The 117,392-nt window shown below is 40.6% G+C and overlaps 2 protein-coding genes across 2 annotated transcripts; one reads left to right on the top strand and one right to left on the bottom strand.

The window, feature by feature from the left end:
* Positions 1 to 7,820: 7,820 nt before the first annotated feature.
* Sycp2l (synaptonemal complex protein 2 like) lies at positions 7,821 to 93,858 on the bottom strand. Its single transcript, XM_078020537.1, has 28 exons — positions 91,992 to 93,858; positions 91,583 to 91,607; positions 85,231 to 85,316; positions 85,028 to 85,116; positions 83,063 to 83,097; positions 81,245 to 81,387; positions 79,674 to 79,726; positions 79,089 to 79,134; positions 76,583 to 76,675; positions 76,430 to 76,490; positions 71,769 to 71,914; positions 70,059 to 70,098; positions 69,512 to 69,594; positions 68,370 to 68,427; positions 68,190 to 68,274; positions 63,540 to 63,588; positions 60,695 to 60,842; positions 60,070 to 60,119; positions 57,751 to 57,877; positions 47,610 to 47,683; positions 47,377 to 47,446; positions 27,464 to 27,541; positions 25,540 to 25,643; positions 24,255 to 24,343; positions 22,065 to 22,164; positions 21,904 to 21,962; positions 19,502 to 19,564; positions 7,821 to 7,953 (listed from the first exon to the last, which is right to left on the bottom strand). The coding sequence occupies exons 1-27, from the start codon at positions 92,154 to 92,156 to the stop codon at positions 19,540 to 19,542; spliced, it is 2,181 nt and encodes a 726-aa protein (XP_077876663.1). The 5' UTR covers positions 92,157 to 93,858; the 3' UTR covers positions 7,821 to 7,953; positions 19,502 to 19,539.
* A 9,512-nt stretch (positions 93,859 to 103,370) lies between these two features.
* On the top strand, positions 103,371 to 111,226 carry Gcm2 (glial cells missing transcription factor 2). The gene is made up of 5 exons (XM_005327474.2): positions 103,371 to 103,460; positions 106,790 to 107,042; positions 107,172 to 107,284; positions 107,680 to 107,805; positions 109,414 to 111,226. The coding sequence occupies exons 1-5, from the start codon at positions 103,371 to 103,373 to the stop codon at positions 110,350 to 110,352; spliced, it is 1,521 nt and encodes a 506-aa protein (XP_005327531.2). The 3' UTR covers positions 110,353 to 111,226.
* The last annotated feature ends 6,166 nt before the right edge of the window (positions 111,227 to 117,392 follow it).

Here is a 117,392-nt window from a genome sequence, read left to right as displayed (position 1 = left end):
TTTGGATACAGGAGTCTCCCTGTTTTAATTTGGTTTCCTTAACAATTTAAATATTCATGTCCATCTCCCTTGTTAGCTAGCCTAGGTTAGTAAAGGTCTGAGCTCCAGACTAAAGCTGTCTCCCAAACTGGCTGCTTGTTTCTTTGTGAAGAAGGACTGCAGTCCAGCCCACCCTTTTCCTACAATGTCTGTGCCACTGGAACACTTACTATCAGAATTCACAGAGAAATGGGGGTAAGTCAGACTTGTCTGTTTTTTGTGAGCCTATTCATGAATATTATTCCAAATCCTTGCTATCAATCTTTGTAGGTTATTTAAGTATTTGAAAATAGACAGAAAACACTGTCATAGTTTAGAAAGGCTCTGGCTCTGAGCCACAGGCTGGTGATGAGCACAGTGACAGTGCCAGTTTGGCAAACTCGACACATCCTTTCCCAGCTCAGCACTGATCTCTGAGAACAAGCACAAAGGCCAAGGCAGCACTGAACATTCCCTTTCTCCCTCAGTGCCGGGCTGTTAATCACTATTAACTGTACCAAGGATGAAAACAAAGGATTAATTTATCTTCTTTCCCATCTCAGTTTTTTTTTTTAAGATAAAAGTTTTTAGGTCATAACATTAATATTAGGTGCACGGGCACTAAAAAATTCTCACCACTTTGCCAGCCATGATGCCATTCAGTCCCTTCTGTCCCCTCCCGAGCTTTAGTTTTAAATTCTCCCTGGTTGAAAACTAGACCAACTTTCTAAACATTCATCTCACATCAGCTCCCCTTTCTCAGGACTCTGGCCTGTGTGGTTGAAAGGTGACTAACGCTGTGTGGACTTCAGGTGAATTCTTCCTGCCCTGTGACAGCCTTTCTCTTCTGACTGGTCATTTCTGTGGAACAGACCCCTCTTCCTGTCTCATGCCTGCTCTCTTTTTCTTCTTCACAACCCTGTTCTGGTAATGGGGTTTGAACTCAGGGGCACTCTACCGCTGAGCCAAATCCCCAGCCTTTTTTGAGCCAAGATCTCCCTAAGTTGCCCGGGCTGACCTCAAATTTTCAGTCCTCCTGCTCAGCCTCCTCAGTTGCTGGGATTCCAGGCATGTGCCACACACCCAGCTGCTCTATTTCCCAAATGGTTGTCAAGAGGTGACTTGCTCTAGGGTGCTATCTCACTTGCATCATTCATCACTTTAACTGTATTTAGTGTACTGTTCACTCCCAGGAATTCATTTTTAAAAAAGGGCTAACTTGGAGTATGACTGTTACTGCTCTTCTATAACAAGATGCAGACTTGACTAAGGAGAAAGTCCCTTGGAGAAACCGGGTTCTGTTTAGTTCTCAGACACAGGCTGAAATCTGTTACCAAAGTACATTCCAGGTAAATATGAAACTCGGGAGATGACATTGTACTCAGCTTGTGTTTGTATCATCAGCTTATCGTCACTGTATTCAGCTTACTCTTACTTGCCAACGAGGCCCTGAAGTCTCACCAGGACCACACCTGCAATGTTGGATGTTTTCACGGGCTTCACATCTGTAGAGCACAGAGGGAGTCACCCTTCGGCCGGTGGACAAAGTCATGCAGCTGTCAGCACATGGCAGTGTGAAACTGCTAAGTGGAGGTGAATTCTACTAAAACTTAATAAAACACTCAGAGCCTTAAACCATTCGAGGGCTGATAAAAAGTGTGCAGAGCTATGAGATCTGAGCCACAGAAATTCAATCAGGTAAATATTTTAACCTGTTATTAAGTGCTATGACTTTAAAAAACATTTAAAGATGTTTGTTTAATGTGATTTTTCTGAAGCATAACTGTAAAAGAAATACTATCTATATAATCTATTAAGAAATAGAAAATGTTTTTACAAGTCAATTTCCACCTACTTGTGGAAATGAAAACACATACATAAATATGATAAAGCCTGTTTGTTAATAATTCCCCCAAATTTTTAAAACTAAAATGGATTTGTTTGCTGAATAGAATTAAAAATTTTTCAACCTATCAAAAGCACTTATTTAGACATATTGGTGGATAAAGTCCCCTCCACCCCCATCAGAGAAGTGATTCTTACCTTTAAAGAAAAACAGTACTTACTGAAATGGAAAAAAAAAATTGCATTTTGTATGTAAGAGACGATTCTAGTTTTCCCCCAATATTTCTGTAGCATTTTATGTTTCTGAGGAGTACTTATTTAGAAAATAAGCATATCACTTTCTTCTTTTCCTTTGAAAGTGTATATATCTATATAATATCATGATTAGGGTGGACAGGGAGACAGAAGAGCCATTTTTCTTTGTAGATAAAAAGCATTCTGTATGATATATAATAAATCGATTTTTACATTAAAGCAAAGCATGTTGCAATTTTTCTTTTTTGGCTCAAAGAAGTTAAAATGTGTGTAGTATTCCAAGTGACCTATCACTCAGGGATTTTTTTTAACCAATAAAATGATATTTACACAATTAATTTCAGATGTTTAATTCTTCATTTCAATGAGCAGTGGACTTTTAGGTAATATTACCTAAACATAGTAGTCAAATACCAAGTTGAATTATTTCAGAAGATGGTCATTCACCTGAAAAAGTTAAGACCAATTAGATAAGAAAAGCCAAAACAATCACAACAAATTACTCTACAGCATAGAATAACTGAGGAAGGAGACTAGATTGGAGTGGAAGATATGAGGCAGGAATGGTACTTGCCCCTGAAAGCCAGGACTGTCCCTTCATAGATGCCTGACCACATCAAGGTGGCCACCTCCACTCAGGAACAGGGATGTAAATGAGACTTCAGGGCCGATCACAGGTTGGTGGCTGTCAATGTGGAGGGCAGAGTTGTGACTTAAGGGAAACAAGATAGGTCCCAAAACAAAAGACATAAGAGATGTGCTTGAAATCTCATTATAAAGTCACCTGAGGTCCTGGGTAGTAGCAGTGGAGCCTTCGAGGACAATCAAGCCCCCGACCTTGGTGATGAAGGTGGCCTGTAGAAGCCAGGCCCTGTGTTATAGCTACACATACCTGGCTCAGGTGTCAGAGGTGCTGGTGGAGATCTGGGGAGGCGAAGCTGCTCCAGGCCTTGCTGTGGCCTGAGCAACTACACAAGTGCACTCAAAATGGCAGCCACTGTCCTCTGCCTTGAAGTTCCCCAGGACACTCTCCATAGCCCACCTTAACCAGGAAACACAGGAATGAGAATTCTGGGCACAGGTGTTCAGCCTAGCCAAGCTGACACATTAATAAAGCCACCACATCCTGTTATAATAGCAAAACATGCCTGCAACATTGACAAAATGATTCTTTGCCTGATCAAACTTTAGTTAGGATTCTGAACCTTCTTGCCTCATCTGTGTATTTCCTTGTCAACTCAGCATTAGCAGAACTCTGCTAAGTCAGATCAACGAGAACCCTCCACTCTCAGTACCTGATCATCCTTGATATCTAATCAGGTTCTTCATCCTCTGCCAACACCCAGGCGTCTGATTATACGGGCCTATCACCAGCAGGAATCCTGTTAGGCTTACCTAGAATCCCCCAGCTCGATATTTTCTTTGTAATTTTTTATCCATTTTTTTTTTTGTAATTTTTTCCTATCCTGCTCCCTGGCTATAATTTCCTCTTGCTCTTGCTGTGTTCAGAGTTGAACCCAATCTTTCTCCTCCTCTGCAAAATCCCATATCCGTGAGCCCCACACCTACCACAATGGGCCTGAACAAAGTCAGCCTTACCAGGTTTTAGCGAGTGTCACTGAGTAGTTGTTTTGTTTTGTTGTTTTTTAAATACCACATAAAGAAATCCTGTGGGGCCCAAACAGAAACTGAAAAGACACGTTCCTAGCTTACCGAGCCCCAGTAAAAGGTGCTTCAGCTAATATTGACCAGATCAGAACCTCTCCCATTATCTGGGCAGTAACAATATCCATGTCATAAATAGGAGAATCAAACCATAAATGAACAGAAAATAAAGCACTGACCACGTACAGCTGGGCCTCCTACACAACAAATCCCAGTCTATATAGAAAGAGGTTTTCCATCTATCCTTGACTTATGCAAAGCTTTGGATTTGCATAATTTCTTTTCATGTACAAGTTTTCATAATAGCATCAAAACTATCCTCTCATTGACCCTTAACCTATATATTCTTGGCACTCAGACTGCTCTCTACCCCACTTTCACTCACATAGTGCATTCATCTGCTTCTGTGAGAGGCCACAGCTATATTGGCCTAAAGACACTGTTATTAGGATTCTCTGAAGAGCATACGTGTGTGCGCGCGCGCACACACACACATATGTACATGTATATGTACACACATAAATATGGATGGAGATAGACTTCCTTTCAGCATTTGGCTCTCGTGACCATGGAGGTTGGCCAGTGAGAGTCGGCAGGGCAGGTGCCAGCAAGCTGGAAATCAGGCCCCTGTGTGAGGTGGTGGGGCTGCAGGCAGCCTGGAGGCACATTAAGGTTCTCACTTTAGGGGGAGAGCCATGATGACAGTGCTGTCACGGCTTGTTTTAGAAACTCTCAGTACTAAAGGGGTGGCTTCAACACAGGGTGAGAGAGGGGGACAGAAGATAAAGCTGACATGTATGGCCTTGACTGTCACAGTTAAGACAGGAGCCACCACAGCATTCAACAGGGGTGACTGGCAGATGGGGTGCACCAGCAGGCACCAGTGGAAAACCAAAACCCGGGGTCACTGGGAAAAGAGGAGGAGAAGCCGGGGGCAGAGGCATCATGGTGGCAGTCCCCACAGGAACCGAAGCTCTGCCAGATCATATCATTGGAGCTTTCACAGGGCGATGGCAAGAAGCTTTTGCAGGGAGAGCGGAGACCAAGTTCAAGATGCTCAGGTTGGGGACAGCAGTGAGCAGAAGTGCTGTGGGCTCAGCAAGGACAGGCTGTGGAAGCACAGGAGGAGAGCAGGTGGTGGACATATACATTCCTCCAGGAGGAGTCAACAGGCGAATGCAAATACGCTGGGCCCAGGAAGCCATCTGCAGAGAGGGCAGGAAGACCAGCGAGCGAAGAGAAAGCCTGGTTCTTCCCAGAGAGGAGCTCATCTAAGGAACGTGTAAGAGCATGAGCCAGAAATGGGAACGGAGGAGACAGCCAGAGACGGGAAAGGGGCATTCCAAAAGCCACTTTAAAGAGAACATTAAACAGTCCAACGCAGCCAGGAGGTCAGGTGACAACCCAAAAAGGAGGAAAAAAAGAAAGGTGGTGGTGGTCCAGTCTTTGGGAGCAGCTAGAAAATTAACAGGAGGCTTGAATGAATGGGAAGTCCTGGGCCAGGGGGAGATCAGACAGGGCACACAAAAATCATTTGTAAGATCTGGGGATATAAAGGACAAGAGGGGTTCCTGCAAGGGCCGAGGAGCGAAGGGGCACATGTGCTGGGAATCTGAGTCAAGGCGCAGGTGGCAGGTCAGGACAGGTGGGCTGCAGAGGAGGAAGCAGCAAGGAAGTGAGAGAGGAGGAAGGGACACCTCAGACCCGTGGTTATCAGGGGAAAAAGAACTCACTGTTGAACTCACACTTGGTCATCACGTACGGCTTGGAACAAAGCCCCCACTGAAGGCAGCCCACCAGGGTTTGGGGCTTGGAGAGAGACGGTCTGACTCTCCTTGTCACAGGTAAAGGAGATGGGGAAGCAGCTAGGGGTGGCAGGGACACAGAGACGGAACAATCTGCTTGGCTTACCTCAGGGCTCAACCTGCTCTGCAGGGGCAGTGAGCAGGGACACAAGGACAAAGCAAATACAAGAGCTGCCGTGGAAGAGAGGCTCAGAGCACAGGAGAACATCAGAAATGACACTAAGGCTGCAGCCACACACAGTAATGGCAATTCCATAGAAGTGGATCCAATGAAAGGCAGCATTGGTCCCCAGCTGAGAATAGACCTGAAGCGCCATCCACAGCCACCAGGGTTGGGGTGAGACACCTGATGCTTCCCAGCTTCTCTCCACGCTGCCCAACGCAGTGCATCATGCCCACATTCCACTACCAAACACTACCCAACATTCCTACCCCTGTGTAGGCTGGGCCCGGGCAGGGCAGCGCACCCTGCAAAGCTGCCTTCCACGTCCATTTGTGTGACTGTTTCACTAACATCCAGCTCCCCCATCGGACTGCTGGCCCCCCAAGGGCCATCAACACTGAATTCCCATCACACAGCAAGGGCTCCATGACGATTTGCTAAATAAGACATAACTGAACCCTTGGGGATGTTTTATAAGAGATGTCCCTCACCCCCGTGGTTGTTCAAGCTTGTAGGTTTTGCACCTTCATTAATCCAGCCTCAAAATCTGCTCAAGCCTTCACCTGCCCTAGTTGCTCATATCTGCCTCCTCTCTTACATTCCCAGAATTCTATTCTAGTTGAGGTTTTTATTGCTGCAACAGTCTCCCCCAGTATGTGGAATTCAGCCTTCACGCTGCCACTAGGTTCTGACCCACAGAGTAGGTCCAAGTTTGGGCCTAGCAAAATTTAATTTCCACTCATACTCCATAGTATCATGCCTCAAATTCTGCATTTTTCTGTTTCTATATTCATATTAGTCTCTCTTCTCTCATCCTAGAAAAAAATACTCCCCATCCTTCAAGATCTATTTCAAATGGTACCTCTCTTCCAGGAATCCATTTCCAATCACCCAACAAAATTGACCTCACCCTCTGCCAGCCCTGACAGGGCTCAGCTTACACCTTATTGATGGCACGAGTCACACAGCCTTGATGTACATTAACCTTGACATCTTACTGTCTTCTGCAGACTGAGTTCTTAATAGCCAAAATCACGTCTTATCCATCCTAGCATCCTTCATGTAAGTTTAACTCAAGGATTTTTACAGTGCTCAAATATATGCTCCCTAGTCACTGGAAGCCATATAAATTCCTAAGATATCCTTCAATGGGGACAGTCAATGCAATAGCATGGAAATTCATAAAACTCCAAGTTATCAGAAATCGTGAGTCTCAAACTAGACACACCTAGATAAAATAAGGTTAGTTAACTTCACAAATTCTTTGGACATAAAAAACAGGTGTTCTTATGCTCTTTAAAGCTTACAATAATGGACTAAAACATAGCTCATTAAAAAAATTCTAAAGAAGTAGGGCTGGGGTATAGTTCAATGGTAGAATGTGCTTGCCCAGCACACACAGGGGTCCTGGGTTCCATCCCCAGCACAGGGGATGAAAATCTAGAAGAAAAAGATGACAATAAAATTGGGGTTCTAAACATCTGTTTTAGGCAAATTATAATAAGCTACATCTAACTAACTTGCATTACACAGTAAATTGTTCAGTCTGCACTCTTTAATTTATCCAATTATAAACTAAATTACTTTGTAGATAGTCTTAAATTACGCAGATTTTATTTCTCTAAAGTATATTCAAATGCTTTCATACATAAGATTCATACACTCAAACTTCATGAGAACAGTTAGCAATGATCACGTGAATATTTCTCTGCTAAAGACGCTTTTGTTAAATCACTGAAAGTAAAATATGTGCAGATCAAATGGATCCTCCTAACAACTTTATTTTCAAAACATACTACCATTGTTACCTGAGCTATTTTCATTATTTTCAAATTAAATTCCTCGTTTAAGCAAATATACCAAAACATATTTAGATAAATGCTGAAGTTATGATTTGCACAAAATCTGAAGACATTATGCAAGTAAAAAATCAAGTTGACTTTCAAAATCATAAGAAAAAGCAACATCCCTTGAAATTACTGAACGTTCTGAACTTTCTATTATCTGAGCAATTTCTGATACAAAGGTTAACTTTTGTGAACAAATGAGCAACAACAAAATTGCAAACTACTAGCATATTTTATTCTAAGTCAAGAGTTCCCAGGTGGAGCAAACAGAATGAGCACAGAGCTTTACAGTATGGCTTCTGTGGTTTCAGCCAATGGCAAAGACATTTTTATCATCTTCTTCAGGTGGTTCAGACTGGTGGAAAAGGAAAAGGAACACAATAATTAGTTGAAGATCAGCTATCACCTCTTGGTCCCTTAACATTTCATAAGCCAAAATGAATGCCACTCCTTTTTCCCAATTATGTCACTAACTCACACACAGAAGTTGCATGGCTATATGGTTGCTGAGAGCTAAAGTTCCAGCTAGATGGAAACTGCCCCAGGTCAAAATTACACTAGAAAATCTTAAAACATCTGCCATCATCTGGAAGGTGTGCATGCCATGTCCCTACAGTCCTACAGTGAGTGTTTTTTTGTAGTTGTTGTTATTGTTTTGTTTTTCTTTCTGATGTTGGAGGAAAGGCAGCCCTCTGTTGATAGAGCTGGCTTGGCTCCAGGGCACACACTATATGAAAATTACATGTTAATAACCAGATTTTGACATTCAGTCCAATTAGATGCCCATAAGAAGTGGGTATGAGCTGCTGTCCATGGAGCAGGGAATAGCATGAAGCAAGAGATTCTCCCGTTCCACCCAAACCCCAGGGTTCATGCCCATTGAGAAGAACAGCAGACAGGATCACTGTGTGATCTCTATTTTTTGCTGTGTACATCGCATGCAATTTAACTCAGGCATGGCAGACATTGCCAGTTACCTACCCAATGTCTATTCTCCCCTGTTTCCTTAGTAACAGCACCCACCCTATTTTTAGAAAGAGGGGATGGTAACAGTAAGTAACATGCTCACATTTTCACCTCCTCAGAGAGGAACTGTGTGCACCCACCCTGACAATTAGGGTAGGCCTTGGAACCCAGCTCCAGCCAATTAGATGGAACAAAATCTATTAGATTTGACTTCCATGAAAAATGTTTTCCTAATTTAACACAGAGGGGGGCTGGCACATGGCTTTTACCTTTTATTCATCCCCTACTTCCTACCTGGAAAGTTGGGAAAAGGAAAAAGTTTAACTCTTTGTAAACTTGGGTATTGTTTTAGCTTATCACACAAGAGTAATTCGTATTTTGCAATGAATGATAAACATTCAGAACAGCCAAAGATAGAAAGTTAATTCACCCAAAATATCACCACTGAAAATGACGGCAGGTGACATTTCGAGGTGCACACCTTTCTGGGATTTAGACCTGTGTGTGCAGGTACCTGCTCTGACTCTTGTCCTCTGTAATGCTGCAAAACCCTTGTTCCCTCCTGCTCACGGCTGCTCATCCTCTTTTGCTGGATTCACCCCCCTACCCAGCTTCACATGGAAGTGACCAGGAACGCTCCCTGGGCCACATTTTCTGACTGGGTCAACCCATCCATTCTCAGGCCTAGCTTTCTGTCATGAGCTTCAGCCGTTATCCATCTTACAGCTCCACTCAGACGCTGAAATCATGTGGAAAGTTTATCCTAATCAAACCTAAGTATCAGTCCTCAAATCCAACCCTTCCCAGTCTTTGGCACCTCCTTAAATGACACCAGTGTCCCCTTCCGTTGCTTGAGCCCTAAACCTAAACGTTGTCCCCAACTCTGCCTTTTTACCACCGCCACATCCAATCCATCAATAATCCTTCCAGATCCTTCTACACTGCCCACATCATCCAATTCCCCACCCTAAACACACATGACCCTGATGAGTCTCCTTTGATCTTTACCCTTTTAGTACCAAAAAATGATTTAAAAATAATAATAATCACAAAGCCTAACTTTGGTGACTTTAAGATTACCCACTTAATTCACTATTAATGAGATAAAACAAAACACTCTTAAAAAAACAATATCTGCACTCTAAGGTAAATGCAAATATATTCCTATAAAGACATTTTACAAATGGTCTCCTTAGGAAATCTAGTTCAGACTTGTAAACTGCAGACAATCTCAAGATTGGCGTTTGTAAATAGCCCTATTGTGAGTAATGGGGAGTGATCCTGGAGAAGCTACATTGTTATATTGTCTATCCTGTGCAAGTACAAATATGTAACAACAAAACCCATCAGTGTGGACAACTATAATGCACCAATAAAAATTGTGTAGGGGGAAGAAGCCCTATTGTTAAATGCTGTGAGAAAGAACAAAATAATAATCAAAGAATCCAGCTGAGTGGAAGAACTGCTTTCCTTACAGACACTGTTACCGGGAACAGAGGGCCCATGGCTGCTGTACACGTTCTGTCCCTGCTCTGTGGGCCTCCATGATAATGCCACCAGGAAACTCCTCCACCTTGTGACTTTAGGCTTCTTGGACTACCTCCTCTCCACCCCCATCCACTCCCACTTCCTCACCCTCCCAAGGTCTTTGGCTCCAGCCCCGACAACTAAATCAGTTTGTCGTTAACACCCTCATAGCCTCTTCTGGAGGAAACTCTCTCCTTGCCTCTTTCTAACTAAAATGTGGCCGACTTCGGACAGCACTCTCACCTACCTCCCCACGTTCACCCCTCACTGATCTCCTTTAAAAATAAAAAGTCTGATAACTCCAAAGGAATCTCTGGCCAAATGTCCCACATTCTCCCTTGAATGTGTATTTCTTGCTTTCCTACCTACATCGCTGTGCCTGTAACTCACACACCCTTAAATGCATCTCCATGATGTTTTTCAAAACTTCACTCATTCCGAGTCAAGATCTCCCGCTTGCCAGGAACCTTCTCAGAGCTTCTCCAGTGAGAACTAGAGAAGGACTCCTCCACTCAGCCCACCACCTTGGGACTCTGACTGCTGATGCCAAAAGCCCAGAATCTCCCGTGTCTGTCCTGAGACCCAAGTAAGGTCCTGTCCTGGTCCTGCAGTTCCAGAAATCTACCTCTCAATCCCCCAAACCCCAGCACTGACTTGTTTATTTACCCCAGGGGAAGTAGAGGAGGTCTCCTCTGTAACCACAGACTTGGAACAAGCTTCTGGGGTCAAAAATTCTGGCCCCACTTGTGCTTGTCCTTGGGACGTGGTAAAATACTGTCTGGATCCCACAGCTACAGGGAAGTGGTTATCAGTGCTATAAGCCCCAACACCACCTAAATCACCAACAGGACTTAGGGAGGGTCCCCTTTGTGTCCCACAATCTAGAGACCAAAGTTACTGGTATCATAAGACCCCAGTATTACCTGCGATCATCCTATGGGACGTGAGAAAGTCCCTTCCCATCGTGTGGCTGCAGGTGGCAAGACCCGAGTATCTCCCCCATTCATCCTAAGTGAGCTCCTTTACATCCTCTGCCTCTGGGATCATGGTTGCTGATTCCACAAGCCTTGGACAGCTACTCGTCCAGTAGGACTAGATACAGTCCCTTCCACATCTCACCCAACTAAAACCAGGGCCAACTGCTGCCACAGGAACCAGTTCCATCAGTACTCAACCCTGTGGGACCCGAGAACAGGCACCCACGCAAGCCTATATCCACTGCAAAGTCAGTCACCTTCATGAACCACTGCAGTCGAGGCTACTGCAGCCTTTATAGGCACTGCGGATATCCATCACAGCCAAAGGAATTATACTGAGTCTACGATTTTTGAACTCCCCTATAATCTAAACACTTACCCAATGGACAGCCTACATCCCATCGACAGAAAATCTACTACAGAAAATGGGAAGCGGTGTCTGTTATACCAGATGCACAGACATCAACATAGGGACATAAGAAACATGAAAACTCCAAAAGAACACAACCATGCTTCAGAAACAGATCTCAACTGGAAAGAAATCTGTGGACACCTGAAAAGGAAATTCAGGGTCCTGAGAATGATCAGATCCTAAGGGAACCCAGTGAGAGGTAAGAAAATATGAATAATACAAAGAATTGAAGAAGAAAAAAAAGGATATAAATGAGAAATTCATCAAAGAGGATTTATATCAAAAATTCAGAAATCTTAGAGTTAAAATTTTCAATCAATGAAATAAAAATGCAAGTGAAGAGCTTGCGGACTAGAATAAGCAGAAGAAAGAATGTCTAATCCTGAGGAGAAGATTTCTGAATTAACCCAGACCGAAAACAAACAAAAGAATGAAGAAAGCCTACTTTGGGTACACCATTAACAAATATATGAATTATGAGAATTCTAGGAAGAGGGAAAGCACTGAAAACCTATTTCAATTATAATGCCTTAAAGCTTGCCAGTCTTCAGAGAGATGGATGTACAGACAGGAAAAACTCACCCCACCATACACTGAAACCTCTGAAACCGTGAGCCAAAACAAATCTTTCCTCCCTTATATGGTTGTTAATCAGGCATTTTGGTCTCAGTGATGAAAAGCTGACTATCACAGTCATGTTATTCAATTTCTATGCATTGACATACTTTCCATTTTTCTTATTGATGTGTAGTTTTATTATATTGTGCTCTGAAAAATACATTTATAATTTCAACTTTATACAATTTTTCAGGGCTGGGGTTGTGGCTTAGTGGTAAAGCACTTGCCTAGCATGCGTGAGGCACTGGGTTCAATTCCCAGCACCACAAACAAATAAACAAAGGTCCATTGATTTGTTGCCTAACCTATTATCTATTCTGGAGAATGAGAATGCGTATTCTGCTGCTGTTGGGTGAAATATGTTCGGTAAATGTCGATTAAGCCCATTTGCTTTATAATATGATCTAACACAGATGTTTCTTTGATGATTTTCTGTCTGAATGAACTGTTTACTGAGGAAAATAGAGTATTGAAGTCCCCAGCTATTATTTCTCTTTAGATCTAATAGTATTTGCTTTAAATATTTGGGTAGTCCAGTACTGAATACATACATAAGTACAATTACTATATCTTCTTGCTGAATTGATCCTTTATCAGCATATAAAGACCCAATTTTTCTTTTCATAGTTTTTGATTTAAAGTTTGCTTTATTTGATATGAGTATAGCTGTTCCTGCTTGCTTTTGATTTCTCCTTGTGTGGTATTATGTTGTTTCAACTCTTAACTTTCAGTTACCTGAAAGTGTATCTTTACCAGTGAAGTGAATTTCTTGTAGGCAGCAAATAGTTGGGGCTTGTGTTGTCCGTTGAGTTAGTCTGTGTCTCTTGATTGGTGAATTTAATCCATTTACATTCAGGGTTATTATCAATTGATATGAACTTCATCCATTTTGTTAATTGTTTTCTGCTTGTTTTATATATTTCTTTAACATTTATTTTTGTAATTTGCAGTTTTTATATCATGCTAAGATTCTCTTTTATGTATGTTATTCTAGTGAGTCTATGCTCTTGAACTTTCTTGATGATGGTTATTATTTTGTTTTTAGTATAGAACTAGAACTCCCTTAGGCATTTCTTGTAGGGCTGGTCTGGTAATAATGAATTCTGTCAGATCCTGATTATCTGGACAATACTTTATTTCTTCAATTCTGAAGGGTAGTTTCTTCTGGGCATGTAGTCTTGGTTTGTTTGTTTGTTTCAACTCAAGACTTCAAATACATGATCTCATCCTGTACTGGCCTGTAAAGTTTCTGATGAGAAATCTGACAGTCTAATAGGTGTTCCTTTGTATGTGACTTGATGCTTTTTTTCTTGATATTTAAAAGATTCTCTGTGAATCTAGATTCAGCCAAAAAAGACCTTCACCAAGGGCATTTGCTACTAAAAATATCAAAAGTACAAGACAAAAGAGAACAGTCTCCATAGCTGAGGACTTCAACTCTCTACTTCCCTCAGTAAACAGATCATGCCAACAGAAATTCAACATCTGAGTTGGATCATATTATAGAGCAAATGGACCTAATAGATATTTACCAAATATATTTCACCAATAGCTGCAGAATACATATTCCAGAATAGATCATAGATGGGGCAACAAATCAAAGATCAAAATATATTTTAAAGTTGAAATCATAAATGTATTTTTCAGACCATGGTGCAATAAAACTACAAATCAAAAAGAAAGTGGAAAGTATGTCAATGCATAGAAATTGAACAACATGCTCCTAAATGACCGTGTGAGCTTTCCTTCACTGGGACTCAAATGCCTGATTAACAACAATGTAAGGGAGGAAAGATTTATTTTGGCTCATGATTTCAGTCTATGGTGGGTGGCTCCATTGCTTTAGGCCTGAGGTGACGCAGCACACACAGCAGGATTTGGTGAAGAAAGGCTGCTCCTTGTGGCTAAGAAGCAGAGAAAAGAGTGAACAGGAAGGGGCTGAGGAGAAGAAATACTGGTTCAGGGCCCACCCTTAGTAAGGCACTTCCTCCAAGGAAGTCCCACCTCCCAGTAGTCCATCCTATTATCTGACGGGTCACAGCCCTCCTATGTAATCACTTCCTCACATCCCTACATACAAACACGGCTGTGTCTGGGAACTCATCATTCAGCACGTGAGTCTTTGGAGAACATGCTAGACCCCAACTAAAACAATGACCAATGAATAACTGAAGAAATTAAAAGGGAAATTAAAAAATTAACATGATAGTACAACATATGAAAATCTGTGTGATACAGCAGCTGGGCACCATGGCACATGCCTGTAATCTCAGTACTTAGGAAACAGAGGCAGGAGGATTGCAAGCTCAAAGCTGGTCTCAGCAACTTAGTGAGGCCCTAAGCAATTTAGACCTTGTTGCAAAAAAATAAAATAAAAAAAGAGCTGGGGTTGTAGCTCAGTGGTTAAGTGTCCCTGGGTTCAATCTCTGGTTTAAAAAAAAAAAAAAAACTACGGGTGGAATACAGTAAATGCAGTATTATGGGGGGAATTCTAACAATAAATGCATACATCAAAAAAAAAAAAAACCAGAAAAATCTCAAACAATCTAACCATTCACCTGAAGGACCTGGAAAAGCAATGACCGACTTAAAAATCAGTAAAAGAAATGATAAAGATCATAAATAGGGGCTGGAGACACAGCCCAATGATAGAGTGCTTGCTTGGCATGTGTGAGGCCCTGGGTTCAATCCCCAGCAGGGCAAAATAAGCAAGTGAATAAACAACATCAAGACAAAAAAGTAAGAAGAGCAATGAAAGTCGATTTCTTGAAAGGTTAAACACAGACAAACATTCAGCTAGACCTACCGAGAGAGAAGACTCAAATCAGAAATGAAAAAGATATTACAACTGATATCATGGAAATACAAAGGATCCTAAGAAACCACTATGAACAATTATAGGTTAAAACCCTGGAATACCTAGAAGAGATGGATAAATGTCTGAATGCGTACAACATATCCAAATTCAATCAAGAAAACAGAAAATATAAACAGACCAATAATGAGTATCAAGATTGAAGCAGTAATTCAACAAAATCTCCCATCTTAAAAAAAACAAACAAACCAGGACATGATTAATATTATTTCAGTCATCTCTTCACCACTGTGACCAAAATACCTGACAAGAACAAGTTAGAGGAGGAAAGATTTAAGGGCTTAAATTATCTTTCAGGAAGAGCCTCCCAATTCCACTCAAAAATAATTTGGAAGGAATGCTGAGCTGACGTGGATCTGGGGCCAACAGTTTGGGCCTCTCAGAACACACACCGAGCCCGGATCAGCTGCATTCAAGCTCCAGTTTGCCTGCTTCTCATGACTCAGCACCAACGATCCCGCTGAAATAACTGGTCAGCTCTTCTAAACTTACAGAGGTAAAAGCCAACCGAGCCTTCATAGACAGTGGCCACAGGATTGAAACAGGGCTTGGGAGAGACAGTCAGGACCCACCCATTGCATTAGTCACCCAGCAAAGGGAACGAACGGTCACCATTTGCATGGGATACAACCATAGCAGAGAACTGACCTCTCGGGCGGAGGAGATAACTTCATTGAAACCAGCAGCAACAGCATCAAATAAATTTATAAGACTATTCAGTAACTCAGCAGTCAAACAGAACAAGAAGTAACATGAGCAGCATAAAAAAGCAAGGAAGAAAAGGAGTAAAAACAATGAAGGACAGCCTAAATATTCAGGAGGACCTAGAGTCACCAGAAAAATGGTCATATAAAGAACTCAAGGAACACCTTAGAAAGATGGAATGGAACCTTAAAGAGGATACGAGACAGCAAATCCAAACAGTGAAAGAACACACTGAAAATGAATTACATAAACAGATAAAAAAAGAAGTTAAGCATCTTTATCAGGAGATAGAGATTATAAAAAAAAATCAAACAATAATTCTAGAAATGAAGGAAACGATAAACCAAATTAAAAACTCAATTGAGAGTATCACTAACAGAGTGGAGCAAGTAGAAGCCAGAACGTCAGATAATGAAGACAAAATATATCATCTTGAAAAGAGTCTAGCCAACTCAGATAGGCTGGTAAAAAAATCACGAGAAAAACATCCAAGAGATATGGGATAACATAAAAAAACCAAACTTACAAGTCATCGGGATAGAGGAAGGCACAGAGATTCAAACCAAGGGAATGAGTAACCTGCTGAATGAAATAATTACAGAAAACTTAACAGAAATAAAAAAGGAAACGGATATACAAATTGTAGATGCATACAGGACACCGAGCACACAAAATCACAGTAGACCAACGCCAAGACACATTGTTATGAAGATATCCAATATACAGAACAAAGAGAAAATACTAAAAGCTACAAGAGAAAGGAGGCAGATTACATTCAGGGGTAAACCAATAAGGTTAACAACGGATTTTTCATCTCAGATGCTGAAAGCGAGAAGATCCTGGAACAACGTATTTCAAACACTGAAAGACAATGGATGCCAACCAAGAATTCTGTATCCAGCAAAATTAAGCTTCAGGTACAACAACGAAATAAAAATCTTTCATGATAAACAAAAGCTAAAAGAATTTGCACCCAGAAAACCAGCATTGCAAAGCATCTTGAGCAAAACACTACACGAGGAAGAAATGAAAAACAGTAACCAAAACCATCAGTGGGAAGTGCCTTGGTAATGACAGAGGGCGGGGGGGGGGGAAGCTAATCATGGAGAAACAAACTAAATTTAAAAAAAAAGATAAATAATCAAACATGGCTGGAAGTACAAACCATATATCAATAGTAACTCTAAATGTTAATGGATTAAACTCTCCAATAAAGCGACATAGGCTGGTAACATGGATTAAAAAAACAAATCCAACAATATGTTGCCTCCAGGAGACACATCTGATTGGAAAAGACATACACAGGCTCAAGGTGAAAGGTTGGGAAAAAATATACCATGCACACGGTCCTCGTAAGCAAGCAGGGGTGGCCACCCTCATATCAAATAAAATCGACTTCAAGACTAAGTTAATCAAAAGGGATAAGGTCATTATATACTGTTAAAAGGAACCATTCACCAACAAGACATAACAATTATCAACATTTATGCACCAAATAATGGTGCTGCGACGTTCATAAAACAAATTCTCCTCAAGTTCAAGAATCAAATAGACCACAACACAATAATTATGGGTGACTTCAACACACCTCTCTCACCATTGGACAGATCTTCCAAACAAAAAGAGAAAAGCAATCATGAAATTCACATGGAAGAATAAAAGACCCAGAATAGCAAAAACAATGCTAAGCAGGAAGCGTGAATCAGGCGGTATAGCGATACCAGATTTCAAACTATACTACAGAGCAATAGTAGCAAAAACAGCATGGTACTGGTACCAAAACAGGCGGGTGGACCAATGGTACAGAATAGAGGATACAGAAACCAACCCACAAAACTACAACTTTCTTATATTTGATAAAGGGGCTAAAAGCATGCAATGGAGGAAGGATAGCATCTTCAACAAATGGTGCTGGGAAAAGTGGAAATCCATATGCAACAAAATGAAACTGAATCCCTTTCTCTCGCCATGCACAAAAGTTAACTCAAAATGGATCAAGGAGCTTGATATCAAATCAGAGACTCTGCATCTAATAGAAGAAAAAGTTGGCTCCGATCTACATATTGTGGGGTCGGGCTCCAAATTCCTTAATAGGACACCCATAGCACAAGAGTTAATAACAAGAATCAACAAATGGGACTTACTTAAACTAAAAAGTTTTTTCTCAGCAAGAGAAACAATAAGAGAGGTAAATAGGGAGCCTACATCATGGGAACAAATTTTTACTCCTCATACTTCAGATAGAGCCCTAATATCCAGAGTATACAAAGAACTCAAAAAATTAGACAATAAGATAACAAATAACCCAATCAACAAATGGGCCAAGGACCTGAACAGACACTTCTCAGAGGAGGATATACAATCAATCAACAAGTACACGAAAAAATGCTCACCATCTCTAGCAGTCAGAGAAATGCAAATCAAAACCACCCTAAGATACCGTCTCACTCCAGTAAGATTGGCAGCCATTATGAAGTCAACAACAAGTGCTGGTGAGGATGTGGGGAAAAGGGTACTCTTGTACATTGCTGGTGGGACTGCAAACTGGTGCGGCCAATTTGGAAAGCAGTATGGAGATTCCTGGTGGAACCACCATTTGACCCAGCTATTGCCCTTCTCAGACTATTCCCTGAAGACCTTAAAAGAGCGAACTACAGGGATACTGCCACATTGATGTTCATAGCAGCACAATTCACAATAGCTAGACTGTGGAACCAACTCAGATACCCTTCAATAGATGAATGGATTAAAAAAATGTAGCATTTATACACCATGGAGTATTATGCAGCACTAAAAAATGACAAACATGGAATTTGCAGGGAAATGGATGGTACTAGAGCAGATTATGCTTAGTGAAGCTAGCCAATCCCTAAAAAACAAATGCCAAATGTCTTCTCTGATATAATGAGAGCAACTAAGAATAGAGCAGGGAGGAAGAGCAGGAAGAAAAGATTAACATTAAACAGAGACATGAGGTGGGAGGGAAAGGGAGAGAAAATGGAAATTGCATGGAAATGGAAGGAGACCCTCATTGTTATACAAAATTACATATAAGAGGTTGTGAGAGGAATGGGAAAATAAACAAGGAGAGAAATGAATTACAGTAGATGGGGTAGAGAGAGAAGAGGGGAGGGGAGGGGGGATAGTAGAGGATAGGAAAGGTAGCAGAATACAACAGTCACTAATAGGGCATTATGTAAAAATGTGGATGTGTAACCGATGTGATTCTACAATCTGTATTTGGGGTAAAAATGGGGGTTCATAACCCACTTGAATCTAATGTATGAAATATGATATGTCAAGAGCTTTGTAATGTTTTAAACAACCAATTAAAAAAAGAAAGAAAAAAAAAGAATTTGGAAGCAGCTCTTTAAAAATAGACATGTGCAAAAGCTAGCTTGATCGACCAATGACCTTTTGATGTCACAAGGTCAAAATCCGCCATGCAGAACCCATCCACCAAACAAACATGCAACTTGTAAAGATGCAGGATGATCATTTACAACTCCCCATAAAGAACCTGGAACTCCCTCCCCACCATCCAACCAGCACGTGACTTCTCCCGTCTCCCTTCATGCATAGCCTCTCACTGCCAACTGAATGAGGAGCTGATTTGAGCGTTACCATCTCCTGGCCTTCCTTGCTGGTTGATGAGGCAAAAAAACTTCTTTGTTTTGAGAAAACTCCATGCCACAGGATGGGCTTCTGTGTACCCTGAGCAGTAAGCCTTTGCTCAATGTCAAAAACATCAGAGTGTCTTTTAGCGCCTGTTTCCTCCTACTCCAATTCACATCTACTGAACAATGTAAATCTTTGTACCTACCTGCAGGATGCAATAATAAAACCAGCCTTTGGTTTTCCTTATGAAGGCTCTGTGGGAGTTAGCCTGGAAGAAATTGATCCATCTCTTATTATAGTCATATTAGGCAATTTAAAAACAAGGACATAATCTATGCATACATATATATCACAGATCATTCAATTACTTGCTAATGAACAAGCGGAATCCATGGCAACCCAGGTTATCCTCACGAGGAGTTAAGTTTTCACTTGATTCTATTTTATGCATTATCTTTGTCTACGCTACTAGGCTATAAACTGTAAGAAGAACTTCATAACCCCCATTCAAAGCACCAAATCCCTAACTCCTTGTACCTCTTGTGTTAGGGGCTGAAACAACCTAGTGCTAGAGATGTCCACTCTATTTCCTTAGAAAAATATGTAGAGTCATTACTGAGATGAAAAACACGACAGACAGTCACCACAGACAGGCATCCAGATCAAGATGAACCTTCAAAAGATTCTCAGGGCTGTTGTACATCATGCACTATCCCAGAAGCTCTAGGTTCCTACTAAAAATAAAAATCAAATCACACTATCCCATATTTTGAAGAGATGGGCCTGGTATCAAAAGGAGATGAATGCAAATAGTAACTAATACCCAACAATGTTAATTGAAAAGATATCTGCCTAAAATGTGGTGGTTACTCAAAATAAATGAATTCTCGAGAACACTAGGTGATAGAGCAACTAGAGCTTAAGCATTAGAGATTCTATGTCAGCAGTTCTCAGTGTGGCCTGTGGAACACTTACGGAACCCAAGCTTCAGGAAAAGCAAAATTATTTTGATAATAATGAAATAACATTTTACTCTCTTAAAAATGTACAGTGGAATTTCCTAAAAGCTATATGACTCAACAGATTAAAGTCAAAAGCAGATGAGAGAATCCAGGTGCCTTGGATTAAGTCAGACATGAAAAGAGACATTGAAGTCAGACATGAAAACAGACATCAAGATTTGCAAATAAAACAATGCTCTCTCGTGTTTCTTATTTTTAAAATACAGTCATTTTTCATAAAAACTACATTAATAGGAAGGTTTATTACTGTTATTTAAAAGTAAATATATGTTCAGAGAGTCTCAATTTTTAATATTGGAAATATTCACAGCTCTTTCTCTCCTAAGCAAAAGCTCTTTGGGAATCCACAAGAAATATTAAATTTGTAAAGAGATTCTGACTCAAAGAAGTTTGAGAATAACTCACAGCCAACCATGGGCACCCAGTGAAGAGGTCTTGAAAAGTCTATCACCTCTGATCATGTAGAACATTATAGAATGAAGATGACTACGTAAAAGGATTTTGAAAATGGCCCTTACAATCATCATTACTGGGTTCACTAGAGTAAATAGCAGGTTGGACAGCAGTCTTAAAAGCACTTTTTTCTTTGCTTTTCAATATACAACGTGATCAAAATAATATCATTTCCTTTAACAACAGATTTCCAGGTCAACAAATAAATAAATAGACAGATAGATACATAAATAGCAAAGCTGGTTCTCATCTGGCAGAGAAAACTTTAGCCATTACAGCCATTACAAATTTATACAGGGATTCCTTCTGATTATCCAAGTGGGAAGAGAATACTAGATTTTTTTTTCCCCAGGTAAAAAAGAAAGGAGTAAAAGACTTTACTTTCCATCTCCCCACCCTATAGGCTCCAGAAGATGGGAGAATACTCTAAATGGACAGAGCAGACCTCAGGATGTACACTGCGAAGTCCAGCGAGAGGAGTACATAGTGTAGTAAGCCCAGTTGTTTGTTGGGTTTTTTTTGGTCTTGGGGATTGAACTCAGGGGCACTTGGACACTAGCCCCATCCCCATCCTTTTTTTTTTGTATTTTATTTGGAGACAAGGTCTCACTGAGTTGCTTAGCACGCCGCTTTAGCTGAGGCTGGCTTTGAACTTGCAATCCTCCTGCCTCAGCCTCCTGAGCCACTGGGATTACAGGGGTGTGCTACTGCGCCTGGCTCCATTCGTTTTTAAAAAAAAGTGCATGTATACACACACACACACACACACACGTATATATTTTATATATATATATGAATATCTGCAAAATATGTAGAATATGGTCTATCATCAAGAACATCAGTACATAACTAAAATCAGTAAATGAATATTTACTCAGAAACCTAAATAGATATCTCCAAGGTAATCAATTTTGAAAATACGGCTTAAAATTAAGTCATTTAGATCACAATTTTTTTCTTCACCATTTACCCTTCTGACATCATCAGCCACACTCCATCCCCAAGGAGGTGCCTTGGAAATCTCCAGTCTAAGAAGGGTCTGCTGTTCAGATGCTTAAACGCCCACTGCCCATACTTCTAGCAAAAGCATTACTTTATTCACCAAAGGACTCAAGGACATTTTTAAAAGTACCTCGGCACTTGCTCATCACAGAATGATTTCAGATCATCAAACTGTTTCCCCCAAAATTCCTAAAATTGAGCAAAAAGATTTATGTAAGTAGCTAACACTTTTTCCTCCACAGAAGAGACAGTCCTCCGTCCCCCAGAGAGTTCCGAACAAGAACAACTCACCAAAATATCCTTCTCAAGGTGTTTTAGAGCCTGAATATCCTTCTCAAGATTGCTCAACTCTTGGAGAACAGAATCGTGAAAGTGCTGTAGCTTATTGAGTCTGATAAACATAAAAGCAACACATTTCATGGGGTTTCTGGAGTGTGACGAATGGTATTTCACCAGATCTTTATTAAGAACATGGAAGAGGCTCCCTTCTCCTCCTCCTCTCCATGGCTGCTCATCCCCAGTCTCCAAACCCCCAACATGCAAACTCCCGGTTCATCTTTCAACCGCATCCGGGGAAGCTGGTGTTTCATTATCATTCTTAGGAGAGCACAGGACAGATGGCTCCAGGGAAGAGACAAGACGAAGGGCTCTCCGTTCCTTCTGCCTTCCACTTGCTGTCCCTTCTGTGTCAGGTCTTAAACTGGCCCTGAGAGCTGTGGTCAGGAAAGGGCTCATGACTCCATCTTTCCACCTGTTTTAGTTCTAGAATTTCTAATAGCTGCCGTTCTGATCTGACATATAGATTCCTTATGTTTGCTCTTTTGTGTCTCTCTCCTCTGTTAAGGTGAACATTCCATGAAGACAAGAGTTCCTAGAGCTTGCTGCTATAATTTGGATGTGGAATGTCCCCAAAAGGCCCCCCGCGTTAAAGAACTGGTTCCCAAACTGGTGCTATTGGGAGGTGGTGGAAGGTTTAAGAGGTGCTGTCCAGCTAGGTCACTGGCAGCATGCCCTTGGCCCTTGACCCTTGACCCTTGACAAGGACTGCGGGATCCCAGCTCCTTCCCCGCTCTCTCCCTCCCTCTCTCTCATGTTCCAGGCATGAAATGAGCAGGTTTTCTCTGCCGTATGCTTCCAGCATGACTGCTGCCTGGTCACAGGTCCAAAGCAACAGAGCCAACTGATCAGGAATTGAAGCCTCCAAAACCGTGAGCCAAAATCAACTTTTTCTTATAAGTTGATTATGTCAGGCGTTTGTCACAGACTAACGCTGGTGCTCACAGCCCTCCTGCGCTGAGCAAGGAGGCTGGTACCCAGAATCACTCAATGTGCACCTGTTCAATGACTACGTGGCCGAGCGTGAGCCCCTGGAGCAAAACAGGAGCTCCACAAATCCAAAGTCCTTCACAGGCTTGTTTGGACAAGTAGACGACATTGCATGTGTAGAAGAGTTTGAAAAAATATTACAAATGTCTATTTAAAGTATTCTACCCTAAGAAACTTTCTACGTTAGCAAACTGACTCTCCGTCCCTTTCTTCCCTTCCTCATCTGCAGCCCATTCTTTCTAATAAGGCACAATTTCTATACTCACCTCCCCTGCACCACTCAAATCCTTGTTTCCAAAGCCTACCTCAAGAAGCTCTTCCTTGGAGAATGTTCTGAATTCACTCTGATTACTACAGAATTTCATCCCTCCATTCCCCTTCCCACCCTCTGAAACTTGGGTGTCTTGGTGCTTCTTGCTACATGATCACAAGGGGGAAGAGGTGTGTGACTGAGTGCATGGATGAGCAGCATTTTCTTATCATGGTTGATATACATAACATCAAATTTACTTTTAGCCATCTTTCACTGTGCAGTTCAGTGGCGTTAAGTTCATCACACAATGTTCGACAACCACCACCATTATCCATTTGCAAAATTTTTTTCCATCATACCAAACAGAAACTCTGCACCTATTAAATACTCTCTCAACTTTGGAGACCTCCAACGTACCTTCTGTGTCTATGGATTTCCATTCATACTCTTGTAGTTACCTCCTCTAAGGGGAATAATGTAGTACCTGTTGTGCCTGGAATCTTTCTCTTAGCATGTTTTCTAGGTTTATCTGTGTCACAGCGTGTGTTAGAATTTTAATTCCCTTTTAAGGCTAAATTAACATTCTACTACATGTCTGTACAATTCATCTACCCAGTATTTTTCACACATATATCCATACTTACCCTGTCTTCACACATGGATTTGAAAATTTTTAAGAACAACATTTTGGGATCATATAATGGTAGACAATGAAAGGCCCAAGGAGGATATTTAGTTCATCTTATGGACGCAAAACCAGATACCTGGAGGGGTTGAAGCATGTATCAAACTCACATCTGGCTCAGGCTGCAGCTCCTCAGGCCCCCATACAGCAGTCATGAGATAAATATTGTTTGTGAATAATCACATTTCCATGAATTGCTTTGAAATTCAATACTTACTTGCAGAGGCGTATCAGGTTTAAAAGCTTTATTATGCAATTCGGTGTTTTCTTTGCCTTTTCTGGAAGAGGACTCTCACTGTACCTGAACTAAACCATAACAACAAAAACAAAATCATCAATTTGAATTAAACATAACTATATAAGTGTATTCTGTGCTTTGCATTAAAAAGATTCTGCCTGAACATTATAATATCCATAGTAAACATACTGCCCAGGAACAGTGATGGGGCACTATTCTGCATACCTTTCAGGAATTATCTCAAGCTTGGTACTAATAAAGAAAAATGAGAGAAATCGGAAAGCATATATTCATGTTGAATACTAAAAGCATATTTTCATTATAAATTTTCTTGTATTGATATTGCGGGTAGTAAGACTTTGGAAGTCTTCCATCTTAATCAAATGAATGTTGGTTTTTAATTTTGCGGACCAGGCTGTGGGACAGGTTGGAGGTACAGCATCTCAAAGGTCTGCTACCAAGTCTACCTTCACCTCTGTCTCAGAGTCCTCTCCTCCACACGGTCACCCTCTCCCCCTATCTCTGACTATCGTCTTGGGTCCAAGTCATTGCTCTCTGATAGTTCATTTGTCTGAGAAAGCATCCAGTGGAACCCAGCCATTCATCTGATGTCCACATATTTAGTCCCATTGGAGCATATGGACATGGAACAGTTAGCTTATAAATAAAAACCCGCAAAAATCAGCGACCACAGCTAAGACAAATACACCTCCCCAAAGACTCGGGAGCACCTTCACATAAGAATAGCAACAGTACTGATGAATATTATATATATATGTTTCTTTAAACTCATAACAAGCTAATTTTTCTACCTCTGTCATTTTCAGCTTTGCTGAGCTAAAATTGACAAAATTATTTATATTCAAGGGGAACATGTGCTGTTATACATACATTGTAAAATGATTATCACAACCAACCTGATTAACATATGCATCACCTTACTGTTACCTGTGTGTGTGTGCACCGTGAGAACACTGGAGATCTATTCTCTTCATGAATTTCAAGTACAATGACTAGCTATGTCACACCATGCTGTACATGGGGTCTCTAGAACTTACCCATCTTTTAATTAAAAGTTTGGTTTCTTTGACCAACATGTCCCCATATCCCTCATTCCCCTAACCCATGGTAACCACCCTTCCTCTCTCTCTGCTTACTTAAATTCCGTATTTGAGGTCATGCAGTATTTGTCTGGTTTATTTTCTTTTGAATAACGTCCTCCAGGCTCACGAGATAGTTTTTTCATTTTTGGCGGATGATTTACCTCGTATTTTCTTTTCATTTCTCCGGTGAAGTTTTCCAAGGCTGTGACGATGGCAGAAACATTCAAGTTCTCAGGCACATATTCCAGAGATGGAGTAGAAGTGCCTAACAACAAAAAATATATATATATTAAATAAAATTCACAAATGCTCAAAGGAGACAGGCTTGGTCCAACAGCTTCCCAGAGGATGGAAGAACCTGTGAGAACCACAGATAGGAACCACCCACCGACGCCCCACTGACTGAAACAGTGCACTTGGTGACCCTGGCCATGACTGTACAAGGTCAGCAGGTGCCTCTGACCAAGTGACCTCTCTCTCTGGCATGAGCTTATTTCATCCAGACTCTCTTAGTGCATCACTGTTCCAGATAACAGATGGGTTCATTCTGACCTAACCATACCTTCATGGAATACGATGGGCTCCATTTTGGTAGAGTACTTCCTCTTTCCCTTCTCTCCTTCCCTCCTCTGTCTACCCTTCCTCTACTCCGCGGGTCTTCCTTCTATTTATGTTTTCTAGATGGGTGTTTTATATATAAAGGTGAAATTCGCTGCAGTATGTTCATGTATGTACATAGCATCATTTGGTCAATTTCATCCTGAAATTCCTCACTTTTCCCATCCCTACTCCTTCCCTCCCTCCTCCAAGTCCACTCATCTCCCTTCTGAGTTCCTGGGATCCCCCTTCCCATCTTTCCCTTTATTTTCATACAGCTTCCACACATAAGAGAAAACACATTTAACCCTTGACAGAGTCTGGATTACTTCATTCAGCATTATGTTCCCCAGTTCCATCCACTTACCAGCCAATGCCATAAGTTCATTCTTCGTTATGGCTGAGGAAAGCTTCATTGTGTATGTCTACTACACTGGGCTGTTTATATAACTTGGCTATTTTGAATTGTACTTCTATAAACATTGATATACCTATATCACTACATCATGCTGATTTTAGTTCTTTGGATAAATAACCAAGGAGTGGGGACAGCTGGTTCATATGGTGGTTCCATTCCTAGTCTTTTGAGGAATCTCCATACTGCTTTCCAAAGTGGTGGTATTAGTCTTCAATCCCACCAATAATGTATTCCTTTTCCCACACATTTATTACTATCTGTGTTCTTGATGATTGCCATTCTAACTGGAGTGAGAGGAAATCTCAATGTAGTTTTGATTTTGATAAATTCAGCAAAGCAGATAGAAGATCAAGATATGAAAATCAATACCTTTCCTATACTCCAATAATGAATCTGCTGAGAAAGAAATCAGGAAGATAACTCCATTCACTACAGCCTCAAAACAAAAAACAAACAACAAAAAAAAAAAAACCTTGGGAATAAATCTAACCAAAGAAATAAAAGATCTCTATGATGAAAACTATAGAAGAATACAGTTTTTTTGAAGAATACTTTAGAAAATGGAAAGACTTCTCATGTTCTTGAACAGGCAGAATTAAAATTGTCAAAATGGCCATACTACCAAAAGCAATATACAGGTTCATTGTAATCCCCATTAAAATACCAAAGAAATTCTTCATAGAACTAGGGGGGAAAGTCCTAAAATTCATATAGAATAAAAACAAAAATCAGAATAGATTATATATTTCTAACCCGGCCCCCCCAAATCTAGTCAATAACTATCAGCTAAAGCAGAGGCCTAAAACTTGAGGAACCTCAGGCCCGGAGATTAACTCTAGAAGAGTTAAGAGGCAGAAATAAAAATGCTAGGATGGAAGGCTGCTTGCTTCTATTGAAAACTTGTGCAATAATTTACTCGTCTCTAAAAGGACAAAATGGTAAGTTTTTAAGTGTCTGCGGCTACAGTGATCTGAAAACTGTAATTTCCTTGTAATTCAGGCAGGTATACATTTCATGACCACGTATTTATTGCACTCTACTTCAACCGTTGGCTGGGTGTGGGACATTACCTGCCAAGCCGGAGGCTCCCTCAGCAGCATCTTCTAATCTTGATTGTTTTGGCAAAGCAAAACTCCCATCTGGGATGCCTAAGGGCAAACACAGCACATTGATGACTCCACACACATCCCTTTTGTCCAAAATGTATCTTGTGCGCTTTTCTTCCGTTAATATATAACCTTGACATACAGCAAGTGAAACTCATCTCCGGCCTGTTAATCATTACTTATCACTTGGTGCACCTAATCGAATAAGCGCAGCCTAAGTAAGTATCAAAACACAGAGCCTTCTGATGCAGAGGAGGGGAACAGGCATTCCTTTGTGAGCTCGGTTACATTTAGCAAGGCTCAGGCAGATTCCATAAACAGTGTTTCTAAATAAGGCCATGACAATAAATATCAAAAACATTTCCAGGGCTCTGGGCTCAATGGCAAAGTATCAGAATTTCTAGGCAGAGGGACCTTGGGAAGTTGTTCAGATCACAACCCAGATGGCGCCACCTGCTGGTCACACTGGAGCATTGCACCGAGGCCATCTGATTGATAAGGCCATCTTGGCTGCTCACTTCTCCAGTGACTCAGTCTCTGCTGATGAGAGCCCTACATCACCATACAGTGCGGTGCTAAATAGTTTCTATTGCAGTGTTCACTGGATTCTCCCAATCTTACCAACAGCACCCATTAACAGTGCATTGGCTTTATGCTCTATTTCTGATCTTCTTTACGGTTGGCTTATACTCCATCATCAGGGCCTCGGGTCCTGCCCAGGGAATGAATACTTACTTCTATCCACATTGCCACACCATGACCTGGCCCGTGGCCATCTCCCTGGAGGATCTCATCAATCCTATGTCTTCACCTGTCACCTCCCAAATCTCACTCTTGCATCAAACTTGTGTCTCACAGCCCACTCAATTCCGTTCTTCTCTACCTATATCCCCCTTTCTCCATGCTGTACCCTTTAGCTATGAAGTTCTGACTTTTCTCCCTTTCTGCCCATATTTCACTAATTCAGTCAATGAACATTTTGTGTTACTATGTGCAAGGAGCTATGCAAGGTGTTCAGCAGACAGTGGAGAAGCAGAGGAGCATGGATCCTCATCCTTCACTCCTCTTCTACCCTGAGCCCCTTGTGGTCCCTCCTACTTCTCAGGCATATTCTCATCTCAAGACCTGTGCACTTGACGTTCTTCTGATTATCGTATTTTTCCCCCTGTAACTGCCTTAAGGTTCAACCTGACCACCTACCCTCAAATTGCAAGATATCTTCCACATTTTAAAACCCCTTTCCCTGCTCATTTTTTCCTTCTTTTTTTATTAGAATATACTATACCACAGGTTTAACTTAAGTACTCTCTCTCTCCCTCAACCCTACCACTACATGCTAAGGTCCACCGAGGGCATGCTTTTTTCTCTGTTTCCTTCACTACTAGGTCCCACAACAGATGCTCTATTAAAAAACTACTGAGTGAATAAGTGAATGAATGCAACAGAATACACAAACTCCTATAAAAAAGATACTTGACATGTTCCAATCAGATCTCTGTAAAATATGTAAGATTTTAATTCTTCTCTACTAACAGCAAGGGTAGAAACAAAAGGGACCATAAATTTTAGAAAGAAAGTTGTCCCTTGGAATCAGAGGAACTGCAGAAACAGACAAAATGTGAACGAGGGAGTTCGTGGGATAGCCAAGTTGATATTTAATAGAATTTTCATACACTGAACATTTCATTCGAGGATCACATTCCTCCTCTGCAGGACATGGCAAAGAGCGAACCAATACCCAGCCTCTCAACAATGAAACAAAATACACAGTATAACACCCTCAACTCCATTAGATACCTTTTTGAAGCCAGTATCTCCATCTTCTTGTTACACTTAGATTGGGGTGTGCTCAATTGTTGCCCAAGTTTGGATGGGGACCTTCTAGGGAACTACATTGTTTTCAGGGCAAAAGGTCTTTAAAAATCAAGGACAGGACGCAGTTGCAGCTCCCACCGTTTCCACTCCCAAAGCAGGCAGCTGGGAGGGGGCTCCTCTGTGTTGTCTAGACCCCAATTGGGGTCAGAAAAGACTCTCAGAAGGCCCCCAATTTGATAATGAACAACTCCTACATTTCTTTCTTCAGATCACTGTAGCCGCAGACACTTAAAAACTGCCTTCTCTGCCCTTCCGGGAAGTTTTTCTTGATGGTCAATTTGTAGCAATAGCTTAAATCATGACTTTGAACTTGGATTTATCACATTCACACACCACCTAGGGTAAAGCAGGGACACTAGTTATATCCAGTGATATAGGCATGGACTGATTGCCCTGGTCAGCCCCCGAAGGAGTTCCTGGGAATTTGTGAACCCACTGAGACACATCTGCATGGATCCCTAAGGGACATGGAAGTCTGTGTCAGTGGGCATATAGAACCCTTCTTCTGAAGCACAATGTGGGGGATGTGCCTATGTGTACTGCAGGTCTGGCTCTCCACAGATGACAGCATCCTCCAGAGAAAGCAGTGCTGTGTCACAAGAGGCTGCCAGTCCTGAGGGATGTCACCAGCTCGGCTTTGTTTCCATGGTAACTATACACCTCTTTCAGACTGCGCTGTTCACCATTCTCATAAAAGGGTTAAAACTACCTGCACACAACACCTGAGAAAAAACACACCCAGTAAACACACTGTGGCTGGATGTGAGTGGCCTCGGGTGGCTGGCTCCCTCCGCGTGCCTGTCAGGGACTGGAAGAAGGGGAGAGGGGCTTGCTCCTACAAGAACTCAGCTTTGTGCATTTCCATGAAAGATTCCGGCCACTCAAGGAACTTCTGAAGTTAGAGTAGGTGGCCTGCTGGGCACAAGTTTTAGTGAACAGTTTGGTGGCCTCGTTGCATTTTGAAAACTCATGCTCCTGATAAGAAGCCATTAGGTTCAGGCATTTAAAAATATCTTGCTCTGAGGTGACACCTTGTGGCACGGAATGACAAAGGCCAATAGCTTTCACTCAGCAATAGAGAACTTCACCAAAAACTGTCATTGTAATAGTCGCAGCACTTTCTCAATGCCAATTCTTTTATTAATTCTACAGATACTTATTAATTACTGAGACTATTAAAAACTTTTGGATGGATTCGTACATTTAAAATCTGTAAATCAATTAACGGTATTTGTGACTGAGTACAAATATTTATTCAAAATCTGTAAATCAATTAACAGTATTTGTGAGTGTATAAATATTTATTCAAAAATGGAAAAATGCAGAGGTTCATTATTAAGTGAAAGCATTTTTCTAGCTTTCTTGCTTCTTTTCCTTGGCAAATACTGAATTCCTCTATGCCAGACACTGGACCAGACAATCACACCTTGGAATGGCATGAAGCAGCTCCCACCTGGCCCCTGCTTGATTTTAGAGGCCTCTTAAGAAGGTAAAAGAGGGGATATTCATATCCATAAATAAAATTACCCTGTTTAACTGACAATTCTGGGGGCTTTGCATGCATATAAAAACTTCCAGGGGAAGGTAAACTGGGCACACGCCTATAATCCCAGTGGCTTGGGAGGCTAGGGCAGGAGGATCAAAAGTTCAAAGCCAGCCTCAGCAAAAGTGAGGCACTAAGCTACTGAGACCCTGTCTCTAAATACAAAATAGGGCTGAGGATGTGGCTCAGTGCCCCCGAGTTCAATCCTCCATACCAAAAAAAGGTTCCACAGTTAACACATAACTTGATATTTGATTGAGGCTGCCGTTATGAGTCAGCAGGACACTCGAAATGTCTTAGATTCTCTGTTTTGGGGAGAAGGGTGTGCTGGGGATTTAATCTAGGGCCTCACACACTCTTGGCACAAGCTACAGCCCAGCTCAAAAGGCTTTTACTGAAGGAAGTTACCCGAGCATCCTCTAGAGGGGGAGGTATAGCTGCTTCTGGCCACGTGGTTAGAAAATCCAGGACTGGATGCAATGATATGAAACACTTCAAGTTCTATTATGTTTTTTTTGGCTATCCAAAGAAATGAATCAAAGAGAAACATAACCACTAGTAATGGTTTCTAAAAGGATTTAATGATTTTAGTCACTTATCTAAGACCCATACTTTAAGAACGTTAAAAAATGTGAGCATTAGGAGATGGCTTTCTAATTCCTCTATTTTCTTAGAGAAGAGCACAGAATAAAGATGTCAGGAATGATGTTTGGCTAGTACCAAGATCAGTAAGACTGATATTCACACTAGAAGCAGGTGACACAAATTGAGCACCACCACACGTCTGCACACGTCAGCATCTCACAGAATCCTCAAACCCCGGGAAACTCTCCCTCCCACCCAGAGATGCACTCTGCTTCTGAAAGGCCCTACCCAATGGTGAGCACGAATATTTAGTCATCAGTGTCTGCTCCTCTCTGGCCAGCTGACCTTGAGGTCAGCCTCACCTGAGGGGCCCCCAGTGAAGGTAAAAAGACAATAACTAACAGGGTGGCAGGAGAAGTGTGTTCTGCACCAGGTGACCCGTGTGACTCCAGTTCACAGTACCCTGTTATAGACCTTATGCAGAATACCAAGAGGAGCTTACAGGCTCCAAACAAAAAGTAATGATGAGGATATGGAAATGCCAATTTTCTGATCCGTGTTTGATCCGTATATGTTGTATGCATTTATTAAATTATAACATTCTACTCCATAAATATGTACCATTAATTAAAAATAACTGGGCATGGGGGCACACACCTGTAATCCCAGCTATCTGGGGGGCTGAGGCAGGAGGATGACAAGTTTGAGGCCAGCCTGGGTTAACTCAGTAAGACTCTGTCTAAATAAAAAAAAAAGTGAAAAGGGCTGGGGGTGTAGCTCAGTGGTAGAATTTCCCCGAGTTCAATCCCCAGCACACACTAAGTTAATAAATAAATTCAGTAAATAACATAAAACCCAGGTATAAACTAGATATTTGTCAATTCATAAGGATGAAGACAGACTCAAAGTAGAAGAATGGGGGAAAAAACATGCATAAGGCATTAGTCAAAAAATAGCTAATGTTTCTTTACTGTTATAAATGAAGTCAAAAGCATTTAGAGATGAAGAGCCACTTCTCAGTGCATCTAGAAAAACACTGCCTCAAAATACATTGGATAAAAATGGACAGAACAAAGGGAAACCAACAAGGATATACAGAGCATTCATGAAATCTGAATACATAAGGCCAGTCTGATTGAGCCGTCAGGTCAGACCAGATAAATTCTAAAGGAACAATATTATACACACTGAGTTTCTCTGAGCATGTGGCTATAAAGTTAGCAATAAATAACCAAAGAACAGCATTGAAATATCCCCTGAATTTGGGAACTAACCTAAATTTTACTAAATAACTGGTTAAAAAAAAAAAAACATTAACAAGGAAAAAATATTTAGCTCAAGTAGCAATGAAAACCCTCCATACCAAAATAAGGCAACACACAACCAAAGCATTTCTAAGGAGGAATCTGAAATATATTTCTCAAGAAACAAGAAAGGTTAAAAATAAATGAGGATTCAACCAAAAGGTTGGAAAGAGAAATTCAAGATGGCTGAGCAGAGGTGCCCTGTCTGTCCCCACAGAGAAGAGCTGAGCAACAAGGGAAGCCGAGTTTTGAGAGAAGAGATTGAGGGAGAAGGGCAAAAATCAGCCAGGAAGTGCACAACCCTCAACAGCATGGAGAGCAGGAAAGGCGAGCTGGAGAGAAGATGGAAGGAAACTGCAGCTTCCATTGTGGCTCAGTGGTGGGGCTGGTGGATGGGGGGTAGAGACGCCATGTTGCTGGGAAAAGGTAAACAGGGAGCACCCAGCCCCCATTACTGCAGCACCCCAGTCATCCTGACTGCAGGAGAATTCCACAGAGCTCACCAATTTTTAGATCCACAGTGGGGTCCGAGTCCCCACCTGGAGTCCAAGCTGGGTAACCATCACTGCTGGACATTGTCCTGCCTCACGGACAGGTAGCTGGTCCCTGGACGCTGTGAAAGCCTTTTGTCACCTCACAGGGCAGAAAATAGGCTCCTCCGCATCCTGCAGCCTCAGGACTGGGAGCTGTCAGAGCCACAAGTCTGATTCCCACCTGTGCTCGCCACATGAGGGGAGGTCATCTTGGGACTGTCACTTGTAGGGGTAAAATCCAGGGATCACCTATAATACATGTCCCTTGGAGCCTGAAGAAGTTGCCATCTGTGTCCAAGACTGCAGACCAAAGCCACAATCCCCAGCATCACCCACAAACTAGGCCACCAAGAGAAAGTCTCCTCCATATACCGCAGTTCCAGGAATTTCAGGGCCGCGAGTACCAACCTAACCTGCATGTGCCCCGTAGAACCTAGGGAATATGTCACTCATGGCTTGTAGCCATGGGACCAGAGGTGCTGGTGCTCACCAGCCTAGGCATCAACCAAACTTTTCTTGGAACACGAAGAAAGTCCCATATCTTCAGGGAAGTGGCTACCAGAGCCACAGCTCCAACACTACCAGTGATCATCCCAGAGAACCCAGCGTCAGTCCCCTTTGTGTCCCATGAAATTTAACCTGAGGACACATTGCCACAGACCCAGCATCATCCCCCTCATCCTATGGCCCCAGAACCGTGGCTGCAGATGCCACGGTCCAGGTATCTCCCACATTCATCCTGAGGGATCTGGGAAAGATCTTCTCATCCTGACTCTGGAACGATGGCTTCTAATGCCACAGCCTTGGTGTCACCTACACAGTACCCTCCACATCCTGCACGACTAAGACGATGGAAACTGTTGCTGTAAGTGCCAGTTTTGTCTGTGCTCAACTCTAAGAGCTGAGGACACGCACTTTGGAAGCCTCTGTCCACTGCAAAGTTGTGCAAGTACTTCTGTGGCCTGCTGCAGCAGAGATTAACGAGGCACTTGAAAGAGTGGAGGCAGGAGGAGGGACCATGAAGAAAGCTTCCGAGACACTATTAAGCCAATAAATATTGGCATTATGTGAATTCCAGAAGGAAGTAGAAAGACAGTGAAGACGTCTTCATGAAATAGCAGAAAACATCTCAAATCTTCAAAGCCACGGCACATCCAAGTACCAGAAGCTCAAAGGAGTTCATGTAGGTTCAACAAAAAAATAAAATTAAACTAAAGAAAGACCTTCACCAAGGCATGGTAGAGCCAAACTGTCAAAAGGGTAAGACAAAGAATTCTGAAAACAGCAACAGAAAATTGTCAAGTCCCATATCAGGGGAAGCCCACCAGGCTTAGAACAGATTTCTCAGGAGAAATCTTACAGGCCAGAGGGAAGGAGAAGATATATTCAAAAATCAAGAAGAAAAAAAACCACCACACTAACCAAGAATACCATACCCAGCAAAACCACCCTTCAGAACTGGAGAAAGTCGAGACTATCCCAGAGAGGCAGGAACTGAGGGTGTTCACTACCTACAGTCCAGCCCTACAAGAAATGCTTCGTGGGGTCCTCCACCAGAAACCAAAGGAAGGGAACCACGACTGTGCAAACACACAGATTTACAAGAAGAAAATCAAAACTTGGCATGTCTGGGAAGTACCAAGTCACAGAGACACATAAAAATAGAGGTGGGAAGGTACAAAGTCTACAAACAACGAAGGGGAAGAGAATGAAATGACAGGAAGAAGTCCACACCTATCGATAAGAGCCGTGAATATAAATGAATTAAATCATCGACAGACAGACTGGCCAAATGGATTTTAAAAACAACCCGACTCTGCTGCCTACAAGAAACTGACATTAATGGTGAACATTTAGCAGAATAAAAGGATTTAAAATAAGTATACAAGTAGAAGCCAAAAGCAAACTGGAATGGTTACCCTCTTATCGGATAAGGCAGACTTTATATCAAAAACTGTGAAAGGAACAAAGAAAGCCATCGTACATTGATAAAATGATCAATTCAGCAAGAGGCTATAAAACATATATGTACCCAACAATCGACCAGTAAAACAAATATTGAAATTAAAGGGAGAAACAAAATACTATACAGTATTAGTTAGGGGCTTTAACATCCCACTTCCCTCAATGAACACATCATCCAGACAGAAAAATCAGTAAATCAATTCCAGCCACCCAGCACCATCTGCAATCAACAGAGCCATGAACCTAACATTTACCGAACATTTCACCCACGAGCCACAGAGTGCACATTTTTCTTACCAACACACAGAAAATTCTCTTACATTATATGCTAAGTCACAAATTGAGTCTCAGTAAATTTTTAAAAAACTGAAATCGTATGCATTTTCTCAGACCACAATGGAATAAAAAAACAAATCAAAAAGGATAGAAAATGAATGAATAAATGGAAATTGAATAACGTGCTCCTAAGTGTCCAAAGGATAATTGAGGAAATGGAAAATTTTTTTTAAGTATTTTTTAGTTGTCAATGGACCTTTATTTTATTTATTGATCTGTGGTACTGAGAATCAAATCCAGTGCCTCATACATGGTAGGCAAGTGCTCTGTCACTAAGCCACAGCCCCAGACCTAGAAAAAAAATTTTAAAAAGTCTTGAAACAAATTAGAATGACCCAATTGTATACCAAAATCTGGAATGCAGAGAAAGCGGTACCAAGGGGCAAGTTTATAGGAACAAATGCACACACAAAAATAGATCTTTAATAAATAACCTAACCTAACCATGTACCTCAAGGACTTAGAACAAACCAAAACCAGCAGAAAATCCTCAACTATAAAGATCAAAGCATAAATAAAATCTAAACAACAAACACAATCCAAAAAATGTTGGCTTTTTGGAAAAAAAATGAAATTGGCAAACCAGACTAATCAAGACAAAAAAAGAGACTACGCAAACAAAATTATTAGAGATGAAAAAGGAGACATTATAACTGATGCCATTGAAATACAAGGGATCATAAGAAACCCCTGTGGACAACTATGTTAAAACACTGCCAAACATGGAAGCAATGGACAGACTTCTGGACACGTATGACATAGCAAAATTAAGACTCCAAATGCACCAATAACTAATAATGAGGTGGGATCAAAACCCAAATCTCCTAACAAAGAAGACTGGACTAGACGGCTTCACTGATGAATTTTACCAATGTTTTTATTTGTTCTAATTAGTTAGCCATGACAGTAGAATACATTTTGACACATTATACATGAATGGAGTGTGACTTCTCATTCTTCTGGTTGTACCTGATGTAGAGTTACGCCGGTCAGTCGTTTGATCATATATGTACCCAGGGTAATAATGTTCAATTCATTCTACCATCCTTTCTACCCCCATAGCCCTCTCCTCTCTTCACTCCCCTATCTGGTCCAAAGTACCTCTATTCTTCCCTAGAGCCCCCTTATTAGCATTCACATATCAGAGAAAACATTCAGCCTTTGGTTTTACTGGGATTGGCTTATTTTGATTACCATGATATTCTCCAGCTCCGCCCATTTACCAGCAAATGCCATAATCATTCTTCTTTAATGCTGAGTAATATTCCATCATATATATACACACCATATTTTTTGATCCATTCATCTGTTGAAGGGCATCTAGGTTGCTTTTATAGTTTAGCTATTTGCTATAAACATTGATGTGGCTGCAAGTGTTATATGCTGATTTTAAGTCCTTTGGGTATAAATAGAGGAGTGGGATAGCTGGGTCAAATGTTGATTCCATTCCAAGTTTTCTGAGGAATCTCCAAACCACTTTCCTTAATGATTGCACCAATTTGCATTCCCACTGGCAATGTAAGCATATATACCTTTTTCCCAACATTCTCACCAACACTTATAGTTTGTATTCTTGATAATTGCCATTCTGATTGGAGTGAGATGAAATCTTAGTTTTGATTCACATTTCTCTAATTGCTAGAAACGTGGAACATTTTTTCACATATTTGTTGGTCAATCGTATTTCTTCTTCTGAGAAGTGTCTGTTCAGTTCCTTAGCCCATTAATTGATTGGATTATTTGGGGTTTTGGGGGGCATTAAGTTTTGATATATCTTGGAGATTAATGCTCTGAGGTACACGGGGTAAAGATTTTCTCCTATTCTGTAGGCTCCCTCTTCATGTTATTGTCTCCTTTGCTGTGAAGATAGGCATTTATCAATTCTTGATTTTACTCCTCGCACTTTAGGAGTCTCGTTAAGGAAGTCAGTTCCTAAGCTAACATGGTGAAGATCTGGTCCTACTTTTTCTTCTATTAGGCATAGTGTCTCTGTTCTAGTGCATAAGTCCTTGCTCCACCTTGAGTTTTGTGCAGAGTTAGGCTTCCCTCCTACACACAGGTACTGTGCAGCACAGGTGTTTTTTCAAGCAGTGTCTCTGATCTCTAAATTCTCTATACAGTGACCTGCCTCAGTGTTCCCAAGAATGGGGTTCCTTGAATTCCTTTATTGCTTTACTGCATTCATGTAGGGACTGTCCTGGCTTGAACCTCCAGGAGCTATCACAGCTGAGGGGCTGGGGATCTTCCCTTTGCTTAATTTATACAAGATCTCCTGAGTCCCTGAGCCATTTTGAGTGTCAGAATTAAATTTCAGTAAAGCCTCCCTGCCCCCATTTTTGATTACTCACCCACCTAGTGGAGAGGCTACCGTCTGCTTTTCTTGGCTCATTCTATGGAGCCACTAAGAAGTGACCCGTATATTCCACCACCTTGCCACCTCCCTCTGAATTTTACCAAACTTTTAAAGAAAAACTTGGGCCAGTTCTTCTCAAAATGTCCCACAGAATTGAAAGAAAAGGAATGAACTCTACCAAGTTAATGAGCTAATGAGACCTGTGTGACCCAGTTACCAAAACCTGACAAAGACACAAAAACTACAGACCTATGTCCCTGATGAACACAGATGCAAAATCAACAAAATACTAGCAAATTGAGTTCCACGGCACATCAAAAAGGTCATGACATACACTGTGATCAAACTGGTTATATTTCAGAGATGTAAGGTGTCACAGCACATGCACATCCTCACATCAACAGAATGAATAACATCATGTTCATCTCAACAGGTATAAGAAAATGATAAAGTCAACATTCCTTCATGATAAGAGCCCTGAACAAATTAGGTATAGAAGGATTATACCGCAACATAATAAAGGCTATGACAAAAAAATAGCCAGCAACACACTGAATGGGGAAAATCTGAAAGTATTTCCTCTAGGATCAGGAAGAAGAAAAAAAGCATCCACTCTCGCTTTTATTTAATATGGTGGTAGAAGCTTAGTCAGAGCAATTAGACAAAGAGGAGGAATACAAACAGGAAAGGAGGAAGTCAAATAGGATGGTATGATACTGACATAAAAGAAACCTATGAAATCAACCAAATTATGCTATGTGTATGTACAAATAAATCACGGTGCAGCCCATGTCTAAGTATCATGCACCAACTTAAAAAAAATAGAAGGTAGACCAGTAGAGGAAGGGAATTAAGGGAAGAAAGGAAAAGAGAGGGAAAGTATTGAGGGAATTAAATTGATTAGATTTTTATGTGCCTATATGAATCTCACAATGAATCCCTATATTATATATAATTATAATGAACCAATACATTTTTTTAAAAAAAGAAACCTAAAGACTCTATCAGAAGACTGTTAAAATAAATGAACTCAGTAAAGTAGGATACTAATCAACATACAAAGTCAGTAGCTTTCCTACACACCAATAATGAAATTCCTAAGAAATCAAGAAAGCAATCCTCTTCAGAATAGCTACCAAAAAAAATAATGAAATGCCTGGGAATAAGCTTATCCAACGAAGTAAAAGAATTCACAATGAAAATTCACAAACACAGATGTAGAGATTAAAGAAAACACAAGATGACAACAAGATCTCCTATGTCCATGGGTTGAAAGATTAACATTAAAATGTCCACACTACACAAAGCCAACTGTAGATTCTCCATCAAAATAACTATAACATTCCTGACAGAGCTGGAAAGAATAAAATAAGATTCACATGGAAGTACAAAATATTCTAAACAGTCAAAACAATCTTGAATAAGAAGAGCAAACTGGAGATGTCAAACACTTTATTCCAAGATATGCTACTGTGTTATTGTAACCAAAACAACATAAAAACAGACTAACAGACCAATGGAAAAGAATCTACATATCAGAAATAAACTTCTGCATCCATAGCTAACTCATCCTTTACAAAGCTACCAAAAGATACGTAAACAGAGAAGGCACAGCCTCTTCGACAAATGGTGTTAGAAAAACTGGAGTTCCACATGCAGAAAACTAAAACTTGACCCTCTTACCTTGCACAAAAACAACTCAAAATGGATCAAAGGCCTAAATGTAAGACCTGCAACTCTGGAACTACTAGAAGAAAACAGAATATGCAGTTCAAGACTTGGTATAGCAATGATTATCTGGATAGAACCCCAAAAGCAATGATTGGTAAATGGAATTATTTCAAACTCAAAAGATTCTGTACAGCAAAGGAAACAATTAACATAGTGGAGAGATAAACCCACAGAATGGGAGAAAATATTTGTCAGCTATTCATCTAACAAAGGGTTAATATTCAGAACACAAAAGAACTCAAAACCTTAATTTAAAAAGAAGTAATACAGGGGCTGGGGTTGTGGCTCAGTGGCGGAGCGCTTGCCTAGCATGGGTGAGGCACTGGGTTCAGTTCTCAGCACCACGTGTAAATACATAAAGGTCCATCAACTAAAAATATTAAAAAAAGAAGTGATCCAATTTAAAAACTGGTCAATGATATGAATAGACACTTCTCCAAAGAAAAAATATAAATGGGCAACAAATATATTAAAAAATGTCCAATATCACTAACCAGCTGGGAAATGCAAATCAAAACTATAATGAGACATTTAAATAACTAATTGTCTACTATCAAAAAAACAAAAAAATAAAAATAAGGAGGAGGAGGAGAAAGAGGAAGAGAGGAAAAGGAAGAAGCAGAGAAATTTTTTAAAAAAATGTTGATGGGGGATGTGGAGGAAAAGGAACTCCTATGTGCTGTGGGTGGGAATGTTAATCAATGCAGCCACTATGGAAAACAGTACAGAGGTTCCTCAAAAAAATAATAAAAAGTAAAAGTAAAAAAGCTACCACATGATCTATCTATATTACTGATAGTGGAAATGAAATCCAAAGGAACAATATACAAAAGAGATATCTGAATATCGTGTTTATTGTGGTATGCATTAGCTAAGATATAAAATCAGCTAAGTGTCTGTTGATACATGAAAGATCATGTGATGTACATATATAATGAAGTATTAGTCATTAAAAATGAAATGCTGTCATTTTTAGCAACACAGATAGAACTGGAATACATTGTGTTAAGCAAAATAAGTTAGACACAGAAAGACAATTACTACATGTTCTCTTTCATGTGTGGAAACTAAATAAATTGACCTGAAAATACAATAGTGATTAAAGGGACTGAGAAGAGCATTGAGGGTGAGGAGAAAAGAAGGGTGATTGGATATGATCACAGCATGCTGTACGCATGTATGGAAATATCATACCAAATACCATTAATATCAATGTTAGTATTTAAAAAACACAGTAGGATCAAAGATCTAAATGAAAAATCTGAAGATACAAAATTACTATAAGAGAACATAGGAAATGCTTCAAGACATTGGGATAGTCAATGATTTTTCAGATAGAACTCCAAAGGTATAGGTCATAAAATAAAAATGGATAAAAGGGATGACATCAAACCAAGAACCTTCTGCACAGCACAGAAAACAACCCTCAAAGTAAGCAATCTACAGAAGTGGAGAAAATATTTGAACTTATTCTTATGTTGAGAAATTAACATCCATAATGTAAGAAGAACTCAAAAATCTAAACACTATAAAAACGACCCATTTTTTAAAAAGTGGGCTAAAGGGGATGGAGTTGTGCCTCAGTGACAGAGCGCACGCCTAGTATACATGAGGCACCGAGTTCAATCCTCAACACCACATAAAAAATGAAATAAAGGTTAAAAAAAATTGGGTTAAAGATCTGAATGACATTTCTCAAAAACACAAGTGGCCAACAGGCATGCTTACAATAATTACAAAAGAAATTCTTAGGAATAAATTTAACCCAAAAAGCAAAAGATCAATGAAAACCAGAAAACATTTATGAAAGAAATTGAAGAAGACATGAAAAAGTAGAAAGACATCCCATGTTCATGGATTAGAAGAATTGGAATTATTAAAATGGCCATACTACCCATGGCAATGTATGGGTTCAATGCAATCCCTATCAAAACACCAACAAGATTCTTTAAAGAATCTTTAAAAATTCTAAAATTTATATGGAACCACAGAAAGAATACATAATAGTCATCTTGAAAGAGAAAAATAAGATGAACAATAACAAAGAGGAAGGGATTATAATACCTTACTTCAAAACATGCTACAAAGTTGTAGTAATCAAAGCAGTATGGTACATAAAAACAAAATTTTAAAAAGCTGGGGGCAAGCTGGGTGTGCAACTATGGCAACCTGATTTTTTTTTTTCCTGTAATGGAATTTGAACTCAGGTGCTCTATCACTCAGCCACATCTCTGTCACTTTTTATTTTTAATTTTGAGGCAGGGTCTCTTTAAGTTGCCTAGCTGACCTCAAACTTGCAATCTTCCTGCCTCAGCCTTCTGAGTTGCTGGAATTACAGGCATGCACCACCATGCCTGGACAGCAAGCCCATTTTTGACAAAGGTGCTAAGCACACACATCAGAGAGGCCTTTTAGTAAAAAGTGCTGGGAAGATGGATATGCATGTGCAGAAAAATGAAGCTAGTCCTTTATCTTTCAGCAGCTATAGAAATCAACTCCAAGTGGATTAAAGTCTTTCATATAAGACCTAGAGCTATGAAATTGTTACAAGAAAACATTGGAATGGGCTAAGAATTTTGAGACAAGACCAAAAGTACTGGAAATCAAAGTGAAAACAAACTACATCAAACTAAAATGTCTCTGCAAAGGAAATATTAGATGGAAGAGATAACCTATAGAGTGGGAAAAGGTATTTGTAACCCACACATCTGACAAGGCATATCCACAATATATAGGCAACTCTAAAAACTCAACAGCAAGACAGGAAATACACACTCAAATGACTCAAGTTTTTGAGGAAGATACATCCCAACAGACATTTCTCAAAAGCATTCGTACAAACGGCCAACAGGTACGCAAAAAAAGTTCAACATCGCTCACCATCAGGGAAGTGCAAACCCAAACCACAAGGATGTATCACCTGCCCCCATTTAGGAGGGGTATTTATCAAAAGACTAATGCTACCCTGTGCTTGTAAGAATGTGGAGAAAAGGGAACCTTGCACATTGCTGATGGGAATGTGACTCAGTACAGCCATTAGGGAAAAAGAGTACAGAAACTTTGGATGATCAATCCCACTGCTGGGTATATATATATATATATATATCCAAAGGAAATTAAATCAGTATGTGGAGACACATGTGCTCTCTCATGTTCACTGCAGCACTATTCACAAGAGCTAAAGATGGGAACCACCGAAGCATTCCTCATCTCATGAGTGGATAAAGAAAATGTGGTATATACACACAGTGGAATTCTAGTCAACCATAAAAAAGTAACAAAATCCTGTCATTTGCAGCAACATGGATGGAAATGGAGATTTTTACATTAGGTGAAATAAGCCAAGTGCAGAGGACAAGTACCATACATATGTTTCCTTACATGTGAACGCTCACATGGAATCTCATAGAAGCTGAGAATGGAATGGTGTCTGCAGGGGTCAGAGAGCAGGGGATCCGGTTGACAAGGTAAAAACTCTTGTGTACTTTTCTTTGAGGACTATGGGGAAAGGCTGAACAGTGGATGGAGATGGGTGGGAACAAGTCCTGGTGTGCTATTACATACCAAGTTCACCATAGATAACAGTGAAGTTCTGTCATTGTAAAAAGCTGGGAGAAAACATTTTCAAAGTGTGCACCATAAGGAAATGATAAATGTTTAAGGAGCTAAATTTTTAGCCTGATGTAATCATCAGGCAATGTATCCAGGTACTTAGATATTACATAGTACTCCATTAATATGTATGATTTTCATGGTTTTGTATGTCAATTAAAAACAAATGCATAAAAGAACCACTGATAAAAGAATGAATAGTGGCATTTACATGAATGAACCATACATCTGAAATGCATTCTGCTGTGATAACAAGTTAGAATAAATTTTTTTAAAAAGAAAAAATAAAACAAAAACACGTGCATGCACTTATATTTTATAAAAGCATCTATAAACAAAATTTTAATATTAATTACAATGTTTACTTGTTGGAGGGAGAGATATGACCTTGAGAAATCTCAGAAAGACAAAGAAAGGAACTCTGAGCACCCAGACAAAAAGACCAAGTCACTTAAGTGGAAAAAACACCACTAAAATACAGTGGAGCATTACAAAGTCCTCAAAGAATAAGTAAATCAAAAATTTGTACCAGGTCAACTTGAAAGTTACAAAGAGGTTACAAGGAAAACAGACTTGGTAGTAAAGCAATTTTTAAAGTCTTGAAAGGCAACAAAATATATAATAATGGTAGAATTTTTATAAAATATATGGCAATCTCCAGGATATGCAAAGAACTCAAAAACTTAACAGAAAAACAAACAAAAAACCCCAATAACCCAATCAATAAATGGGCAAAGTGAACAGGCACTTCATTTAATACAATGGTCAACAAATGCATGAAAAAATGTTCAACCTCTCTAGCAATTAGAGAAATGCAAATTAAAACTTCACTGAGATTCCATCTCACTACAATCAGAATGGCAGTTATCAAGAATACAAGCAACAATAAGTGTTGGCAAGGATGTGGGGGAAGAGGTACTCTCTTATGTTACTGGTGGGACTGAAAATTGGTGCAACCACTCTGGAAAGCAGTATTGGAGATTACTTTAAAAACTAGGAATGGAGGGGCTGGAGTTGTGACTCAGTGGTAGAGCACTCGCCTGGCATATGAGAAGCACAGGGTTTGATTCTCAGCACTGCATATGAATAAACAAAGATCCATTGACAACTAATTATATATATATATATATATATATATAGGAGTAGAATCACCATTTGACCCAGTTATCTCATCCCTTGATATATACTCAAAAGACACAAAATTCAGCATATCACAGTTATGCAGCCACATCAATGTTTATAGCAGTTCATCTCACAATAGCTAAGCTATGGAAACAATCTAGCTGCCCTTCAGTAGATGAATGAATAAAGAAACCGTGTTATATATACACAATGGAATATTACTCATCATTGAGAGAGAATAAAATCATGGCATCTGCAGGTAAATGGATGGAGTTGGAGAACATAATGCTAAGAAGCCAATCCCAAATAATCAAAGGCTGAATGTTTTCTCTGATTAGTGGATGCTGATCCATAATAGGGGTGGGGGAGAGCATGGGAGGAATGGAGGAACTCTAGATAGGGCAAAGGGGAGAGAGGGGAAGGGAAGGAGCATGGGGGTAGGAAAGGCAGTGGAATGAGATGGAAATCACTGCCTTAAGTATATGTATGAAGACACAAATGGTGCAACTCTACTTTGTGTACAATCAGAGATACGAAGAATTGTGCTCTATATGTGTACTATGAATTGAAATGCATTCTGCTGTGATATATAAAAAATCAGAATAAATTTTTTAAAAAAGAAAAATAAAACAAACATTGAGCAAAAGAATGAATAAATGCAAGAATAAACGGATGAATGTTTTGGGATTTATGATATGTCACACAATATGACATTGACAGTGGCATCAGTCACTTCAATTTCACATGTTTGAACCACTATACTTGAGCAAATAGGCAGGCTAGGAAGTTTTGTGAGTTCATGAACAGGGACTATCCTGAGGTTTTTTTTTTTTTTTTTTATGAAACAGGTTTTCTCAACTTCTATCATTTTCTGGAATGCATTTTGATTCACTATTATATATTGTAATGGCAACTAATTCTTATAGTAGAAATAAAGAGAAGTACAAATAAAAAAGAAATATCATTTAAATAACCTTTGAATCAATAAAAAAATAAAAATAAAAATGGAAGATATTTAAAATTAAACAACAAATATTATACCTAAGAGACTCACCTAAAGCAGTACTTAACAGCATTAGATGTATTATTAAACAGAATATGATATCTGAGTTTTGGTAGAAAAGAACTTCACATAACTAACCATAGAGAAAATACTGGTGAATTAGGATTCACTAAAATTAAAAATTTTATCAAAAGAGATCATAAACACATCATATAAGAAAGATGTACAAAACTCAAAGTGAAGGGAGATGTGTACAGCAGCATTTCTAACTAGGTACTAATGTGCAGGGCTGGTACATAAAGTACACCTAGGGATCAATATAAAATGACAATTCTATAGACAACCGATCCAGACATTTTAGACACTACACAAGAGGAAATTCAAATATCTAATAAACAGTAGATAGGAATATTTTAATTAAAACTTCAACGAACATAGGAGAAAAATTTTAAAACCAAGAGTTTTAAAATACTTGTCAAGGATCTGAAACAACAGAACTCTCATACAAGCTGGTGGAAAAGCAAGTTTATTCAACTACATTGGAATAGCATTTTGGCACCTCTCAGACTGTGAAAAGATATACACACTATAACCCATAGTTCTACTCCTAAAAACATATCTGGAGAAAACACTTTCATATATTTATCAGGAAAAATGTGTATGATTCTTAAGAATGGCTTTATCTAAAACCATCCAAAACTTCAAAATGCAAACATCCTACAGTACTGGGATGGTGCCTATGGCATATTCATGTAACTGAATGCTAAACTGTGATGAAGAGTAATATACTTCACACACATCCATCAGCATAAATGGATCTTAAGAATGACCAAGCAGAAAGAATAGGCCATACAAGATAGACGCAACATAATTTCATTTGTTTACCTTTCAGATCAGATAAAGCTAAACTACATGTTACCTAGGGGTACATACAAAAAAGAATAAAAATCACAAAAGAGCAGAAGGATTTTCACACAATTCAGGACAGTCGCTACCCCTAGGAGGGATGGAGGAAATGAACAGAGAATCACTCAATTTGGAAAGATTCTAAGCTGATGTTCTAGTCCTCAGTCTAAGCTGTGGCTGCACAAGTGTTTATCTGACAATCATTCACTGAACTGTACACATGCTTCACAATCTCTTCTGCATATGCATAATGTTTTTTTCCTAATGCAAAAATTTAAAATTAAGAGCAGTGGAATCACACACAACAAAAGATAATGCCCCTGGTCAGAGAAAAGGGTGGAATGGATTTCAGGTGGTGCATACCACAAGTTTAGAAGTAATAGTAATGTCCCATTTCTAAAACTAGATATTCACAAGTATTTGTCGTGTGGATATTCTGAATATGCTACGTGTAATTTATAATGAATTGAAATGTTGATATTTAACATGTAGTTAAGAAACCTCATGAAGAACAGCTAGGTATATATATTAGCATGGTATTGTGTGAACATGTGTATTCATATATTAGTGAGTTGTTACACTAATATGACCTTGAGAACTAGTGTGGGAACCTTCCATCACTGTTAGCATGATAAAATGAATTTAGAAGTTTTAATAACTTGGTTGCATCTTTTAAACATCTCTTACAAGCAGAGTAGCCTACATACAAGGGGGTGAAACAAATTCTCAGGCTGGATCTCAGAGAAGTGCCCCCGTTGTGTCCTCTCAGAGGCTGAAGGGCAGTGAGTGGGACCCAGGACTCAGACTCTCTCTCCACAGCCACAAGAAACTCTGGTTCCTGGATGGAGCCCTATTTCCCCCCTTCACCCTCATGAATGTTTGGAGCTGGTAAGCAGCTGACCCCGTGGCCTGACAATAGTCAATCTGTAAAGTGACTATTATCTGCTGCAACGTGAAGAACCACCCAGATTAATTTAACTTTATCCTGGAAGATTTATAGTTCTCTTACCTCTGTCTTCCAAGTTCTGCAGCTTATGTTTGAAGCTAGTATTTTCCATTAACGACTCTTGGTTCACAGTCTAAAATGCAAACAAAAAAAAATGTGTGTGTATATACTTATGTATGACATGTATAAAATTGCAAAGAAATAGTGCCACACTATCCCTTAAAAAAATAATAAGCCAGTATGTTATGCAAATACATTTCTAATTCTAGAAAAGCAGATGAATAACTGAATGGTACCTGAGATACGTTTTCTTCAACTTGTGAGTGCTCTGGGGAAGAGAGATCACTCAGGGGGTGAGGACTTGGGAATTCTGAGTATTAGAGAAAAGAGTTTCAAGTGAATAAACAATTAGAGAAATAACATCTCACTATTACTCTATATTAAATCACATAATAAAAAGATGGGTACACAGTCCTAGATAAAACAATGTTTGCATTTTTCAGGGTACGTATGTTATGAGGTTTGTAGATCACTGTAGATAAGATGAAGAGTCCAGGACCTCAACTAGATCACACTTCACTAACTGCCCATCTGGCCCCCAATATGGGCAAGGAGTCTATCACCTCACCCTGGAGATTCTTCTCTTCCTTTGCTTGCCTCCCTTACTTGCTCCTTACCTCTTGGGTGCAATGATTTGACATCTACACTGAGCAACGGCTATCACACTTAACACCTCCGCCAGCACCTATGCTGCACATTCCGTCTGCAGAACTTGTTCATCTCACGGCTTCAAGGTTGTATGCTTAGATCAGCATCTTCCCATTCCCCCGAACCCGCGTGGCAACGACCATTTTACTCTGATTCTATGAGTTTGGCTTTTGTAGATTCCACACATAAATGAGCCAGACGAATGAATGCTGTGTGGTCTAACTTAACTGAGCATGACGTCCTTCAAAGTTCATCCGTGTTGTCACAAATGGTGGGATTTCTTCCTCCTTTGTGGAATGGGATGATATTCCATGATGGATCTATACCACATTTTTTCCTTCCATTTATCCATTGACAGGTGTTTGGATGGTTTCCATATCTTGGCTAATGTGAATAATGGTGCAGCTATTTCTTTGGCATACTGATTTCATTTCCTTTGGATACCCACAAGTGGAATTCCTGGGTCATACCAATTCACACTCCCACCACCAGTGTACTGAGGGTTTCCATTTCTACATTTGCCAACAATTGTTACCTCTCGTCTTTTTGATAGTAGCCATCCTCAAGCATGAAGTGATAGCTCGTTGTGGTTTTGATTTGTGCTTCCCTGATTAGTGCCACTGAGAATCTCTCCACACATCTGTCAGTCATTTGTATGTCTTCTTTGGGAAAGTGTTTAAGCATTTTGCCTTTCTACCTTTTTTTTCTATTTAGTTACTTATGTATTTTAAAATTTTCTACATTCTGTTGGTTGATTCCTTTGAAGTTTTTTGCAGTACCACTTATTTTTGCTTTTGCTGGCAATATTAAAATTACTACCAAGACTAATGTAAAGGAGCCATTTCTCTTTAAAGCCTCCAATATTGAAGTCTATAATCCATTTTAATATTTCATATGGTTTGAGGGGTTTTATTCACTCTTTTGTATATTGATGTCCAATTTTTCCAGCACCATTTATTGAAGAAACTTTCCTCATTGTGTATTTTCCGCACTGTTGTCAAAGATTAGGTGACTATATATGCATGGGTTTCTTATTGAACTGTTCTCTTACCATTGGTCTGCAGGTCTGTGTTCACGCCAGTTTTGAGCAATAGCTTTGTTACAGTTTGACATCTGTGATTCTTCCAGGTTTATTCCCCTTTCTCGAGATTGCTTTAGCGGTTTGGAGTCTTTTGCTACTGCATACAAATTTGGGGATTTTTATTTTTTGGTAAAAAAAAATACCATTGGAATTTTGATAAGGATTACTGGGACTCCATAGATTGTGGATGGTATAGATGGTATAGTATTAATTCTTCCAAGGGCTGGGGTTGTAGATCAGTAGTGGAGCGCTTGCCTTGCACATGTGAGGCACTGGGTTCGATCCTCAGCACCACATTCAAATTAATTAAAAGTATTGTGTCCATCTACAACTAAAAGTGTTTAAAATAATTAATTCTTCCAATCCATGAACATGAGAGATCTTTCCATTTGTGTTGATTTATCAATGTCTTATAGACTTCTGTACACAGGTCTTTCATCTACTTGTTTATATTCATTACTGTTTTATTTGTTTTGATGCTACTAACATGGGATAATTCTTGATTCATTTTCCAGATAATTTGTTACTAGAACATAGAACAGACTAAAATTGATTAGCATAATTATATAATAATGGGGTCAGTGTATTTTCATACATGAGTATAGCATGCCCTGATCAAACTGAAATATTCTTTTTCTACCTTACCCCCCAACATGAACCCTTGCCAATCCCTAGTAGTCACTATTCTACTTGCAGATTGACATGTTTAACTTCCCTACATGAGAACCTATAGTACTGTCCGCATCTGGCTCATTTCATTGAACATAAGTTCCTCCAGTTCTATCCGTTTTGCTCCAAAGAACAGGATTTCATTTTTCTGCAAAAGTAATACCATGGTGTATACATACCACTATTTAATTGTTGAGGAAGACTCGGGCTAATTTCTTAATTATTATGAACAATGTCACAACGAACATGGGCATGCAGGTACCTCTTTGGTAAGTTGATTTCAATTCCTTTGGATATATTCCCAGGAGTGGCAGAGCTGGATCATACAGTAGATCTATTTTTAATTTTTGGAGGAATCCTCATACTGCTTCTCCACAGTGGCTCTACCTAGTTACATTCCCATCACCATATAAGCACATACAAGTTACTTCTCCACCTCCTCACTGTAATTTTGTATATAAACATGGTATATATACACATTATGTATGTACATATAAATACACAAGCATTCTAACTCAGGAAAGACGGTTCCTCATTTTGATTTGCATTTCCTTGAAGGTTAATGGACATTTTTTCCACATATTTGTTGTCTAATTGTATTTCTTCCTTGGATAAGTGTCTATTCATATTCTTTGACCATTTTTAAAATAAATCATTTTTATGTTTTTGAGTTCTTTAGATGTCCTGAACAAAACCCTCCATCAAAGGAATAACTGGTCAACATTTTCTTCCATCCTGTGGGGTCGTCTCCTATATTAACTTTTCTGTGCAGAAGCATTTTAGTTTGAAGTCATCCTATTTATCATTTTTTTTGCTTTGGCTTCCGGGGTCTAGCCAGAAAATTTTTGCCTGTCCCTAGGTGTCCATCAACAGATGAAAAATGTAAAAAAAAAAAAATGTGGTATATGTATACAATGGAGTTTTATTCAGCCATAAAGAAAAATTAAATAATAGCATTTGCAGGAAAATGGATGGAACGGGAAAGTATGGTGTTAAGCTGAATAATACAGATTCAGAAAAAAACAAGTGTCATGATGTTTTCTCTCATTTGTGAAAGTTAGAGGGAAAAGAAAGAAAAAATGGGTCTCATGAAAGTAGAAGGGAAACCACTAGAATAGAGGTAGGGAGCATGGGGGAAGGAGAAGGTAAGGGCAAGAGGACGTACTGGAAAGTGAAATTGATCGAACCATATTATATGTATGTACGAACATGCCTCAGTAAACTCACTGTTCTGTATAAATAATATGCACCAATAAACCTTCATAAAATAATAATTATTCAGCTACATAATAGTTAAAAAAAAAAAGATGCAGACCCCAAGGGCATGCCCTTCCCTTGACCTACTTCCTTCAACAACACCCCACCTGCCTACAGTTACCACCCAGAAGTCCACCCAAATTTTACCCCCCTCAAATGAAATAATCCACTTCTGAGGTTTCATCTCTCGTCATTGCCTAAAAGCTCACCTCTGAACCTCACTGCACTAAAATCAGGCTTTCAAAACGTGAACTTGGGAAGCCATTCCTTCACCCAGCCCATGACAGGGACCTATGTCAAGAATCAGCTGGCTATAGATGCATAGATTTACTTCTGGGGTCTCTCTTTTCCACTGTGTCTATTTTTATGCCAATGTCATTTTTTTTGATTACCTTGCTCTGTACTATGTCTTGAAATGAGGTACTTGATGCCATCAACTTTGCTCTTTTGCTCAAGATTGTTTTGGTTACATCTACCACTACCATGATGCCATCTGCCACAATGTGGCCAAGGAGTCCAAACCAGCGGAGCTGTCTGATCTCAGGCTTTCATCCTCCAAAAAAAGACACTGGCAAAGGATGAACTGATGACCAGGCTTCAGAAATCAAAGAGAACAGGGAAGTTCATGGCCCAGTTTCAGAGCCTTGATGCCAAAGCAGCTGCTTCTGGATCACAGCCAAAGGGGCTTCAGGAGACGGATCTCTCTCACCTTCAGAAGAGGGTTCTAACTTTAGGATCTCAAGTCTCAAAATGAAGAAGATTTTTCAACAGACATGAGTATGGCAATATGCAAATCAATGGAAGTGTAACTGATGTGATTCTGCAATCTGTATACGGGGTAAAAATGGGAGTTCATAACCCACTTGAATCAAAGTGTGAAATATGATATATCAAGAACTATGTAATGTTTTGAACAATCAACAATTAAAAAAAGAAATTATTTTAAAAAAAGACAGGGATTTGCTAAAAAAAAACCAAATTAATAACAAATGTAGCATACAGTTTCATTCTTCACAAGAAAACACATGGAATCTATTTTTGCTGGAAACAAAGGAGTTAACAATAAGAAAGAAGCCAGCCAGGTTTGATGCACTCAAAGAAAAAGTTGTGAACCTCTTTGTCTATTGAGTGAATACCTTCTGCCTCCTAAGACACGAGGAGGTGTCCTTCAGTGCTCCCCACATGAACATTAAATGCTGCTGCTCCAGTATCACACCTTCCACACAGCACTCAGCAACCCTTATTGTTATTTAAGGAACAAAACACTGACAAGGGAAGATGACTGAATTCCAAACACTGCCCCTGACATCTGCATCACTTATCAACTGCTCCTGCAGCGTAGCAGGCCAGTCAACCCCATGACAGCTGCTGAAAAGATGAATGCAAATTCTACAACCGCAGAAGAGATGGATGGAATTATCCAGGCTGGTTTATGAAAGCTGTTTCTGAACTAGAACCTTTAGGATTTATAAAGTCTAAACAGAAGACTTGGTCATGTGACAAGGCTAACGTGGGGAGACTGAAGGAGACCAGTCGTATTTATATATCACTAGAGGAGAAATGTGTAATCCTCCCTTCTGTGATATTTAGCCAGAAAGTACACTGCTAATCCCAAACAGGTTTGTATCAAAACACCTTTGGAGTATTTTAGAATTCAACAAATAACATACTTACACTGTAACTCAAACCTCTCATACGTTATCATTGTACTTTCTACAAAGTCCTTACTAAATTGAATCATTTGTGGATATGGATATCATAAGTTTCTTTATCCAGGAATATATATTATTTGCTATTTTTAAAAGATTCCTTTGGCTATTTAGTGTAGTTTGGGCTTCCATATGAATGTTACTATATTTTTCTAGTTCTGTGAAGAATTTTATGGGTATTTTGGTGGAAAATGCATGGAATCTATAGATTGCACTGGACCATCTGGACATTTAAGCTATCAATTCTTCAATCATGAACAAGGAAAGTCTTTTCATCTTCTATTTACAAATTCTCTCATCTGTCTGATTATTCCTGTAGAGAGATTGTTTCTTTGATTAATTCCTGGGATATTTTATTTATTTGTAGCTAGTACGAAGAAATGCCTTCATTATTTTTTTTCAGTGAACTTTGTTATTGGTATATAGAAAACAGATATTTTATGTTGACATTGCATCCTGCTACTTTACCGAGTTTATCAATTCTAATAGTCTCTTGGTGGAATATTTGAATTTCTACATATAGAATAATACCTACAGAGATATTTTCATTTCCTCACATTGGATGCCTTTTCTTTCCAAAAGCTCTGCTATGTAAATAAAAGCAATGAAAAGACATACTTGTACTGTCCATGATCGTAGAGGAAATGCTCTCCGCTTTCCCTCATGGAGTATGACGTTGGCAACAGTTTTGCATATGTAGCTTTTAGTAGTTGAGGCAGGATCTTTCCATCTCTCACTTGTTGAGAGCTTTTATTATGAAGGGGTGTTGAATGACGGAACTAGTAGTTCCCTCCCCAACCTGCCAGTACTGGGCATCTGAATGCGGTATGGTGGGGGAGCGCCCGCCTGCAGTCCTGGCATTTAGCAGGAGTCCCTGTGCAGCTGACCACACCTTTAGTCTCATAGGGCAAGGGCTCCACCCTCTTGGTTCTTGAAGGCAGTGTCCTCCATTCTCCTCCTTGTCCCAACACCTCTCTCTTGCAGGGCACCCAGTGGACTTCAGTCACAGTTGTTCTGCTGTACCGTGTAGGGGTCATGTGACAGTGACCCACAAGTGAGTGTTGTGGAGTGTCTGTGGAGTCCTGGAGGCAGGAATACGCAGGAGGTTCTGACACCTAGAGCAGCCCAGACAGACGACTGATCACTGCTCAAGCTGGCTCCTAGCTACAGCACTGGGGGGGGGGGGGTGGGTTACAGGGAGATAACCAGAGATCCTTTCCCAAAGCAAGGCTACCGAGCAGATTTCAGATCACTTGTCTAAGTGAGCTGCAAGCACATGAGGATTGAAACTCTTCAGTGTTTAGGATTGTCAGCATCCATACTGGTTGAGTTTTCTAGGATTTATTATTTTATTTTTTGGTGGGAGATGGTACCGGGGATTGAACTCAGGGGCACTCAACCACTGAGCCACATCCTCAGCCCTATTTTGTATTGCATTTAGAGACAGGATCTCACTGAGTTGCTAAGAACCTCGCTTTTGCTGAGGCTGGCTTTGAACTCATGATCCTTCAGCCTCAGCCTCCCAAGCCTCTGGGACTACCGGTGTGTGCCACTGTACCCAGTGGACTTTTTCCACTCTTATCCCATGTAAGCAGGACTCCTATCTGCAGACCCTCATATACCAGGGTATTTTATTTTTCTCACTATACTGTTATTCTTAAGTCTCTAAATCTTTCAGGTTTCAGTCTTTAGCTGCTTTTAAATGTCTCTCCTCAATGCTCATCTCAAAAATGCAGCCATATATCTATTACTTTAGTTCATCTTTGTGGAAAATGTTGTGATAAGTGCCTTTTCTTCAGCCAATTTGAATCAGGAATAAACAGGGGGAAAAACCACAAGGGATTTTTATATATTGATCTTATTATCCCATAATTTTACTTCTAGGGGAAGCAGTTTAACAGTTCTGAGATTTCTGGTGGAAGAAGTTTGGTGGTTCTCTCTATATAAGAGTTTTTCGGTAACAGTGACAAGTTAACTTTTTCCATTCCGGTATGGATCCTTTTTTCTGTCTTGTCCAATTTCTCTGACTAGGACTTGCAGAATTTTATTGAGTAGAAGTGGTGAGAGTAGGCTGCTTGCTTTGATCTTAAAATTTTCAGGTTTTCACCACTGAATACAATATTAACTGTGGGCTTCTCACAGATTGACTTAAAAATGTTGAGGTGATTCCTTACACATCTAATTTTTATTGAATTTTTTTCCAAATACTTTTTCTGCATCTCTTGAAATGGTCATAGGATTTTATCCTTCATTCTGTTAACGTGGTTTTCTCCATTTATTAGTTCCATATGTTGAACCATCCTGACATCCCAGTGATAAATCCCACTTGATCACAGTGTTTTCAGTGTACTGTTTTAATCCATTGACTTGTATATTGATAGAGATTTCTGAATAATACAGGAACATTGGCCTGTAATATTCTTCTCTTGTAGTGTCTTTATATAGCTTTGGTATCAGAGTAATGCTGGTTTCATAAAGTACACTTGGTAATGTTCCCTCTTCTCCAAGGGATTCTGGAACAGTTTCAGGAAGACCAGCTAATTTCTTTTAAAATGCTCGGTAGAATTCAATCATATATCCATCATGTCCTGGGCTTTGCTTTGAAGGGAAATTTCTGATTACTGATTCGGTCTCATTACTTTGAATCTATTCAAATTCTCTACTTCATGATTCAGTCTTGGTAGGTTTGTGTGTCTGGAAATTTATTCATTCCTTTTAGGTGATCCAATTTGTTGGCATATAATTTTCTACAGCAGCATCTTATGATCCTTTGTATTTCTGTAGTATCGGTTGTCATGTTCTCTGACTCTCTAATTTTATGTGAGCCCCCTTTTTTCTTAGATAAGACAAAGTTTGTCACTTTTATCTTTTCACAAAACTTTTCTTTTTGGTACCAGGGATTGAACTTGGGGGCACTTGACCATTGGACTGCTGAGCCACATCCTCATTTTGTATTTTATTTAGAGACAGAGTCTCACCAAGTTGCTTAGAACCTTGCTTTTGCTGAGGTTGGCTTTGAACTTGTGATCCTCCTGCCTCAGCCTCCTGAGCCACTGGGATTACAGGCAAGTGTCACAGAACTAATTTGTTTGTAGCTCTTTTAAATTATCTTAGGGTCTATTTCTCTTATTTCTGCCCTCATAAATATTTTCCCTCTTCTCATGACTTTGGTCTTCGTTTATTCTATTTTTAGTGCCTTGCAGTGTAGAATTAGTTGGTTCATTTGACATCTTTTTTTCCTAATGTAAGCTTTTTTAAAAAATAAGAATTTTTTAGTTGTATATGGACACAATGCCTTCATGTGTTTATTTGTGGTGCTGAGGATTGAACCCAGGACCTCACACGTGCTAGGCGAGCGCTCTACCACTGAGTCACAGCCCCAGTCGTTAATGTAGGCTTTTATCCTTATGAACTTCCCTCTAAATGCTGCTTTGGCTGCATCCCATAGGGTCTGGTGTAGTCTTTTTCCATTTCCTTTTGTCTCAAGAGACTCTTGATTTTCTCTGACCCACTGATTATTCAGAAGTATGTTACTGTTCACACACTTGTGAATTTTCCAAAAAGTTCCCCGTTAACACTTCAATTTTGTGCCACTGTTGTCAGAAAAGATACTGGACATGATTTCAATCCTCTTAAACTTGTTAAGACATGTTTTGTGGCCATACATTAGATATATCCAGGACAATGTCCAGTGAACCCTTGAGAATGTGTACCTGCTGTTGTATGGAATGTTTGTATGTCTGTTTGGTCCCTTGTTCCACGGTGCCATCCAAGTCCACCATTTCCATACTGATTTTCTTTCTGGATGATATGCCCATTGTTGAAAATGGGTTTCTGAAGTCCCCTACTACTATGGTATTGCTGTTGGTTTTCCTTCGATTTTATTAATATTTGCTCTACATATTTAGGTGCTCCAATGCTGGGTGCCTATATATTTACAATTATTAAATCCTCTTCTTGAATTGACCCCTATAACATAATACATTAATCTTTGTGATCGATGACAGATTATTGACAGAAAGTATATATTAAGTATAGCCACCTCTGCTCTCTTTTGGTTACCATTTACATGGAGCGTATCTTTGTTCATCTCTTCATTTTCAGTCTGTTTTTCCTTAAGACGAATGTAAGTTTCTTGCATGTCATTGGACCTTGTTTCTTTAAGCTATTCAGCCACTCTTTCTTTTGATTGGAGGATTTATTCCATTTACAATAAAGTAATTGTTAATAGGTAAGGACTTACTGTGGCCTTTTGTTAATTGTTTTCTGTTTTGCAGTTTGTTCCTTTTCCCCAAACTTTCTGTCTCACTGCCTCTCTCTCTTCATGCTGCATCTTCATCTCTCCCTTTTCCATTTCGTTTCATTTCTATGAGTGGCAGCCAGGCTAAGAGGCCTTCCTAGGTGCCAGTATATGCCTGGCAGCAGCTAAACTGTAGAATGATAAAGGTGAACAAAAGAAAAATCCCCAAGCTTATGAACTTAAAAAGACACAAACAATTCCAATAAGATACAGGGAGGGTTATGGTAATGCTTACAAGACAAAGCTTGGCAAAACCTGACCCCCAGGCCAAATCCAATTTGCATCCGATTTTGTAAATAACATTTGGTAGAAGCCTGCTTACTGGTTTAAATCTTGTCTGTGCCCGATTTTGTGCTACAACTGTGGAGTTAAATAGCTGCCACAGAAACCATATGCATTCAAGAAGCAAAAATATTTGCTATTAGTATAATTTATGGGAAAAGTTTATCAATTCCTGCTCTAGGTCATCACTTGAGTTTTCCTGCATGTTTAAAGGGAGACCTGGCAATTCTTATGAGTAATCTGATTTAAAATGTCAAAGCAAAATATAAACAAAATATCTCCCATCCTTTGCCAATGGAGACATTAAAGGGAAAGGCCATCACAAACTAACACTTTCCTTCATGGCTTTTTAAAAAATGGTTTGCTTCAAACCACCAGTCTCCAAATACAACTTTTTGTCTATACAAACCAACAACAAAAAATACACTTACCTATTTTCTGTGTAGAATCTTCAGGAGTTAAAAAGGCAGGGCTACGCTGGGGTTCAGTTTCAGAAATTTTTGGAAGTGTGGCATTTTGCCTATCAATGTCTCCCCGTACTGGTGACAGAAGTTCAGCCTAACATAATGACACCTTTGTTAAGTATGAGCATTCATAACCACTGAAAACTTTATCCAAAAAAATCCCAAGACATTTTCAATATCCTTTTAAGAAGTTAGGTATTGGATTTACTGCATTCAAAAATAAACCCAAAGACCAGGAAATTTCAGAATTATAAAAACAGGTCATACTTCAACTGATAAACTCTAAATCAGTGCTTTTCAGAGTGTGGTCCAGATCAAGAGCATCATCAACACACAGGAACATGAAAGAAATGTAAATATTCAAGTGCCACCTATGACCTACTCAATAAGAAACACTGCGGATAGGACTGAGAAATCTGTCTTAACAAGTCATCCTAGTTTTTCTGATAACCACTCGAATTTGAGAACCACTGTTCTGAATCAGGGTTTGGCAAGGTACAACCCACGGTCTATTTTTCTAAATAAAGTTTTATTAGAACACAGTATGCCGTGCATTTCCCTATCATCTATGGCACCTTTCTGGCTACAAAGACAGAGTTGGGTTATTGCTAGAGACTGTATGACTCACAAGTGTCCAAATATTTACTATCTGGCCCTTTACAGAAAAGTTTGACAACTATGCAGTCTATACATACCTCATATGACAGACAAAAACCAACCACTAAGATAATTATTCTTATACTGCAACACAGGAAAATATGTTTTAAGTGGAAAGTCCACAAGACCCTCACTGAACATCAGCCTAGACTTTGCCAGTTGCATAGCTTGGATTTAAGAATTCTTAAATCGATGATGTTTCTTTGGTGCTTATTTAAAAACCAAAGCCATATTTACTAGATAATCTATCCTTTTGGGCCATTTCATTATTTCGGGTTGAATGAGTCAACAAATAACCAACTATAATCAGCCCTCCATATCCATGGGTCCCACACCCACAAATTCAACCAATGGCCCGTCAAAACTACTGAAGAAAACACTGCATTTACTCAATCTATACATCAACTGTCCCCCTAGTCACCATTCTCTGAACCAGATAGTATAGTGACTGTTTGCATAGCGTTTACAATGCATTGGGTACTATGAGGAACCCGAATATGATTTAGAGTATACAGAAGGATATGCCTAGATAAGTAAATACTATGCCATTTTATGAGGAACTTGAGCATCCATAGATCTTGGTCACCAAAGAGTTCTGGAACCCATCCCTCATGGATTCCAAGGGAAAACAGTACCTACTCTGGCTCAAAAGTTTACACTCTATCCTGAATGACTTGAGAATCAACATGTACTAAGTGAAGCATGCAGCTGCAGCTGCGACCAGAGCACTTGCAGTGTATTGAGTTTCTGCACCAGCAGGCAGGGTGCCACGGAGGCCTGAACCACAGCAGTGGCCCCTCCTAAAACCCTATGTCCGTGCTCTCGGACTCTGTAGTCTATACACCCCTCACATGACAGACAAAAACCAACCACTAAGCAAAGAATAACTCAGCTGACAAGAGGCAAAATGTGGTTTTCAATTGGTCCAGAGGACACTGGCATCCATACTTTTAACTCCTTGGTATAAAACAAGGATAAGTGAAATTTAAAAACCCCAAGGGTTTGTTCAATATTTACATAAGCCTGAAGGCACGTGAACCACTTGCAAAATGAAGATTTATATGGTGAAAAAAGCTTTAGAAGCAATATAAGAAATATAAGAAACTGAAAACTATAGGAGGAATTAAACCAAGTTTACTTCAAAACAAATTCAAAAGAGCAAATATCTGTGGGAATTCAGAATAGCCAAGGTTTTTGGTATCCTATATTAATATTTAACAATATTTTGAAACAATGAAAAAAAAGATCCTAATCTTTACCTATGATTCATACTCAATGTTTGGAAGCCCTTATAGGTTTTCGGGGTTTTTTTTTTGCAGTACTCAGTACTGAACCCAGATGCACTCCACCACTAAGTGACATGCCCAGCTCTTCTATTTATGGAGGGAGGGTCTTGCTAAGTTGGCCTAACTGGCCTCAACTTTGCAATCCTCCCATCTCAGCCTTCCCAGTAGCTGGGATTACGGGTGTGCACCACCACGATTCTTGCCGTTTCTATTGGCAGAAGTGGACATAATGGCAAACTTCTGGTTCATCGTTCTCATATTGCTGGAGTATTTTGAGGGGAAAAAAAAAAAAAAAGTTGTGTAACCCATGAGGGCCCAGGGCAGTCCAACACAATTTACTTACTTGATCTTTCTCATGGTCACTGCCACTACTGAAAAGGAAATGTGGCAAGACTAAAGAACAAAAGGAAATAAGCATACAGTGGGTACATTTAGTTATGAGACACACAGAGGCTCGTTTCCCCCTCTAACGACACAGGCCACTGCTAGAGCTATTCCCACTTCTGAGCACCTGCTCGAGCGTCTGCTCTTCAATACTTCTGCAATGATTCCCCCTTGTTCCTCACCACCTGGTGTGAACTCCTGCTCCAAACTCCTTCCCTGAAGGTCACCCTCACTTCCTGGGTGCATTTTGGTGGTTTTTACCTAAAAAATCTTCCCCTTCTCAGCTCCTCACACCCCACTCCTTTCCCAAGGCTTAAGTTCAAGTCCTACCCACCTCGTACTTGAAAGTGCCTCTAGCTCTTATGAGGTCCCCCCAGCTCAACTCCTGACTTTTAATATCTTCTAGTTAACTCCATATTCTTTGTTTCATGTACATATATTTTTCCTTTCCGGTGTGATTGTAAAATGGGAAAGGGGGGCCCCATAATCATGTTTCTTTATTACCATCCCCCACACTGGAAAAAAAAAAACAATACCTGCCGAAAGATCTGAGAAGTGACCCAAAAGATGACAAGCAAAGGTACCTCTTAAACCGCTTCTGACTCTAGCCTTACTCCTACTAGAATATGGCTTTAGGGATTTCCTTTTGTGGTTACTGCTCCAAGACTGTTCACTGGTAGAAGAACTGGAATCTTGATTACTCTCCGAGAAAAGATGTTTCCTATAATTAAACTTTTACAAACACAGAGGCTAAATAACCGGCCAAGGGGGGCCAGTGCCCTTGACGTACAGTTAATCCTGTTACTACACACATATTAATCAAGGCATCAGAGAAAGAAGTCCTTCTGGAAGACGTGGCTCTCTCCCATCATAAAAATGTGCAGAAGGGAGAGAAAAAGGAATTATTCCGTTAGTGAGTTCCAACCCTGCTGCTGCTCTAGAGGGTGACACATAATTTTTAATCAAGTATCTGCACTTGAAGAGATGTTAGCTGTTCAAAAGCAAATGCACCGAATATTGGCCAATTTCAAAGCATAAACTCAAACAACAAAACAAAGTTCACATATGTGTAAACACAAGCTCACATGCACACACACACACGCACGCACACACACACACACACACACCCCTTTTTATTTTGCAAAGACCTGGTTCTCTATGCCTTAGAAGAACTGAAACCAACCAGGAGGATCATTTCTATAGAAAACAAAGCATTTTGAAACTAAGACTAGACTATAATAGGTTAGTGATTTAGGATAAATTTGGGGGGATAGTAGAGGATAGGAAAGTAGCAGAATACAACAGTTACTTATATGGCATTATGTAAAAATGTGGATGTGTAACCGATGTGAGTCTGCAATCTGTATTTGGGGTAAAAATGGGAGTTCATAACCCACTTGAATCTAATGTATGAAATATGATATGTCAAGAGCTTTGTAACGTTTTGAACAACCAATAAAAAAAAAGAATCATTACTAAAAAAAATAGAATAAATTTGATCTTTTCTGGTAATTCAAATGTACTTTGATATTTATGTTTAAAAAAGCTTTTATAGTTTTTGAGCTTCTAAAATAAATGCTATGATGAAAATATGTTTATGCTCCATTTTAAAATTGGTTTTGATTTTAACAGAAAAAATCCCACCCTATATGAGATCCGTGTTGGGTACCTCCAGGGGCTCTGTCCCCAAACCACTCTGCTTTTCCGGGGACCCGCCACTCAGCCGCAACAACCATTCCCATCTGCTCCCATCTGCGGTAAGGGGGGATTCTGAAGGATCCCAACACAGTAACTGGTAAAAAGCATCTCAGTCTTCTCAAACAGGAAGCATCACCCACTGGAGGATATATCCACCATCTCAAATGACAAAACGCAGAGGCCACAACCAGGTTAGAACTGAACCAATGTCAGTTTTTGTGATATCACCACCATGGCCCAGGGGTGAGGGTGGTTAATTGCCCAGTTACCAAATAATTTCATTTGTAAGACTCAATTACTCCTCCCTTAAAATGTTTCGTGGTTCAGCATTTTGTAGGGGTCATTTTTAACTGACAAAATTCGTGAATATGTCTGGTGCACCCCATGATGTTCTGATATATGAATCCACTCTATAAGAATTAAAATCTAATTAGCACACGCATGACCTCACATACTTTTTAAAAATGAGCACACCTAAAACCAATTCTCATAACAATACATAGTATACTTAAATTGTATTAACTATAGTCATTTTGATATAAGACAGGCCTACTTTTTGTCTAATTGAAATTTTGTATCCTTTGATCCATATTCTCTCCAACACCTCTGGCCCCTGATGTCTATCATTTCCCTCCCTATTTCCATGAGTTTGACTTTTTAAAAATTCCACACAGTGAGGCCACCCAGGATGTGCCTTTCTGTGCCTGGCTTATTTCACTCAACCTAATGTTCCTCACGCTCACCCAAGCTGCCAGGAGTGACAGGATTTCCCTCCGTGAGGCTGAACCGTATTTTGTTGAGAACATACACTACATATTGGCCTTGAATCCATGGACGGGCACCTACACTGGTTAGAGAAGGTGATTTCCAACAGGAACTTTCATGAGCCTGGCTTCTCTGCATCTTGCTCTTTATGTTTTAAAGGAGAACATGGACCACACTTAGCACTGTGCTTCCCAAAGCAAACAGCCACCAATGGTGGCACTTGAATAGATGTCATTGGCACAGACATAAGGCATGCCATTCAGCAATGCTGACTCAGCGAGACATTTTGATTCTTTAACAGGTCTGATCTACTCGGGATAAGTTTTGAGTGCTTAAGACTTTTAAAAATATATAGCAAAGTAAGAAGAGGCCTAATGTAATTTAGGGGGGAAAAAAAAGGGAGACAAAGCTTTTAAGAGGGGAAGCCCCAGGGTGCATTTTTGGGAGAGCTCTCTGGCTGTGCACTTAAGTGCTAGCGGCCACGGAGATGCCACTCTCACCTGATTCTGTTGCCATGGAACAAAGAGGGTCTACCATGTCCCAGCTAACATGAGCGGGCTCTTTTCTGTTAAATGAGCACTTACTACAGAGGCAAAGGAGTGACTGAGAGCATCTACCTTCAAATTGTCCACTACCTATTTGCAAACAATTGAGATTTAACATGACCAATGTTACCTTCTGCTGAGTTTTTTGACTGGGCTCACTTAATCTGTCCAAACTGATGATCCTAGATATGGCCGATGGGCCTTTTCAGAGCCCACAGGGTGACCTGGCGATTTTCAAGCACTATCTGCTAGAACACTGCTTTTCCATTTAAAATTGAAATAATTTCTTTTAAAATAAATTTAAGTTAGTTTAGATAAACAGATAACCAGGAGTCATGCTATGGCACATTTTATAGGTGGCATGCAAGTAAATGAAATCTGGGGAGTTATTACTTTAAAATAATCAAAGTTATTACATTACCGACATCCTTCTCCTTTGCTTCCTGCCACTCTGGAAAGCAGGATCTTCCCTAAAATAAAAGAGATCCAATGAATGGAACCGGTAGGACCATCACCCCTCTTCCTTCCCTTACTCCACTGCCTTTTGCCCGATTATGAACCCTGTGCATGGGGAGCATCCGTCCTGCAGACTGGCTTCTATTTTGCAGTCTGTTCCTCTGGAAGACAACGACTATAAGAAAATAAACTTTGCTGAGTTTCTTGTCCAAGGCACACAGAGAAGAGGAAGGCCAAGCAGGATTGGCAAGGGGCCAGCCAGCAGCAAGGCTGCAGAATGTTCCTCCAGCCTGGCCCTCCACCCTCCCCTGGGTGCTTTAAACAGATGCTGCACATTGAGCATCTTCCCTAAGCCGACTGTCCATCTGTAGGTCTTCCTTGGAGAATGTCTACTTAAGCCTTTTCCCCACTTTTTTACTTGGATTATTATTATTATTATTAGCTGCTGTTGAGTTGTAGGAGTTCCTTCTATATTTTGACTATTCATTTATCAGCCATGTGGTCTATTATTTTTATTTTACGGATGAGCGTTAGGATGTAAGGTTACTGTAAAAATAACGATGTGAATAAAGAGGGATGCTGCCATGGAAAACAGTATGGAGGTACTCCCCCCAAATAAAAATAGAACTACCATGTAATTCAGCAGTCCTACAAAGTGTACGTCCAAAAGGTACCGAGATCAGAAAGTGCCTGCACTTCAATATTCGTTGCAGTGTTATCCACAATGGCCAGGAGATATGCTATGATTTGGGTAAGTACTCCCCAAAGGCCCGCAGGTTAAAGGCTTGTTCAACATGCTGCGGTGCTAGGGATGTGGTAGAGGTGGGACCTTGTGGGAGGAAGCTAGGTCACTAGATGCGTGCCCTAGAAAGTGATTTGGGGATCCCAGTCCTTTCCCCTCTCTTGTTCTCCAGCCACCATGAAATGAGCAGTTGTCGATGCTGCATGCTCCTTCCATGATGTCCTTTGCCACAGGCCCCAAAGCAACAGTCAACCAACCATGGGCTGTAATTTCCAAAACTGTGAGCCAAAATAAAACCTTTCTTCTCTTTAAGTTGAAAAATCTCAGGCATTTATTATAGTATCCTAAAGCTGACTAACACAATTTGTGAACAACCCAACTATCCATGGATAAAGAAACTATAGCATACGCATGCACACACACATGCGCACACTTGAATACTACTCAGTCTTAGAAAAGGAAATCCAGCCATAGGTAATGGCATGGATGAACATGGAAAATTACACTAAGGCAAGCAAATCACAAAAGCACAAGTACTACACACAATTCCAAACACACAAAGTATCCAAAATAGTCATGCTTATAGAAACAGCAGGATGGCAATTACCAGGGGCTGGGGGAGAAGGGAAATGCAGAGTTCCTATTAAATAGGTGTCGTTTCAGTTGTTCAAAATGAGTACCTTCTAGAGATTTGCTATACAACACTGCATATGCACCATCATGTCCAGCCAACCACTCATCCACTGCGCTTAGTGTGCATATTCTAGAATTTCATGTAAATTCAAGTATACAATATGCACATTTTCTTATTTCTTCCCCTGGGCATAATTATTTTGAGATTCGTTCATGTCACATTCATGTCAATAGCTCATTCCTTTATTTCTGCATAGTATTTCATTGTGTGGATATACAGGCAGAGATTCCTAACATGGAAGCCCAAGATGCTCCAAAATCCAAAACTTCCTGAGAGTCAATATGATGCTACACATGGAAAATTCCACACTGGACCTCAAGTGACAGGTCATAGTCAAATCACTGGTGACTGATGTGCTAAGAATATTGAATGAGGGCTGGGGATATGGCTCAAGTGGTAGCGCGCTCGCCTGGCATGCATGCGGCCCGGGTTCCATCCTCAGCACCACATACAAAGATGTTGTGTCTGCCGAAAACTAAAAATTAAAATATTAAAAAAATTCTCTTAAAAAAAAGAATTGAATGAGATTACCTTCAGGACATATGTATAAGCTATATATGAAAAATAAATTTGTGTTTAGTCTTTGGATCCCATCCCCAGGATCTCTCATTTTATGTTCAAATATTCTCAAATCCAGAGAACTCTGAAATATGAAACACTTTTAGTTCCAGACATTTTGGATAAAAGATAAATGAATAAACACATGCTGGTACAGATTGTCTATCGAAGACATCCGAGTTTCTAATTTGGAGCCATTACAAAGAAAGCTGTCAAACACTCATGTCAGTATATCTCCATGCAAAGGAATGGACATATCTCTTGGGGAAACACCTAGGATTGGAATACCTGGGCCACAGGGTGGGTGTATAACATTTTAGGAAAATACCAGAATATAAAAGTTCCAGGAGCCTACATAGTCACAAACTCATGATGCAGACAGCCATTCTAATAGTGCAGTGCATCTTGCAGCTTTAATTGACATTTCCTTAATAATTAATAATACTGAACAACTTCCCATGTGTTTCTCTGCTGTGTATTTTCCTTGGTGAAATAGCTGTTTAAATCTTTTGCCTCTCTTTTTACTGAGTTGTATTTTTACTATTGAAGTTTGATAATCAGTATATTCCACATTCAAGTCTTTTACAAATATCTTCTCCAAGTGTGTGGCTTGTTTCTCCTTTCTTCCAAGAGTGGCTGATGAAGAGCCTACTTCACATCAATGAAGTATAATTCATCAACGTGTTCTTGTATGGAATATGCATTTAGTGTCATATCTAAGAAATCTTTGAAGTTTTTTAAAAATATTTCTCTTTAAGTGGTTTTTACATATAGGTCTCTGATCTATGGATGGTGAAGAAGAAAGGTCATTTATTTTCTTACACATAGTATTCAACTGTTGTAGTAACATATGTTGAAACACCTACCCTTTCCCTGCTTCATTATCTACAACAGAAATGCAAAGACAAACTGTCCACATATATTCAGACCTATTTCTGGACTTGTCTGTTTTATTTATCTTTATGCCACTACCAACACTCTTGATTTTTTGGTAAATCTTGAAACCAGGTAGTGTGTAAACCCTCACACTTTCTTTTTGAAATTCGTTTTGGCTCTCCCACGTCCTTTAAAATTCACATGAAATTCAAAAATAGTTGGTAATTTTTTTTTAAAAAAAGGCTGCTGGGATTTTCACTGGGGATTATATTGAATCCCTAGATCAATGTGGGAAGAACTTGCATCTTAAGATTGATCTTTTCATCTCATAAACAGTGAAATATGCCAAGAGTGTATCTCTCTACCTACCTACCTAAACTTCTCTCAACATTCTGTAGTTTTCTGCTTGTGGGGCACCGAATGGATCTTACAAATCTTTTGTTGCTAGGAATGATGGCATGCCCCTGTAATCCCAGTGGCTTGGGGGGGGCTGAGGCAGGAGGATCACAACTTTGAGGCCAGCCTCAGCAACTGGGCGAGGCCCTCAGCAACTTAGTGAGATCCTGTCTTAAAAAATAAAAATGGGTGGGGACATGGCTCAGTGGTTTAAAAAAAAAAAAAAAAAAAAAAAAACACCCTTGGGTTAAATCCCCTAATATAAAAGTAAATAAGGCTAAAGTAAATCTTTTGTTAAGCTAATCCCCAAGTATGTCATATGTTTAATATTATTGTGAATTATATTGCCTTTTATTTCAATTTTTGGTTAATAGTGAAAATGATTTTCGTATATTGAATGTTTTTTCAATCTCAGATTCAATGTTTTGCAGCAGAAAAGTACATCAAAGATACCCTAGAGATAATAGCAGAGGTCTACAGGTCCAGGAGAATCTGCCAACTCAGAGAACTTCCCAAAATGCTTTCTCCTTGGAATGAGGTGGGCGGAGGCAGGAAAGGGGGCAAAACCTAGACTGTTAACTTTTAGTACTGACATACAATAATTAGCACAGTTTTTAGTTTCACAATTGCCAAGATGTGGACTCAACCTGTGTCCATCCAGAGAAAAACAGATGAAGAAAATGTGGTGAGATACACAATGGAATAGTAGTCAGTCATAAAAGAAGATGGAATTCTATCAATTTCAAAACATGGAGGACATTCTGTTATGTGAAATAAACCTAGCAGAGAAAGATAAGCACTGCTGATCTCACTTACGTGTGGACCCTAAAACCACCCTGGAAATAGAGGTAAATAATAGTTATCAGAGGTGGAGGTGGTGGGGGTGGGCAAGGGGATGGGTAAAGGGAAAGAGATGTTGGGGAGAGATTGGCCAAAACTATAGCCAATATGAGGAACACCTTCTGGAGGCTACAGCACAGTTGGGTGCCGATAGTTAATATTATAGGCCACATTTTTCTATGTGTTTTTAGTTGTAGTTGGACACATTACATTTTTATTTATTTATTTTTATGTGGTGCTGAGGATGGAACCCAGCGCCTCACACATGCTAGACGAGCACTCTCCCGCCGAGCCACAACCCCAGCTCCCAGTGGTGCATATTTTAAAATAACTACAGGAGGTTTATGAATGTTCTCACCAAAAAGAAGTGGTAGATGTTTTATGTGCATATGCTAGATACCATGATTTGATCATTCCGTGATACAGTTATAAAACTTTCACTGTGCCTCAATATGTACAATTAGTATGTTCTATTAAGAACAATAAAACTGAAAAAGAAAATGACTTACCTAGATTTGTTATATAATTTAGGAGCCTGAATTGGAACGGATGGTTCTTGTGCATCTGAAGAACACTCATGTTTTGAGGTAACTTCTAAGGAGAAAAAGCAAAACCAAGAAGTGCTAAGCATCCTGAATAAACATTTAAATAGACCTCTCAGGTCTTATGACAGATAAGACATATCAGACCTTGTTGGGTGTCATCCAGTTTCAGTTTCTCTGGTGAATTATCAGCTGTATTTTTGTGCTGCAGGGAAAAAAAAATAACTTATGATCTCTCTGAAGCCCCCCTTTTGAAAGTCTATTGAAACTACTTCACACATCTTAAAAGGAGCATATCCACCAAGTATCAGGCTCGTTATTCATGAAGCATGGCTCCCAATGACTGTTGGCTCTTCCTAAAAGGTCACCTCTGATCTCAAGAAAGGATCTGCCACTACCAAAGAAACAGCACACACAGGGCAGCAGGAAGACAGACGGCATCAGCTGCTGGGACATGTGTATGACTTCCCAAGGAGCCTACTGAAAAGATGAGAGTTCACTGGGGAAAACGGTCTCTGGGTTTGTTTTTGTTTTGTGACTCCACCATCCCGCTGCAGTGTGATGCATTCAGGTAAGAAAGTGAGGAATGAACTAGATAACTAAATTTGCAAACCAGGGGCTCCATGAAATCTTTTCTAAATTTACTTTTTAACTGGCACATTAAAACATTAAAAATGTGTAGGCTGAAGGCGTGTCATCTGCTGTTTTGATTCACGTATACGTTGTGTAATGTTCAGATCTAGTCAAACATGTCTATCTCCTCAAATACCATTTCTTTATGGTAGAAACATTCGAAATCCTTTTTTTCTGGATTCTTGAAAGGTACAGTGCTATCTATTGTCATCCTACTGTGAACCAGCACACCAGAACTCCTTGGTCCTCTCTAGCCATAACTTAGTACCATTTTTAAACCCTAGGAAGGCCATACCTATGAAATGCATTTTGTGGATGGGATGCCCCAAAGGCACTAATATGAATTTTTCCAAGTTCCTACAGCTAGTAAGTGAAGACCCATGTCTAACTCCAAACTCTGGATTCCTATTCCAGACACAGTCTCCAGGTCCCAAATGAATGAGTCGGGCAGAGGCTAGTGGAGTCGTGCCTTTCTTAGGAGAGCAGAGTTGAGCTGAAGGAGAACACACACAGACTCAGCAGACAACAATCATCTAAAGGGAGCATCAGGAGATGGCTGACCAGGAGCAAATGGCCTGGTCATCAGGAGGCTTGGCACCCATCCCAGCTTCCTTCTGGACCCAGAACAGAACCTATCCCCAGCTCTGCGAACTCACGGGAGGCTCAGACTGGCCATTCAGGTGACGGTCATCTCCAGCACTCATGAGCTCGGCCAGGTTGGTGGATTCCTCAGCATGTTCTACTCATGTGGAGAAAATGACAATTAAAATAATAACCACGCATGAGGCCCACATGCTCTCCAAGGAACGTGCACCTCTGCTCCTCCACCATCCTCTGGCACGACTGGGTAGCAAGGTACTACCTCAGACCTCAAATGAGCAATCTGGGCACGTGGCAAGAAGCTCAAGGGAGATGGGATCAGAGCCCCCTTAGGCCCTCCTCCTGCCGCCCAGCATCTGCTCTTTACCATCCCAGCCCACCCACAGGGGGCGCCATCAGGTGGGGAATGATGGGAAGTCTGCAGCAGCTCTTCCTCCAAACTCTTACTACTTCTATAACCACAGGTTTTCCGAGACTCCTTCCCAATAAGGCGTCGTCCGCACTTTTATAGAGAACTCAGAGTCAGAAAGTTGTTATTTCTCAAAATACCTGTCGCACTTTCTTGGCTAGGGAGAATCTCACGCTCCGCTTTCTCAAACTTACTAGGAAGTTCCGAGGATATTTTCATCTGGTCGGGCAACATCTGAAATGCAAGCCAAAAGCCACAGGACCTTTAAAAGCAGTGGCCTTAAAAATAAACAGGAAAAAAAAAACTTTGAAAGGAAAACTTAAAGCTAGGAACATTGGAACACAGAACATGTATCAATGAGGAGCAGCTCGTCTTCAGTTGGCCCTCTCCTGAAGGAGCTTTTCACCATTTCCAGCTTTCTGTACCACCCTCCCTCCAGGACCAGCTCTGGCTGACCATTACCCTGCTCTCCACCACACTCTCCTGTGGTTACACTTGTTAGAAACCTGGTCCTACGTGCAGCAATGCTGAGGTGTGACACCTCTGGGAGGTGGGACCACAAGAGCTCCATCCTCATGAATGGACTGAGCCAGGCTTGGGCCGATGGGTAGCACAGCAGTGGCTGTGTTAGAAACACTGGGGTTCTCTCCAGCACACTGGCTCTATCCGGCCTGATGACACCCTGCAGCATATTAGAATACAAGGGGAAGGCCCTCCCTAGAGGCTGGGCGAAGACCCGCGCCATATAATTTAGACTCCTCAGCCTCCAGAACAAGGTACCAGTCTGTAGTACTCAGTTATGGCTCGAGAGAACCTACTAAGACCATGCCCTCTCCTTTCTCCAAGTCCACGCCCTGGGAATCTTCTAATCCCTGCTTCACTTAGGGATCGAGTCTCTAGAGACGAGTCTGCAGGGAGGCCCCCAACAGAGGATCCTCCAAACCCATCCCTTCCTCACAGGGGCTCATTGTCCAGGGGCTTCATCTCACACATACCCTGACTCTTCTCCCAAAACATTTGACTCATTTTGCAAAATGTGGAAACATTTTGATGTTTTCCATAAGTAAAGGCAAGCCTGGACCCCTTCATCACGTAACAGAATGAAAGGGTTAATTTTATTGAGTCCGTTTCTCATTTTCTCCCATGAGATCGTCTTTTCACGGGGTCTTTGGAAATTCTTCGCAGAGCACTCCATCCTGTATCAAATGCCTGCCTGTGCAGCTCAAACGTAAAAGGAAGTTGGCCCAAGACTTCTCCCGTCAAACCTCTGGCCTCTTAATGCCCTACTGGCCATCACTACAACATTTTATATAATCCACTTTTGTGAACTCTTGTCACAGATGTCTTGCCTTCCTACCGGCTAGGATGCTGATGGAGAAAGGCTCTTGCTCCTGTACATATGTAGGAAGCATTAGAGTCACAAGATAAAAAACCACAGCAATCTAGAAGAGGCATAGACTATTCCATGGGGCAAGACAGGGAGTGGTTGGGGAAACACCCTAAGAAATCCCACTCCTAATGGTTCCCCCTGGGGCCAGGTGGAGCTGAGAACCCAAGAAGAGCCAGGAAGTCCAGTGGGTAGATACATGAACCAGTGAGGAGGTGATGTCTCCTAGCAAAGCTTTATACTGTCAGCAAGAGACAGACGGAGCATTTCAAGGTACACAGAGGCTTCGTGTCCTATGTAGCTAAGACAATGTCACTTGTAAAGGAAGAGCTCAGATCAGAATCCAAAGCTCTCTACTTATTTCACACGACTTTCTAAAGACCAAGGCTTCTGCTGAACCAAATCTTCACGTCGAACCCCAACCAGGACACCAATTTCTAAAAACCCTAGTGAGAAAATGGAGAGACATACGACACACTGCAAGAATTTCAAAGAGTGAGAGAATGGAACTTGCCACCTGTTTGTCTTCTCCCAAAGCTTGGGTGGAAGTTGGTGATATGCTGAACTGCAGATCAAAATGGATTTCTATTTTCATCACTTCTTTCTTGCTGATAATAATGGGCTGCTTCAGGTAAATGATGAGTATTTTTATCTTCTCAGTTTCTAGCAAAAAAAAATATGGAATACCATGCACATCAGCATAATAAAGGGCTTAAAACTTTATATTCACAAACGATCACACTGGAGTATAGGCCAACTGTCTGAACTTCTCTGCAATGAGTCAAAAAGTCATTAAATTACTTTGAAATTTTTATTTACCATGCATTTGCAGGGAAATGGATGGCATTAGAGCAGATTATGCTAAGTGAAGCTAGCCAATCCCTAAAAAACAAATGCCCAATGTCTTCTTTGATATAAAGAGAGCAACTAAGAACAGAGCAGGGAGGAACAGCATGAGACAAAGATTAACATTAAACAGGGAAGAGAGGTGGGAAGGAAAGGGAGAGAGAAGGGAAATTGCATGGAAATGGAAGGAGACCCTCATTGTTATACAAAATTACATATAAGAGGATGTGAGGGGAAAGGGAAAAAAAAACAAGGGAGAGAAATGAATTACAGTAGATGGGGTAGAGAGAGAAAATGGGAGGGGAGGGGAGGGGGGAATAGTAGAGGATAGGAAAGGCAGCAGAACACGTCACTAGTATGGCAATATGTAAAAACGTGGATGTGTAACCAATGTGATTCTGCAATCTGTATACGGGGTAAAAATGGGAGTTCATACCCCACTTGAATCTAATGTATGAAATATGATATGTCAAGAGCTTTGTAATGTTTTGAACATCCAGTCAAAAAATAAATAAAATTTTAAAAAAAATTTTTATTTTATTACACATACATGATTGGTTGATCTTCCAATAAAAGGAAGTAGCTTACTTTATCAAAGAAATCCAAAGTTTTTGTAAGAGCCTTTTGTTCATCCGATAGCATTTTACTTCCCAAAACACTAAGCACAACATTTCTCTCTGGGACCCCACAAATTTCTAAAATACAAAATGAAGTCCCCTGTTTCTGATATACAAAATGGAACGACCCACTTTCATTTCAACAGACTCCTTTTAAAAAGGGGACGTGGGGGCATCAGTGAGAAGAGCATCTCGGGTGGAAGCCTCCTGGGCTCTCCTACCAGGATGCCACCGACAAGGGGTAATTGGTTTTGGAGGAGAAAATTACTCAGATCAAAATTAAGTCCAAGCATAAGTTGCAGTAAGGAGAGAGTAGATGGAAGCAGGAGGAGAGAATGTAGAGTCCATGAAAGTGCGGACAAAGCTAACAACCATGTTTTGATGGGAATGGAAAGAGGGAAAAGAGACAGGTCTAGAGCCGTGCCATCTGGGCGGTGGAGAACTTGAAACACAGCTCATGCAAATGGAGACACATTGCAAGTGTGACCTCCACGCCAGACTGAGACGATTTAGAACACGAAGGACAACGTATAATAGCTCAAAGGTTCTTTATATCGATTTCACATTAAAATTTTGAATACATTGGGTTAAGATAGTATTGAAGTTAATCCACTTTTCAATTCAAGTGGCTACTAAAAAAATTTTAAATATAAATATGTGGCCCACATTTTTGTTTTTTAGTTGTACATGACAGTGGGATTTGACATACATAGAGTATAATTACTGATTCTTGTGGTCATACATGATGCAGAGTCACACTGGTCGTATATTTATATATGACCATAGGAAGTTATGTTTGATTCATTCTACTTTTCCCATTTCCATCTTGCCTCCCTTCCCCCCGTTCCCCGTCCAATCTGGTGAACCTCCACTCCTTCCTCCCCCAACACCCCAGTATCCACACATCAGAGAATAGTCAGCCTGTGGTTTTTGGAGATTGGCTTATTTCACTTAGCATTAGCCTCCAGTTCCATCTATTTACCGGCAAGTGCCATAATTTCATTATTCTTTGAGGTTGAATAATGTTCCATTGTACGTATGTACCACATTTTCCTTATCCATTCATCTATTGAAGGGCATCTAGGTTGGTTCTATAACTTAGCTATTGTGATTTGAGTTGCTGTAAACATTGATGTGGCTGCATCACCGTAGCATGCCGGTTTTAAGTCCTTTGGGTTTTAGCTGAGGAGTGGGATAACTGGGTCAAATGGTGGTTCCATTCCAAGTTTTCTGAGGAATCTCCATACTGTTTTTCCAGTGTGATTGCACCAATTTTCAGTCCAATCAGCAATGTATGAGAGTACCTTTCTCCCCCCACATCCTCGACAACATTTATTATTGCTTGTATTCTTGATAACTGTCATTCTGACTGAACTGAGAATCAGTGTAGTTTTAATTTGCATTTCTCTGATTGCTAGAGATGTCGAGCATTTTTTCATATATTTGTTAATAATTTGTATTTCTTCTGTGAAGTGCCTGTTCAGTTCCTTTGCCCATCTATTGATTAGGTTATTTGTTTTGTCTTGGTGTTTAGCTTTTTGGGAGACTAATGCCTTATATAAGGTGCAGGTAGTGAAGAGTCTCTCCCATTCTGAAGCCCCTGCGTCACATTTTATTTCTATGTATGGGGCAGTGTTGGTCTAGAGTCAAGGTCAGGGAATCTTCCCCAAATTCGGATCTCACTGGATGTCCACTCCTCACTGCAGAGTCTTTCTAAAACTCTGCTGCAAGAGTGGTTCAAAACCATCATCTGCAAAAATACATGTATTTTTAGCTAGCTGGGCTTTGGGGATCAACACAAACACGTACGGGTCAGAAGAAATACCGAAGGTCACACCACGCTGCCAACGTACCTGGCCGACTCCCCAGCCAGAAGGACTGTGTAGACAAGATCAAAGTCTCATTTGCAGAGTCTGTTAATCTTTGTTTTCCTCAGTTATTAAAAAAAAAATGGAAACACCCACTTTGTATTTACAAAGTGCCACATGGTATCTTGACAAAGTGTCACAGTAGTATTATGATCTATTAATAAAGTATAGAATATTCACTTTGACAACTTAGTTATTGAAAACAATGAGTGTAGCAAAGTTCAGAGTTGAGGCACAAAGTCAGAAAAGCAATGTTAAGGGTTACCCCAGTCAGAAACCCAAGGAAGTCCTTATTTACTATTATCAATGCCATCTTATACATCTTAAATTAACAAGTAATAACTATATAAGTTTACTGTATAAGTTACTCCTAATTTACATTTATAATAACATCTAATTTATCTCACAGGTCATATTTCACTTTTCACCCTGGCTTCCAGGAAGCTAAGCAGCAAATGTGAATCTTGGGCTGGGGTGGGCTCCAGGGGTAGAATGAAAATATAGCCTTCTGTATTTTAAAAACCCAATTCAGGAAACCTGATCATGTACGGTTACAGCTGAGATGCTGAGCAAGATCACTCCATGCCGTCTCTCAAAGTTGGGATGAAAAGTCAGGGGGTCAAAGGACTGAAATCAAAACCCAAGAGGTGGCACTGATGCCTGAGAACTCACTGATGAGTTGTTACTGTGACTCTGTGGGAGAGGAAGACAGGTACCAAAACCATTTTTCCAAGTTGTGACTGGGGGGGGGGGCGGCAGTTTGGGGGTGGCAGGACAACCCTACACAAAACAAAATGTTCATCCTAATCATTTGTGTTTTTTAATTTAAGTTAGCACATGCACATTGTTATACAACGGGATCTCCAGAACTTTTCCATCTTGCAAAACGGAAACTTGGTCCCCCTTTGAACACCTGCTATCCATTTCTCCCTTCCCACAGCCCTGACAACGGCCAATCTGCTGTCTCTATGAATTTGACATTAAATACCCTCATACATTGGGATCCGTACTTTGCCATATTCACATTGGCTTATGTCACTTGGCCTAATGACCTCAAGGTTCCTCTGTGTTGTGGCAGGTGTCAGAATTTCCCTTTCCAAAGCTGCATAACGTGGTATACATGTGCACGGATGGGATATTTTATTTGATACCATTCATTCTTCACTGAACATTTGGGTTATTTTCACTTTTTAGCTGTTGTGAGTAATGCGGCTATGAACATGGATAAACAGTTCAACATTCTCCTTCCAATTCTTTTGCATATATATCTCAAAGTGAAATCACTGGACTATATATTGATAAAAATCTTCTGGAAAAGTTACATGGTAGTTCTGCATTTTTTTTTTATTTTTTTTGGTTCTAGGGATTAAACCCAGGGCTGCTTTACCACTGAGCTATATCCCCAGCCCTTCTGTATTTTAAAAACCCATTTCAGGAAACCTGATCATGTATAATTACAACCGAGATGCTGAAACAGGGTTTCACCAAGTTGCTTAGGGTCTTAGTTGCTGAGGCTAGCCTCGAACTCAAGATCCTCCTGCCTCAGCCTCCTCAGACACTGGGATTACAGGCATGCACCACTACATCTGGTGGCAGTTCTGCTTTTAATCTGGCGAGAACCATAACTATGAGTTGAGAAAACTAGGCAAGCAGTTGAATCCCAAAGCCCCATAGCAAAGAAGTCATCGATACTATGCCCCCTAAACCTTGCCTTGAGCACAATGAGCCTTCCACTGTACCACACTGCCTTTCCTCTGGCCCACGAGATGGCTGAAATCTGGTCTTAACACATACTGCAAATATAAACAAGTACTGAGATGTGGAGGAGTTCTGAATTATCATCTTACCTATTACTCTGAAGTTAACAACTCCTTCCTTCAAAATTCTTACTGGGTCCCACAGAGCACTCTAGGGAAAGTACACAGATGAAACTCATGAGCATATAACCCGTTTCCAAATACATTAAGCAGGTAGATCTATTAGGGAATTAAACTCCTCACCTCATCATTGTGTATATAAAAAGTTACTCTCTGACTTCCGAGGTTGAAATCAATCCAAAATTTCTCTAATTTTTCATCTGCTGGTTTTCTCATCTGTAAGAGAATTTCGGCAAAAAAGTAAAACACACAAAAAAACTATGTTATAGGGTCAGATAAAATAGTACTAATTAAAAAAAAATCTTGTGCTTTTCCTAGAACAGCACTATCCTAATACTTCAGGGCCCCCTTCATTTCCTGATTAGTTTGTGCAAAACAAAGATCTCAGCTTTACATGACCAAGCCATTCCCAATAAAATCCCTGTCCTTAGCACATTTAATAGATATTTTAAATGTCAGATGACCCTAGCTAAACAATTCTTACTGGCGAGAATCATGAAGCCGTCAGTTCTATGGTGAAGCAGTGACAATCCATGCAGCATATAGAGGGATACTTTTAGAAAGGGAGATGTGATTAAATCTGAAGAGTGATCTGTTACCTGAGCTACCATCTGTTAGAAAAAGACAAGTTCAGAGCATTTTCATTTTAACTGATAATTATAATATATGCTTTAGAAAAGAAAGACTCAAATAGTGTGGTACCTGCCTCCTAACTTCCCATTGGTCCCTTTCAATAGGCACTATTAGCAACGCCTTTGTCCTCTCCAGTTCCCGCCACAGGTTTTGCAGACAAGTTATCAGGAAGTTCAGGTTCAGCAGCCTTTATCCAAAATGCTTGCAACCCCAACGCACTTCGTAACTTTTTGTATTTTGGAGCATTTGCATGTATGTAGTTGAGATTTCTTGGGGGCAACAACCTGAATCTAAACCCAAAATTCATTTACAGACCACATACACCTCATACATAGGTCATTTTATGCCATGTCACACGTCTAAACCGATCAGGGTCACTCCAAGTGAATCTGGGGACTAAATATAAGACAGACTCAGAAAGTACCTTTTCTTTGGGCTCAGTGACTGCTCCTCAGCTGCAGCTCCCACCAGGGGGGCAGGCAGGCAAGAAAGAGCTGGGAGCACATGCTGAACCCTTTTATTGGGGAGAAGCCATTCAAATGAGGCAAGGGGTCAGGTTTCAGGGGGTGGAGTCTAGCTGCATGATGTCTTGCTGTCAGCAGGTTGACACCTAGGAAGGCCACACCCATCTCATGTGCTGTGTGGGGCTCATAGGCAGAGCGAGCAAAAAGATGCACATATTGCCCGCCCAAACAGAGGGGCAGCGCTGGTTCAGTCCACCCTGTGTGCTCAAGGCTCACAGTTCACACACAGAGCCCATGGCTGGCTTGCCGCATCTCCACGTTCTCATCGCTCAAGGCTAACAGGCGGCTCGCTTCCTACTTGGCAGCTCCTGACAATTTTATACAGTATTTTCAGGACACTGTGTTTTGACTGCATCAAGTGAAGTCGGATGTGGAATTTTCCACTTGAAAAGGTCACATGGATTCTGTGAGTTTTCAATTCTGGAACATTTCTGGTTTTTGGATTAGGGCAACTGTATATATAAAGTTCTTATTCCCCAGTGATGGGGCAAACTGCAGACTTGCTATTCTACAGCCTGCTTTTCCAATAAACGGTGTTGCTTAGACATCTTTTCATCACGCATGCCACTCTGTCATGGCTACAGAGCTGGATGAAGACCTCTGCTCCCAGTGTATGCCACCAGAAGCCAGCACAAGGGGACTGGTTGAAGCCAATGGAAATCTGGAAGTCTTAGAGCCAAGTGAAGAGAGGAGACCTCAGACCAAAGGAAAACAGGCCAAAGTGGGATACAGGGATCCGTCGACCAATGTCTGTTCTAGAGAGAGGGAATGTGTAGGGTATTCACAAGCTCAAAGTTCAGCTCAAGAGACGAACACAGGCTCTGAACTTAAAGAAGTTGTTAAGAGGACAATCTGAAGATGGGGTTAAGGCATCTGCAGCTGAGTCAAGGTTCTAAGGCCCCTGAAGGTTTCACCCTGCAAATGAGACACTGTAGGTCAGGGACCTTGTATAATGAAAGAACTTGTTCCTCTAGAGACTGAAGAAGGGGGTGAAAAGCAGCTGGTCAACCTTGGCTAGAAAGTGCAAGGTAGAAAGAAAGATAGTATCAAGCACTTGTGATATAAAGGTACTTTATCTATAGGGGTAGTTTGCACAATATTATACAATGACAAAGTAGAGAAAAGGAATATGGTCTCACTTGGTCAGAAAAAAGAGAGGCATCAATCAGAGGAGAAAAAGTCCAGGCCTAAAGGATGTCACCCATCAATAGGGAAAAATAAGGCAAGGTTCCTGTAATTGACATATGTACAGTATGGACCCTAAAACTCCTTTACCCAGTAGTAGCAGGAGAGCCCCTGTGCTCACTGGCCAAGCATCATGTCATGGTCCAGCATGGATGATTTCAAAGTTGAGATCACTAGGAGAAATTGGCAACCTTTGTATAAAGCCCTTCTGAGTAATAACAATCTAACCTAACTACAGGTTTCCTTGCACTCCACTCTCACCCACCCACCGAGAGAGATAAACATACCTCATGCTCATCAGCAAAAGCAGCAATACACGGAAATGAATAGACCCTGCAAAACACCTCACCATTAAAAATTAAGGATGGACCCCACACACAACCTACAAATGTTTTGCAACAAGCATCTATAACTAGGGTGTGTCACTAAGTCTCCTCATAGAGAGGACAGTAAGGGGTTTCAACCCTGCAAATAGAAATCTACTCTCAAGCTGGACAGCTCACTAGTACTGTAATTCAGCCAAATTATTCTGAAAGATTCCTAAAGAAAGGGGTGAATTTAACAACCCTTGTCTCATCAAGGATGTAACTGTCCATGATATCTTAATCCCCAGGGTCCTCAAGTCTGTATGACCTTGCTCTTCCTAAGATCTACAGACTCACTCAAGGATGTCTTGCTAAAAATAAATATGCAAAGTCAAAAAACATGCTAAAGGCAGATAATTTTTTAAACACTCAGATGAACCACTAGGCATAAGCGATCTGATCAACTGGATCCTATATCTAAAGTGAAACAGATCCTATTCTTGTAAAATGTTAGACATTTCTAGAAAGTAATTAGTCAAGAAAACAGTACACAGAGAAACATCTTACCTTCTTTTCTCACCAAGTCTGTTGTTGAGGTGATTGAGAAAAAGTCGACTATCCTTTAAAATAAATAATGGCAAGTTTTATTTAAAAAAAAAAAAGAAATCAAAATATCTTCTTTAACCAGCAGGCAGAGGCCAGTGTTTGCTTCCAAACCCTCAGGGTCCAGGAATATCACCAGGATTCACAAGAACTCATTTTGTGTTAGCGACACTTTGTACCACAAAGAGAATATTCCAAGCCTACATTTCTGGAAATAACTACTCCTCACCAAAGCATTAAGTTTTTAGCCAATGAATACTTAGGTCTCCAAAAGTCATATGCACTACTGCTTCTCTGGGTCAGAAGAATAATCAAGAAAGAAAAAACCCCAAGATTACAATATTGAACTAATCTTCCTAACACCTGTGCATCACAGCCAATCACAAATCCATCAAACGAATCAACTCTGGGTTTCTCTGGGTGTGTTTTCCATCGCCAATTTTCTTTAACTGAAAGCAATTCAATTAAGAAGCTGACAGGGTAGAAAGGATTTTGGAAATAAGGTAGTTACTTTTCTCCTATGGTAGACAAATTTCCCTGCAGATGAGGAAATGACAAAAGGAAATTGATACCAGGTAATTTCAGCTTCTCCCATTAAGTGCTCAGCAGTCTGATGGGGGTGGGGGTGGGGCAGGGTCTATTCCCCTCTTGCAGGGGAGGACACTCTGGCTTCACAAGTCATGCACCTGGCCAAAATACCTGCATCATGCAAGTCAGGGTGGTGGAACTAGAGCCCAAGTCCAGAACAGCCCCTAGGCTCCTGGGCTTTCCATTTAGAGCATACTGAATCTGGCTAAACACCAACCAAGTATAAGGCACTAGCTCAGAGGAGGAGATAAATATACGAGGTCCTGATTTAATACAGTCTGAATTGTGCATGAGTCCCAATTACATGGCAGGTTGAACCCGAGAGGTCTGATTAACATGAAAACTATTATTATGAATTTTTATCTTTTTCTAAGAGCCTTTCATTTTAAGAACATTAAAATGACAGGGGAGATGCTTTAGCTGTTAGGATGCAGTCAGATACACAATGAAGCTGTAGGGTGTTTTTTTGTGGTACTTAAGGACATGACCACAGTAAGCTGGGGTGGTGTCGAAGATACTGAAAATAGCTGTTCCTCTAAATGGTACAGGCTGCACGGCTCACAGCACAACCACCCCATAAGGCTCCTCAGTCTCTGGATCAACACTTCCCAGCGACACAGCTGCTCTTTCCATGGCTCGAGTGCTCTTTCTTTCCTTCTCCTGTTCTCTTCCCAGTCTGAGGTTCATGGAAAACTACACCCCTCTCCCTGGACACATCAATTCACAGAGCTCGGTCCCCAGCCTCAGAGCCCCATCTTCATCTCCTCATTTGGCCTCATGTTGCCTTCAAAATTATTTCACTGTTACACGGAATAGAAACTTAAGAAAGGCCACTTGATCATAATGAAGAAAAAGAAAACTCCATCCAGGCCCCCACACAGGTCAGGACTGAGCAGAGGCTTAATAAATACCCACCAACCAGGAATTTTTGTAACCAGGCTTCTCACCGTCTCAAATTCTCGGTCCCTAATTTTCTTGAAAGCTTCAGCAAGGACCTCATCATCAAACCACTGGTGGACAAGGTCACGCCTGGATGTTCTAGTCGTCATCCTACACAGCGCCTCGGTGAGAGTGACCTGCTGGTCATAATCTAGAGTAAAAACAGGGCAGATGTAGATAGTTCTGGGCACCAGGCAGCAGGACATGCAGGTTCCAAAGTTAGTACCTGCTCTGAGAAATTCCCTCCTATGAATGGAGAAAAAATGTGGGATACTTACACACAGTGGAGCTTTCTTCTGCCAGAAAGAATCGAAATTATGTCATTTGCAAGAAAATGGATGGAATTTGAGTACGCCATATAAAGAGAATTAAGCCAAACTCAGAAGGTCAAGGGTCACATTTTTTTTTTTTTCCATTTGTGGAATCAAGGGAGAACAAAGAGGTCGAGTGCAGTGGCGCACGCCTGTAATCTCAGCCCTTTGGGAGGCTGAGGCAGGAGGATCATGAGTTCAAAACCAGCCTCTGCCACTTAGCAAGACCCAAAGCAACTCAGGGAGATGCCATCTCGATACAAAATATTAAAAGGGCTGGGGATGTGGCTCAGTGGTTAAGCACCCCTGGGTTCAATCTACAGTTCCAAAACAAAAGAAAGACAGGGATGGTGGGGAGAATCTCGTGAAAATTGAAGGCAAATCATCAGATGAAAGGGAATCAAGGCAAATCAGCAGATGAAAGGGAATTGGGAAGGGGGAGAGGAGGGAATGAAAAAATACTGAGGAACAATATTGACCAAATTATAGTTACATCATAAGCACGTATGAATAGGTAACAATGAGTCCCACTAGTATGTATAATTATAATGCACCAATTAAAAATACGGGGGGAAATTCCATCTTGGAAGACTAGCATTGTGTCTTACAGTTCTAAGAAGATGTCTCCTGGAGCAATTAAATCATTTAAATCACATTTAAGAATTGTTAAGAGAAAAAATATAGACAATATGTCAGTAGACACCCGTTTTTTAAAAATTATGTGTTTTATATTTTAGTTATATTAAAATAGTAATAAGATTAGATCAAAAAGCCTTAAAATATTGCTACAAAAAGAAAGATATCTGTAAACCCAGTGACTCAGGAGGCTGGGGCAGGAGGATCGCAAGTTCAAAGCCAGCCTCAGCAACAGTGAGGTGCTAAGCAAGTCGGTGAGATCCTGTCTCTAAATAAAATACAAAATTGGGCTGAGGATGTGGCTCAGTGGTCAAGTGCCCCTTAGTTCATTCCCCGTTACCACCCCCCCAAAACAAAGAATATCAAGATCAATTATGGTATTTCACAACAGATAAACTTAAACTATATATATTGATATGTTTAAATCTCAAATGTTCCAAGAGAAAAAAGGAGTTGTAACTGGATGTGTCCAATGGGATGGAATTTATATAATGTTTTAAAAATCTGTAAAAATAATGTATGTTGCTTATGGAATACACAAAATAGAAAAATATGCTTGGGAATGAAAAAATAAATTCAAGTCAAAGAAAGGGGAATGGAATTGGAGACAGACATGGGGACTTAACTTGAGATTCTGATTTCTTTTATGTAAAAGAATTTCAGTGGAAGCAGATGTGACAAAATACCAAAATTTGACAGAACTGGCTGGTGAGTAAATAAATACATATCTCCTTATTATTAATAGTTTTTAATTTTCTCAAACTAAAAGTAGAATCTTAATTATCTTTAATTTGACCATAATGGATTCAAGATGCTCACTTTTAAAATGGTGTCCAATATTTAATATTCTAATTATTTAAAACTTGAACTAATTCTTACCACCCACAGTCAAGATTGTCCATGCCAGGTTCTTCCTGAAACATTTAGATAGAACATATTTTATTGAAATGAAGAGCAAGAGGTAAAATTATTTTTTAATCAGATGGGCATCAAATTTTAAGACCAAGATCTGTATTTTTGCAACAATTTCAAACCATCAGAATTTTCACATGGATCATACATTTTTGTGGAAAAATCTTCAAGTTTATATGTTAATTATCTACACAGGGTTTTTGTGGGTGTGAAACTTGGAGCCACTACACCTTTTGAAGTTTTATTTATTTCATTCTCTATGAAGTTACTTTAATCTGGTGATCTAAGGTTTTATCTAATACAGCTCTGGAATTATAAGATCAATCCCTTCAGCAGTCTATGAGGGTTTATATCATTTTACATAATTTGACACCTATTTCTCTGGGTCTATACTATGTGCTGTTTGATCCGATTTTTAAAAATGATCAACTTAAAAGATATAATGGAATTAAGCTACTATATATTCATTTTAGAATTTTCCATATGGTATATTCATTTTAGAGTTTTTGACTAAGTGTATGTCTAAAAATATGTTTTAGAGAATAGACTTGTTAAGAACCTTGTGTTAATTCCATTTCTTATAATAAATGAACCAATTTGTTACTATTAAATACAAGCCTTAAGTCAGAACCACTGAGAGTTCTCTTTATGCTTGCAAGTTCTCCCTTTAACCTGGAGTCCAGAACATTCTAGATTTTCTAGAATTAGTTTGGAAACTTGAAAACATTAGTCAGCCACTGTCCAAACCTAAGTATACCATTAAGAGTACTGACTTCATGGGCTGGGCTTGTGGCTCAGTGGTAGAGAGCTTGCTTAGAATGTGTGAGGCATTGGGTTCAATCCCTGGCACCACATAAACAAACTAAACAAAGTAAATGTATTGTGTCCAACTCCAACTAAAATATATATATATATATATTTTTTAAAAGGGTACTGATTTCATTAATGTATTCAATATAAATGGTTTATTTTTTATTCAGTGGAAAAACTATATCCTGAAAAGACGAGTTAAATGGGCAAACATGAAGGCAGGAATCGCCACACCTGCCAATCACCTCTTCCAGACCCTGCACTATGGTGAACACCTGGGTCATGGCTTTGTCGCATGAATGGTGGGATGTCATGGTGATGATCTTCATGCTCCTAGTGGGTCACAAAACCATGGATTCAGGTTCAAATTTCAAAGAAAGGTAGTTTTACTCTTTCCTTGGTGTCATATATTACAACCTTACCTCCATATTTCACAACCCAGAAATTATATAACTGCAACTGGGTCACCAAAAAAAATGAACATCAAAAAAAATGAACATCAACCAAAAAAATCTATCACTTGAAAAGGAGTACAAATTTCATACCGTATTGGTTTAGCTGAAGCAAAGTAACCTTGGAGCATTCACTCTTTACCAGGTAATAGGCTAATCACCTTACATGGGTTTGCCCGACGTAATCTTTACAACTATCTAGTCAGAGTTATTTTTCGCTCCATTTCACAGGCAAGTAAACTGAGGTAGAGCAAGGTTACGTCTGTGGCTCATGCACAGCTTGCATAAGTGGCAAAACCATGACTCAAAACCAAGCAGCCTGGCTCTAGGTCCATGTTCCGGACACTCTTCCATGAGTCATTAAGGTAGGTCATGTTCACCGTCAAAAAATTACCCATAGCCCAAGAAAGCATTTCGTCTCAAAGTTCAATGCAACAAAGTAAAGAAAGAAAGAAAAAAAAAATCCCTGTACTAGGAAACAAGAAGTGTCTAGCAACATTTACCATTTTCCCTCCATCTTTCACTGCCTAGCACAGGGCCTGATATCTATTAGGTACACAAAGCACTTACTAAAGGGAGGAATGAAGTAATTCGGTCTAAGGGGAACAAAGTAGTACAAGGAGAGACTGTGCCCTTGAGAAATCACATAACCAAATACAAGGTCACTTACATAAGATGACACGTGCCTTCCGACAAAGGGAACTTTCTTCTCTCTGCAGGAGACACACCGTGCAAAATGTAGTTCAGAGTCTTCAGAGCCTTTTTGGAATGAAAGAAGGCGTTTGGGGAGAAGGAACAACACAAAGACCTACACACGAGACTTCCTCCAAGCTTCTGGAGCAACTGCTGCCCGTTTTGTTATCTGCAACTTACCTCGTGTTGAATCGAGAACTTTACAGTTTTTTCTATTACCAGGAATCCCAAGCTGAGTATGAAGGAATCCAACATCTGGATTTTCCCTGAAAGTATAATTTTTAAAATAATCTAATACATGTCAAAAAGAGTAAGGAAATGAGTCCTAGACAGCAGAAAGAGGAACAGATTGGGAGCTACAGGAGTAGTAAATAATGCAGGAAAAAAGCATAGAGAGATTATATGAATGATATATCATGGGCAGGAGACGTATTAGAGAAAGCTTCAAGTTATAGAATCACCAGGTCATGAAAGACTTGTATTACACAGACACCACAAAGGAAAATAACAGCAGATACAAAGTACCTTTTCATTGTGATCAAACTTTGAGCAAAGCTACCTAGATTACTCCCAGGTACCAAAAGGCAAAGTGCAGGTCCTGTATTTTCCACTTGTTTCTTCATGCTTTTTATGTGTTTTAATAAACAAATCTTAAAAGGTCATGCACCCATAAGAGAAGCAGGGTTTTTTAAAATAAAATATTGGCCCTTATTAAATAACACAACCAGAGAAACTTCAAGCCGTCTGTGTGTACACACAAAGAACAGGGCATGTAATACCATCTTAGGCTTCTTAAATAAACTATTATCAATGGTTTCATTTATGCATGTTAAGATATGAAGTGACAATATGGCCTACTGCCAAAACTCACGATAAGGTCATTGTATAACTCACATGTCCAAATGTGTATTTAATATGTGGATTATTACAAAATGTACCCTTTTCAACCCAAGTAGCTCCTGAAGTTATGGGAATCCAAACCAGGAAGTAGAAATATACAAGACCTCTCCTCAACCCAAGCAAACTGCATCAGTAGGATAATCTCTGGAAACCAGAAACATGGCTAGAGTCTGAGCCTACCAGCTTAAAATCCAAAGGAAAGCTTCTAACAGAGCCCAGCCGGACAGTGTGAGATTCTAAAGGTGTCTATGTAGCCTGTTAGCAAATACCAGGTACCATTCCACATTGTCACTTTAAGAGCATCAAGAGAAAAGTAACGTTATAGTTTTAGTTACTTTAGTTAGTTAACGTCATAGTTTTCCCTATGAAAAGGGAAAAGAGGAACTTGGCTAGTTAAGAGACAGCAGAAAAGTTTTGTGACTTTTTGGAAAACTCTGGAAACAAAACTTTAAGAAACATCCAACTCATCCTGCCCCCCCCCCCACACACACACACACAAAAAGGTGAACTGTACAAGAAATTTGATTTAGGAGAGAAAGCAGTAGTCCAAAATGAAAACAGAAGTAAACAGAATTAACCGTGAATAAAAAAAAAAAAAAAAGCCATTCTAGACCTTTCAATCCCAGGGAATTTGCTAGAGGGAATTAGTTAAGAGTAGGAAGAACTGAGAAACCAAAGTGGGACCAATGTGGCCACCCAGAGATTAATACCAGCAGGAGGTCACCATCCTCCTATCCCCATCCCCGAGGGCTGAAGGAGGAAGCAGAGTTACCAGATCCCAGGAACTGAGACCATGCAGCAAACAGGCCCCAGGGACTCTGCAGGTACTTCCAGAGATGACACCACCGGAAGAGAGGGCGGCTGAGACATGGCAGACCGCAGTAGGCAAGAACCCCCAAGGAAACAGGACTGCGCCAAACCAAACGCACCGAGTGAGGAATGGACCCAAGGGCAGAAGCAGATGGCCACCGCCCGTGGGTGTGCAGGGGAGACACCCGATGGCAGAATCCAGCCTACAGCAGAGGCAAGGAGAGCAGGACTGAAGTAGTGGCTTCCAAGAAAAACTTGAAAATATATAAAATTCAGAGGGAAAAAAAATGAATGAGAAGGCGAGGCATAGGAAGACAAAAAAAAAAAACGGATGAAAAATAGATGATCTTACAAATGGGGGAACAGAAAAGGCAATTAATGGGCTTTCACATCATCATTTGGGCGGGACTGACCATGGCGGGAGTGAATCCTGATTGGTTGAGAGTATACAGCATCCTATTCTTTTGAGCGATTGGTTCTCTTGGGGAGCATTAGCATCCATTGAGAGCCAAGTTAGGTCTTTTGTTTGCTGTCTGGGGACAGCCAACAGTTCTTCTCCTAGATGTGAATCAGGCATGGAGCCCCCGTTGCTGATAGCCATTCTTCAAAACCACTCCCCCACTCCCCGGGAAAACAACTTGAGACCACAGAGCAGTGAGGAAGGCAGTCTTGAAAGAACTGCAGAGAAGTGGAGCAGAGCCCCCACCAAGCTGCCCTGGAGCTTCCTGCCTCTGATGTTTTTAAACTTCCTTGAGCCAATAAGTTTTTATTTAAGCGTGTTTGAACTACCTATTGTTCCATGCCCCCAAAGCACCCAATTTCAGTGGTTCTCAACTAGAGGTGTGTGTGTGGGGGGGTTGTCCCCCAGAAGATACTCCAATGTCTGGAAATCCATTTGCCACTGGCATCTGGTGGGTAGAGGCCAGGGGTACTGCCCAACATCTTGGGATGCACTGAACACAGTTCAAGTTGGCTTTTTCACTGCTGTGACTAAAGACCCGACCAGCACGATTGAAAAGGAAAAGTTGATTTGGAGGCTCCTTGTTTCGCAGTCCGCATACAGCAGACTCCACTCCCCAGGGTTTGAGGTGAGGCAGGACATCGTGGCAGAAGAGAGTGGCAGAGGGAAGCAGCTCACATGATGAGCAGAAGCAGAGAGACTCCGTTTGCCAGATATAAATATATACCCAAAGCCAGGCCCCCAATGCCCCACCTCCTCCAGCTACACCCACCCGCCTCCAGCTACCAATTAATCCCAGCAGAGACTGATTCACCGATTACGTTAAGGCTCTCCCAACCTAATCATTCCCCCTCTGTACCTTCTCATGTTGTCTCACACATGAGCTTCTGGGGACATCTCACATACAAACCATAACAAGCACCCCAAAACAAAGAAAAATCTGGCTCAAAACTTCAATAGTGCCAAAGATGAGCAACTCTACTCTGATAAATATTATCAAAGAACAAACTTTCCTGAGCTAAAGGTTTCAAATCTCACCAAGAACCACGCAAAACAGCTGTGTTTGTGGACATATGCATTCGTACTCGAAACTCAATATCAGAAGACCACAAAAATGGGTCATAAGGGGGACAGCCTGCAGAGTCAGAATATGGTACAGAAGCCAGAAAGACATCCTCAAGGTCACCAGTTTTGCAAGGCCAGCCTCAGCAACTCAGCAAGGCCCTGAGCTACTTAATGAGACCTTATCGTGAAACAGAAAATAAAAAGGGCTGGAGATGTGGCTCAGTGGCTAAGCAGCCCTGGGTTCAATCCTGGGAAACAAAAAGAGACATCCTCAAGTGATTTAAAGCCCTGACCATGCTCCAACCACACACCATAATGCTCTTCAAAATATATTGTAGAGGCGCCCAGCCAGACCAGAGACTATGCGTCTGATAGAAGAAAAGGTTGGCTCCGATCTACATATTGTGGGGTAGGGCTCCAAATTCCTCAATAGGACACCCATAGCACAAGAGTTAATAACAAGAATCAACAAATGGGACTTACTTAAACTGAAAAGTTTTTTTCTCAGCAAGAGAAACAATAAGAGAGGTAAATAGGGAGCCTACATCCTGGGAACAAATTTTTACTCCTCACACTTCAGATAGAGCCCTAATATCCAGAGTATACAAAGAACTCAAAAAATTAGACAATAAGATAACAAATAACCCAATCAACAAATGGGCCAAGGATCTGAACAGACACTTCTCAGAGGAGGACATACAATCAATCAACAAGTACATGAAAAAATGCTCACCATCTCTAGCAGTCAGAGAAATGCAAATCAAAACCACCCTAAGATACCATCTCACTCCAGTAAGATTGGCAGCCATTATGAAGTCAAACAACAACATGTGCTGGCAAGGATGTGGGAAAAAGGGTACACTTGTACATTGCTGGTGGGACTGCAAATTGGTGCGGCCAATTTGGAAAGCAGTATGGAGATTCCTGGGAAAGTTGGGAATGGAACCACCATTTGACCCAGCTATTGCCCTTCTCGGACTATTCCCTGAAGACCTTAAAAGAGCATACTACAGGGATACTGCCATATCGATGTTCATAGCAGCACAATTCACAATAGCTAGACTGTGGAACCAACCTAGATGCCCTTCAATAGATGAATGGATAAAAAAAAAAAATGTGGCATCTATACACAATGGAGTACTACGCAGCACTAAGAAATGACAAAATCATGGAATTTGCAGGGAAATGGATGGCATTAGAACAGATTATGCTAAGTGAAGCTAGCCAATCCCTAAAAAACAAATGCCAAATGTCTTCTCTGATATAATGAGAGCAACTAAGAACAGAGCAGGGAGGAAGAGCAGGAGGAAAAGATTAACATTAAACAGAGTCATGAGGTGGGAGGGAAAGGGAGAGAAAAGGGAAATTGCATGGAAATGGAAGGAGACCCTCATTGTTATACAAAATTACATATAAGAGGTTGTGAGGGGAATGGGAAAAAATAAGGAGAGAAATAAATTACAGTAGATGGGGTAGAGAGAGAAGATGGGAGGGGAGGGGAGAAGGGATAGTAGAGGATAGGAAAGGTGGCAGAATTCAACAGTTACTATTATGGCATTATGTAAAAATGTGGATGTGTAACCGATGTGATTCTGCAATCTTTGTAATGTTTTGAATAACCAATAAAAAATATATATTGTAGTAGTTGGAGCCATAATGGAAATAGAACTCCAGAATGCAGCACAGGACAAAGCAAATATTTACAAATATCTGCAAATATTTACAAATATTGCATAATATGGACCTAAAAGTAGACAGTGGGGAAGAAATAAACATTTTAAATCATTAACATCAGGTGGAGGAACTGAGAAGGAAAACAATCCATAAATCAAAAGAATCACAAAAACAGAACACGTGTGATAAACCGAAGATCAATGGGAAAGAGCGATTAGCTATCAATGGCAGGAGGATTGGGAAGGAGGTCAGTGAAGACGCTTTCTACTTCAGAGAGGGATCAGGCCAACTCCGTAGAGCCCAGACATTCATGCAAGACACCTGTCAGCCACTACATGTGAAAACCTGCCACTTCCACTCCCAAAAATTCCTATTTTGAACCTTTACCCCCAGTGAGAAGGCATTTGAGAGGGGGCCTTTGATTAGGTTAGATAAGACTACAAGGGTAGGACCCTCATGAGGAACTAGCACCCTGATAAGATGGGACACCAGAGAAAAATCCGTCTCTCACTGTATGTGAAGACAAAGCAAGACAGGAAGAGTTCACACAGAGCCCCACTCTGCTGGCACCCCAATCTCAGCTTCACACCCCAGAACTGGGAGAAATAAGAACTGAGAAGTAAATACTTAAGCCACCCAGTTTTTGGTATCTTGTTATGGCAGCCACAGGGAAGATTAATGCAGCCATCTACAGTGTTTCGTCCCCTTGGCAAAGAGGTCATATTCCAAGGATCATGTGACTCCATAAACTGGTCGCTTTAGCCAGTTTGTGTCTCAGTCCGCTTTCTATTGCTATAATGAAAATCCCTGAGGCTGGGTACTTTACAAAGAAAAGAAGTTTATTCAATTCTGAGTCTGGAGGTTCAAGAACATGATGCCATCTCCTGCTTAGCTCTGGTGGGGACCTCCTGGAAGACGTCATCACAATGATGGAGTAGACATGCAGAAGAGGTCGCATAGCCAGACAGGAAGCAGTCAATTAATACCCAAAAGCCAAACTCCTCTAGTAAAGACCCTTTCTCACAGGAATGAATCCAAACCCCAAGACCTGCATCGCTGCCTTCATGAGAGCTGTGCCCTGCCTACCTCTTAAAGATCCACTGCTTCTCTGGGGCTGCTCAGTGGTAGAGCACTCTCCCGACTCATGCAAGGCGCTGGGTTCGAGCCTCAGCAACACATAAAAATAAGCAAAATAAAGGTTTAAAAAAAAGAATAAGCAAAATAAAGGTTTAAAAAAAAGAACTACCACTTCTCATTACTGCCACAATGGGGACCAAGCATGGTAGGGACCACGTTGCCAATTTGTGAACCCCTGGGAGACAAACCACATTCAAATCATAGCACTAAACTTTTGCTGGTTTGGAATGACAAGAACGACCTTCCATTGCCTACATAGAGGAAAATAGCCAAACGGGACAGCGGCAGCCACATAAAAACATCTCGGGCAAACACAGACATCCTTTATAACAAAACGCATGCTGGCATCAAAATCTGTCTACCATAAAGTAGCCCATAAATTCAAAAATAAAGTTATTGCTTCATATATCATTTAAACATTTTATCACTCATCTCATTTAAACATTTTCTCTTTACCAAAATATTCGTAGCCAAAAACCTACTTACCTTCACTACTACTCCTGGAAATAATCTGGAAAAAAAAAAAGAAAAGGTACAGCTCATATTCTAAAATGGCATTACACACTGTAACATTAATAGGTGCTAATATTTCCTAATAGGCAAGAGTCAGCTTTAAACCCAAAAGAAAATTCTCCAAGAAAATCTACTGGAGCTTCACTTTATTACAAGGAGCATATCATCTTTCATCTGGTGGATAATATAGTTATATGTGTAAAAATAAATCAGTGTTCTATACTATTGGTCGCATATTAATGTTTGTTACTATTTCACATAATGCTCTAAAACATGGGAGTCTTTTCATTAAAGACATATCTTATAAAAAGCCAAGAGTCATCATCAGTTTCCTGCCCAGTACCCGTGGCATCTGCTCCATGAAGCATCTGTCCACTCTTACCAGCACAGTGTCAAAGAAGTCCTCTAAGACGTCAGTGAGTGAAACATCTGAGGCTATATCTTCTATGGTCAGAAATCCCACTGTTCTCTCAAACCAGGAAACCAGGTACATGGGAAGAAACACAGATGGAACCCGGTGAGACTGAATACCTACTGCCTGTGCCATAAAACTTCACAATCTCTCACTTGAGCAAAATCATCCTAAAGACCTTTGCTCATACCTAGTAACTCAGGCCTGGCTCCAAGGCTCCCCACGTAGAACATCAGAATGGTGTCCAACGCCTACATGACTACTATCAGTTATCTGAGCTCAGCAGGACAGACTTGGCCAGGATCCAGGCCAGAAATTCACATAAAGGGGTTTGTGAGGAAAGTTTAAGAGATGAATGAACCTCCCCCACCCAGAGGAACATCTTGTGGATCTGAGAAACTGTAGAAAACTATCAAAGAAAATGTGCAGGGCTGGGGGCTTGGCTCAGTGGTAGAGCGCTTGCCTAGCGTGAAAGAGACCCCGAGTTCAATCCCCAGCATGGTAGTTAAAAAAAGAGAAGATGTACAATTTAGGAAGTGCCCCTGCAGTACTCAAGGTTATAGTAACTGTGCCTCAGGCCTCGATAGCTAAAAGCTTTTGACAAAAGAAAGGTAACTGAAGGTTTTTTTTTTTTTCCCCTATAGGACTATATATCCACTTTTACATTGAGTTGCTAACATTGGTCTGATTTAAAATAAACTTCCTGTAAGATGCATTTGCTTTATCAAGCAAAGGATACCTCTGGACCATTTTTTGCTAAGACTGATCACTCATGGGGGAAAAACATGCATACCTAGAAATCATTAGATGAATATAAAGTTAGCAACATGAGCTTTTGATGAACAACTACCTTTGGCACAGGGCCTTTGAAGTTTTATGCACATTAGACAAGAATCCAAGGCATCCTTCCTTTACTGCTTTATAAGTCAATCAGTTCTCAACTCTGGCTACACATCAGAAAAACAGTATGAAAATCCCAATGCCTAGAACCTATCTCAGACCCTAGAAATCAGAATCCTTGGTGACAGGGCCTCTAGGGAGTATCTGTAAAAACTTTCTGAGTGATTGTGACATACAGCCAGGTCTGAGAGTCAGCCCTGTTTCAAGTTTCTTTTATCTCACAGTAGACAAATATGTACATTAAATCATTCCCCTTCTGAAGCAAATTGCTCTCCGACAGCCCGTGGGAAAAAATGTCCCCCTCTCCAGCAGGACTCAAGGTTAAAGCTATACTTTCCTTCTCCTTATGTTCAAAATTCTGTGGTTTTAAATATACTTTTCTTATCATTCCATCTCTCTCTCCAAGCATACCTCCTTTCCAGCCTTCCCCCAATTGTTAGATATACATATACTAATGGGAAATACATTAGTTTATCAATACCTGGGAATAGAAGTACTTGCTAACCCCTTTTTATGTGCCATGATCATACATTGTCTAGCAGGTACTCTGGCTGTCCCCACAGCTGTGTCATTACCAGAAGCTAGACACCAGAGCAATGACTTAGGAACATGGGGTAAGACAAATTGCTTAACCCTTCTGGACTCAGGGTACAGGACAAAATTCATTCCTCTCTACAGGAAATCCTGTAATTCAATGGAGTAGAATAATTTCCAAGCACACAGTGTTGACCCTGCAAACAATTGGCTTTGAAGTACAGACTCTAATATCCCAATCTTTGATAATATCGATCTGTTCTCTTTGGCAAAAAAAATCTACATGAAATAAAGATGTTTTAGGAGGTGCCTAATCGTTAAATTACCATCACCAACTAGAACTTGAATGTAATGTGGAAATTCCTATTTGATTTTAAAATCCAATGAGGATTTTGATATAGCATGTTTTTAATCTCTGGAAAGGCAATCTATATAGGAAAATCCAGCAGATACATAGACTCAACTCCCACTCCTCTACCCTCCAACCCTCCAACCCCCCACACCCCCCCACCCCACCCCCTCCACCCCACCCCCTCCACCCCACCCCCTCCACCCCACCCCCTCCACCCCGCTTAAAAAAAAAAAAAAATCAGCTTAAGCTCTAAAGTACCCTTAGGACATCCCTCTTCCCTGCTACTTGTTATATGCATCAGTGTATCAGGGCATTAAGTTAATTAAATGCAAAATGTAAGTCTTTAAAAGTCCCCTACCCCAGGAATTTGGTAAAGCCTGGAAGCTACTCCCCCCTCCCCGCCCCCCCCCAAAGGGGGCAGCCCCATAATTACTGGTATGTGAGAGTAGAAAAGGGGCAGAGACGGGTCTTCTTGGCCCAACCTGGTCTTAATATATTCCAGGGCCTAGAGCCAAGGAAGACAATCAAGGCTTTATTACCAGCCAGATCATCCCTGCACTGCACCGCCTGCCCTTCTCCCTGCCTCCTGCACACCATCCCGGGGCTATAAGACCTCAGCATGAAGGAGCTGCAGTGAGGATTGAGAACTCTGCTTTCCTTCCTGGTGTGACTCATTAAGGTGATTGTAACGTTACCTCCTCATTAAGTTTTTTTTTTAAAAAAAAATTATAACTGGAATGACTTTAAATAAAACCAAAAAGCAAATGCTTTTGTTTTTCAGATTCATCCAGGGGTTTAGAAAGCAGGCAGAGTGAGGTATTGAAAGGGAAGTTGGATGATTTTTCTAGGTCCAACCTTGTTAATAAAGTCTATTAAAATATTTTTAGAGCCTATGTCTACTCATCCCATCTTCCCCAGGTTCACTGAAATAACGGAAGACAGGCCACTGTACATAGGCTTATCAAAGGGAAGGGTTGTGTCCGACTTGATCCTGTCCACTCGAAATGTCCTCTGCCCAGAAAAACCACAGGAGATGTGGGTGGAATTTAATTTGATTGGAAAGCAAGAAGAATGGACACCAATTCCTTTTCATATTTGGTTTCAAAGGATCAGAAACTTAACAATCCACAGTAATTTCTGTGTTGTGGTGCTGAGGACTCGGGACTCGAGCCAGACACTTTCTGCACACTCACCTGCCACTGAGCCATCCCCACCACCCCTCACACTAAAGGTTACCCAAAGTCATGTGAAATTAAAAGTGTAGCACTTATCTTCAAGATCAGTCCCTGCTGAATTAGCAAGGGTTCCTTTTCCTTGGGGTCATCTGTGAAGAATTGCTGAATACATTTCAGCAACAGTGAAACAGACCGAAATTCATTTTTATCCAGTTCCTAGGTAGTAGATCACACCAAATTAAAGCTCTTGCAAGTAGCTGTACATTGGTATCTTGGCCCCCAAAGGAATAACCACTTGCCTTATTTATTGATCTGTCAAGATGGTGTAACAGAAGATGATTATATTTTTGAGGAAGGTAGCTCGCTCTCTCTTCAAAAAATTCTTTTATCTTCTGAAATCCTTTGTTATTTGATGCGTCAATAATCAGTGATTGAAGCTGGAAAAGTAATCGTTTGAGTTACTTTTTTTTTTTTTTTACTCAAGAACATCTGTTTTATAGTAATATTTCTAACTAATATCGATACTAATCAGTCAGCAAGAAATAATGCAGGGTAAATATAGAATAAAAACCTGTCTTCAATAGTCCACCATCACTTAAATGATTGACCTTTCCATTGGCTTCAGGCAGAGGTCTCAGAATGTGAGTCCCAGTTCACCCTAAGCATTGGCATCACCTGGGGTCGCATGAGAGCTCAGAGACTTGCAAGCTGAGCTCTATGGATTGCTGACACCTGCTAAAACTTGAGAACTACAGATTTAAGGGAAACTGCACTTCCATTATAGATATCAAAAGACGCTCAGAAATGTTGCAAATTCTAATAAGAAATGCAAGCCTAGGAACACTTAAATAACAGAAGAAAAAATAAAACTAAGAATTATAAAAGTTGACAAATATGCAAATTGCCATACAAAAAACTATCTTTTTGCCTGAATATTAGCCAAGGGAGACCATTCACTTGAATAACAGACATTTCCTTAAGTAGTTATGCTACAAAAGACAGTTTAAAAGAAAATCCAGTCCAATTGTAGAGTCCAAATTATAATATACAATGCTTAGTAAGGAGGTATTTTACTCTATTTAATTCAAAATTCTAATTCTTAGTGCAGGTTTAAATAAAGAAACAGCATTTGAAACTACTCCATTTCAATTTGTTTTGTGTGTGGGGAGAGGAGGTACCTGGGATTGAACCCAGGGGAGTTTAATCACTGAGCCATATCTCCAGCCCTTTTTTGAGACAGAGTTTTGCTAAGTCGCTTAGGGCCCCTCTAGGTTGCTAAGGTCGGCCTTGAACTCATCATCTTCCTGGGTTGCTGGGGATTACAGGGTGCAACACTGAGCCCAGCACAATAGAATTTTCTCTTAAGTCACCACATAGCGAATTTTTTTTGTGACAAATGTGTTGTTAAGGACTCCACAAATGCTCCCCCTCTGAAACCTCTCCAATACCCTGAAGTTAGTCTTCCTCTGGAGAAATAGCAAGGCTGGGGGAGGTCAGGAGATCATTCAAGTGAGATTCATACTCAGACCCCAACTCAAAACTTCATGCTTTCACCTACTTAAGTCTCCACCATCTCTTCCCCCAAACTCAGAATAAATCCAAACCCTTTATCCTTCAGGCCTTTACATGATCTAATCTCTGCCAACTTCTCAGACTTCCCTACTAATGTGTCTGAGAATAAATCAAAGTCTCCATTGCCTCAGGGCCTTTGCACTAGCAGTTAGATCCCTAGACTGCTGCTCTCTACCACTTTCACCAAGGTGAATCTCAGACTTAAGCTCTTTCAGGACCATCTTCTCTAAAGTGAGCCATGTGCCTCCTTACAACCCCATTTACAATACCCTACCTTTTTCTTTACCATTGCATGATTATTTGTTGGTCTGTTTCTTTTTCTCTCAGCCAGTGTAAGTTTGAGAGTGTAGAACTGTGTTTTGTTTGATATTATCTACTTTCACCTGGAATAATGCTCCCTGGGTGCAAGATGGTTTATACTAAGGTGTCAGGACAGTGGGAGGTAAGATCAGCTAGACATGGAAATGAATTAGATATGGGAGATTAGGGAAGAAGAAACAAAAAAGGGTTTCTGGCTTATGACCCATCAGAACTACCAAAGAATACAAAATAAACTTGATCTTTACCCAGAAGGCATCTTGGTTCTTCCCGACACTATCATCTTCCTTAACAGACTGCAAAGGACCTTCATTTTTCTGTGTGCAATAAAAAAGATGTTACACACGAACACGCGCGCGCGCGCGCGCACACACACACACACACACACACACACACACACACACACTTCATTTCGAAGAATTCTATTTCAAGGTCTAAAAATAAAGGCTTACATTGTTTATTTGAATAGAAACTTTTTGTTTGCTCCTGATGCTGATTACAGCCTAAGACAGACCATGGGGTTTTTTTGTTGTTTGCGGTGCTAGGGATCAAATCCAGGAGGTCCATGCCAGATAAGCACTCAACCACTGAGCAACAGTTCCATCACAGTAACAGTGCCTTGGGGGGGGGGGCAGACAACTTTGGATTGAACTCAGGAGTACTCAACCACTGAGCCACACCCCTAGCTTTTTTTTTTTTTTTTTTTTTAATTTAGAGACAGGGTCTCACTGAGCTGCTGAGTGCTTCACTGTTGCCGAGGCTGGCTTTGAACTCATGATCCTCCCGTCTAAGCCTCTTGAGCTGCAAATAAATATTATCTGGTTTCCTTTAGCGCAATGCAGACTATTAAAAGAAGCAGACATTATTTGAATAAATGCCCATAACAAATTTAAATTCTATACTGGTGACTGTAAATTAAAGGCTTTGAATTAAACCATTTTCAGAATCAGTACTTGTCAATTAAAATAAAAAGTGCCTCTCCAGCTCAGCCTTAGTTTAAGCTTTGTATTGGCAATGTGCAACTTTTCAATGTTGGGGCTTCTATACTGAAATTTCAGGGATCAAACACCAACCACCACTAAAGAAGTATCCAAAACATTTAGTAGTAGGTTGTTTTCTTCAGGAAGTGATCCCTGATCCACTATTCTGACTTTAAACATTGTTAGGCCACATTGAGTAACAGTATCTGATCTCCCTTCATGCCAACAATTGAAAAGCATAATACAAACAAGCCTTATTTACTTATTTTAGTTGTAGATGGACACAATACCTTTATTTTGTTTATTTTTTTATGTGGTGCTGAGGATCAAACCCAGTGCCTTACACATGCGTGGTGAGTGCTCTACCACTAAACCACAATCCCAGCCCAAACAAACTATTTTTAAAAGTATCTTCTCAAGGGGCTGGGGTGGTGGCTCAGTGGCAGAGCGCTTGCTTAGCGTGTGTAAGGCACTGGGTTCGATTCTCAGCACTGCATATAAATAAATGAACAAGTATAGGTCTAAAAGTATCTTAAACATTTTTAAAAATTATCTTCTGAATCTAGTTTGGACAACAGTACATTTCTATGCATCTGACCAAAATTCTTAAATGTATTTTACCATATTATAATTTACAAACATGAAAAATAGGGTGAGGTCAAAGGCCCTAACCCAGACTTGGGCCATTTTTCCCGAACAGCCATCAATGCTAGTTAAATGCTGATAAATTGGAGCTCTGGGGGGTACCAAGACCCTCTGGCTGTCTTAGGGGGCATCCTTTTTCTTGGAGTTAAATAAATTCGCAACGTTTCGGAATGCAGATTTGGGGCCCAGCAGGTGAAGGTCAATCGAAACTTTCTACGCACAAAAGGGAAAAAGCTTGAGGAGCTGGAATAAAACATCGCGTTGCTTTCCAAACACGAATCCTGCAGTTTCTTCCCCAGGCGCTGTAACTGAAGACAGGATTTCTGCCCTGTCTCATTGTTCTCCTGAAAGCTGCCAATCAACTCCCAGAGAACAGAAGGAGGTTGAAGCGTTCAAGGAGCCTCGGGAAGGATTTGTCCAGCAGTGGCCTAAGACTGTACCCAGTGCCTGGTCTCTGGAGACTTGGGCCTCGCTCCACCCGCGCCCCCGGTGCGCGGGTGTCGGTCACTCACCGCTGGCATCCCGACGCTTGGGAGCTTACGCCGCACTTGACCCAAGACTCAGGGCGGTGCGCTCCGCCCGGCTCCACACTCTCAGTTCAGTGGCCCGAGATCACTGCCGGCTGGGAGCGCTGCGGTGAGGGTCTGAGGCGCACGATGGCTCTTGGATTTGAATCTTCTCCAGGATCTCTAATTGAATGAACCTGCTCCCGAAATCTATTAGACCCCGGTGCTGGAGATTCAAGAAACGCGTGCGAGTAACTAGCGCTCGTGGCCAGGCCACCTGCGCGCACGCACACGCTCCTTAAGAGAAAATCAACGCGCAAAAGACGAGAACACCTTTGGTAAACATTGTGTGCGCAAAAATCCAAACTAATGGGCGTCACCTTTGCGCTACCCGTCGGGTGAGGCTTTCTCTTCTCGGTCCACGGACCCAGGGGCTGGTTTTGGTCCTTTGATGTGTATTGACCACAGCTGAACCGTTTTGCATAGGAACAGTTTGTACCCGGAACACTTTCCTGGCATCACAAAAAGGTGCTTTCTGTTCCTTTGTATTTTAAAGTACCTTGGAGACGGGGTGGTAATTAAAAATAAAGCAAACACTCAGCTTGTTTTTTGTCCGCTTACTTAACCTGTGCGTGCTAATTGCTAAATTGCTTCTGTAGGTGGCCTGTGATCTGAACACCGCGGTAAAAATAAATGACTTGAGTTTCCTCTAAAACAAAACAAAACGACAAACATTCCTTGTGTAAAACTCCTTACTTTTATCCCTAACCGCTGTACTTCATGTTGTGCTATTTACAGAAGAAATTTATCTACAAGAAAGCAAACACAAAACCAAAATCCTTGTTACTAAGCCAGGACTTGGCACGTCCAGTCTATTCAAAACGATGTTCCTGTCAACTATGGACCTGTCTGTTTCCTGGCAAACATGTTGTAACGACACTTTTTTTAATCTATTTGTTTTAATCTAAGTTTACAAAATTTAAAGTTTCGTTCCTTTCATTTTGAATGAATGGACTCATAATTTTAAACTAGTAACAGGCACAGTTGTGAATTTTAAAAATCCTAAATTGCAGCGAGGTGGGGCACACTGGAGCCTGAGACAAGGAGGATAAACAATTTAGCAAGACTCTTTAAAACAGAAAAATAGAAGAAGAAATAAAAGACAAGAAAAAGAAAGGGAAAACAAGGAGATGGGATGTAGCTTAGTGATAAACCACTCCTGGTGTCAATCCCCAGTATAAAAAACACAAACTAACAAAACCCCTAGATCCATGCTAATGTTAGGGCAGGAAAGAATTAAAGCATAGTAAAAACAACAATCAAGTAAGTTTAAATGGATTTTATATGAAATTAACTTTTTTACTATTAAATAGAAAACTTCAAAATCAACCTTTTCCAGATTTGAGAGAAAATACAGCCTTTAAAACTCTATAGTATCAATGTATTCAATCTTCATGAGATATTAAAAACAACATCATAAAAAATAATAACACTTATTTACTTATATTTTTACATTGGTTAGCTTCTTTTACCAATATATTGACTCAGACATATTTTAGAGTAACTTGGAATATATATATTCTAATACTTCACAAACTAAATATGGTGGGGGTTCTGTGAGGTTCCCCTTTTTGAACAATAGAATCCATTTACAAGTTAATTGATTTACTTTTAATGTTAAAAAATCACATATGCTGGCCACAGTGGTGCATGCCTGTAATCCCAGCAGCTCAGGAGGGTGAGGCAGGAGGATCTAAGCCAACCTCAGCAGTTTAGCAAGGTTTTAAGCAATGCAGTGAAACCCCATCTCTAAATAAAATATTAAAAAGGATTGGGGATGTGCTTCAATGGTTAAGTGCCCCTAAGTTCAATCGCCGGTACAAAACACATATTTTTGAAGGGTCATGACTTTCTAGGGACATCTCAAAAACATGGAGGAAAGAAATATTCCAACAATGTTTGCACTACCACCAGAAATTAATGTCTATGTATTCTCAGAGATAATGGTAAATGACTATTTTTAGTCTTTTTTTTTTTCTTTTGGTACAGGGGTTTGATCTTAAGTGCTTTACTACTGAGCTATATCTCCAGCTACCCCACCTCTTTTTAATTATTTTTCCCCAATTTTCAAATAGGGTCTCACTAAGTTACTTATGGCTTTGCTGAGCTGCTGAGGTCTGCCTGGAACTTGTGGTCCTCCTGCTGGGATTATAGGCTGTGCCACCGGCGGGGCTTCAAAATCCTTTTTAAGACATTTAAAATATAAATTATCTTAAACTATCACATTTAATGAAATATCTATTTAAAATTGGTCAATAATTTTAATTTAATTTTGAAAGAACACGCAATACAAAAAAGCAACCGAATGACAGGGACCTTCCGCAGTCAATGAGATGGTAGTTTGTGGGTGGAAGTGTGAACAGGAGCAGAAACATCTTTCCCATTCCCACCCAGACTTAGTGATGCCTTGACAAGAGCGTTCAGGAGAAGAAGCTGGGAATGAAAAAAAATCTCTTCCTTCTTCTAGGATGTTTCCTCTTCCCCTGGGACGAGGGCCTGGCCTTAAAACTAGAAGGAAAGCAGGCGAGGATCTGCCCCAAATTGACTTTTCGCGGGTTTACTGAGGTTGGCGGGCAATCCTGAAGCGTGCCTTGCTCTTGGACTGACTTTTCTGAACAGACGTGTGGTGCCCTTGATTGCAGAGGTAAGCTAGCAATGTGGGCGAATGATCCTTGGCTTCTTGGGGTCCTGGTCTTAAAACGCACCTCGTTTTCCAGGCTTTTGTCAAACGAAGGGATTAATCCTCAAGAGGCGCCGCACCCAGCGCCCTCCTGGCGAGGTCTCCCAGCAGCTGTGGGCATTGCACTTGGGGCGCGCTCCAAAGTGCCCAGGTCCAGTGTTGGGATTTGGAGGGACGTGGGTCGGGAATGTCCTCCGCTAACAGCTGTAGGCCTCGAGGGGTTGATCTGTGCTCTGGCTAGAGCTGAAACCAGAAGCGAGCCGACTGCAAACAAGACATCTAGGAATAAATTCCGGATGACCATCCTCTCTCGCCGCCTAGGATCCGTCCCTGGGATAGCGAAAGAGCGACTTTAGTGACTCCAATTGATTTCTTTTCTTTTCTTTTTTGGGGGGGTGCCTCCAGGTGCCGGAATCGCCAGAAGTGAGGCGGGTGCACGTCGGAAGCAGGCTTCGTCTCAGTCCTGAGGGCTCACATTGTCCAAGCAAGGGTTCTCCAATCCCCCAAAAGCCTTCCAAGACACCACGAAGTAACTGAATTTGTCGCGATGTTTCCACGACAATATCAATAAAGATTTCTTTAAAGGGAATTTCCACAATACCAATAGACATTTCTTTTTAAGATTTGCGTTCATGTGGGTGACTTGAACGGAAACCTCACGGAACTCCACTCGGTTCTTTATTTAATGGATAAGGAAGCCGAGGTTCCGGGGTTCTCAGGACTTCTGAGCTCCCGCAGGAGAGCGCAACTTGGACCGCCCTCTCCATCTACCCGGTGTTCATCTCACCCCCACCGCCTCCAGATTCACTTTCCAGGACTTTCTCCAGGACTCAGGTCTCTGCAGCCCCAAGAGCGTGGGTGCGCCAGCGAGCTTTCGGCAACATCTGGGGGCCCCCTCCGACGTCCCATGCAGCCAAGCATAGACTCCTCGAGTCGCCCAACAGCTGCAGCAAGAGCCGAGAGCGGAGGTTCAAAGCAAATCGGCCCCACGCTAGGTGTGGGCACGCCTATTCAGACTTGGGCGGGGGGCTGGCGGTTGAGAGTGCCCGCACGGTTCCCACGCTCTCCTGGAATGGAGTGTGGGCTATCGGGGGACTTTGCTAGCAAACCGCTGCTTCAAAAGCCTCGATCTAAGCCTTCTCCAAAACGACGGAGACCGAGGTGCGATTAGGAATAAAAATGGTTTGCAATTTAAATGAAATATTCTAATTCCTGCATCCCATCTTGGCTTCAGTTTCTTCTAGATTCAAAAAAGGCTAGATTTAACCTCCTCCTCCTTTCGGGATCTATCCGGGAGGGGGTGACCCGCTTCTGGAGAAGGGCTCTAGAGAGCGCAGCGAGGAGGAAAGGCGGAGCCGCAGGGGTGTATCTCTATAAACTTGCAGACAGCTGCCAGACCCGTGCTGCTCTCTGGGTGGAGAGATTTCAGCACCGCAGTTGAGGACAGGGCTCTGCCCAATCCAAGTCTGCAGCTTGCAGCTTCTGAATTTCTAAACAACTCGCTTGCGAGCTCCCTCTCACACACACCTGATTTCTTCTTATTAAAGGTGGGAGGATCACCTTGCACACCTCTCGTTTTTTCTATCTTTCAGGATCCTAGGAAGAGAAGGCGAGCTAGGCTGGGCAGATGCCGGCAGAGGTAGCGCAGGACGCGGACCGTGCGTGCGCCTATGGGATGAAGCTCAACTGGGACATCAACGATCCGCAGATGCCTCAGGTGAATGAAACTGAGTGTGTGCGGGCACGCGTGGCGTTGTCCGTTCAAAGAAGGGGGAACAACGGCATGTAAGTTCTTGCTGAGACTCTGGAGACACACACACACACACACACACACACACACACAATTTCTGAGAGCCCTCAAATGTAGAGAAAAGTTTTCTGGACTCTCCAAAAGACCAAGTTGGATTTAGAGATTTGGGTACTCCCAGCAGTTACCTTGTGCTTATCTGAAAGGGTGCTGGAAGCAGTAGGAAATATCGATCGGGCTCCACATTCTGATTAGTCCAGTGAGAGCAAGACACCTTGCCTTTAGCCACGGTAGAAATCAGTTCTTTCTCCCCTTTTCTGCTTATTGGAAAACCCAGAAGAAACGTAGGAGGGAAACACAGAAAATGCAAATACCACTGCTTCTCCTGCAACAAAGCTGTAAGATAGGATTGTAAAGGGAGATGGCAACTTGAGCAATTGGTTTAGATAGAACCCACTGCCTTATTTGGAGTTTCCGCAGTCATGCTAATGAAGGCATTTTCTCCTAAACCTCACTTCTTTAAAGACAAGGAGACCCATCACACTTTTAGTAAATTTGTTTTGTTTTGTTTGAATGGAGCCAAGTGGTTTAGAGCTACATGCAGGAAATGAGCCAGGCAGTTATGGTTGGTCTACTGATTGGGGTCAAAACTGAGGGGTGACTTGAAAGTCCTGGGTGTAGGTGGTCAGGCTGGAGAATGCGAGTTGCTTCCTGAGCAACTTTCCAGCAGAGTTGTGGTGCAGGAGTGAGAAACTTGGCATTTACTCAGTCTTTATCGTGTGCCAGGTGAATAGCAATTCGTTAATCAGAAGTGTAGCTTCTTACCGTTTGCTATTTTTTGAATGTATATATGTGTTGTAACATAATTCAGCAGTGGCTCATCCCTGCAGCGTTTTCTAGACTTCCTAGTAAATATGAATTATTTTCCCTGGTTCTTAATCAGGGAGTATGTGTAACATCTCAAAAGGAACAGTCACACTGGCCCATAAAAAGAGAAAGGAAAGACAGCTTCTAGCCCTGCTCTGACTGAGGGGGAGAACTGAACTGGCTCTATGACCTTGATACAGTCCTTGAATGTACCTTAGTCTCAGGCTACAGACCTGTCATCAAGTGGTAGAACTAGATAAGAATCTCAAACTCTCATCCAGAGTGTCTCTCTCTCTCTCTCTCTCTCTCTCTCTCTCTCTCTCACACACACACACACACACACACACACACACACACACACACGTGTCACTGTATCACAGCAAAGGAAATCTTTAGTCTTGGACATCCTCTGCTGTTGTATGATTTAGAAACAGTTTCTGACTGCACCTCTAGCACCCCTTCCTCAGGAGCTGTGTGAGACAGGAAGGCCTGGTCTGCACCTGGAAAGGGAGTATTGGAGCCATTCTTTTTTTTTCTGGACAATTGTTGATTTGATACTAAGTTCCTCAATTTTAAATGTTTACATTTAAAACCAACAGATGTGCTGTTAATATAAACTTAGATTTGATAATACATCATCATATATTCCATTTGTTAATAAGCTTAAATCAGTGTGTTAATTTATATCAATTCTAATGTTTCAAAGAAAAATAAATTATGCCTATTACTAACAATAATGACTTCAACAATATCCTTGTGGTTTTGGAAATAAAATCATCACTTTATGTTATTACTATTAGACTGGGAAATACTAATGATGTACACAATTCTGAATTGTCCAACTGAGAATACTTTGACTTTGCAAATGTTTGATCTAATTTTCCCAGGTAGTGGGAGGGCAAAGAGCTACAATTGGCTTCCTACTATGAACATACTCTTCTGATCTTTTATTATACCAGTAAGATCAATAGGGTCTGGCTGCTGCAGATCTTTTGTTTAATTCCCAACTATACTACTGAAGAAAACTATCTGTCTAGCCTCCTATTCCTTATCTGTTAAATGAGTGTAAGAATGTTCATCTTGCAAAGTTTTGTGAGGATTACAGATATTGCAGAATATGGCTTTGAAGCATGCATGATGTCTCTGTCCCAAATACTCAATTCTGCATTTTATTGCAAAAGCATCCATAGATAATACACAAAAGAATGTATGTGGCCATCTTCCAACCAATCTAATAGACACTGTAATTTAAGTCCTATGTAAGTTTCAGGCATCACAAAGTATAATTCTTTTGATTTTCCCCCAATCATTTAAAAATGTAAAAAATTACTCTTAGCTTGAGGACATATAAAAAACAAGGAGCAAGCTGGATTTGGTCAATAGTACCAGTTTACTGGCCATTGCCCTAGAAAGTATCTGGTAAATAGTGTTCAGTGATGGGTAATTTTATATCGAACTTAAATACAAAAAGACACATATCACAGTATAAATAATACACAAAACAGGAAAAAAGACTCTCAAATATGAGTATTAAAGCAATGCTCGGTATTTATTTTTATGGTATGTACATTTTTCATTTGTACATATAATTATGTATAATAGTGGGACTCGTTGTTACGTATTCATACATGCACACAGTATATTAGTGCTCAGTATTTTAGATATTACTTATTATTTCAGGCATGTGGCTGTTTGTTGAAAATAATGGCAATATCACCAAAGCTCAAAGCTCAAGATTTATCATTATGGCTAGGTCCTTCATCAAGGTACCTTTTAAAATTTGCACAGTGAGGTGAAGAGTGGAGAGGGGAAACTGTCCTTGTCTCAGGAACATTGTTCTGGGCGCCACTGGCAGGTTTGGGATAGAGAACCAAGAGTTTTTGAAGAAAAAAAATATTGACTTAAAGATATTTACAGGTTCAATTGCATTTCAGTTATAGAGCACTCCAATTACTTTTTTTTTCCCCTGGTATTTTGATACTGAACTTGAAAATGTTTTCAACACTTGAATACATCAAGAACTAGAATGACAGTGATAATGAACTCAGACCTCAGGCTCTAGAGTTTGTCCAAGGCAAGTCTGGGGTGGTCAAGCCTATAGCCAGGTCTTTCTAGCCGTGTGAACTTGGACAAGTCAATGAACCTTTCTGCAAAATGGGCATAATTGCCTTTCCGTGGTGTGAGAGTGATGACATAATACATGTACAACTTTAGAAGATAAGTGCTGTACAAATATTTATTATTAGCTGGTTGTCAAAAAAGCACACATAGGGTAAGTGGTATCTTGTAGCACAGTTTGGGAGTTTTACAACCTTTCTGCATTTAACAAGAACCCATTTTTATTCTAATGTGCTGGGAGAAAATTAAAAGCTTGATGCATGTGATTTGAGCTCCATGAAAAGAGTCACTTTTGTTTCCGCGCTTCCTCCCAGGAGCCGGCTCACTTTGACCACTTCCGTGAGTGGCCCGATGGCTACGTGCGCTACATCTACAGCAGGGAGGAGAAGAAGGCACAGCGCCACCTGAGCGGCTGGGCCATGCGCAACACCAACAACCACAATGGCCACATCCTCAAGAAGTCGTGCCTGGGCGTGGTGGTGTGCGCGCATGCCTGCGCCCTGCCGGACGGCTCCAGCCTGCAGCTGCGGCCAGCCATCTGTGACAAAGCCAGGCTGAAACAGCAGAGTGAGGGCGCCGGCCAGGGAGTGGGGTGGCCTCAGAGTCCTGAGCTCTCGGTTCCCAACCAATTTCCCCTTTCTTTAGGGAGTCTGAGGTCGGGGTTGTTCCTAACATTTCTCCCTCTGGGGTTGGCAGAGAAAGCGTGTCCCAACTGCCATTCTGCTTTGGAGTTGATTCCTTGTCGAGGGCACAGTGGATACCCTGTGACCAATTTCTGGAGGCTGGATGGCAACGCTATATTTTTTCAGGTAGGTGAGGCGAGAATACAATTTGTGATGGATAGTTTCATCCTAGCACGGGCACCAAACTCTAAATTAAACCCGATACAACTCCAGGGGTTGAAAATAGGTGGTGGTGGGGGGGCCCAGGCACCTACCAGTTACCCAGGAATTAGCTTATGTACTGTGTGTGCTCTTTAAAGGCCAGATGTAGTAAACCAAGTTATAGTAACAGTTACAAGCTACCTTTTAAGGTATCTGTCATTGATGGTGTTTTATTTTCAAGATTTTTTTTTTCTCTTTTTGGAAAAAAGAAAAAAAACTTGGGATCTTTGGAAAAGTCATGATCAATTTTTGGCCAGCTTAAACCATAGCCAGCTTTCTCTAGAGGAACAGATAGATGATCCATTTCTTCATTAATGCAGGCCAAGGGCATTCATGATCACGCAAGACCCGAGAGTAAATCAGAGACAGAAGCTAGAAGAAGTGCCCTCAAGAGACAGATGACCTCTTTTTACCAACCCCAGAAAAAGAGAATGCGTGAACCCGAGGTAATGGGGAGATGACCGTGCGCTGTGCTCTATGTTCATTTTCACAGTCGAATACACTGATAATTGAAATATGTATGTCATCCCTTAAATTAAGTATCTCTAAAAAATGTCATTACATCGACACTTGATTGGAATCTCTAATCCCCTGTAGCCCATGATCTCTATTGGCAGTGGTACAGTTAAGATGTCTGCTGACTTCCTGATACAAGTGCCTGATTATCCAACAGCCTTAGAGAAAGAAAGACACCAGAACTATTATCCTCAGGGAATAAATTCAAGACCTCCCAGTGCATGCCTGAAACTATAGATAATACCAAGCCCTATATAGGTTGTTTTATATATATTTATATATATGTGTGTTTATACACACATATGTATAAACCTATGAAAAAGTTCAATTTACAAATTAGGCATAGTAAGAGATTAACCAAATGACTCATAAAATAGAACAATGATAACAATAGATTATAATTAAAGTTATTTAACATTTGTGAATTATTTATTTCTAGTATTTTCCTCTTAATAATTTTGGACCTTGGTTGACCATGGGTAATTGAAACCTCAAAAAGCAAAACTATGGATAAGTGGGGACTACTGAATGTGCATACTAACAGTGAGTTAACAGGGCATCCTTGAAAGGGCCCTTTATATTTGTGTTAGCCAGCTTTCCGGTACTGTCACGAAATGCCTGAGTCAATCAAATTTTTAAAAAGAAAAGTTTTATTTTGGCTTATAGTTTTGGTGATTTCAATCCATGGTTGATTAGACTGTTTCTTTTGGGCCTGTGGTGAGTGCATGGTAGAGAAAGCCCTTACCTTATGGCCAGAAGTAAAAGAGAAACAGCAGAGAGAAGGGGCCAGGGTCCCAATATCCCCTCTGAGAGCAGGTCCCCACGGACCTATAACCTTCAACAAGAATCCACCTCCTAAAGGCCCCCTCACCTCCTGGTTAGCGCCACCCTGAGGACCAAGCCTATAATATGTGGGTCTCTGGCAGACACTTAAGATCCAAACTGAAGAAACATTTGTAAAGGAACAGACAATGTTTCTTTAGGCAACTTGATACAGCATGGCTTTTCCAGAAGGATTTCAAGCAGACAGAGTGTCCATGGGAGGATATCAGAAACTGACACCATTTGAGCACTGTCACTTGCCAGGCACTGATCCAGGAGTGGCATACATTTAATGGTTGCAGAAACTCATCATATTTCTAATAAGGAATCTAAAACTCAGAGAGGTTGAGTTACTTGTTCAGTTAGTGAGGGGCAGAGTCAGAACCTGAAGCCAGTTCTGTGTACTCCTGAGCGTCCACTGTTACGGACACTGCATGGGTGAGAATAGGACCAGCTGCCGCTCCCACTCATCCTGCCTGGTTTCTACAGACCTTCCTCATTCCGTATGTTGTGTTCATTCCTCAGCAATCTCAAGCTTAGCAAACTCTGGACCACAAGCCCAAATCATGTCACTTAGCAGTGTATTGTCACAATACAGAGCCCACCAATTGGAAACTTGTTTTTATTTGCATGGTCGACTATTGTTATGGGTGAAGATGTCTACGCCATTTACAAATCACATTTCTGCATTTGTATCTTTTTTTTGTTGTTGTTAGGCAGGAGCAAATCAAGACAGCAGTGAATATTTCAACAGCACATCTTTCCTGGAAAATCCAGAACTGTTTGATGTAATTACTGACACAAGCTGCCTTATTCCAGGGCAGCCTTGTACTTCCTTCCCAAACTCTGATGCTTACAAAGCCACCTGTGACCTAGCAGTCTTTCAAGGGGACATGGTGCCTCCCTTTCAGAAATATCCAAACCCAAGAATGTATTGGCCTCGACCACCCTGCAGCTATGAATTGCCAGGCCCTGGATACACAAATGCAAGCCCCTATCCCACCCTTTGTAAAGATTCTACCAGCGTTCCTAAAGACCCAGACTGGGTTCATCTGAACGCACTCCAATATAATGGCAATTCATACAGCAGCTATGAGAGGAATTTTGATTTCACCAGTAAACAATGCAGCTGGAAATCAGCACTTGGAAAACCCAGCCTTGGGGAGAGGACTGACCATGGACAGTTACAGGCCATGGCCACGCCCCCATGTCAAAATCCAGAGTTTCCGTGTAGGTACCTCGAGACTCCTTTGGCCAGTGGCCCAGCCCTGCAGACAGTGATCACCACTACCACCAAAGTGTCCTACCAGGCCTACCCGTGCCCTGCTCTGAAACACGGTGACGGTGGACAGGAGGCTAACAGCCTTTCAACCTGTAGCTATGCTGCTGACAATGTCCTGATGTCTGTCTGCACAGAAGCCCTGGACCCCCCAGCTGCGGTCCCCAGGGCACCCTCCCCAGCAGGGAAAATTCCTTTGAAAGTTCCAGGAGATGGCCGGGCCATCAGATCCACATTGGCTTTCCCTCAAGACGCAGCTCCCGCTAGGCCACAGGGAGCAGATGCCTGGGATGTGTGTCTGTACGGGCTGGGCTCTGCCGTCAATCATGTGGACAGAGCAGGTCCATTCTTTAGCTATAACAGTGAGGACTTTTGAAAGACATTCCAAGTTGCCCTGTGCATGATGTTGGTGTACGTGCAGGAGGAAAATGCAAAATGGCAACTATCTTTTGTTGAGCTGGGAGATGGGTCTTGTGTTCCAAGAAATATAGATAGTAGTAAAAATGCTGATTAGCTGAGGAAGTTATCTATTGGAAATATTTGACAGTATTGGGAAATTTTGTGCAGCATTTTGAGACTGGCTATGGTACATACAATTAGGTTGAGAAAATACGATTCTCCCAAATGAACAAATAAGCAAACTGGAGAACAGGAAGATTAACAATATTGGCCTTAAGTTACAAGCTACAGTAGAAGGTCAAGCTTGTGTTTCCCTCCCTGAAGCTTTTCCATTAGCCTTTTCCCTATTAGAGAATTTCACATTTGGCTCTTAGAGGCATCTAAACAGCTTCAGATAAAAAGCTTTACAATTTTATCCCCTGAGACATTTCATAAGATTTTTGCTTAGAATTCAGAACTTGTTAGAATAGCCTCAGGAAGTAATTTGATCATTTTATCTCCAAAGTATATAATTACAACTTAAAAAAATCTCTGGTAGTGGTAAAGTACAAATGTTTTAAAAATAATTTTGGTTTTTATAAATTAGATGAATACTTTTGCTTAATGTGATGGTTTTTGTAACACAGGGAGCCTAACGAGGATGACGTGTATGTAGAGGATTATTATTATACTAAATATGTTTCTCTGATTAGATTTCAAAATCAGAATGAAGAGTTTCATTCAAATATAGCTTTATAATTCCTTTGTTATCCTTCATAAATGTAATCGATTGTGCTCAAGTAAATGTAATTAGGACATTTAAGATAATGTAACTGATGCTTTAATCACTTCAGAATGGAAATAGGAAGAAACAGTGTTTATATTATGACCTGGAGAGCTTACTATGAAATATTAAAACTTATTAAATAATTTGAAAGTTTTGTAGTTTATTTTAGAACTATTTACTATCGTCATAATATAAAGCCTCTTAAAGACATTTGGAATGGGAGCTGGGGTGCAGCTTTGTGGTAGCCCTCATGCTTAGCATGTTTAAGACCCTGGGTTCAACCCCCAGCACTGAAAAAAAGAACATTTGGATTGTACACAACCACAATTTTATACTGTTCCCAATACTTAGTGAAAACACTCTTTCAAGCAAAGTTAACAAACTTCATAAGAAAAAAAAATTGAGAATGGGGTCTGGGTGAAGGTATCATTCTCAGATTTGCATAGAATACCCATTTGGAATAACCAATTGCAGTCAGGTGCCATTTTAAATCATTTTGGGTTCTATATAGGCCACCTGACTTATAGAACTCTAATATCTTGAACCAATAAATACCTGCAGCAGTTACCATGAAATTGAACACATATGAGTTCACGCCTATGATTCCTTAGCCAAACTTTTCTCAAAAGAAAGGGTGCCTTGTGAACCCATAGAATACTTTTTTCTTGAAACTTCCATTGCCCAAACTCACAGCTTGTACTAATATTTAACTTCAGACAGCACTTACTATGTGTAAACACTTTCCTAAGCCCTAAACATATGTTAGTTCATTTAATCTCATGGCTATCACTACCTGAATAGCTCACACTAATCACACCTCTTTATTGCTGTGACCAAATTACCTGACAAGAACAACTTAGAGGAAGGAGAGTTTATTTCAGGTTACAGGTCCAGAGGATGATTGATATATATATTATATTAGACAATAGTACAGGTATTGCCAGGAGACGACCACAGTCGTGAAAATGGTTAGAGAACTAATGATGAATGAGACACCCTGTCCTACAGCAAGGGATCAGGGGCTGGAGGGAAGCTGTTCAGCTGGAAAGGGTCAATGGCAATGACAATGAGATTGTATAAAGCAAGAGCCTAAGAGAGAACAAGGTTGGATGAGACGAGGCATCTGGAACCTTAGCCACAGAATCGAGTGTTCCACTGGGCAATATGCATCAGCCTGGCTATGGGGGTGGATGCCAGGAGAGGTGGGCAGAGAGAGAGCATCTTCCCGGTGTTGGCCCCCCACCCCAGTTCCACCATCCTCAAAGAAGCAGGATGCAGGGCAAGGTAGCTATGTAACACAGAACAGTGTCTGCAAAGTGGGCCAACTGAGGAAAGTTGAGCCTCTGGAACACATTTTTAGCTCCAAAACACTCATCTATGGGGGAGTAAAGGAGTTCTGTAGAAAATGAGTGGAAGTAGGAAACATACAAAGGCACATAATATTATTAATGATACTAAATATTAACTTGGAATACTGATTATTAACCATAGCTATTTGTTGATTTACTAATTAGCTTTCAAATATGGGGAGCATAAGGGAAGGGCACCAGGCGGCTGATGTTCATTGTTCTGATCAGCTCCAGAGCTGGGATGCACCAAGCCTGCAGTTAGACCTGTGAGTACATCATCTGCTGAGAGCAGAGGGGTCAGGGCCAAGGGAGGTGGGGCTGGGCTGAGGGCTGATGCCTCTGATCAAGGCAGACTCCCCAGTTAGGCTTCCCTGGTGCAGAGGGACTCCGACGAGAAACACAAGTCCATCACTTACCAGCCTTTCTTCCCTCCTCATGGAATAGTGTGCAGTCTTGATATATTTTGCAGAAGACTTGATATGCTTCTCAGAAAAAAACTCAAAATCAATGGAATTAACTTCTGATGAGTTTCCATGAATCATTTGAGAGAGACACTAATGACTTAGCCAGGCTCGGTAGCACATGCCTGATAAATCCTGGGAACTCAGGAGGCTCAGGCAGGAGGATCACAAGTTCAGGGACAGAATTAGCAACTTATCCTGCCTCAAAATAAAAAATAAAAGGAACTGGGGATGTAGCTCAGTGGTAAAGTGCACCTGGGATCAATCCCCAGTACCAAATACAAGAAAGAAAAATACTAATTACTTATCTCATAATTAAAGGATTGACTAATATTGACTAATGATCAGTGAGACAATGCACTAAGAAAACCACTGCAAATAGAGTTCATGACTGACAAAATAATCGGAAAAATTATTTTCCAATTATTGATGTGTTTATAACCTTCCTCCATGGTCTCCCTTCCTCCCTAAAAAGACGACTCTATAGCACAGTGAAGGTCTTACAAAGTGGCCAACCAAGGAAGGAACTGGAAAGTTGAGCCCTGGCTACACATTAGAATCACACGGGAATTTTAAAAATCCCACCATCCAGAATGCACCTGAGGCCAGGAAAGTCAGTCTCTTGGAGTGAAACTCGGCCATCAGCATGGCTTAAAACCCCCAGATCATTCTAGAGTACAACCCAGGCTCTGGCTCCAGTTTGCCAGAACAGGACTGGGAACCTCTTTAGAGTAAGTCATTGCTGGAAGCTTAAAGCAAGATGGTCTTTGGAAGAAAAACAGTGTTCTCTGTGTGACTCATCTCTAGGATGCTTGCTTTCCTCCTGGATGCCACCGTGCTCTTCACTTAAAGGGAAGAAGCTGGCAAAGCCAGGTCCTCTATTTGTTATTATTTAAAGTACAAATTTAAAATCAAGCTTTAAATCAATAAAATTAGGGCATACAGTTGGCCCTCCATATTTATGAGTTCTCCATGCATGGATTCAACCAACTTCATCAAAAATAGTCAGGAAAAAAAATATGCTTGTACTGAAGTTACACAAACTTTTTTTTAATCATTACCTAAACCATACAGTATAGCAAGTGTTTGCATAGCATTTACATTGTATCAGATATTATAAAATCTAGATATAATTTAATGTATACAGGAGGATATGCAAACACTGTACTATTTTATTTGGAGGACTTGAGCATCCATGCATTTTGTTATCCATCGGGGGGTCGTTGAACCAATCCCCTGTAGATACCAAGGGATGATGCTATTACCCTGCCTGTGAATCTAGTCATCAGCTACTTCATTCGGTCATTCATCCAACAAATATTTATTGAATATTTACATGAATCAATGATGTGTTAGTATTAGACACAGAGATAAGACAAGTTGAAGTCTCTGCTTTTGGAGCTTACAGACTGGCAGGCTATCGACAATGAGCTTGTATGGTCTGTGATTACAAACTCTATAATCACAGTTCAAAATGCACAAAGGAGAAGACATGCTAAGATAGACAATAAGTGAAGAGAAGTGACTCTGTTCATCAAGTGGCTAGGAAAGAGCTACTTTCCAAATTGAGACTTAAGAACTAAAGGATGGGGCTGCTCAGTGGTAGAGCATTGGCCTAGCATATGCAAGGTCCTGGATTCAATCCCCAGCAACAAACCTAAGGATGAGAAAAGGCCATCCATGTGAAGAGCTGGTAAGAGAGATCGCAAACAGGGGAAACGGTAAGTGCACAGGCTCTGATATAGCAGAGCACCTGTGGCCCCGGAAGCCAGGTACAAGGGGAACACAGTAGAAATGGGTTGGAGTGGATAGCAGGTCCCAGAACCTAAAAGTCCAAGACAAGGCATTCAGATTTATTTCAAAAGCAATGGCAAACGACTGAAGAATTTTAATCAGAAAATGGACATGATCCAACTTCAATTTTGAGAGGAGTCACTCCAATGCTGTGTGTAGATCATAGATTAAGGCCGGGTCAGGAAGCAGGTAGACTACTGCAAGTCATCCAGGCAAGAAAGGGAGATGGATGGAATGGACAGATTCCAAATGGAACTTGGAAATAGAGTCAGTGGAATTTATTTATGATTTAGCTGTGGAAAATCAAGAAAGACTCAGTTTCTGGCTTCAACAAACTCAGTGGCTGGTGGTACTGTTCTGTGAAGTAGTGGCAGCTGAATAAAGAACCATTAAGTTAAGACCACTTGGTGCTTGTAAGTTGTCCAAGTTATAATATGGATACAACCCTGGAGAGGTCTGAGCTGTAGCTAACAATCAAGAAATCATAAGCATAACCCTGGTTTTTGAAGCCAAGAGTAGCTCACCCAATAAGAAAGTCAAGAGTTGCACTATTTAATGTGGCAGTCTCTGGCCATATGTGGCAATAGAAAGTAATTAAAATGTTAATGTAAAATGCTTTTCCTCGGTCATGCTAGCCCCATTGCAAGAACTCAGTAGTGATCTATAGCTAGTGGCTACTACATTGGGTAGTGCACGCATACATCAGAAGTTTCTACTGGACAGTATTAGTATAGAAGGAAAAAGGGGAGGAAGCCATGAGGAATTCCCAATTTGGAGGTAGAGGAACAGGATCAAGAAGATGGAAACTAGTGGCAGGATATGTAGAAAGTCAGGATAGAGAAGGAGGTCCCTGAAGCCAGAGTCAAACTTTTTAAAGAAGGAAGGAGGTCAACATTACTGAATGCTGCTGAAAAAGTTGAGGGCAGAAACGTGTCCATTGGATCTGGCGACATGGAACTCACTGGTAACCAGGACAAAAGACTTCCTCTGTGAGGTAGATTGGAATGGGCTGGGAGCCAAGGGGAAGCCAGGGATCGAAGATAACATGTGTGCTCTTGGATGACTTCAAGTTGATTTCCGAGTGTGAATAAATGTCTATGTGCGGATTAAAAACTGAATTGAGAGCTTCACATTTCTTTCCAGTGAAATTTGCCTTGGTGATAGGGTTACCAGAGTTAACGAAGAAAAATGTATTTTTTGAATTTTGGATAAAGAGTGAATAGCTTTTGAGTATAGGTATATCCCAAATATTGCGTGAACATAACAAAAATTATTCAACATTCAACTGAAAACTAAATTGTGTATCCTATATTTTATCTACTTAGGAGAATATTGTAATTTAATTCCATCCTTGTTCATTTTGTAAGTGACATTTGGTAAATTTAGAAGCTAAAGATATGTGTATATAGAATAGGCTGGTTGCTTCACTTTTTGTAGAAAATAATATTTTTTTTCCTTCAGTAGACAATTTATTTTGACAAACTTGCTCAATAACAAAAATACAAAAGAAAATGATATTTATTAACTGAGCACTCTACTTAGTAGGAAAAAATATTTTTATCATCTTTTAAATTTTAGAAAGCCTCAAATCAGCCTTTGCCATGTCTGTTTATGAACCCGTGGAATGAACCAGCTCTTTGCCCTGTTTACTCCATCTCTCTCGGTTTAAAGCCAACAAGTGCTCTTTGGCTGCTCTGGCAGACAGTAATGTGCTTTCCATTAATCAACCCATTAGACTTGAGTCTTCTGATCCTCAGACAGCTGAGCTACCCACAGAGCATTGTGTTTTATGGTTTGTCTGATAGATCTTTTCACATAGGAGTCATTCCAGGGCCATGACATGAGAGAGAAACAGGGAGAAGAAACGGCACCTTCCATCCTCAACCACCTGTGGCTCCCTGGGACAGATGGTCCAGAAAGGCATTCCTGAGTAAAAATGCCACCCACCCACTTACAGAGGCTCCGCCTATGAAAAACAAACATTGTCCTTTCGAATGCTTCTTCAGGGTGTGGGTTTCAAAACCCCTACTTTTTCAGGCCTCTGCCTGGAGAGGGTCTATTTATTAGGCTGCCTACTGATCCAGGTTTTCATAGACCACCTGTATTCATTTTCTTTACCACCCTGAGCACTATGCTTTTAAATGTTCTTTCTGACTGTTGTCAAGATGCAGCAATTAAAACCCTTTAAATGCAAATGCACCCAGAATTGAGACACCTGAGCAGATGTGCCTAAGTCATCAACTCCAGGTTTCTGTCTTCAGGCCTGAGTGTGCCAAGGATTTCCAAAAGAGAAGCCCATGCATTTTCAATTTGAGTGTTAGGTTTTCATTGCAAGAATACAACTGTCTTCATAGAAGCGTAAAGGGAGATTTTAGAATAAAATAAAGGTACAATTTTGTGTTCTATGGTTTTGTGTTTAAAAAAACAAATCCAAGATTTGATTTGAAAAAAAAAAAACACATGACATATTCAACAGAATATATTCATTCATTAGTTAGCTGCTAAGGGCTCATGTATGAATTAATAGAGAAGCATAAAACTTAAGTCACAACATTGTGGGTCAGGGCTTCAATTCTGCTCTCTCTGTATCCAAGACCTTTTCCTTAAGGACTAAGTTATACTGAGGCTGGGATAGGGCAGTAATAAG

This window comes from Ictidomys tridecemlineatus, chromosome 8 (assembly GCF_052094955.1).
Source record: "Ictidomys tridecemlineatus isolate mIctTri1 chromosome 8, mIctTri1.hap1, whole genome shotgun sequence".
NCBI classification, from domain to species: Eukaryota; Metazoa; Chordata; class Mammalia; order Rodentia; family Sciuridae; genus Ictidomys; species Ictidomys tridecemlineatus.
This window is presented reverse-complemented; position numbering and strand designations above follow the sequence as displayed.

What these genes read in the sequence shown, in the direction of transcription:
- Sycp2l (XM_078020537.1), bottom strand. Translation starts at nt 92,156, where the DNA reads ATGGCACAGGCAGTAGGTATTCAGTCTCACCGGGTTCCATCTGTGTTT. An exon ending in TTCCAGGAGTAGTAGTGAAG is followed by an intron (nt 85,317 to 91,582) that starts GTAAGTAGGTTT and finishes TTATACTTTCAG; the next exon opens with GGAAAATCCAGATGTTGGAT. An exon ending in AACCTGATACGCCTCTGCAA is followed by an intron (nt 22,165 to 24,254) that starts GTAAGTATTGAA and finishes TATGTTTATCAG; the next exon opens with ACTCAATAAGCTACAGCACT.
- Gcm2 (XM_005327474.2), top strand. Translation starts at nt 103,371, where the DNA reads ATGCCGGCAGAGGTAGCGCAGGACGCGGACCGTGCGTGCGCCTATGGG. An exon ending in AGCCAGGCTGAAACAGCAGA is followed by an intron (nt 107,043 to 107,171) that starts GTGAGGGCGCCG and finishes TGGGGTTGGCAG; the next exon opens with AGAAAGCGTGTCCCAACTGC. An exon ending in AGAGAATGCGTGAACCCGAG is followed by an intron (nt 107,806 to 109,413) that starts GTAATGGGGAGA and finishes TGTTGTTGTTAG; the next exon opens with GCAGGAGCAAATCAAGACAG.